The sequence below is a fragment of the Miniopterus natalensis genome, chromosome 2, assembly GCF_054644295.1.
Source record: "Miniopterus natalensis isolate mMinNat1 chromosome 2, mMinNat1.hap1, whole genome shotgun sequence".
Taxonomy (NCBI): Eukaryota; Metazoa; Chordata; class Mammalia; order Chiroptera; family Miniopteridae; genus Miniopterus; species Miniopterus natalensis.
In genome coordinates this window covers 23,468,719-23,590,614 of record NC_142082.1, presented here as the reverse complement: position 1 = coordinate 23,590,614, position 121,896 = coordinate 23,468,719, and the positions used below count along the sequence as shown (strand labels likewise).

General features: G+C 41.4%; 3 protein-coding genes and 1 pseudogene across 10 annotated transcripts; 2 read left to right on the top strand and 2 right to left on the bottom strand.

The window, feature by feature from the left end:
- The first annotated feature begins 7,140 nt into the window (after positions 1 to 7,140).
- Positions 7,141 to 14,003, top strand: LOC107523943 (protein-lysine methyltransferase METTL21C-like). Its single transcript, XM_016195642.2, has 4 exons — positions 7,141 to 7,276; positions 10,526 to 10,677; positions 12,224 to 12,341; positions 13,477 to 14,003. The coding sequence occupies exons 1-4, from the start codon at positions 7,153 to 7,155 to the stop codon at positions 13,869 to 13,871; spliced, it is 789 nt and encodes a 262-aa protein (XP_016051128.1). The 5' UTR covers positions 7,141 to 7,152; the 3' UTR covers positions 13,872 to 14,003.
- Positions 14,004 to 15,117: 1,114 nt separating this feature from the next.
- On the bottom strand, positions 15,118 to 40,089 carry POLB (DNA polymerase beta). Of its 2 annotated transcripts, none has more exons than XM_016195606.2 (14): positions 39,912 to 40,087; positions 39,512 to 39,569; positions 34,453 to 34,519; positions 30,799 to 30,873; positions 30,152 to 30,210; positions 27,968 to 28,017; positions 26,093 to 26,144; positions 24,259 to 24,313; positions 24,089 to 24,161; positions 21,145 to 21,215; positions 20,367 to 20,453; positions 17,117 to 17,181; positions 16,514 to 16,653; positions 15,118 to 15,488 (listed from the first exon to the last, which is right to left on the bottom strand). In XM_016195606.2, the coding sequence occupies exons 1-14, from the start codon at positions 39,970 to 39,972 to the stop codon at positions 15,394 to 15,396; spliced, it is 1,008 nt and encodes a 335-aa protein (XP_016051092.1). In that variant the 5' UTR covers positions 39,973 to 40,087; the 3' UTR covers positions 15,118 to 15,393. The 2 variants fall into 2 exon arrangements, with proteins under 2 accessions (XP_016051092.1, XP_016051093.1); XM_016195607.2 differs by lacking the exon at positions 15,118 to 15,488 and adding an exon at positions 19,512 to 19,643 and having other exon boundaries at positions 16,568 to 16,653; positions 20,367 to 20,398; positions 39,912 to 40,089.
- A 161-nt stretch (positions 40,090 to 40,250) lies between these two features.
- LOC107523944 (STING ER exit protein pseudogene) lies at positions 40,251 to 42,701 on the top strand (annotated as a pseudogene). The gene is made up of 2 exons (XR_001601913.2): positions 40,251 to 40,356; positions 41,593 to 42,701. The product of XR_001601913.2 is annotated as an STING ER exit protein pseudogene (transcript).
- A 3,540-nt stretch (positions 42,702 to 46,241) lies between these two features.
- IKBKB (inhibitor of nuclear factor kappa B kinase subunit beta) lies at positions 46,242 to 97,863 on the bottom strand. Of its 6 annotated transcripts, none has more exons than XM_016195614.2 (21): positions 97,748 to 97,863; positions 86,537 to 86,631; positions 85,477 to 85,594; positions 82,423 to 82,492; positions 69,842 to 69,930; positions 68,659 to 68,748; positions 66,274 to 66,398; positions 62,559 to 62,666; positions 61,225 to 61,354; positions 60,415 to 60,609; positions 59,650 to 59,764; positions 58,148 to 58,271; positions 57,425 to 57,576; positions 57,217 to 57,278; positions 56,031 to 56,152; positions 54,929 to 54,978; positions 54,719 to 54,818; positions 54,368 to 54,515; positions 51,245 to 51,372; positions 48,619 to 48,709; positions 46,242 to 47,179 (listed from the first exon to the last, which is right to left on the bottom strand). In XM_016195614.2, the coding sequence occupies exons 1-21, from the start codon at positions 97,850 to 97,852 to the stop codon at positions 47,114 to 47,116; spliced, it is 2,283 nt and encodes a 760-aa protein (XP_016051100.1). In that variant the 5' UTR covers positions 97,853 to 97,863; the 3' UTR covers positions 46,242 to 47,113. The 6 variants fall into 6 exon arrangements, with proteins under 6 accessions (XP_016051100.1, XP_016051101.1, XP_016051094.1 ...); XM_016195615.2 differs by having other exon boundaries at positions 56,031 to 56,140; XM_016195608.2 differs by lacking the exon at positions 46,242 to 47,179 and having other exon boundaries at positions 47,188 to 48,709.
- Positions 97,864 to 121,896: the final 24,033 nt, after the last annotated feature.

Genomic DNA, 121,896 nt, shown 5'->3' with positions numbered 1-121,896 from the left:
TGTGCAAGTGGCCTCTCGAGCCTCATGCTTAGGACTTTCCTAAAATCTCTCAAACAAGCAGCAGCAGCAGGCCCCCTACAGCTTGATAAGTGTCCCCAGACCTGGCACTAGCTGCAGCCTGCATTGGGTCATAGCTTGGCCTCTCCTGGACACCTCCAAGCCCAGCACAAGTAGCAGCCAACTACGGTTTGCTGTGTAGCTCATGCTGGGTGGCCCTGGGCAAGGCACTGGCAGAGGCTGACTTTGCACCTCCCTGGAGGCCTCAGAGACAGTGCACCTGGTGGTGAGACTCGACCATGCTGGGTTACAGCCCTACCACATCCACGAGTGACACACTCAAGGGGCACACTTGGTGAACACCAAAGCTCCACTGAAGTAAATCCTGCTCCATAGGGGTGTCTCCGGCACAGCATAGTTGCAGCTGGTCCTCAGAGCTGATTGATCTGGGGGTCAGTTCCTCCCAGGGATGCCAACAGCCACCAAGGCTCAACTACAACAGGCCAGTGCACACAGCCCACACAGGGGAGCACCTAGAAGGCCCAGCTCAGGTGACTGGGGAGGCCGAGCCACTGGACCCTACAGAACACCTACTACACAAAGCCACTCTACAAATTCCAGGAGACAGAGCAGCTTTACCTAATACATAGAAACAAACACCAGGTAGCAGCTAAAATGCAGAGGCAAAGAAACATGTCACAAAGGAAAGAACAGAAGAAATCTCTAGAAGAGGAACTAAATGAAATAAATCCAAGCAAGCTAACAGATACAGAGTTCAGAAAAATGGTTATAAGGATGCTCAAGAATATTAGTAAGAGTATGACGAAAATAATTGAGACCATCAATGACATAATAAAGTACCAATTTGAAATGAAGGCTACACAAACTGAAATGAAGAATAATTTACAGGGAATCAACAGTAGAGTAGAGGACGCTGAGAATCAAATCAGCAATTTGGAGCATGAAGAAACAACACCCAACCAGAAGAGCAAAAAGAAAAAAGAATCCAGAAATATGAAGCTAGCATAAAAAGCCTCTGGGACAACTGCAAGAGGCCCAATATTCGTATTATTGGGGTGCTAGAAGGAGAGGAAAGAGACCAAGAAATTGAAAACCTATTTGAAAAAATAATTACAGAAAACTTCCCCTACCTGGGGAAAGAAATAGACTTACAAGTCCGGGAAGCACAGAGGGTCCCAAACAAGAGGAACCCAAAGAGGCTCACAGCAAGACACAGCATAATTAAAATGCCAAAGGTTAAAGACAAAAAGAGAATCTTAAAAGCAGCATGAGAAAAGCAGTTAATTACATACAAGGGAGCACCCATACAACTGTCAACTGATTTCTCAACAGAAACTTTGCAGGCCAGAAGGGAGTGGCAAGAAATATTCAAAGTGATGAAAAACATGGAACTACAACCAAGATTACTCTACCCAGAAAAGCCATCATTTAGAACTGAAGGTCAGATAAAGAGCTTCTCAGACAAGGAAAAGCTAAAGGAGTTCATCACCACCAGACCAGCACTACAGGAAATGTTGAAGGGTCTTTTTTAACAAGAAGCTAATGAACAAAAGGATCTGGTGAACTAAATAGATCCAGAGACACTGACGCATGTAACAGACGATCATATTTCAGAGGGAAGAGGGAAGGGGTTGGAGGGTGGGAAGAGATTAACCAAAGAAGTTACATGCATATATGCATAACCCATGGACACAGACAATGACGGAGTGAAGGCCTGGAGAGGGGGTGGGAGCGAGGGGGAGGGGGTCAATTGGGGGGGGGGAATGGGACACCTGTAATACTTTCAACAATAAAGATAAATTAAAATAAAATAAAATAAAAATATATTTAAAAATAAATTTTAAAAATAATAATAAAAAGAAGAAAGAGAAGTAAATTCTTCTATCTCCACAAGCCTGACAAAATTTAAGTGTTCCTTGAATGGTTTTACTGAACACCTACTTTAAAATGTCTGATGATAGTCTCTCTTTAGCATGACAAGGAATCCATTGCCTTCACGCGCCAGCCAAAGCCAAGATGAGAAGAGTCCCATTTTACGATTCTGCTGCACAGACTTTCTGTGTCTGATGCTTCTACAATGCTACATGAGTGGGCCTTTTCCTCTGGCACTCTCAGGGCCTTCCCCAAAGTCTGGCTAGTGAGGGACAGTGTAGCAGCCCTAAATCATCTGACAGAGAGGATTATGAACTTTAAGCCACTGTGTTACCAGATAATTGAGGGACCAAAAATTACAGAATTGTATTTCACTGTGACCAAATAGCTCTGCATAACATATTGAAAATTACACACACTCTTGAATGTTAGGGATTCCTGGAGTTCCTAAGGAACATCTAGTTCAATGAAACCTCCCCTCTCTGGAAGTGAATTCCCACTACAGTCTCCCATATAAATAAGCATGGTGGACATCTCTTATGTTTGTCTGATCAACAATCCTTCCTTTGTGGAACTTTTGGGGAAGATCATGTGAAAAGCAATTAGCCTCTCACTCCTGCTCTGGTGTGGGAGTAGGAGTCCAGGGTATGCAGCGATGGAACAGCTAATCAAGTTATTGTCAGTGGTCACCTGAGATCACATGCCTATGGAGGGAGAAGCAGCGGAACCAGTGAAGACATGGACACCATCAAGAAGCTTGGAATTGGACAAGAATGACTCCATTCTCTCTACATGCATTAGCCAATGAGATTTTAGATTCTCACCCATTTTAGAGATGATGGTCTTCATTTGGGGTCTGTATTTATGGGAATAAGAATGTGTGTATGCACAGGGTGGCCGGGAAGAGGAGGAGGACCATACCTAACTCTCGCTTTTTATGGGCACAGCATCCCTCCTTTAAGTTGCCAGCCCTACTCCTCATGATCTGGTGGGATGCTTTCCACACCACCCGACACTGACTATAGAGCTGAGCTTATGACCAAGTTAGACCAATCAGAATATTTTCCCCCACATCTTAAATCTTGACCACAGTTACACAGGGCTAGAAGGTAACTGCAGTTGAGGTCCCCAACAGCACTGTTTAATGAGAAAGCCCATGAACTCTGCTGAGATCTCTGGGACCAGAGCAGCCCTGGGTCCTCTATTTATCAAGCTCCAATACTCAGTGTTTCCATTTGATTCAGTGAGTGACCCAGAATCCTTCCAAAGAACACTGCTTATTCAGCCCTCTACTTGAATGACATGCAATTTAATACAAGACACTTATTTACCAATGATGATGACCTTCTAGGCACCAGGCTAATTCTTTCAGATAAATAACATTTCATTTACTTCTGACAGTTGTGTAAAGGAGTAGCAACATTTTACGGGCCATAGCAGGTGCTGTCCTGACCTCAGTCACATCTCTGAGACCCGTCTCAGTGCTCCACCTGCTGGTCTGAGCACCTGTACTGAGAAGGTGGTGTAGAAAGAGCCCAGGAGCCCTCTGAACCTGGAGTGGAATAATTCTGAGGTGTGTGTTGCCTCATTTCCCAGCCTTTCCCCATACCTAAATCTTGCTTTTATCTCCCCCTGGCCTCTTAGAACACTCTTTGCCGGCTTCCACACTCCCCTCCATTATTTTCCCTTCTTCACTCCCCAAATAAAACATTTCTCTCAAATCCTTGTCTCTGGGTCTTCTCCTGGGAGAAAGCAGATGAAGCCATGCTGCAGTGCTAGATCTATACAAAGATGTGGCTCAGAATCTGCATGTACTATACGCTCTGGAAACACTAGCCCACCCACTTTATAGATGGGGACACTGAGGCAGAGGAGGCCAGGATCACCTGGCTGCTAGATGGTATATGCAGGATAGCAAGTAGAATTCACCCTCAGCACTGCTCACACTTTGGGTCAGATAGTTCTTTGCCATAGGAGGCTGTCCTGTGTAACGCAGAATATTCAGCAGCACCCCAGCCTCTATGCACTAGATGCCAGCAGCACACCACCCCAGCTGTGACAAGCAAAAATGTCTCCAAATTGCCAAACGTTCCTGGGAGATGGGGAGGATTCCTCCATGTTGAAGACCACTGGCCAAGAGAGTCAGGTTCAGTTGGAAAAAGGGCAGTGGTAGATCAGAGGTCTACACTGAAGGAGAAAGGCACGTAGCTTATTTATTGACCTTGTATAAAGCTATGATCCAATCTTTTACCTTCTGACTTCAAATCTGGTCCACTTTCCATTAGGCTAGGCTCCCTGAGATCAGCTGTTCCATTGCTCCGCTGTGGGAAAGTTCTTTCCTATTGAGCCCAGTTCTGCTTCCTGGGAACTTACTTCATCAGTGTGCCCTGCAGAGCCATGCAGAAGGCCTAATCCCTCTTCATGGGATGGCACTTCAGCTATCTGAACACAACTCCTGTGTCCCCTGCCCTATAGATGGCCATGGACTACACGCCAAGTTCTGCAGATACCCAGGGAACAGTTGTTGGACCACGTGTTCAGACCTCTAAGTTCTTTTCTCAGAGCTTTGGACAGGAATTTCCAGGGGCCTAGAGTCTATGCATTTTAAAGCTTCCAGGTAATTCTAACGTGACCCATCATAGTCCAATGTTTAGGAGCCTTGGACCTAACTTATTCCAGCTCCAGGCAATAGAGTTCTGATTTGTGTTTTTAAAGCAGGTACCTGAAAGATGGCTTTTGAAGAAAGTATTACAGAGGAACTCTTAAAATAATAGGATATTTCATACTAGGTCAAAGATGCATGTTTCTATCCAGTTTCTTTTTCAGTAAAAGAACTTTTTATTAAGTTTATACCAAAAAAAAGACCGAAAGTTGATACCAGAAAATGTCACTCAGGCTTATTTCTCCAGGTAGTGGAATTAAAGGAGGATTAAAAACTTTTTCTTCTTTGTGCTTTTCTTCATTTTTAAAGCTTGTAGGATGATTGTGTGTGTAAACATGCATACATATATTCATATACATTGCAATCAGTTTTTAAAAGTTATTTAAAAAGTCATAATGACCATCTTTTGATACTACTTATAGGGCTGATGACATCTGGTGGGAATATCTTACAGATGTGCAGGACACAATCAGAGACCTGAACCATCTGGGGGACAATGAAAGCATTGAAGTGACAGATTTGAGGAAGACTCCCGGTCACCTCCCATCATTTAAGGGAGAGGAAAGGAGTCCTAACAGTCATAGGACCACAGCATTTCCACACAAAGATCCAGAGTTAAAAGCAATGAACATAAAGGGGGGAAGGGGGGGATGTGACAGCAGAGAAGAAAGTGCCCATGTTAGGTAAAAATAAAAACAGGCTCTTCTGTCTACTCAAGCTAATTCACCGTTCATTAGGCTAAGTGGTTAAAAGATAGTCCCTTGTAAAAGTGAATGATTATTAAGTCCTATTTGCCTGAGACTTAAATTACATGCCCTATATTCTATTTTAAGATTTCCAGGTTTCCAAAATGAGCAAGCACTCTTCCTCTTTCCCTTTTAACTGCCCCTATTTCTATTAAATAAATTACAATGGTTTTATTTTAAATTTTTTCTGATTTCCTATTCACTGCTGCCCCAACTAAATACCCCTCACGTGACTTTAAGCCTTTGACTCGTGCCCCTTCTGATGTAGAGATTGTTCTCATGTCTTCCTCACAAAAGTTTTCCCTTCCTCCTGGTAGAGTCTTATGTTACTTCTGGGTGCTAAAGTCAGGGTCCAGGACAGAGTCTGCAGCAGGCAGGCCCCTTCCTTCAGCCACAGGAGTTTGGCTGATGAACACAAAGTTTGCAGGTCCATAAAACCCCCAACTACCCAACCCCCACTTTTTTTTTAAAGTGAAATATAAGTCCACATTTCAAACTCCATCACAGCAACTGGATACCATGGAGGGCAGTCTGTGCTCTGCTCAAGTGATTTTCTGGATCTTTTGAGGGTGATTCTATTTCATGTTGCAAGGATTGTGTGTGTCTGTGTGTGTGTGTGTGTGTGTGAGAGAGAGAGAGAGAGAGAGAGAGAGAGAGAGAATTTAAGAGAGAAGGAGATCTCTATATTGAAAGAGAGAGCAAGAGAGACAAAGTGAGAGCGAGAGAGATTGAGAGAGAGAGGAAATTCTAGCAAAGAAATGTGTCCGAGTACTGGTGGGTAATGCTACCCTAAATAACTTGGACTTCCACTGGCTGGCTTTTGTTCATAAAATGCTAATCCTTTTAGGTGCAGATCTATATAAACCATTGGGGATTAAAGGGCACACAGAAATCTCAAATCTCTTCTGCTACATAAGGTAAAGTTATACTTAAACTAACCGTTCAAAATTATTTTGAGGGCACTAACAAGGAGTCATTTTGAAAACTTCCCAATTCTTTATTCAATACTAATATATGATATGTATCACAGGATGTGTCAAACTAATATGAACACTAGACAGATTACTGTCGTTATGTTCTAGGTTATGTTCTTTGGGAAAGAATTAATTTCTCTGGTCAACTGTAATGCTGGGGGAGGGAGTCATTTCATTTCACAAGGAAAGGTACCACCCAGTGTTTGAAAATAATTCTCCTTTGCTTTCCTGTGCTGTACTAGTCACTTTTGCTCTCCCGTTTCTCGCCACACCCTAGGAGGTAGGCAGCTATTACTCTCCCCTTCTTGCTGGTGAGGACGGGATTAGATGAACGTCGAGGAGGGGATTAGATGAATTTCGAAGTGTTGGAGCCGAGAGCCAAAGCTGGCTCCTGGCTCTCAGCCCTCAGCGCTTTCTGCTCTCTTGCAAGAAAGCCTCAGACGGAAAGGGAGCAGCCCTGTGCTTGCTCCAAATCCTGGCTTCTCGGCCAGGATATCACTTCAGTCCACAAGGTCCTCCCAATGGTCACATTGCTAGGCCAGATTTTCTTGAAGACTCAGTTCTCAGAGTTATCAGAAATACATTTTGGACCCCAGCAACATAATGGCTGTCCGATCGCTGTGTTTTTGCCTTTTTTCATGCATGGAACATGTTTGGTCGTGTTTAGTGGTCTCGCTCCACTTCGCTCTGCAAAACCAGGGTGGCAGCCCCTTGAGCGGCTGCCTTGCTCACCCAGGGGACTAAGCTGAAAGCAGGTGCTCTTGCCACTCGGCCGATGCTAAGGCGATAAGCTGCACTCCTGAGAGCCTCCGAGAGAGTCAGGCAGCCCGGGCTGAGCCGCTCGGGCCCGTCCAACTTCTCCCTCCAGCCGGCTCCGGTCATGGACACGCGTCTGAGCTCCGCGCAGCAGCCCGGGCCCCGGGGAGAAGGCCCGAGCTCCCCAGATGGCTGGTCAGAGGCGGAGGGGACTGTCCAGAAAGATGACACCAGCGGACCCGCGGGAGGTAATCCCCTTCATCACCTCAACACCTTCTCAGCTGTTTTCCTGGTGATGGCATTTTCCAATTAACTTCCGTGACAAGAATTTCCATTTCTTTTTAACTCTAGGTTTTTTAATGGTTTTTATGGAGATATAATTGACATGTAACATTATATTAGGTTCATTATTCAGGTGTATGCAAAACGGACATATTGCAAAATGATCACTACAATAAATCTAGTTAACACCCGTCTAGATTGTTCGTACAGTGAAGCTAAGTAGAAAAATTTCTTTATGCAAGTATAAGTATAGCATTACAAGTAATCCCTATTTTTCGTTATTTACTTACCAAAATCCACAAATTTGTTTTATCTTGTGTATAAATCTAAGATTGTGTACCTGATCTCCCAAAAATATGTATACACACTTTAACAGCTGATAGCTCAATTTTGAAAATGAAATGTATTTCAATAAACACTGCCTTTATAATTATTCAAAGTGTGTGTATACATTTCTTTGGGACACCTTATATTTTTGTAACAAGAGCATTTAAAAAGAAATGAAATCTAGATTAGTTTCTGCTTTTCACCAACGTGTATTCCTGGCAGCTCTGTCGGACAGGGATCATTGCACAGCGAAGTGAATTTGCCCATCAGGACAATGCAACTATTAGGGTTGCATTTCTGGACAGGGACTTAGTAGTTAATAAATAATGTCATAAAAGCCAAGACATGGCATTTATAACATTTACAAGAATTCAGTGTGGTACAATTATGTTCCAACTCTACTAAACCATGATGTTATTTATTTTTACTCAACTGTTTACATAAAAATGCCTCTTACCTGTGTCTAAAATCTGGTCCTTCTAAAACTATCAGGCTAGCATAGATACTATAAATGAAAATACTTAATGCGCAATAAACATACATTTCTATATCTTTGTAGAACATAAAAGGGTCTAATAAGAGCATATTTATACGACCATGTTGCTTTACACTGTTGACTGGGAAAGTATAAACATTAGCTTATTAACCTGTGAAATGATGAGCCATTCAAAATCAGCCCATTCACTTTTCCTCCCTATCTTGAGAGTCTCTGGTTGGCAATTTGTGGAAAGAAGGGAAGAATGAAAGGTCTGGGACACAGCGGGTGTGGGTGGAGGAAAGAAGCCTGCAGGAGCTGGCATGAGTACCAGGAGCAGCCAGCCAGACCATCAGGTACCCCATTGGTGAAAGCCTTTGAGACTAAGAGCACAGCCCTGTACCGATTCCTTGTACCGAGTGGCCTGTTCCAGCTCCTGAATTTCAGGAATTTTGTGAGCTGATGATTAACCATGGCCATCATTGAAATTTAAATTATATAAACTTACAATTAGATTATAAATAAATTATATAAAAGGCAGCAGCATATGAAAAAACTAAGGTAATAAATAAAACTCATCACAAATTATTTTAGTACATTTGACGATTGTCTATGCCCTTGAGGTCATTGATGTCCATTGTATCTGGCGGTAAAAGTATTCCATAGTGGTGTGTGTCCTGCACGTCTTTTCCCAGTGACATTCTATAGGTAGTTTGAAATCACCGTGGTAATCATCAAACCTTACAAATCAGTGCTTCTTCTCCTTGCCCCAAACTGGTCATCAAACATTTACTGGTTACCACGGTCTATTTCTCTGCCTTCTTATTGTCTCCAAAATTGAATTCAGAGTCAGCCTCCCCGCCCTATAGGAGAAGCTAGGGCCTCCTTGGTCATTCATAAATATTGGGTTGCTCTTGTACGTCAGGAGCTTCCCCTAAGAGATAGGCGAGGGCCATAGGTCCCCTTCCCTCCCCTGTAGCCTCCTCATAACCCAAGCAGGGCACCTGACGGGAAAGGACGCCTGGGGACTGACTCGGCCACTCCTTCTTAGCAGGTTCTGGCAAGCTCAGTGTACTCCCTGGTCTCTGGAAGCTCACCTTTGTCTTCAGGGCCGAGAATTCTCCATCCAGGGACTGAACACACTAAATTAGAACCGGTGGCCAAGGGCAGCACTCTGAAGAGCTGCGGGCATCCGCTATGCCAGTTTACAAACCAGTCCCTATGCTCACGCTGCGGTCCAAGGCCATTTTCCAACCTGCCGCATAGTGACAGGTTTTTGGTAAAATACAACAAAAATGAATTTCTATGAAAATACATACAAAGACATGCAAAATATAAGCATGTAATTCGATTCAACAGGCATGATCAAATTGTAAAAATTCTAAATGCTTACTCGAGGTTTCTGCACTGTCTTCCTGGAAACCTGTTCCAACAGTTTGCAGGCCAGCAGCATGGAAGCGCGCTAGTGCGGGTGGAAACCCGTGACACCTAAATAGCCGCTCGTACCTGCCTCCCAGGGGTGGACTCCTGAGCAGGTTTCTTCAAAGACCCGCCACCCTTCACCCTCCGAGCAGGTGCTCTTTTCCTCTCATTTTATATGATACCTGAGAGCCGCCGGAGTGGGTCATGAGAGTAAAGAAGCATTTAAAACAGAAGTAACTTAATAGTCAGAGCTTATCTGACAACCTCCCCCCTGGACCGTGGGGCTGGCTCATCTTTGGGTGACCTGTACCTTTTGAGGAGCTGATGTAAGAAGGATTTAAGGAACACACTGCAGCCAACATGTGGGAATGTTACTTCAAGACCTAAAAATAGTCAGTCCATGTTTGCCCAGGTCTTCCCTCCATAGACAGCCCATTCATGCCATTTTCCTGGTGCCATTTAGCTTTCTCCTGTCATCAAAACAGAGTGTGTGGGGCCCGGCTGGCGTGGCTCAGCGGTTGAGCGTCGACCTAGGAGCCAGGCGATTGGGGTTCGATTCCCGGTTAGGGCACATGCCCAGGTTGTGGGCTTGATCCCCTGTGGGGGGCGTGCAGGAGGAAGCCAACCAATGACTCTCTCATCATTGATGTTTCTATCTCTCTCCCCCTCCTCCCTTCCTGTCTGAAATCAATAAAGATATATTTAAAAAACAACAACAACAAAAACCCAAACCTCTTCCATCCTCTCCTACATAGAGGGAGAGACCCAGGACACCTTTGGCATTTCATCCTATGATAAAGACGTCACATCTGAATGTTACGTTCCTGTCAGTCACATCATTGCTTTGTGCTAGTTTACAGCCATTGCCATTGGTAGCATCACCCCTCTGCTGAAAGAATTCCCAGTCTAGTCCCATCTCACCAACTGTACTAAGTGTATATTTGCACCGAATCAACAAGTCACGAAATCTATTTTATTTTCTGCCCCACAGATTTTAACAGCATAGAACCATCTCTTCACAGCCTCCAGAAATTTGTTCCTACAAATTATGCCAGCTACACTCAGGAGTATTATCTGTTTGCAGGCAAGAAGATTGTCGTTCAAGAATCAATAGAGAGTTACGGAGCGGTGGTGTGGCCAGGGGTGAGAGAACTGTTATGCTGGGATGGCAGGACTTCTGGGGACGATAATAATACTTTTGTACATCTGTGTTGCTTGGACAACTTGCCACGTACTCTGACATTCTGAGTTTCTCCAGTTGATGGTCCACTGCTGCCCCCTCGCCCCAGGGGTGTGGGTAGTGTGCTTGGGCTCCACAGATACACAGCATCTCTCCCATAAGCATTGATGTTCCTCTACACCAGGGGTGGGGGATCTTTTTTCTACCAGGGGCCATTTGGACATTTATAACATCATTTGTAGGCCATACAAAATTATCAGCTTAAAAATTAGCCTGCTGTATTTGCTTTTCTTTGGCTTAACAAGTGTGAAAACCACCAAACTACTCCACAGCTTCCTATTATTATACAGGCGACGACAGTAGGGGTATCAGAGATTAGGATGGAAACAGATACTTGTCCACTGGGCTATTTTATTCTCATTAAGGCCTCAGCCTTTCGTGCACCAAACCCTGGCCCCTCTTGGGACTTCAAACCCCTAAAAAAACTGCAAAAGAAGTGTTTATGTAACACCCTTTTCTAGTGCGGCTCTCTGTGAAAGAGATTACTTTTCAGAGTTTGCTAACAGGGCTAAGGGGGAAGGGGGTGTTTGTAATGTCAAAAGATGTACCTGTTCTGAGAAAAGCTTTGTTTCCAGACAGCGCCCCAGTGGGGCCAGCCTCTCACAGGGCAGGGCTATCTCTTCAGAAAACAACTCAAAGCATATGTCCTCTCAACAGCTCTAGATGACACTGTCTTCCTAATATTGAAACCCCCTCATCGCAAATAATTACCCTATTTTTTCAAGGGATGTTTGATTTTCTGTATAAAAACCTATCTTCATTTATCTGCATATGTCTTTAACATCTCCTTGCTACTCAAAGTGCGGTCCACAGACCAGGAGCACTGGCATCACCTGGTGGCTTGTTAGAAACATAGTCCTGAGCACCCAACCAGATGCCACTGCGCTCAGATGTGCATCTTTAACCAGGCCCCCAGGTGATCCGCATGCTCAAGGAAGTGTGGGAAGTACTGCTCTGATAGGCTAAGTGTTTCTTAGAGGACCCACTTAGATAAATAACTGCCCAGTTGGCCAGCAAAGCAGACAAAGTCCTAGTCCACTTCAATTTTGACAGAGGCGAGGAGAGAAGTGTTGAAGTTTATCCAACATTCTTAAAGCAGGTGGAGGCCCAACATGACTAAGCCATGGCAGGAAGTTGCTGTTCTGTAGGCCTCGCTGCCCAATTTGCAGGAGATGAGCTGATCTTCCAATTCCTGGAGATCGGTCAAGAGTCTTCTGATGCAGGCGACTTAACAAACCTGTTTCTCTAGTTCCTTTGATGCATGTTATAATTTTCATATTCCAGAGGTCTAAATAGAGCATTAAGTGTATATTTTGATTCTGATGAAACTTTTGATAAACTGAAACTATTAATGACATGTCTCACAGTATTTAACTTTCGGTGGGGATTGGGGTTGCTACTGGTTTCCAATATTCCGATGCCCAAGTAACAGTTGTAAATGTTTTTTAGGCTACAGCTTTGTGCCAGTATTTGGAGGAACACACAGAGGAACTGAATCTTCAAGAAGCTAAAATACTTGAAATTGGTGCTGGACCAGGCCTTGTTTCCATAGTGGCCAGTATTTTAGGTTTGTTTATTCCTGACCTTGTTTCAAAAGACCTCCACTGTGACAGCAATGACAAGGGGTATCACAGGCTGTGGTTTAGGTGCTTGGCCATGATTTCACTATTGAATCTCCTCCAAATCTCAAGAGCTATAATTACTCCTGTTATCCCCAGAGATATTATTGCGTCCTAGAGAGGTTAAGTAACTTGCCCAGTCCACCCATTACCATGTCATCACATTTTGTTGGTTGATGATTTTGGAAGCGTGACTTTCAAATCCCTGTGTAAGCAACTATTATGTTGTCTCTTGCTTTTTGTTGCAAATATTATAACTAACATTTTGAAGAAGAAAAAATGAGTTAATCCAAGGTGAAGATAGATTTATACCCAAAATGCAGGTTTTATACCCAAAATGAGTACCTACCTCAAAGAGGTAGGTACTAATCTGGCAACCTCTACCTGCACTATTATAGTTCTTTTTTTAAAAACTAATCTGGAAATATGGTGATCTATTTTGTGAACCATTGTCACTAGCTTTAAAATGCCTAAGAATTAATGTAATGAATTTAGATAAGGGTGAGATCATCCGTTGTGGAAAGAAAACTGGGTGGTGAATACTTCATGTAAGAGAAAAATAAAATCCTCAGATAAATATATTTTTAGAGGGAAAACATTATTTTTAGAGGGATATTATATTAAGCAGATGCTAAGAGCCTTAGTATGTTTAGCTAATTATCCTGAAATCTCCTAACAGTGTACCATTGTTTAACTTATAGTTTCTTAAAAGATGGGAACATTATACTATGTCAGTGGTTCTTAGCCAAAGGTGATTTTGCCCCAAAAAGGACACTTGGCAATGTCTGGAGACATTTTTTATTGTCATGACTTGGGGATGGGTGGGGAGGTGCTACTGTCATCTAGTGGATTGTAACAGAGACACTGCCAAACGTCTTACAGAGCACAGGGCAGCCCCTCCACCTCCTGCCCCCAAAAGAATTACCCAGTAGAATTATGTCAAATATGTCCAGCCCGTATGTCAGTAGGGCCAAGGTTGAGAAGCCCAGTTCTATTTCTTTTGTTTGTCCCTGAGAGTGTATGTCCACTCTGAATGCCCAAATGTTTCTGGGTAGTTATTACACTTTTCCCTTTCTCTCTTAGGCGCTCAAGTCACGGCCACGGATTTGCCTGATGTCCTAGGAAACCTTCAACACAACCTTTTAAAAAACACGCTAACACGTACAGCACATCTGCCTGAAGTGAAAGAACTGGTGTGGGGAGAAGGCCTGGAACAGAACTTCCCCAAGTCGACTTTTTATTACGACTACGTTCTGGCCTCTGATGTGGTCTACCACCACTACTGCCTGGACAAGCTGCTCACCACCATGGTGCACCTCTGCCAGCCGGGGACAGTGCTGCTTTGGGCAAACAAGTTCAGGTTCAGCACTGATTATGAATTTTTAGATAAATTCAAGCAAGTTTTTGATACAACATTCTTGGCTGAATTTCCAGCATCATCAGTTAAAATTTTTAAAGGAATACTAAAATGGGACTAAATCAAAGAAAATGCCTTTCAAAAAATTGGTGTGTTTGAGCAGTGTTAGAGATTGTATTGTCAATAAAGCACTTATAAGATTGAGAAGGTAGTGCATAAAAAAAAGAAACTTGTACACTCAAAATAAACAGAACTTAATATTACATCAGCTAACTAAAATAATTTATTTAAAATTACTTGGTTAATCTAAAGCTCTGCAAATAACATGAAAATATAAAAATAGCTTTATTGGCTTCCAAAAGTCTCAAATAAGTAAATTTTACATGAATAAGTTAATGGAGTTTTAGGTATCATTTACTACATACTACTGGTTTCTCTGAATTCACCCTCCTCATTCATGCTGCACATTTAAAAAGATCAGGGAGTGGGTTACATTACCTGGCCTTTTCTGCATAAGTTGGCAGCTACTGCACTATAATGTAAGCTAACTTTATTGTTCTACTATGACTGCAACTAATTTTGATCTCCTGTAACTCTTACTGATGGGCATTTTTTCCATTAGATTACAGTGAAACAGACAACACTGCAGCACATCTAGACTAAAGCGTGGAAGAAAAGTCACATTCATGGGCCAGCTGTGTTTTCTCATTGACAGAGCTCCCTTCCTCTACGTCTGGTTCCTCCTGCAGTTCCAAGAGAAATGAAAGGAGGAGCTCTACTATGAATAAGTAGCCGTACGCTAGAAATGAAAAGTAAAGCAGGGTCTTCATTTAAGTTGTTCACTTAGTCTGGAAAGCCCTTTCCTCAATCATTCCTGCCGGCTGAAATCCTCATTCCCACATTCTCCCACAAAGCCTTACCTAACTCTCAAATCAGAAGTGGCTGCATTTTCATGATCCCACAGCACTGTACCTGTACTTCCATTCAACCACTTACTCCAGTCTGCGTCAGAGTAAATTCCAGATCAGCAGGCCCCTACTAATTTGTTTCCTGAGGGTGTATTTAAGGTTTATAGTGTCCTGCATACAGTAGAGATCCAATTAACACTGGATTAACTAAGGGGGTTTTTTGTTTGCTTATTTTATTTATTTATTTTTAATCCTCACTAAGGATATTTTTTCCATTGCTTTTTTAGAGAGAGTGGAAGGGAGAGAGACAGAGGGAGAGAAACACTGATATGAGATAATGACATCAATTGGTTGCCTCCCGCACGTGCCCCCAGGGCTGGGGGTTGAGCCTGCAACTGAGGTACGTGCCCTTGGCTGAAATTGAACCCAGATCCTTCAGTTTGCAGGCCAACACTCTAACCACTGAGCAAAACTGGCCAGGGCTCATCTCATCTCTTCTCTCTAGTAAACCCTTAGTAAAGTGTGATCAAAAATGTAAATTTAAACATATTTTCCAATAAAATCAGAACAAGATCATCTGGTAATAGTATAAGAGGTTTTATTGACTATGGTGCAAGCTAAAGCATGAAGAAGAAAAGAAACAATCACTTAAAACCACCAAAGACCCTTAAATAGCAAAGGTTAAGAAATAAATTAAGACTCCTGTTGGGCTGTGCCTGGGGGGAAGGACAGGCCTCATTCACTACGATCCTTGGGCTCTCGGTATTTCCACTGGATGTAGTCAAAGATGTCTTTCTCACTATCCACTGGCAGGGGTTCTCCAGCAACTCCTGCAAGTAAGAGACAAAAGAAACTTACTTACAAACCAGTTTTAGAATAGAGGGTTCAGGACTGACAGTTATATGGGACATACTTTCAGAAAAAAAAGAAAATGGTAACCACGCCACTAAAAAAATATATTGCCAGCCCCCATCCTCCCACGTGAGCTTGCGCATGTGGTTTCTCACATATATGCCACTGCTACAAAAGGAACCTGAGTATGGCCTTTGAAGTGATCCAATTCATGATTTTCCTCTCTGCTAGATCTCCACTGTAGCCACAATGTATTATATAAAATACTCTAGCCAGTTCCTTTGCAACTCAAAATGGGGTTCCTACACTAGCAGTACTGGCATCAGCTGGAAGCTTACTAGAAATGCAGAATCCTGAGCCCCACTCCAAAGTCCAATGAATCAGAATCTGCATTTAATGAGGTCTCCACATGGTTTGTATAGACACTGACATGTGAGAAGTACTGCCCTCATCTACCAAGGATGAAGGCACAATTTTATACTTTTAGGACAAAATAACAAAATCTTCATTTTCCTAGTAGAGAATAGTAAACCACATAGCATATTGTGAAATGTTAACATAAGATCATAAAGCAGAAATTAAGCAATTTTACTCTTTAAACTTTAAAAGCATGGGGCCAAAGCTATCAGATTTGGCCTGCCACCGAAAGCAATGATACCTGGGTTCTTCAGAAGTCTTGAAGATACATTTAAAAAAAACACAAACACTTAGATCAATACTTTTTTCTTTTTTTTTACTGACCATCATACTTAGAATTTAATCCATTATGATAGAGCTAGAAATAATTCTTGCCATCAGGGACCTTCAATTGAGGACCTGGGAGATGAACGGATTAAAGGGCCGTTTGTTGCCTGAGGGACTAACACTACAAAGAAACTACAATTAATTGGCATAGTTACTTAAAGGCTTTTTAGAGAAATCAAAGTTGCTAAACCAAAGTATCTTTGAAAATAACTTTTTCTCCAGATGACTGGGGTTACCTCTAAGGGACACAAATACTCACCAGTAACTCCCAAGGGACGGATTGTATATTCATTAATTGTGAAGCCCTTTTCTAGGGCATGAGCTCTCATATTCTTATTGAAAATGTCACTCCCAGTGAAATAGAGAACACCACAGTAATACTGATCCTTGGGTATCAACCTGAAAAAAAAAAGCAATAGATAAATCTTTTACTACACACCTCAAATTTAGCAAAATCAATAAGGTACAAAGCACCTAAATAAGTCTATGTGGCCAAATAACCTGAAGAGGGACTATCATTAGGTAACCATTCAAACTACTCTACCTTGCAGTTTAGACTTCAGTGAACTATGCTCTGCAAGAGGGGTGGAGATATGAAAAGCAGTATCACTTATTACAACTAACTTTCCCCAGGCAGGAAATGACTTTTGAGCTGTGGAAGGCATCATGATGAGATGGATAGCTAGAGAAAATAAACTAGATTCTGTAGACAGTTGTTATTTATATATTTTCAGGCTAAACACTGTCTATAACAGGAACATATGGCACTTCAGAATGAAATGGGATTCTGAACATTTATGAGAATTCCAAGATATATGGGGGGGGAAGAAAAGGGAAAAGTTAAAAGGTCAGCAACAAATACCTGATATCAATTCTCCTGTGTGGATATTCCTTTTCATCATTTTTACTGGGAAGCTGGCAAACACCCTAAAATGGATATTTAAAAGAATGTTTAAAGATGTTTTTAAACTTAAGGCTTAACTTTAATTAAATGTTGTTAAATGTGAGGTTATTTTTGTTTCAAATGGAGGAAGTTTTCAAATTTGGAGCACTTTTAACTTAGCTTTTCTATGCACTATATGTTATCACTACCTTCCTTATACTTCATGATAATTTAAGAACTACATGAACAGCAGGCAAGGATTATAGTGATGAGGATTTGGCCTTTGTGTGATTCTAAACAACAAGCTAATCAAGGAAAGCATCAAATATGAAAAAGACCAAAACAAAAAGAAGCAACTTGGAAGAAATAATTATTCAGGAAGAAAATAAATAAAAAAGCTATAAGTAATATTCTCAGATAACAGAAGATATTCCACCCATAAAATAAGGGCAGAATGCTACAGAAAAAGAACACTCCAGGAAACAGTTTAAACAAAAATAAAAAACATGACAGCAAAAGTAGAAGAGTTTGAAATTGTGGAAACCTCTCAGAAATTAGAAGACGAGGTAAGAAAAATAAGAAAACTTTAAAACATAAGAAAATCAGAGTACTATTTTCTTCCTTCTCTACAAGTGGGTTTTCACTACTGTTTTTAAATGGGTATTTTCAAGGTCTGTTTTGTTCTTTTCTGTTTCCAGAAAAATGGGCAAAAATTCTAGACTAGCCAGCAACCATAAATATGTAAAAAGAACTACAAACACCAACAAATTTCAAAATAGAAATTTCAAATGCCACAGCCTATGAAAAATATACAAGTGACAGGCTTCTGATTCTAAAAAGTAGTCGAGTTGGTACACATGTCACTAAAAGCCAGACTTACTCAGCAATATAGAAAAGTTAAAATCTAAAATCCAAAATGGGTACTTTCTTTAGTTGTTGCTATGGCTGAAAGATGAATGAAACTGTTTCTCTTCAAAATATAAAACCTACCTTCTTAGGCATTAACAAGTTCCAACCCAGGCTTCAAATGGAAGAGAAATTACTTCCACCTGGAATTACCATGAGGCATTACCTTGCGGATATGGATGTTTAGATGCCACAGGCAATGATCTTACTGTTTGTCACATCAGTAATAGGACATCATCTAATGGCTTTGTTCCTTTCCTCAAGGCTAACTTTTATTTCCTGCACTTTTTCTGAAGTGCTAGTATTAAAGAACAACTCTGTATTATTGTAAATTCTTTATTAGAGTGGGTTAGTTTTGCTTGGCATTTCAATTAGGTAGCTTCATGCAAGTGTCTGAAATAAAGCTCTTCTCACTTCCTCAGGGTAGTCAAGATACCTTCTACTATCCCTTGAATCTTTACTGCAAACATTTCACAGAAAATCATCCAAGGTCAAACTTGCACAGAATGCTAAACTTTGAATGGTATTCATCAGACAAAAAGCAAACAGTCATCTAAATGCAGAGGAAATTGGGGGTCTTTCTTCCAAATGTTATATTCACAGGAAGAATAGCTCAATTATCTAAAGAACGGGGTTTTACAAGATTTGGAATAACCCTGGCTTTCCTACAGTTTGGTTACGATTAAAGGAATTCATGTTTTGGAGATAACTTGAAAAACACACAAATGGTCAAATCTTTAAAACTAGATAGTGGTTATAGCAACAAGAGGTTTTGAAATCAAGTGGCTATGGAAAGAGAAGGATTTATTTCACCTTATATATTGAATTAATTTTGCAGCCAACTTCCTTTCATAAACCTAGAGATCTTAACATCTTTGGCTATCTCCACTAATGTCCAGGCACTTAGGGTCACCGCTCTGACTCTCTTCCCCCCAGGTATCTGCTTGGCTAAATCCCTTACCTCAAGTCTTTCCCCAGGTCTCATCTTCTCTGCCTCTGACCATCCTATACAATACTGTCTCCTGCACGCCCATCTCCCCATACCCTGATCTCCCTTTTTTTTTAAAAAAAAATAGTAATTATTATCTTAACCTAACACACTATACAATTTACTTATTATGTTCATTAACTATCAGCCCTTCCCACACTCCCCAAATATAAGTTCTACTTAAATTCACAGTTATATCCCAAGCTCCTAGAACCTGGAATGTAGTGGGTGCTTCATACATATTTGCTGAATTGACCAAATATACCTTCTCATCCTATTGACACTCATTCTCACCATTTTATTCTTTCATATCATGTACAATAAGGTCTGAAGCGCCCACTCTGGAGGAGTCACTGGGATTTGGCTGCCCATGCACTTCTTAGGCAAAGGTCTTCTCTTTTTTGATTGAGCAGCTACTAGGATAACCCATTTCCACCACTGTCAGCAAATGTTTATGTTCACATATACTTGGCTACGCACCTTTCCTTTTCAGGGTACACCCAGCCCACCAGCTTGTAATTTTTCCTTGTATTCTTGCTAGCTGGATTACTACAGCCTCTGTTGGTTTTTCCTCTGGATCGCTCTCTGAGCACCAGCAGAATACTGTTCAGACTGTAAAAAAATGCTTCTGCTATTGTATTGCATAAACACCTTACACGCTGCTAACTCTCAAAGCATGTGGTGCACTTCCCCGGCAGGGAGTCCCAGTGACTTTCACAGAGATGACTATCGGAAGAGGAGAGTTAGGCCAGAAGGGGTATCCAGAATATGCCCAGGCATATAAGAACACTCCTACTATGAAAAAAAAAAATCCAGCCCGGCGGGGCGTGGCTCAGTGGTTGAGCGTTGACCTGGGATCTGGGCGATAGGGGTTCAATTCCCGGTCAGGGCACATGCCTGGGTTGCAGGTTTGATCAATGACTCTCTCATCATTGATGCTTCTCTCTCTCTCCCTCTCCTTTTCTCTCTCTGGAATCAATAAAGATATATTAAAAAAAAAATTTAAAAATCCAACTTGTCTAGCTCATATTAATTTAGAATTTTATCCAATTGAATGAACTTTAAATATAAGATTTATGCACATTCATTTTGAGTGAATTAAAATCCATCTAAATTTTAAAAGGATGCTCATGGAGCATATATAAACCCTGTTTTAAATAAGATCTCATGTGTGTATATACTTTTGGACATAGAGTAAGAGCTCAAAATCTGACAGATTCTAGAAAATAGGTCATATATCTAATTCTCAGACTGACTAGAATTTTTATCATCACAACCATCACTCAACAGTCTTTAAGGGGGTTTTTTGTTGTGTTAACTCAAATGAGTACTTACCATGAATTTTGTTTCACCTTTTGACAGAGTATCTGTAATAAAACAGACCTTTTGTAACTGCTCCACAACACGATGTAACAGCTTTGGCTGTAGAATCATAATTAGAGAATAAGAAAAAGAGCAATTACTCTGTTACAGTAAGAAAACATCTTCAATGTGAGTTTTCTGATTACCTGTGGAGAAATGCCTAATTTCCTATGTTCTGAGTAAGTACTTTTTTTCTTCTGACAGAAAATTCATCTTATTAAATGAAACTTATTTTTAGATACCATCGTCTTTCACCAATATCAAGATAGTCCCGAATAATCATTTGTGTTTATCTATTTCATTAAATCAAAAAGTTAGCTGCTTCATCTTTAAAAAGCATATATTCCAAAATTAAAAATGTTTTGCCTTCTTCGGTTTCCTAATGGAGGGTAAAGTTTCTTAATACAATACTTTTTAATGGCAAAGTATTCCTTTAATGAATACCTGAATATTATACTGGGTATTTCTAAACTATCTATGATAGACACTAAATAATTCTAGAAATATTTTACTGAATTTCATCTCTTTCAAATGTTAGATTGTCCTCCCAACTCCTTGTGGAAAAACGTATATATATCCCTTTCAACAATTTACTTTGCCTTTAACATAATCCCATCAGTACAAAACACTTCAATCAACTTTTCAGAAAGATTAAAACAAAAACTCATTCTGAAAATATCCAATTATCATTTAGAAAATGATATTCATTGCTATGTAAGATTGATCACATTGATTATAAATTCTGAGGTACCTGCTTGTTTGACTCAGAGGTAAAGCTTGGATGGGTCAGAAGAACATCCATGTCACCACTGGACTCTGCACCTATGACAACACAGAAAACATGAAATTCTTCACATAAATTTATCTATGACACCAACAGAACCATGGTGAGGACACAAATAGAAGAGCCTTAATAACAGTAGCCTAACTTTCTATTTCACTGAGCTTGATATTCAGAATTAAAAGATTTCAATTTTCTGTCCAGCTATTTAGGTATATTGATGAAAAGAGCAGAATCTGGTATAACAACAGTAATTGTCATTAGATATTGCACATAATTTGTTAATTTAATGTATTAAAAATGCACTTAAGCACTGGCTGGTGCTGCTCAGTTGGTTGGGCAATGTCCCATGCACCAAAAGGTCGTCAGTTCAGTTCCTGGTCAGGGTACATGACCAGGTTGCTGGCTCGATCCCTGGTAGAGGGTGGGCAGGAGGCAGCAGATGGACGTTTCCCTCTCACATTAATGTTTCTCTCTCACTCCCCCTTTTCCCTTTCTCTCTCAAAATCAATAAAACAATTTTTTTTTTTAAATGCACTTAAGTATTTAATAAAGGGTTGTAACATTTAAAAACAGCTTTAGCCCGGCCGGGCATGGCTCAGCAGTTGAGCATCGACCTAGGATCCAGGTGATCGGGGTTCGATTCCTGGTCAGGGCACATGCCCAGGTTGTGGGTTCAATCAATGACTCTCTCATCACTGATGTTTCTATCTTTCTCTCTCCCTCTCCGTTCCTCTCTCTGAAATCAATAAAGATATATTTAAAAATCTCATATTAAACAATATGCTCTAACTCTGTGAAGGTTAATCAGAAAACTCATTTCAATTCTTATGATTTAACTGATTTATATAATGACTTAGCTCTCATTTAGATCCACACTTTAAAACTAATAACTTCAGGCAGGTTACATACAGATGTTTAAACCTTTCTTTTATTATGACATTTTGTCTCCATTAAGATGGAATTTTTTTCACTTTAAATTTTTTTTTCTTCAGTATTGCAAATGAAGACTGTATAGTCCTTTAGATGTCATTTTCCTTGTCCACACGCTACTAAAAACTACTTTATAGACAGTTGTGCAACTAAATAAGAACATATGTAAAAGCATCTAGAATAGCGCCTGGCGCACAGCTGGCATAATCCTGCTTACTGCCTCTTTTTCCCATTTTTATAAGTATAATATATGTAAAAAATATTTCTAGTCACTGAAGATATTATAGTGTCTCTGGATCATCATCCTACCCATCAATTATATTTAACCAGATATTTAAAAACATAAAGAAAACTAGATTGAATATGTGCCAATCCCAGGACATTCATGAAAGCTACTTTAACAACAACAAAATTGTCTTTTCTTCTCATTTCTTTCTCCTCAAAGCTGAATGTCTTCCACCATCCAGCTACCACCAAAAATGTATACTTTATCCACTTAAAAAGCAAAAAACAAGCAAAAACAGGAAGTAACCCAAGGGTCCATTAATAGAGGACTTGATAATAAAGATAAAATACGGAGTATCCACACAATTGAATGTTATGCAGATATAAAACAGAATAAGGAGCTCTCAATGTCTGGATGTGGAAAATCTCCAGCATGTATTTTTAAGTGAAAAAAGTAAGATGCAGTGCTGTGTGTATATTATACTACCTTGTAAAGGAAAGAGAGAGAAGGAAACCAAAAATGTATATTCACATTTTTGTTTTATTTGCATGTTATATTTGCATGTAAAAACACTGACAGTATATAAAAGAAAGTGATTATTAATGGGTCAGTGGTGGGAAGGAATGAAGAGAGTAAACAGGGATAGGGTAGAAGAGAGACTTCTTAGTGTACATCTTTTTTTATATTAAAGCACATAACCGTATAACCTGCTGAACAAAAGCAAAAATAAAATAAAAGTAAGTCCAGAATGGTTGTCATATTCAAATGAACATGCATATTACTTGCTATATATCAAAGTCTATGTTTTGCAAATATTGATTCCAAGGCCCCACCCAAGGCAATTCTTATTTAGTAGGTTTGTAGCAGGGTCTAACAATGTGTACATTTTTTAAAACTTCCTAGGTGTTTCTGATGCACAGACAGACTTGAACAACTTGTTAACTTTAATCCTCTCATTTTGAAAATACGGAAAACAGGACGTGGAGAGACAAACTTACTTAAAATCACATCGTGATGATTTGGCCTGAGAACCCAGGAACTTTGGCCCCAATCCAATGTTCTTTCTCCTTATCAGCAATTCTGTATTCAGTTCTTTTTCTCTCCCCAACTCTAGATTCTGACAGCAGCTACCCAGAAAACTGCTTATAGCCCATCACCTACTTCTGAGCAAAACTCCAGAGGTGGCCAGAGATTCAGTCAGGTATCTATTCTAAAAGTTTTAAATACAGTTTTTCTATTCTAATTGTTAAAGTTTATATAAGTTACCCTTCCAAATTTTTGAGACCATGACTGTATGGTTCGCACTTTGCTAGTATTCACACAATAAATGGAGATCAGCAGAACCTGGCTGTTGTGAGAATTGGTTTTGAACTGGTGCTTCTGAGACATTCTTCTTAGATACATTACAGAAAACTTAGAAAATACAAAAAGTAAAGCAAACAAACAAACAAAAACTACCCACAGATTCACTAGCACCTAGCCAGACAACCATTAGGATTTTAACACACCTAAAATTATTTTATAAATTTTTACTAAAATTAATCACTAAAATATCATTCTACAATAAATTCAGTATGAATTTCCTAATTTTTCATATAAATTTCCATCTATAAATAAATAAACTTAGCTAATACTACTGATCTTAGTAAATCTATTAAGTAATACAAATTATATCTTTATAATCCATGTTTTTCATATACACTAGGCAACTTGAACATCAAGGCATGAATAACCTGAGATTAAGAAGTATATTACCTCTTCTGAAACTGCCACAGACTGTAGCAATGTATTCAGAATCCACTTTTTTAACTTCATTTAGTACAATATCCTAATAGAAGAAAAATTAAGTCAGTATTCTAAAAATGGCTTTTCACCGAGTGACACTGTCAATTCTAATCAGAGAATACAATTTAGCACACTCTTACTTGCATTTGTAACATCTCTTCACGAGGAATTCTTTTCTCAAAGTCCTCAAAATATCTATAAAGACAGAATAAATAGACAAGATTTTTGTGACATTTAAATCTTCTTTAAAATTAATTTCCTACCATATCAAGTGCCCTTATAAACTATCAGATCATTTAAAAATCAAGATTAAAATTTATTAAGACAACAGTAAAACTGGGGGTGGGGAAGGTTTATTCCTTAACTTGGATCAAAATCCTTAAGTGCCATCCTTTCTGATATTCCAGATACTTCATCTAAACTTATTTATAAATAAACCACATTCACACACCAAGAGTAAATAAATATATTTAAGTTGGTACATTTCCATATTATACTGCTCCCCATTGACAAGTCAAGGGGTTTTAATTTACTGTCCTTAAATCACGTAAAATTACTGTATTTTAAAATATCCTAGTAGGACCCTGCAACATAAATGAACCCAGACATTCTTCCAATTGAAAGAAGCCAGTCACAAAAGACTACGTATTGTATAATTTAATTTATATGAAATGACCAGAATAGGCAAACCTATAGAGACAGAATATAGATTAGTGGCTGCCAGGAGCTGGGGGGTAGAGGTACAGGGTTGGGGAAAATGGGGAGTGAATGCTAATGGGTATAGGCTCTTTCTGAGATAACGAAAATGCTCTAAAATTGAGTGTAGTGATGGTTGTATAATTTGGTGAATATACTAAAACTACCGAATTGTATACTTAGGGTGGGTGAATTGTATGGTATATGAATTATACTTCTATAAGAATGTTATAAAAACATTAAGCATGAAACAACATCTAAGAATAAAGCACTGGTTCAAAACCAATTCTCACAACAACTAAGTTCTTCAGGAGATCTCTATTTCCTCTGTAAATGCAAGGAAAGTGAGAACTATACCATCCTGGTCTACTACCTGCTCAAGTTTTTGGAAGGGCAGGGTAAGTTTAAAATATTACAGTAAGGCATCAACTGAAAAGTTCAGATTATTAGGACTGAATTGCCAACAAGACTATATAAGACTAGAGGAAAGATACATGCTTATGCAGGTACATAGCTTATGCACTATGTATTTTAAACAATTAGAAAGGGGGTTCCTGATTATACCTGGCACACAAAATAATAGTTAGTGCTGATATACAACATGCCTATTAGTTATTCCTTTACCATTATTTAGATGTTTGGTATTTTTCCTCTTTTAAATTTAGTGTTTCAAGTTCATGTCCTATCTTCTGAGGTAGACTCTAAACTTCATAAGAGCGACACTGAGCCTATTTCTATCCTTACCCCAGACCTAGTGCAGTGCTCTGTATAAAGTAAGCACAAAATAAATACCCATTGACTCACTGATGCACTTAGTTCTATGCATTTGCAGGGGAAATTCCCTGCTAAAGTCAAGAGAATGAGGTAAATACTCAAAACAAGCAAACAAACTAGAAAGCAATAACAAAACATGTGAGTAGGCATATTCTCTGCAGAAGTCTGCAACAAATCTTAGTATTTATGAATAGAAAAATGGTTGTTTAGCTAAGTTTAAAAAATTATGCCCAGCTGGGCATGGCTCAGAGGTTGAGCATTGACCTAGGATCGAGATCAGGGTTCGATTCCTGGTCAGGACACATGCCTGGGTTGCGGGCTGTAGCCGAACAATGACTCTCTCATCACTGATGTTTCTCTCTCTCTCTCCCCCCCTCTCCCTTCCTCTCTCTGAAATCAATAAAGATATATTTTTTTTTAAAAGAATTATGATGATATATGGAAGAATAGCTATAAAAATTTTACTTTTACATCTCCAGTGTCAAAGAAAACTTGCCATCTTACTTCAGCCCAATTCGCTGATGATGGTTCAATTTATCTTCATGTTTCCTGAGATCTGTATAGAAGATAAATAAAATTGATACACTAATTTAAACAATTTTGGGGGGAAATGCTAAATTCAGTGATCCTTTTTACAAAAAACTACATGGAAAATACATTAAAATTACTTTAAAAAGACAATAAAAAGTATACCTAAAAGGAATTAGATAAAAGTGACTCTTCAAATCAATGCAGTAAAACCTAACAGTTATTTCATGATCATTTTTATTTACTGAATCAAAATTAATTATATGGAATAGTAGATAAAACACACCAAGATATACCAAATTTCACTGACTATAGCAAAAAGCAGCCTTAGAAGAACATATATTGCTTAATTTATGGTTACTAGCAGCAGTAGTAACCACAACTTCTGAATGTATTATGAGTAAGTTCGTTTCTATTGTTCATCTGCTTACTCACGTCTTCATTTAGTTAGCATTTATTGAGTACCAATTCGTGCACTGTGGTGTTATCTTTATTTTTTAATGTAAAAAACTGTCATATCATAATATCATTTCTTAAATCTAAAAGTGGCTTAGTTCCACTTGGATGTTCCTTTATTGGGCATGAGTGCAAGAGAAAGCCTTGTTAAGAGACAGCAAGATAAGAATGCTTCAAAAGCAATTCCTGTAATTACCCTCATATTCACATAAATTCTCTCTGGAAATATAAAATGGAGAAAAATAAGCATCTTTATGTTACACGGAGCACTTAATATTTCTCATAGTTGTATTTACACAGAAAACACTAACGTATATGACTGAAATGAAACAAAAATATTGAGTTTGCTTTATCGACAGTTAGTATATTACATATCTGTGAATTGAGAAATAATGTAAAAACCATTACAGTAGATCCTTCACACTCCCAAGGGATGCAACTGAATACCTTTGAGAAACAACTTCTTAACCCCTTTATTAGTATTTCACTCAGATAAACCATATATGCCAAAAGCAGAAAAGCACAAACCCTCTGAAATGCAGATATAACAGAGGTCATTAGCCATGTGATTCACACAAATTCTTAGTAATATTACTAAATCATCATGCCTCTTAAGAGTCAGTTACTATTTTTAAGTACTTAAGTAGCTACCAAGCATTCTGCTAAGAATGATTTATTTCATTAAATCATATGAGGCAGAAATTATAAAACCATTTTGTAGCTAAGAAACCTGAAGCACCATGGTCATTCATTCTAATAAAGTGGTGGAGACTAGATTCAAACTCAGGTCAATCTATAAAACCTGTCCACCTAACCATTTGGGTTGCTTACAAGTACTTAAACCTGTGAATATTAAACCCCAAATGCCAGATGTGATGTAATGAATCCATATATATAATATATGCCCTTGAAAGGTATAAAGAAATAAATTATATTTAAAGGATTGCTATATTAGGTTTAAGTAAAGTGTTTCATTATTACTTAAGCTTTTTTTTATCACTTCTTTGAAAACAAAAACTCAATAAGCATTACAAGCCTCTTACAGAATCTGTCAATATACATAACTTGGCTTTTAAGCTGAGTGTGTAGGACTTTGTTGCTTAAAATGTTATTAAAGAAACAAAGGTAATTTAGATCATCTAAAAATCTGCAAATGAAATCATTGCCTTAAAACCAAAAGTTACTTCTTGCTGTTCTTGATTTTCTTCTAAGTTACAAACCTAATCATGTTTAAGATGGGAATTTAAACTTCTCTTTATATTTACTCTCTACTGTAGAGTTAAAAAGAAATTATATCATTTGTATCTCTAATTGAGAAAGGGTTTTTCAAGTTCTATTTTGTTAGAGCATTAACAGTCTGTCAGGACTACATTTAACCTGGAATTACATACTCACCTTCTAATGTTTTAATGCCTTCATCTACAAACTTCCTTGCAGCAGATGGGCTACATAGAAAGAAACGCATCATCACAATATCAAGCAAAAGTCAGGATTCTTGCAACAAACAATTATGTCTTCTCTTGTCAGACATAAAGAGTTACTACTGAGCCTGACCGGCATGGCTCAGGGGTTGAGCATTGACCTATGATCTAGGAAATCGAGGTTTGATTCTCAGTCAGGACACATGCCCAGATTTCAGGCTCGATCCCCAGGAGGGGATGTGCAGGAGGCAGCTGATCAATGACTCTGTCATCACTGATGTTTCTCTCTCTCTCTCCCTCTCTCTGAAATCAATAAAGACATATTTAAAATTAAAAAAAAAGAGTTACTGTTGAGCCCTAGCTAGCTTGGCTCAGTGGTTAGAGCATTGGCCTACGGACTGAAGGGTCCCAGGTTTGATTCTGGCCAAGAGCACGTACCTCTGTTGCAGGCTCAATCCCCGCTGGTGGGGGATGTGTGGGAAGGAACCAATCAATGTGTTTCTCTCACATCAACGTTTCTCTCTCTCTCTCTGTCTCCCCCTCTCTCCCTTCTACTCTCTCTGAAAAGCAATGGAAAAATACCCTTGGGTGAGAATTAAAAAAAAAAGAAAAAAGAGTTACTACTGAGCTGAATAAGGCTTGCTAAAATGTTGCATGGTTAGTTTGGAAATGTTCAATTTCATCCAAAGAGAAGAATTCTTGAAGCCTTAATCTAGGGATACAACCATCAACTTAGACATGAAAAAGATGTCTAAAAGACATATAGGCACTTGAAAACTGTTCATTCATTCGTGAGATTTACTGAGGGCCTATTATGTACCAGATACACTTCTAGGTGCTAAAAATACAACAGGAATAGCACAAATAAGGGCCCTGGTCTTACCTGCTTACATCCCAGTGGGTAGAGAGACAATAAACACATATGTAAACAAGAAAATTACCTTGTAGATAGATTAAAATACAGTAATATGACAGAGTGGCTAGGTACTACTTTAGATTGGGTGGTGAGGGAAGGCCTCTGAGATATTTAAACTGAGACTGGAAATGACAAAGAGCCTCTTCACAGAAACTGTATGGTACAGAAACTGATATTCATGTCAGGAAGGCAATGTGGCACAGAAAAAAATAGAAAAAATGAGAGTCAGGAGACATGAGTTCTAATTTTGATTCTGCCACAATTATCTCACTTTCTGTACTCAGTTTTCTTGCCTGGAATAAGAGAATAATGTAACAGATGCCCTGTAAAACAATTTTTTACTAACATTTTATAATGGCTTTGGGTCCCCAAGGAGTCAAGCTCATTTTCAGTAGACTGGGTTTAAGAATTTAATCTATTTTAGAGTAACTTTCATAAAAATATTGCCGTTTTAAGGATCATCATAGATCTTAAAAAATGTCTCATTCCATGAAGAGGGAGTTAAGTAAAACATTACAGCCGTAATATTTCAATGTCATCTTTACTTTATCTAGTGTCAAAGAAGCCTCCTTTCATGATAGTTCAAATTTCAAGATAAAGATTCCTTCATTAAAAAATCCTTGCAGGCTTGTTTCAGATTCATAAAGTACTATGCTAGGTGCTATGGGGGAAAAGCTTAAATGCTTAAGATAAATACGCTCAGAGAAGCAAAGGTTTAATCTGGAGGACGTATTAAGATGTACACAGAGCAAGTATTAGTGAAGTTTAGAGGAAAAAGAAATTATTTCTAGCTGGGGAATCAAACTGGTTTCATAAAGGAGGTAACATTGGCCTTGGATGCAGCTTTCACAGTAGAGGCAACACCTAGAGAAGCAGCCTCGGACATGTAAGCCACGGAAGAGTAAACTGTATGGGCAAAGGCACAGAGGTGAAGAGGTACAGGTTTTGAAGGAAAACAGGATAGGATGTACTTTAGTTTGGCTGACATATAAAAATTAAACCAACTCTACTACTGTGTCTGCTTAAAAAGTAGTTCTTGCTCTGGCTGGGTGGCTCAGTTGGTTGGAGCATTGTCCCATATACTAAAAGGTTGCTTGTTTGACCCCAGTCTGGGTGCATACGGGAGGCAACTGATCAATGTTTCTCTTTCACATCAATGTTTCTCTCTCTCTCTTCCTCTCTCTCTAAAATCAATAAAAACATATCCTCAGGTGAGGATTTTAAGAAACAAATAGTTCTTACCCAATGCCAGTAACTCGAGTCAGAAAATTGATGGATGAACTTGTATCATCCTGCCGAATCTTTAAGAGAAGAGAAAAAAAGCAATGATTTAGGAATGCTTTGAGGACACAAATGACCTTATTGGAAATATACTAATCTACTAAGAGACTTAAGAGCCACTTACATGTACCTGGATAACCCTTACAGAAGTATTTATATGTAACGTAGGTGGTTATAAGTGATAATAGAGCAGCTGAAGATGTCTCCTCTCTAATTTATCTAATACTCTTAAAAGATATTCATAAAAGACCAGAAGTGATATAACTAATATCATCAAGATGAAATAAAACCATAAAAATGCTTGGGAGAGTTTAAGCATAGAAATTCTAAACAATAACATCTTTTAGTCAAAGTTTATCATCGCTCTCCTGAATGGTACTGAAAATATGGATATAACTCTATCATATATGCTGATAATCTCTTTAAGTGCCCCATAAAGTAAGTGAACATTTTATAGAATATTCAAATTTTTAAAAATAGAACACTTAAAGCCTTCTGAGTCTCACTAGATGAGTGACATCAATCACCCTTCAGTGGTGCTCCATGACAGTTGCCATAAAGACACACTATAATCAAATAAGCAAATAACAAATAAGTTAAAATTTTACCTTTTCCAGTTTACGCAATTTTCCAGTCGCTAAAAACTCATCAATCTTTTCAGCAATTTTTGTTCCTACTCCAGGCTACATAAAAAATTAAAAATACAGAAGTCATATAAATATGATTTCCAAATCACTAAAAAATAAAGTACAAAATGAAAAACAAATGATCACCACATGACCGGTTTTGAGACAGAAGACAAAGAAAATTGAGTCCTAGTAAAAATATAAAATACTTAAACGATTGACAAAAGAGAAACCCTAGCAAAACAATTCTAAACAACTTGCTTTTTAAAAATTAACTTTTATTGAAGAAAAATTAGAAAATATAGAGCTGCACAAAGAAAAATATTTAAATCACTTAATTTCATCACTCTGAAAATTAAAATATCTGCTATATATTGACTTTTTTGTTTATATATATAAGCAGAGTTACTATATGTGTATACACATACTATTTTCTTACGAAAACAGAATCATACTGCTTTGCCAAATTTTTCAACTTAAAAATACATCGTGAACAAATTTCCATATCAATAAATACAACTACAATATCTTTAATGGCTGCAGCATCTCATTGTATAAATGTACCATAATTTACTTAACAAAAACCCTACAGGTGAACATTTAGATGGTTTCCCATTTTTTATATTATAACAATGCTGTCATAAACTTCCTCTGCAACAGAGGTTCTCAAGCTCTTGCATACATCAGCATCACCTGGGGAATATACTATAACACAGAATGCCAAGTCCCACCGTTGATTTTCTGATTCTATAGGTTGCATTTCTAACAAGTTCCCAGGTGATACTGATGCTCCTGGTCTAGGTACCAAACTTTAAAAGCCACTACTCTAGAACTGCACAGTCCAACGGGGCAGCCAGCAGCTACAAGTGACAATTTTAAGCTTACATTAATTAAAATTAAAATTTTAATTCCTTAGTCACACTAGCCACATTTCATGAGCTTACTAGCCAAATATGGATCACAGTTACCATACTGGATAGCACTGCTCTAGAATATAAGAAGCTCTAAGAGAGCAGAGATCCTGTCTCTTCACTGCTTTATCCCTAGCACCCGGATGAATACCTGACATACAGGTACTGAAAAATTATGAACTAATGAATCTTTGTCTACATACATCTCTACTGGTTTCCTTAGTATAAATTCATCAACGTGGAATTGCTGGGACAAAGAAAATATACATTTTTCCAACATTCTGCCACATTATCCTTCAGAAAGGCTATAACCAACCAATGTTATGATCAGCAGTAAATGAGTCTTTTTCCCACATCTTTATCAATATTGCATACTATGCTTGATAATTTAATAAGCACTATACAGCACCTTGTTTTAGGCACTATTTGCAACTCTGATTATTAGTGGAGTTGAATTTTTTCATGCTTATAGTTAAATGTTTAACATGCATAACAACATGTGTGCCAGGCATTTCCTACTAAGTTCACCCTGCTATATCCTTTTTTGGTTTGTTTGTGCTTTGTTTTCTTTCTTTTTGAATTTTTCTTCTTTACTCTTTTTCATTCTTGATTTATTTAATATTTAGTAAGTGTCCTGAGACTACCAAATGTGTATTCAAGTTTTGAAAATAGCAAATACCAGATAGAAATGAAAAATATTTAATAAGAATAGATTTGGAAAGGGAAACTGCTCAGGTTTCTCATTTTCTATGTCAGAAGATACATACTGACCTAAAGCAATTTAGGCCCAGGCTGTTTTCTATTAAGGAGTACAAGGCAAAATACTCATTCTGAAAATTTCAAATTTTTAGAATTATTGAGAAGCACTCATATGCACCAGAAAGTAGGTCTGTTTAAAAATAATAGTGAAGCCCGGCTAGGCGTGGCTCAGCGGTTGAGCATCGACCTAGGATCCAGGAGAACAGGGGTCAGGGCACATGCCTAGGTTGCAGGCTAGGCAGCCGATCAATGACTATCTCTCTCTTTTCCCCTCCTTTCCTCTCTCTGAAATCAATAAAGATATGTTTTAAAAAATAAAATAAAATAATAGTGAAAAAAAGTAGTTAAAGGGAATAAAGATGAGATTTTCATATTTACGCAAAAGGAATCTTGTGCAATCTTATGCAAAAGGAATTTTGGGTACCTCTGCATTCTTTTGGGGGATATACCATAAGCTCAGATTTGAGATGAAGTGCATGAGAGCTTGACAGAAGTTTGCCTCTAATAAATGATCTGGCTATTTGCAATTAACATAAAAAAGGAAATTCAATGGTGATTAAGGGGAAACAGAATGGGAGCAGAAGTGGCCCCTAAGGTTAACACTGAGTCAGTTCGCCAATATAGAAACTTAAAATTAAAGTCTAATGCATTTGTAACTTGGCTAGTCTACTTGGGGAGGATCTATTGATGTTGAGAACTATATGGCACAAAGGATTTAAAACCTAGATACTAGAGCATAATTAGTATTGAGCAATAAGTTCAAGATGAAGATGTGGCACATGACTACTGTGGATAATCTGTGACTTAGTCATAAAGTACAAGGTTTATGGTAATGTTAAGACTCTGAAAGATGAAAATATAAGGACAGTTATAGTTTACACTCTGAAGGCTCTTATGAAAAAATTAAGGACAATCAAATATTAATACCTAAATTCTAGAGGACTTTTGTGAAACACATAAACAACAACAAAAGGTGATAACTATCAGGACCTGGACTAATCAAAAGCCATGTCAGTTTGACATCTTTAAGAAAAAATGAACAAGCCCTGGCCAGTGTGGCTCAGTTGGTTGTAGTGCCATCCCGTACACCAAAAGGTTGCAGGTGCGATTCCAGGTCAGGGCACACACCTAGGTTGCAGGTTCAATCCCTAGTCAGGGCACTTATGGAAGGCAACCAATAAATGTTCTCTCTCACATTGGTGTTTCTCTCTCCTCTCTCTTTCTCTCTCTCCCTCCCCCCCACCCCCTTCTCCTCTCTCTACAATCAATAAGCATATCCTCGGGTAAGGATTAAAAAATAATAAAGAAAAAGAAAAAAGTAAGAAATAGTCCTTAATTTCGAAGAACTTAGAATCTTTTAGTGAGATTTAGATGAGAGAGAATAATCTGATTATCAATAGGTAAACTTTCCCAGGATATTCTTAACAATACTATTACAAATTACCAAGAGGTGTGAACCTCTAGAAATTGTGACACTACTAGCATTCAGGGCTTTATGGAAATTACAGAGGACAGTGCTACATGCCATAATATACAAAGGGGTTTAACCATGTGCTTATTAATAGGTAAGATCTCTTTGGGAACACTAACTCATGTAAATTCCTATACCTGGGTCAGAAAAAGGTAGCTGGGGACCAGAGGTGCTGGTACCACTCTGTCACCATACTATTCTTCAGGACTACACTAAAACTGAAAATGAGTGAGTACATGTACATATGGAGAAAGTAGAGAAAGAAAATTGTAATTACACACGTTTAAAAATATTTAAACCCACTCTCCCCCAATCAAAACATTTTGAGCTTGAAAAAGTATGTTTGAAACAATAAATATTGTTCTAAGAAATCAGTAACAGTGAAATCTGCCTGTGTGGGTCAAGGTAGCTTCAAAGAGGCAAATTTAGTTTCATGGGAGTCCATCAAATTCGTACGTGTGTGAACTCTTCAATAAACTTGCTTGCTGAACTTACCAATTTCTTAGCTTCCGCTCCACTCTTTATTTTGTGTGGGTACTTTGCTATCACAGATGCTGCTTTTCTATAAGAAAAAACAAAAGAAATTAGAAATCCAACAAGTTCGTAATTTTTCTTAAACCGGAATACACATACAAGCAAATATGCAGCTCAAACTTTCACAGAGATCATTCATTTTCCACATCTGTGTAAAACTTATAAAAAACAGATAAGCTGAGAGACCACTTACCTCTTTAATTTTTAGAAGTATATCTTGAAAATCCTTACATTTAAGACATCAAAAGAACAAAAATCATTCAGAACTGCCTGAAATCTAGCTGAATGAAAGTCCTACAACTAAGGATATACTATAGAAGAAGCCACATCAAGACTGGTAGGAGGGGTGGTGACACAGAATGGAATGGTCCCACACCCACATGTGGCAATTTTGGGAGGGATATCTCACTTAGGAGCGAGAGGTCCAGGCCCTCACCAGGCCTCCCAGCCCAGGGTTCCAGTGCCAATAAGAGAAGTCTCCACAATTTCTGGCTGTAAAACCAAGCTAGGATTGTGGCTGAGTAAGATGGAGGGCTGCCACAAGCCCAGGCGTTCCTCTTAAAGGGATCATACACAGACTTACTCAGACTCGCTCCCTCTGAGCTCCAATGCTGAGGCAGCAGCTTGAAGGACACCAGGGAAATACGGGGAGGAACTAAGTTGTCTGGCATCAGGGAGAGGACTGGAGGGGCAGCTTTCTCCAAGACAGAAATACTGGCAGAGCCATTGTTCCTCTGCTGAGCCCTCTCCACAGAGCTGGACGTAGTGCCGTGTCTGAGTCTCCATCAACCTGGCTGTCACTGCTTGCTCACCCAGGTGATTCCGAGACCCAACTTTTGGGCCCACTCAAGCTGTTTCCAGTGGCTTTTCTATAAGAATGGCCAGACTTGGCTCATGCTTCAGACTTTACTAAAATCTCTCAATCAAGCAGCATCTAGCCTCTCCCTGTCCTGTTATCTCTCGCTAAGGGACCCAGGCCTGGTACTAGCAGCAGCCAGCCTTGGTTCACAGCATGGCCTCTCCTGTGCATCTCCAAGCCCAGCACAAGTAGCAGCCATCTGCAGATTGCTTTGTAGCTCATGTCAGGAGGCCCCAGGCAGAACACAAGCAGTAGCTGACCGTGGCCTACACCTCCTGGGAGGTCCCAGAGCTACTGAACTGGACAGACAGCTTCAGATCACATCAAAGCACCACCCAACCACCTCCACAAGCAACACCCTCAAGGGGTGGACTCAGAAGGCACCAGAACCCCATTGAAGTAAGGCCTGCTCCATGGGGTAGGCCCCTGTACAGCTAATCCTCCAAGATGCTTGAAGGCAGTCCTTGCAGCTGATTGGCCTGGGGGTAAATCCCTCCCACTGACATGCCAATAGCAATCTAGACTCAACTATATGTACAGTCAAGGGGGGTGTACACAACCCAGACGGGGAAAGGGGGGGGCACCTGAAGTGCCTAGCTTGAGTGAACAGGTAGGCTGTGCCACTGGACCCTACACTACCTTAGGCCATTCTACTAAGCCTGGAAGATGTAGAAGCTTCACCTAATACATAGAAAAAACACAGGAAGGCTGCGAAAATGAGGAGACAAAGGAACATGTTCCAAATGAAACAACAGAACAAAACTCCAGAAAAAGAACTAAACAAAATGGAGACAAGCAATTTGTTAGATGCAAATTTCAAAACACTGGTTATAAGGATGCTCAATGAACTTAGTGAAAACTTCAACGCCATAAAAAAGGACATGGAAACAATAAAAAAATAACCAGTCAGAAATGAAGGATACACTAACCGAAATGAAGAATAATTTACAGGGACTCAACAGTACAGTAGATGAAGACAAGAATCAAATCAGCAATTTGGAATACAAGGAAGCAAAAAACACCCAATCAAAACAGCAAAAAGGAAAAAAGAATCCAAAAATATAAGAACAGTGTATGGAGCCTCTGGGGTAACTTCAAGCATACCAACATTTGCCTAATGGGGGGTGCCAGAAGAAGAGAGCGAGCAAGAAATTGAAAACCTATTTGAAAAAATGACAGAAAACTTCCCTAACCTAGTGAAGGAAAGAGACATGTAAGTCCTGTAAGCACAGAGTTCCAAACAAAATAAACCCAAAGTGGCCCACACCAAGACACATCATAATTAAAATCCAAAGGTTAAAAACAAAAGAATCTTTAAGGCAGCAAGAGAAAAGCAACTGGTTAAGGGAGCTCTCATAAGACTATCAGCTGATTTCTCAACAGAAACTTTGAAGGCCAGAAGGGCCTGACAAGAAATACTTAGATGTGATGAAAAGCAAGGATCTACAACCAAGATTATGACTCTACCCATCAATGCTATCAATTAGAATTGAAGGACAGACAAAAAGCTTCCTAGACAGGAAAAAGCTAAGAGAGTTCATCACCACCAAACTAGTATTATATGAAATACTAAGAGTTTTCTTTAAGAAGGAAAAAAAGGCCAAAAATATGAACAATAAAATGGCAATAAATACAATTGAATCTAAAAATCAAAATGAACATGCAGAACAGAAACAGGCTTATAGATACAGAGAACACTTTGACAGTTGCCAGATGGGAGGGGGTTTGAAAGAATGGATGAAAAAGGTGAAGGAATTAAGAAATACAAATTGATAGTTACAGAATAGTCATAGGGATGTAAAGTACAGCATAGGGATAAAGTCAATAATATTCTAATAACTATGTATGGTGTCAGATGGTTAGGATATATCAGGATGATCACTTAGTAAGTTGTATGTCTGAGGTACACCTGAAATTCATATAATATTGCATATCGGCTATAATTAAAAATCAAAAATGATTTTATATAAATAAATAAAAGGAAAGAAAATTCTCACATTTGAGGATAATATGATTTTAACTGTATATGTAAAACTAGGAAGATTCAGGAACCCAGTAGCGTTTCCTTTTTGGGATTAAACTGAAACTATCATTGGACCTTTTTTTAATAGCTAGTTTTTAGAAATTATTCACAACTCTCTTTTATAAAAATGTGCCACTTGGTAGTATTCAGACTATAGGTTCCCAATTGGCTAAAGAATGACAATTTTTAAATTCATGGCTTAAACCGGCATTCCCCTATGTCCTTAATACCAGTTATTTTTTTTCATTGCTCCCATTTCAGTTCCACATAAGGCTGATGTGACCTGTTATTCTTGCCCATCTCCACACATATCCAGCTCAGTAATCTGGTGACAGACTGGGTACACCCTGGGAGCATCCTGATGGTATCCTGTCTATAATCTCAATGCTAAGTGTGGTTTAGTATTGATGCTGATAAAAAGCCATAATATATCTAAGTCTAAAGCATAAATATTGTATAATCTTTGAAGTCTTGGTTTTTCATTCTATTATAAACCATTAGACTAGGATTCAACTTATCTATTAGAATTATACTAATGATGAGTCTAGAAAGGTAAGTTAAGGGCAATTTGTGGAGGGAATTGTTTCAGTAAAGGTAAGTAGTTCCAGATAATTGGCACTAGGCGGCAAGGCCTCAAAGGGAAGAATTAGATCATGAGAGGTCTTTTGTATGCCACAATGCATTTGGGCTTTATCAAGGTAAAGAAGAAATATTTAATTATTTTATATGAAAGAATGACAAGATCACCTAACTATTTTCAAAAGGATATTTTGGCCACAATCAAGAGAAATGTGTATCAGGAAGGGGGGGAGCATGCAAGGGTGTTACCTGCTTTTCAAGGCTTATTTCCCACTCAGACCATATCTCTTAAGCAAACTGAATTACTGACTTCCTAGAAAATGCTATACTCCTTCATGTTTCAATGCCTTGGCACATTTTGTGTCCTGTCTTTAAATTGTTCTTCCCCTCACTTATCCCTTGATGGGCTCATTCAAAACTAAACACTTCCTCTCTGAAGCCTGCTGTGACTCAAATAATAGGGTTGAATGTATCTCTGATTTCTAGATCATCAAATGTGTGGATGATAGTACAATTATTTTACAGAGACAGTCATAGGAGGTAAAGGAGAGAGTGTAATCCTTTTTTAATTATGCTGGTTGGAAGGAGAAGGAGGGAGTTGAATTTAGCTTTGAAAAAGTAAAGATAAAGGTGATACAGACCTAAAAATCTGGAGAAAAGCCCAGTAAGATACATATTTGGAGTCATTTACATAATCAGTATCCAAAGCCACTAGGAATGGTAAGATTGCCAAGAAAGTGATAGAAGAGAGTAAAGGGCAGACTTCTGGGAATTACCAACATTAAAAGGTAAAATAGAAGATGTGAAAACAGAAGGCTGTGCCATCACGGAAGTCAAGGGTAAGGTATGAATAGAATGAGCTAGTAGTGAATGTCACTGAGAGTCCAGTAAGATGAGATGTAGGTGAGAGCATTTTCAGAGGGTGGGTAGAATGGAAATTATACTAATGAGATAAGAAATGACTAGCAATTAAGAAGTCCAGGCAAGGAACACAGATTATTCAAGAAGGTTAACTGTAAAGCGGAGGAAAGAGATAAAGTACTAGCTAGAGGGAAGTTAAGAAGATTGCTTTGTTTTTGCTTTTAAAGCTGAGGTATTTGGACATGTTTATAGGCCAAGGATCAGAAGCAGGTGGGTGCGGGAATAATGCCTAGGATAAGGCCCCTGGTGAGATGAACAAGGCTGGGATCCAAAAAGGTGACAGGATAAGACACAGACCAACCAGATGGAAAAGTGTGATTCCTTGAACCACATCTACTTCGCTGCACAGACCTCAACCCCTGTCTTTCATTATGTTACAGTCAAACTGTCTTTTCAGTAATTCATGTTTAATGACAGGAAATCTGCCTGTTTCCAGTCAGAACTGGGAATTGATCCTACAGGGCTCTGCCCAAGTTCTCCCAAAATACTGCAGTAAGGTACCACCACAAAGTCAATGCCCTCAGTTTTTGTGTTTTTTCGCCTCCTGCATATGGCCCAAATGTACACCGGCGCCTCGGCCCTTTTAATTGCCACACAGCCCAGAACGCATGTTCCCAGCGAATAATGGCCCGTCGCACCTGTAAGCATTGTATTTGTGGATCGCCTGGTTCACGTTCTTCTCAAAGTTTGCGAGTTCTGAAAAGGCAACAAGAGGCTCGGGTGAACAAGAACCACGAGTAAACAAAGAAGAACTGCGTTTCCCATAAGGGGAAGTAACAGCCTTTAATCTTAAAGGGCGGTGACCCCCCCACTTCTACACGGGCCAGGCCAAAGGCAGCCCAAGCGGTGACAGTGCCCCAGCAGCGCTGACAATCAGCCACCCGCCACCCGCCACCTGCGCGGAAAGATCTACACGGAAGACTACCTGCGGCGAGGGGCGGATCCCATCCACTGGGCTGTCGGGACAGGAGAAAAGGTAGGGAAGGCAATGGGGTGGGAGGAAAGGAGGAAGCCGGCGGCTCCCGGCGCGGGGCTAACCTGTGAGCATGTCGGTGATTCCCCCGTTGAGAGTCTCCTGTGGCGCCTTCCGTTTGCTCATGGTGGCCTGCACCCGAGAGCCCGAGTGCGCAGCGCCAGGGACTGGCCCCCTCTCCCAGCTTTTAGGAGGGGCAGGGACTTGGAGAGGCGGGTAGGACCAGCCCAGCCCGGAGCCGGCTGAACAATGGCTGCCTCTGACAGGAGGCGCGGCGCACGGCGAACGCCGCTCGGCGGAGGGCGCGCGTGGTGACGTCACGCGGGTGCGTTGCCGGGGCGGGACGCGGGCGACGCTGCCTCGCCTGTGAGACTCGGGAGCCGGTAGGGTGGAGGGGACCTCAAACTTGGCTTTGGCTGGAGGAGAGCGGACGCCTGAGAACTGCATCCCAATGCAGGGGTTCCTGCAGGAAGACCTGGGTTCCTGACCTGACTCGTATCTGGTTTCTCAGTACGTTTCTCTGAAATTCCCTCCCTAGAAGGGGAAAAATGGGAGTCCGAGTCTGGCTCTGCAGTCAGAACTGAAGATGGTGGGGTGTGTAAGGTGGTGGGATGGGACGTAGGATACTCAAGACTGCCCTGTGCACGCTTTTTGTGAGCACAATAATAGTTATTGAATTCAAGTTATTGAATTCTTCACATTTTATATGGGAGATGAGGCAACACCAGGGTCAGACTTACTGTTAAAACTAAGAATATGGTGCAGTCCACACTGCAATGGCTGCCTCCTGGACCAGATGCAGCAGGAGCCCGGAATGAAATAGGCCGATAATAGGAAACTTTAGCAGATATGCCAACCAGTGTCAAAAGGTATTTTCCCCAGCCTTTTGCAGTAGGGGTTAAAGTGAAGAAACCACTAGAAAGGGAGAAGTGCTTAACCTAATGAGAAATGAAACTCGTTACAGCATGATGACCTATATCTGAGAAATTTACAGTTCCGCTTGAGAAATGAAAATGTGACATCAGCAATATTTTACAAGGGTTAACTCCCGAGGTTCATACTAAACTTCCAAATTCCAGGCAGTTGCTTTGTAAATAAAATAAAAGCTTATTACAAAATGATATATGGTTGCTATAGAAAAATCAGGGAAAAAGTATAAAAGGAGAAAATTAAAAATCAATGAACATCTCATTATCTTAACTGCTGTTAATATTTTACAACATATATTTCCAAATTTTCTAATCCAGTCCTTTTAAAATGCCCATTATATTTAATAATAGAATAATGCTTTAGATATAGTTTCCTTGATTAGGTTGTACTTGGTTGTGCTGGGTTTTTGTTTACAATATCAGTGTACATCTTAAGTTATATTTATTGGACATTTGTATTTCTTTTGTGAATTTCCTATTTATATATATCTTTTGTTCATTTTTCTAATGGGGTAGTTGTCTATTATTAAACACTTTGCTGACCGGTCACGAGTATACATATTTCCATGTCTGAACGTTGCTTACTGGTCATGAGGTAACGTGTGTCTGCACTTATATTAGTTTAAGTAATTTTAAACACCTTGCTGACCAAAGTAGCTGGCCGCACGGGCGAGTTCTGGCTTGAAACAGCCGATCAGCAAGTGGTTTGCTAGATTTTTAATGTTACTATTAACCCTTTTTGCTCAGTGTATTTGTATGGTTTTTGTAAATATTTGTATTTGCCCTTAATCCCTTGCATTTTAACTTTATTCTGAAGCTTCTTACCACTTTGATTCCCACCTTCAATTAGAAGTGAGTCATCTTGATTTCTGTGCAACTCTTATTTTTGGCGCTGAGTTTGTGGATATCTCCTGTGAACTATGCCTAAAGTTGTGTCCAGGTCAGTTGTCTGCTCCTACACACGGGACAGGGAGGAATATGACGATGGTGAGAAGCCACTCCATGTCTACTACTGTTTGTGTGGCCAGATGGTTCTGGTGCTGGACTGTCAGTTGGAGAAATTGCCCATGAGGCCCCGGGATCAGTCCCGGGTGATTGATGCTGCCAAACACGCCCACAAGTTTTGTAACACAGAAGACCAGGAGACGATGTATCTTCGCAGGCCTGAAGGCATTGAACGACAGTACAGGAAGAAGTGTGCAAAGTGTGGACTACCACTCTTCTACCAGACCCAGCCAAAGAATGCTCCTGTGACCTTCATAGTAGATGGGGCAGTAGTCAAATTTGGCCAGGGTTTTGGGAAAATGAATATATATACTCAGAAGCGAGAGCCTCCTAAGAAGGTGATGATGACCAAACGGACTAAAGACATGGGCAAGTTCAGCTCTGTCACTGTGTCTACCATTGATGAAGAGGAAGAGGAGATTGAGGCTAGGGAAGTTGCCGACTCGTATGCACAGAATGCCAAAGTGATTGAAAAACAGCTGGAGCGCAAAGGCATGAGCAAAAGGTGGCTGCAAGAGCTGGCTGAACTGGAAGCCAACAAAGCAAAAATGAAGGGGACTTTGATTGACAACCAGTTCAAATGATCAGGACCTTTCTCTGAACCCAGACTAAAGGCAAGCATTTAGACCAGGAGACAAAAGAACTTTTTCTGGCCTGTATGGACTGGTTCCTATCTTTATGCCCCAGCAGGCTGCTTTATGTTGCTTCCTACATTCAGTGAGGTCTTTGAGTCCATCTGACCTGCTTTCTAAAGATGGATTTTTAAAATATATAGGACTAATGTATTATTTTTTGTCCATTTGATGTCAACTTCTTTAGTTGTGTAAAAACACTATGAATAGATCAGTGCTTGAGTGTCTAGTTTCTAAAGTAGCTAGCTGTTCTTTAACAAAATGTTTAAAGATTTATTTTTTTTTTAAAGTGAGTCATCAGTTTTTTTCTGTTCATTTTTCCTATCCATCTCTATTCCAGGCTATATTCATATTATGTTCTGAAGAATGATCATTCTTTTTTAAATAAAGTTTTTATTCACCTTTGAATAACGAATGTTACAACTTTAGGGAATTGTGGTATCATTTTTTATATGAGTATTATGCCAACTTTTTAAGAAATCAGTGGAAAATCCATGGGGAATGATCAATTCTCTGTCCTCATCTTCTTGGACCAACCATTGACATCTGATCCACTTACTCTCTTGAAATAGTTTTCAATTGGCTTCTAAAATGGTACACACTGCATTTTCCTCCTTCCTTACTCTTATGTAGTAGCCACTCAGGTTTGTTAGTTTTTGTGTATTGGTTCCCAGCTTCTCCTCCATTCTCCAACCTCTGTGGGAAAGTGCCTCAGGCCTTGGATCTTCTAACCAGCTTTTCCACCTTGTCCAGTTTCACCTTTTAAAATACCATGCCTAGCTTGAAGATTCCTAAATTTGTTATTTGTAGCCCTGATCTCTCAAGCTCTAGTTCCATATATCAAACTGCCTACTGGTTATCTCTAGTTGTCTATAATAGGCATCTCAAAGATAAAATGTACGATAGAACTCGATTCTTACCCTACTAGCTTCTCCTTAACTTTCCCCCATCTCAGTTAATGACACTTTAAAAATTTATTGGGGTGACATTTCAAGTGTACACTTCTATGCTACATGATCTGTATGTTGCATTGTGTGCCCACCCCCCAAAGTCAAATCATATTCCATCACCAGATATCTAGCCCCCTTTACCCTATAGTAATCCCCCGATGCCCTTCCCTCTGGTAACCACCATACTGTTGTTTGCATCTATGAGTTTCAGTTTTATATTCCATATATGTGAAATTATGTGGTTCTTAGCTCTGACTTATTTCGCTTAGCATAATATTCTCAAGGCCCATCCATGTTGTCACAAGTGGCAGTATTTCATCTTTTCTTATGGTTGAATAGTATTCCATAGTATATATGTACATTTTCTTTATCCAGTCACCTATTGAAGGACACTTTGGTTGTTTCCATGTCTTGGCCACTGTGAATAGTGCTGCAGTGAACACAGAGGCATGTATATCTTTGCAAATAAATGTTTTCAAGTTTTTTGGGTAAATATCCAGAAGAGGTATTGCTGGATCATATGGTAGCTCTTATTTATTTTATTTTTTCATTAATCCTCACCCATGGATATTTATTGATTTTTAGAGAGAATGGGAGGGAGGGGGAGACAAACATCAATGTGAAAGAGACACATTGATTGGCTGCCTCCCACACGCACCCTGACAGGCTGGAGATCAAACCTGCAACCCAGGCGCATGCCCTTGACCAGGAATCGAACCTGTGACAATTTGGTGCGTGGACTCACACTCTAACTACTGAAACACTGGCCAGGGTGGTAGCTCTAGTTTTAATTTTTTGAAGACCCTCCATACTGTTTTCCATAGTGGCTGTACCAGTTTACATTCCCACCAGCAGTGAATGAGGGTTCCCTTTTCTCCACCTCTCCAACACGTTATTACTACTTGTCTTGTTGATAACAGCCACTCTAACAGGTGTGAGGTAATATCACATTGTAGTTTTGATTTGCATTTCCCTAATAGCTAGTGAAGTTGAACATTATTTCATATATTTGGCCATTTGTATGTCTTAGAAGAAGTGTCTATTCTGGTCCTCTGCCCATTTTTTAATTGGATTGTTTGGTGTTGAGTTGTATGAGTTCTTTATATATTTTGGATATTAACACCTGATAGAGCTGTGGTTTACAAATATCTCCCATTCAGTTGGATGTCTTTTTAGTTAATGAAACTTTAACCTACCCAGCCATCAGGCAAAACCTTAGGAGTCATTCTTAATTGCTCTTTTCACACCGCACATCCAATGTGTCAGCAAGTCTTGTCTGATCTGTCTCCAGAACATAATATTCTTTACTAGATTACCTCTCACCACCCTAGTGCACTCTACCATGATCTCACTCCCTGATTACTGCCACAGCCACCCAGTGGGCTTCCTGTTTCTGCTATTGTTCCCTCCAGATAGGACATGAATGATTTAAAAAGAAAAAAAGTATATCAAAATATGTCATTCATTTGCTTAAATACCCTCTCATTGCACTCAGAATAAAATCCACCCTCCTGCCCTGGCCAGTGTGGCTCGGTTGGTTGGAATGTTGTCCCGTACACTAAAAGGTGGCAGGTTTGATTCCTGGTCAAGGTACATACCCAGGTTTCGGGTTCAATCCCCAGTCTGGGCACGTTTGGGAAACAATGGATTGATGTTTTTCTTACACCATTGTTTCTCAATCTCTCTCCCTTCCTGTCTCTAAAATCAATTTTTAAAAATCCATGCTCCTTTCCATGGCCTACAAGGCCTAATGTGATCTATCTTCTACCATCTCTCCTACTTCCCACTTTTCCTTTTGTTTAGTACACACATGATTTGGTACCTAGATGTACCTACTTCAGGGCTCTTCTCATTGGTCAGGCCTTTACTTGGCTGCCTTCTTCTCATCATTCAGATCTCAGCCCAGCAGTCACATTCTTGTCAACATTCCTGAATAACACTTAGGCACTCTATCCATTACTATGTTTTTCTTCATAGCATTGAAACTATTTGAAACTTAACATGTGTTACTTGCCTATTATCTACTCCTTGTTCTACCCCTTTTCCTACCAACGTAAGCTCCATGCAAGTAAGGAGTTAATTTTAGTTTGCCATATACAGCTGCTCAAGAGGTACTCAATGAATATTCTAAATTGCAATTTTGCTGAAGTGTCAAATACTTTGAATTACACAGGATATAGACATATCATGATGTAGGATGGCTAATCACCCCCTGTTGGCAGGAAATGAGAAGTTTACTAGGATACAGAACTTTCTGGGTTCAAACCAGGAAAGTTCTGGGCAAACCAAAATAAGTTGGTCACCCTAAAATATGTCACCGTTTCAACAAACCGTGATATTAACAAAATATCGTCAATAGGTTCTGCAACTTTAAGCAAAACAACATAAAGAAACCAATTTTACCATAGGCTAATTGATATAAACGAGTTACGTTCCTATAGTTTCTCATCAACATTATAGTGAAATGACATTGAACAAAACATTATTCAAAGACCTGCTTACCTTAATATACCAGTGTACAATGTGGATCCCAGAGGCAATTAAAGCATGAAGCATTTCCAAAACTTGCTTGACCATGAAACCCTTCTGTACTGTTTCCATGAAAGCCACTTAGTGAAACTCTCTTATTCCAATTTCCTTCTCCAACCAAACTAATTTTTGTGATAATCTGAACTCGTTTTGCTTTCGTGCTTTTATATAAAGGTGAAGTTTTATGAAGTGTCAAAGAGGCAGTGATAGTGCTATGGCACTGTTTGATCCAGGCACTATTCCATCCATTAAGTTGGATTATGAGTTCATAAGTTCTAACCAGAGGTACTGTGAAAATGGATTGTGGAACCCAGTTTAAGTGTTTGAGTCATATTACAAGATACAGGAACTATTTTTTTAAATAAACCAATTTAATAATACTGCTCAATGATATGAGAGGCAGGGATTCCCCATCCCACCACCACCACACACAGAGGTATCTGAGCAAGGACAGGTGGTGTGAGCATTGTGGTCAGCAGGCCAGTGGTTGACAGATAAAATTTTCTTCTTTTCTTCTTCTTCATGACAACTCATTCCCAAGTAATCTTTGGGACCCAAAGGAAGGGAGTTGCTCTTCCATCCTGGCTCTAGTGAGTCATACTGTGGCTGAAAGGACTACAGATAGGAGGAGCTTAGCATTCACCTACAACCTTGCCCAAGGGAGGATAACCATCAAAGTGTAGGTAAAAAGAAAATTTTAGCAGCAGTAAAATGAAAACAAGAGAATGGGGCCAGGCTAAATCCATGATTTAAAAGTCTGTTCAAGAGAAGCCAAATCCAATGAAACACTAACTGTGAGGACATGTGGGTCAGAGCCTCTGAAGATCAGGAAGGGTCAGGAGAGGACAGGCTGGCTGTTCATACTTTGTCCTGAATAATTCATGTTAGACATTTGCCCAGTGGTCTGGGGGGCAATTGTACTTGAGCAATTTTTTTTTAGGCCAGAGGAAGGAGCCACTGTGGTTTAGTCTCCCTAATGCTCCTGCCTGGCATCTGTGTTTGCTGGGACTCTGTAATAGAGGGCTTCCAGTGTACAGACAAGTTGCTGGCAGTGCCCATGGAGGGCCACACCCTTGGTCCACGGTCAAAGCCACAACTGTGGGAAAGTGAGACGATCTCCATCTGGGTGTTGAAGACGGTTGGGACATCTATATAGCAGGAGCCACAGTGGGAGAGTCTCAGGCCAGGAAGCCCCATCAGGTGGTCAAGGCCACCCACACAGTCACGAGGCCTGCTCCAAGTTATTCTGCTCTTCTTCCTCCGTCTGTAACCAGCTCCAGTCTAGAGACTGAAAGTCAACAGGCAGGTTAAAAATATAATGGCCACCAATACACCTCAGGTTGTTTTTCTTTTCCAGGAGGCAATCAGCACAATTTAAAAGGAAATTTAAACCCTCTCATTAATAACAGTCTTATTACTGCAGGGTACCCTTAAACTAAAGAGATATATTCAAAACTGTACAGGATCTTTTCTTTGTACTGGCTTGGAGTCCCTGAGATTCCTGGACTCTGGAAAGTGGAAAGGTAATTTTAGTATTACTTGTGCTCACAGCGCTTATTTATGCCCACTGTGGGTGGATGGTAGCATTCCAGGGGAGCAAAAGCACACGCAAAGGCCCTGTGGCTATAGGAGTATAGCATAATCTAGGAGCAGAGCAAATCTCAGCTACTGATTTCTAACCTCACCAGATGAAATGCTCTAATAAGAGTTCCTTTTCCTCAGGCAGAAATGCAAATCAGCAGTGAAAGGCTTAAATATATAGTCCTAGAAGGAAGAGCAGCAACAACAGATATAGAAAGCCCCCAAACAGGAGAACAACATTTGAATAAATACAGATCATTAAAATTAATGGTATCCCCTCTGCGTTTTCTGAAAACTAAGAAGTTCGGGGGAGGCTAGCAGGTGATTATACTGGCAGGGAAAGGGCATTTAAAGATCTGAGGGATTTAGGATCCTTGAAGCAACATTAGTTTTGTCCTAATGTGCCTGTATCTTGACTAGTTTTTCTCTAGATTAGTTCCCTATAACTAGTACTACCTGCAGCTAAGCTCTGAGTCCCTGAGAAGTGAGGCCACGACAGGTCCCTGCTTTATCCCTGAAGTCAAGCATAGCACCCACAACACACAAATGCTCAACAACAGAACAAAAGGTGCTGGGGTTTGGGGGAGGAAGGGTGCCACAGAATAATGTTATCTTCTTCATAAGGATCAAGTGTTATAAGGACTAAATGAGATAATGCACATAAAGTAACCGTTAGCGTTATTATGATGGTGACAAATAATAAATATGTACAGTTGACCCTTGAACAATAAGGTTTGAACTATACAGGTCTACTTATATGCAAATTTTTTCCAATAAATACAGTAAATGTGTTTTCCTTATGATTTTCTTAATAACATTTTCTTTTCTCTAGCTTATTTTATTGTAAGAATATAGTATATAATACATATAACATACAAAATACGTGTTAATTGACGCTTTATGTTATCAGTAAGGCTTCCCAGTTAAGAGTAGGCTATTCATAGATAAGTTGTTGGGGAGTCAAAAGTTATACATGGATTTTTGACTGTTGGCACCCCTATCCCCTGTGTTGTTTAAGGGTCAACTGTACTAGAAAATCATAAGTGAATACTGAGGTTGAGGAAATGCTGGGTTGCCTTTCCATTTTCTTTTTCTCATCTGCTGTAGAAAGCACATGGGATAGATAGGGTTCACACAGGCCATTACCCGTAAACTCTGGTCCTGTTCTTTCATGGCATCTTGCATTGCACTTTCTAGCTGGGTGCAGAGAGTGTGTGCTTCGGCCACCAGTTCTTCACTAAAAAAAAGGAGAGTTATTAGAAAGTGGTCAGTAATATTTCTTCAGAGATACTACTACTACTGTTTAAAAATATACTAAAACGCTTTTGACAAGATTTTTTAAATTAAGAATTATTTTGGCCCAGCCAGGCGTAGCTCAGAGGTTGAGCATTGACCTAGGATCCAGGAGATCATGGTTCAATTCCCAGTCAGGGCACATGCCGGGGTTGTGGGCTCGATCCCCAATCAGGGGCGTGCAGGAGGCAGCCGATCAAGGACAACTTTCTCGTCATCGATGTTTCTATCTCTCTCTCTCCCTCTCCCTTCCTCTCTCTCTGAAATCAATAAATTTATATTTAAAATAAAATGCCACCTCTTTAAAAAAAAAAAATAATAATTATTTTGGTGCTGAGTGTCTTGAAACACCATGTCATTCACTAGTGATCTCATTTACCTAGTTAAGTACTTTTCGGAAACCCAAAGCTAGCCATGGAGCATTACCTGTCACAGTGTGAAAAAGCAAACAGATCCCCACCTAATAAAAAAGTTAAAACTAAAGGAACTCTTTCAGACTTAACTAGATAGCTGAATTTATTAAATTCTCTCTAAACTGCCAATATCTAAAGATAACTCCCAAATCCCGTTTTCCAATTTTTGAAGTGGGAAAATATATTTATAAACCAAGCAATTTCACCAGGTTTCTACAGTTCCTTGAGATCTGAGAAAAAACAGGTCTGGGGTCTGATTTCATTTAATCTGTGCTCTCTCTTTTCTATGATAACAATGCACATGTCCTATCAAGAATGGGCCATGATGAGATAGGGGAGAGTATAATACACCACCTGCCCTTTTCTAACCTCAGCTCAATGTGGAGAAACAATCGGCAACCCGTGCTCACAAGATGACTCTTCTAGATCTTTAAGCACATCACTGGAACGAATATGAAAAATACAGCAAGGCAGTGTCCTCTCACCTTGCAAAGTATGACACTGATGGAAGGAACACAGGGCACCTTTTTGCTTAGCCTCATCTACAGGGCTACTAACTAGGTTAAAGGCTCAGTGCCAGCTCCAAAGGACAAGGGAGGAGGCACAGGACCCAGTCACTATCCTCGAGGAACTCACAGTAGGTCGGGAAGAGAATTAAGAACCTAAGGCCACATATGATTAAGTACCAAAACAGTATATGCTGTGAACTCCCCTAGTACTGAAACAGGACTTTTTCAAACAGCTTTACTACGGCAAATTTACATACCATAAAATTCACCCAGTTAAATTATACAATTCTATAGTTTCAGTACATTTACAGAGCTGTGCAACCATCACAATAATCTTGTCTTGGAACATTTTCATCACCCAAAACGCAATCTTGTATCCATTATCAACCACTTCCCATTCCTCCTCCCCACCTGCCCTAGGCAATCATTAATCTATTTTCTATGTCTCCAGATTTGCCTAGAGGAACTGATTTTAACCATCGCCAAAGCCTAGAGCCTGGCACACAGAACTGCAGAGTTAATGGGTGTGGGACTGAATTATAAACAAAAAAACCCACAGGAGGTCTGAGAAGAGAGCAATCCCTATATGCTTGTGTGGTCAGGGCTTTGGAGGAGGTAGGAAGCAGCAGTGACCACCAGATGGGAGGACCATTCCAGGGAAGCTCTCGAACTTGAGTGTGCATTGGAATCAGCCACAGCAGCTTGTTAAACACAGACTGCTGTGCCCCACCCTGGAGCTTCTGATTCAGAATCTGCATTTCTAACAAGATGCTGCTGATGCTGATGGTCTGGACCAGACTTTAAGGACCACTGAGCTAAGAGCAAAGAGTTTGTGCAGGAACAGGGGATCTGCCTGGAGAGCCACTCTGAGCTGGCTGTGAATGTCTGAAAAGGCTCAGGATGAATCCTCCAGGAAGTGGGAAACCATTACTAGTTACTGACCAAGGAATAACTTGGTCAAAATGGTATTTTGTGAGGGCTAATCTGACCAGAGAGGGCTTGGAGGCAGTACTAGGCAGGAAACAGGGAGGTCAAAAGCTTGCCAGAAAGGACTGAAGTACTCTGTTCACCTCTCTGTGGCAGTGGTCCAGGAGGCAGGAGGGGAGAGGAAGAGATGAATGGGAGGTGATGAGAGACAATGGGAGGAAAATAGTAACTTGGTAACTCAAAGTGGTGTTGGGGTGAGGGGAGGAGGCAAGATGACTCAGGTGGGATGAATGAGGCCCTCCCTGTAAGGAATCTGGTTTTTGGAGACAGATAATGACTGATGGACTACGTAATAGCATGTGACTGGCTAGCACTTTCAATATTCTCATTGAGCAATTAGTAATCCACCCCTCAGACAGGAAATTTTAGTTACCAAGATATTCAGACTCCCAAGGGACTATGAGACATTTGTCCCTGCAGTGTCTATCACATGTAGCAAACGCAAAGAAAAACATGCACAAAATCATCAGACAAATGAAATAATCTATCAGTGATAAACATCCATTTCCATCCCACGACCTCCTGATGTGTCCCTGAATATTACACTTGGCACTGTTAACAATGACGTACCGTTTGTCGACTGACTCAGGTAAGCTGTCCGGGGCAGTGGGAGGCTGAGACATCAGCTGACCAGAGTGACTAAGGCGAGAAGCATTCATGCTATCTGGGCTTCCACTAACAGGACCACGGACCTTGCTCTAAAGAAAAACCAAAAAGAAAGTCAACAGAATTTTGGAGCAAAGGGATAATTCAACTTTTGCACTTACACCATAGTATTTTCTCATGAGAAACTGGCCACAAGACACAGAGGATATTGGTCAACACCTGTATCTATGACAACAGCTGGTAGTTTGCATTTCAGTTTAGAAAGTGTTTCTGTTTTAGGTGCACTTTTTGATAAAAGGTTCTAAATATAGAGAGATTTGAGTGCCTGTATTTGTAAGCTTTAGTTCATTAAAATGTATTGCTTAATGAACTCATATAAGGAAATTAAAAGTGACGTGTTATTACTCTTCTCCAAGTAGAAGACTGACAGGCAAAAAAGTTATCAGTGACTTTCTGTGAATCGCACCATCTGTGGGACAACTGAGAAGAAAACCAAGATAGTCTGACTCCCAGGCTGCTGCAGCCACTCCACCTCAAAGCCAAGATGCTAAACCAATGGCTGCTGCTCCACCTACTTGCACTCCTCAAACCTGCAGCCCACAGACATGGTCTATGGTCAACTTCCTCAGCACCTCAAGCCACCTCTTCCTCCCTGAGTCCGCACCACTCTCATCTGTTGGCCTCACCTACTGCTCATTAACCCCTCCTCACCCTCACTGCAGCCTGCTGTTTTTCATCCCTCTCAGCCGCTCAAACTGTGGGACCCACCCTGGCTCCACATCCTCCCTTCCAGCCAAATGGCAAGGTCCAACCTCACCCAGCCATTCAAGACCCTATTTTGCCCTGCTCTTTGTCCTGCTGTGTCATCCCTGGGGATTATCACCCTTGGAGAGACCCAGCCATCCACCTCCCTCACTTTTGCCGGGGTCCACAAGTGAGGAAGGAGATCACTACTGTGCTGTTTGGCTCCTTACTTTTCTACCATCCTGTCCTGTCCACCACAGGAACTACTTAGTTCCAGCCCCACTGAGTGGCACCCCACGCTCAATGGTAAGGTCGGCCAAAGTCTCAAATCTGTTCTCCAGATGCCACCAGAGTGAATTTTCTAAAACCCTGATGTGATCATCCCATTCCCATACTTGACTTCCTTCTATATGAAAGGAAAAAACTAATACTACGATGTTTCCATGTCTTCAAAACAGTGTGGCCTGTATGAGCTAGCCCTTGCCTACTTGTCCAGTGCCATCCCCAGTGATGCCCTTCCCCCACACCACACCAACCTATTTATATTTCCTCTGTCCAGGCCTGTGACAGAGCAATGTCTTTATCCTGGAATATCCTCATCTCCCCTGGCCACCTCCCTCCCTCCTATTCACTCTTCAGGTGAAACAATACCTCCTTGTGAATGTTTTCTGTGGTTCCCTTACCTCTAAGACTGAAGCTGGCATTCCTCCTCTGCATTCACGTTATAGCTTGTGCTTATTATAGCTGCTGTATGGGACTTCCTGCTCTAAACTGTTTTCATTCATTTCCCTGCCTGTGCCCCCACCAGAATATGAGCTTGTTAGGCCAGGCTCCATGCTTATTTTTCCTCCCATAGCTCCAGTTTTCAGCACCCTGCTAGACATATAGTCAGCACTCAATAAATGCTGAATGGATGCAGATGGCAGATCAGGTGATCGCCTATGAATACCTCAACTTCCCTCTCCCTGTTAAGTCTTCTCTGCCACGTCATCTCTCCCCTCTTCTTTTCCCCCTTACTTCCCAAGGCCAAACTCATGATGCTGACCTCTCCACTGTTCTCAAGACTAGAGACTAAACTGTCTCTTATCACTTTGATACTGTGAATCCCCTAGGACACCATTTCCTTCTGCTTGGCTTACAAATATGCTCCAGTTGCCATAATCTTAAAAAACACCATCCTTGTATCCTGCTTCCACCCTAAGAATTCCCATTCTCCTCTTTGCTCTAAAGTAGGGGTGGGGAACATCCAGCCCATGGGGCTATTGGTCTGGCCCTGCCAAGGCCTCACCAAAGAGAAGCAGTTCCAGCCATCACATTAGGGGTGAGTTAAATGTTTGACCAATATAGCAGGCTAATTTTTAAGTTGATAATTTTGTATGGCCCGTGAATGATGTTATAAATATCCAAATGGCCCTTGGCAGAAAAAAGGTTCCCCACCCTTGCTCTAAAGGCTACTGATGACTAATTGGCTCTCTTTTCAGCCTCTTCAGTCTTTGTGTAGCTTCACAGTGGGGGCCACTCCCCCATCAGCTCTGGCCTCCATGGTTTTTGCCTGGTTCTTTTCACCTTTCTGTCCTGAGCTCTCTTTTTTGTGTTATGTTTTCTCTCTGAGCAAATTCAGTGGAATCACAACTACGTTAAGACAGACGGGGGGTGCAGGAAGTGTAAGTTAGAACAGAAGCAGCAGACGTAGATGAGGATCCCCCGTGTCACACCACCATGCACTGCAGAGGACTAAAAGGAGGACCCCGAAGATCTGTCCATTCCTAACTCCAGGAACCTGGGAGTGCGACCTTATGTGGAAAGAGGGTCTTTGCAGGTGTAGTTAAGGATCCCCAGATGAGATCATCCTGGACTATCTGGGTGGGAACGAAATTCAATGACAAGTGTTCTTATAAGAGACACCCACAAGGGAGGCACGGAGATGGCCATGAGAAGACAGAGGCAGAGAATGGAATGATGCAGCCACAAGCCAAAGAACAACTGGAGCCACCAGGAGCTCGGAGAGACAGGAAGGATCCTCCTCTAGAGCCTACAGAGGGAGCCTAGCCATGCCAACACCTTGATTTCAGACTTCTGACAGAATACTTTGTGGTAACTTATTACAGTAGCCACAGGAAATGCACACATGCATAAATAAAAACAACAGGCCTAGGCCCTAACTCTGCCCCTCCCTGCTCACTCTAAGTCATGAAGAGGTGAAAACTGAGCAGCAGCAGCTGAATGGTTTGTCCGTGGCTTTATGGTCTCCCTTATAGGGTGGTGACAGCTGCACAGAGGTGGAAAGGCCCAGAGAGGCTGGCAGACTGAGGGCTGTGTGCCTGACTACAGGGGCTCACTCACACAAGCGATCTTCAGGAGATTCCAGAGCTCCTTCTGTCGCTTTTCCTGAAGCCGAACCACAGTCTTCTCATCCTCATTCATTAAACTCACCACCTCTTCCACCTTGGGCAACAATTCCAGAGCCTTCTGCTTGCAAACCACAGTTTTACTGTAAAGAATAAACAAGACAAAGCCCAGTGGCATTTGGGTTGAAGAAGGCAGGACATAATTCCTGATTATGAATCCAATCAGCAGCTGCAGATAATTTTTCTGCAGGTGCACATGCACATCAGAGTGGAGTGAAGAAATGGCTTCACACAGCCTCGTGGCTTCTTCCCATTTCACCTCGAGTAGGGAAGGAGGGGCTTATACCTGAGCTGTGTATAAATCACTCGCACTTTCTTCTCAAAGGCTTGGATTGCCTGAAGTAGCAGTCGCACCATCTCCTGACTGTCACCCTCAGTTCGCTGGTCTGGAAAGAGGAAAGAAGTTGCACAATTCCTCCAGGTGGCTGGCAGAGAGTACCAATGCCTCGCACCTGAGATAACAAGGAACCCAAGGCAGGCATAAAACCCCACTTACCTCTTGGTTTTTCCCTGAGTCTCCTGTAAAGCTCCCTCGCTTGCTCTTCTCTGAAATATACAAATAAGCAGCTCTGTCTAGATTTGAGGATTGATAAGCTAATTCCTCTCCATTACTGATCTCTAGAAGTAAGGCTGGCAATATGTCTTGACTGGAGAAAATGATTATTCCTGGTGATATTACAGTTGATGTCTACAATAAGAGTCTCTACTCTATCCTTTGGAATTCCTGTCCACTCGGTTTCCACAACAGTAATTCCAGGTGCGATCCCTGGACCCAAGCCGAGAACAAGGCTTCCTCTTGAAAACGCAAGAACAGGGTGAATACTTCTATCTCTTTTTCCCCTTAACACAGTAAGACTGGCTGGTATTTTCAGAGTGACTTTCATTTGAAAACTAGAGGAGAATAAAGGTTTAAATGATTCAAGAAAATATAGAATACAAATAATCAGATTCCTGATGTTCCAGCTCCTGGTCCTGAGAATCCTAGTAAAGGCAACAGAGAATACTGCTGAGCCCAAATGTGAGAGCTCCTGAGAAGGTGATGTGCCTGCCTCCCTCCTATCTGCACCCTAGGGGCTGTGTGCAACTTCCTTCAGGCAGGACTGCTCTACCTGGACACCTCGTCCTCTCTCGGAGCCAAGGTCCTGATAAAGACTCAAATGAATAGTTTCCAGGTCCAAACTTCTAAGAGTTGCCAGGCTTCTCCTTCTCTGCTCTACTTTCTGCTCTTTGGGCTACACCTGGGTCAGGGTGGGCTGGACGAACAGTGACACCTGATATTCTAGTATTTAGCCTTTATAGTTCACAAACTACTGCTCCATGCATTATCTGAACTAGTCCTCACAACTTCGGGAGGTGAGACAACTTTTCTGGCTACTAAACAGGTATGGAAACTAAGGCTCAGAGTGATGGTGATCTGTCCTTGCTCATCTCTGGAACATGCTGAGGTGACTCACTGGGGGTGAGAGGTGTGTGCTGTATAGAACAGTCTCATGAGCTTCCATAATAACCACACATGATCCCATCACACATGGAAACTCCAGCTGAGGCATGTGCATGTGTTGTGGACAGTATGTCGTCCCCACCCAGATGGTACTCACAAGTCATCCAGTGTTCCCCCCTGCTTCCGACCCATTGGGCTCCTCTGCAAGTCCACGATGTCTGTCTGCAGTGCCATCATCCGCTCCACCAGATGTTTCACTTCATTCTCCTGAAGAAAAAGCTGTGCTAATGTCAACTGACATAACAGCATTCTGAGATGCAAGATTTTCAGGGAAACCCTCTAAGTTCACTGTAGACTCCAGATAGACTGGCTAGAAGGAATATGAACTTTGGAGCCAGAATGAGCTGGGTTTGGAACTCAGGTCTACACTTTCTGTGTAACCCTTGGGCAAGTTACTTAACCCCTGGTCTGCAGTTGCCTCCACCATAAAACAGGCTTCTATTAGGGCCGTTTTAGGGGGATAAGTACATGAAGTATCTGGCATGGTGCCTGGCATATAGAAGAGTGCCCAGTGCATACACATTCCTTTCTATTCTCTTAATTTATCCATCCAATGTCATCCCATGTGAGGGCCTGGATGCTTTTATTTTACAGATCATATATGTAAGTGCCATGATGGGTAAAGCACTCACCCATCTGTATGGTTAAATAAGGTGTTGCCTATATACATTCATCTTCAAGCGTTCATTCAGTACCAACTTATAGAAACAAACATTAAAATACAGAGGTGAAGGTCCTTGCCCAAGTTCACAGGGGAAAATGGTGAAAAAGTCCAAGAAAAAGCCTCAGAGCCCAAGGTCTTCAATTTGTATGAGGGCCACTAAGTAACACTTCCCCTGCCTTCCTAACATTTTTCAGTGGCATTTGATTTACACTGTCCTAAGACTCTCTGCCTAGACCTTTTCTTTCCTATGGATTTAGTGTCCCAGCAAAATTAGGCAAAAACCTTTGACAAGATAGAGTGTTGGTCATTTGTGCATGGCCCGCTCTAACAGGAACAGATCTAGGCTTCCCCCCAAGGACACTTTACCCTTTGCTCCTTATTGGAATCTGGACCAGCTCTCTCCATCTGCATAGCCGCTGGAGCTGCAACAGTGGAGCCCCGTTTAGTGGCTACTTTCTCTGCCTCTTTCCAGCAAGTTCTAGTTAAAGTCAAAGAGCTTGGCCAGGAAGACCTGAGTTCTCATATACAAGATCAAAGTGGTGTTTCAAGAGAAAGTGGAAAATGTAGAAAAAGCCTCATCCCCCACAGTAAGGATATAAACCTAAAATGAGTCTCCTACCTGCCCACAGAGCTCCACAGCCTGTTCCATTTCCCTCCAGGCCAGCAGCAGTTTATCTGATGCTGGGGAGAAAAATGTAGGGGGTGGAAATGAAGACACCACAAAAGCAAAACAGAAATAAGCAAATCAATTATGAAAGGATAAAAGAAACCTCAGGAAAACAAGAATGAAATGGTCTCTCCAAACTCATTGCGAAGAGTACACTCACTGATCCCAAACTCAGTTTGCTCACTATACTTCTCCAGGTCAATCTGGATGCTGGTCTTAAAGAAATCCAACTTGGCTTTGAGCTGCTGAGACATGGAGGCCATGGAATTCTTCATCTTGGAGAGGCAGCTGTTATTCCGGAGGAGATTCATCCTGTAGGGACCACAAGAAACAGAGCCTTGGGGCATCTATGGGATCCAAATATCATTTCCTGTACAATAACAAGCTGCCTCAAATGCCAGGCCAGATCCCTGCTATAATTATTATAAGAACAGCCACTTATAACCATAAAGACAATTTCCTAACCCTCAGCCATGCATGAGGTCCTGCACCAAAATTGGAATTAGACAGAGTAATACACAAAGGGCCAATAATCCAAACTAGTCAAAACCTGGGGAAAAGTCAGTCAGTTCCTGGCATGACAATCAGGGGAGTGCTGCTGATCCAAATTGCAATGAGCTCCTCCATGTTCCAAATTCTGCCCCCAGTTCAAGCCCAAACCTCCATTTATGCTCCTGCTCCATGTGCTGACCTCACCCTGTCAGGTCTAAAAGGGCCTCCCTCCAGCCAGCCCAGCTGACCACGTCCTGCCCATCCAAACCAGTGTCTCCACTCTTGTCTCTCCTAACAGTTGCTTCTGGGCCCCTGCCTCTGCCACCTCCCTGTGGCAAAAGCCACCAAGAAATTTTAAATAAGTCAAGTCCAAAACCGCCTGGCACAATACATGGCAGCTCGCTGTCCCTGCTGCAGCCGGTTACAGTCCTCCTTCAGGGTTTGGATGCTGTGCCAGACCTGGCCCCATACTTTCCGCAGCTGGAAGAAAGGCAGGTTCCTCTTGGGCTCTTGAACTGGAACACAGACATATACAATTGTCAGAGAATAACTCCCCTACGATTAACCACATCCTGCCTTGAGACATCACTGGTACTTTCACATTTTTAAAAGTTATATAACTACTGTGCTGTTACATAACTTTTTGGGGTGTTGTCTGGTTACTGTCTTGTACATTTTTTGTACCCCATTACAGAACAAGCATATACCAGTCAGTAAACAGCTGTTAATTTGATTTGATGAAGCACTTTGTGAATCATGTGGAGATAGTGACATGTACACAGGCTCATATATTTTCAATAGAAACTCTTATGCTCACAATATTCAAGGTTGTACGAAGCTTTCTAAAAATGCAGCTTCAACCAGCAGTTCTGGAAGATGACTAAATAAGCAATAAGACTGGAGATCTCTAAGCCTCTGGATCCTTAATCTGCTTGTTCTGTGTGTGTGTGTGTGTGTGTGTGTGTGTGTGAGAGAGAGAGAGAGAGAGAGAGAGAGAGAGAACAGGACTGGGAGAGAGAGAGAGAGAGAGAGAGAGAGAGAGAGAGAGAGAGAGAGAACAGGACTGGGAGATACATTAAAATGCCCATCAACCTGGCCAGGTGGCTCAGTCAATTAGAGCATCAATTGATGCGGGTTCAATTCCTGGTCGGGGCGCATACGGGAGGCAACTGATCAATGTTTCTCTCTCCCCTCCCCTTCCTCTCTCTCTAAAATCACTTTAAAAAATCCTCAGGTGAGGATTAAAAAAAAATTTTTTTAATGTCCATCTAACATTCGTACAATGGACTACTACTACACAGGCATTTAAAAAGTAGGCAGCTCTATATGCACCAAAAGGGGAAAGAAATCTCCAAAATATATTGTTAAGTGAAAAAGGCAGATACAGAACAGTATTTATTGTATGCTACCATTTGGGAGGAAAAAAGAAGATATATATATATTTTATAAATGCACAAGTAGAATATCCCTGGGAGGTATACCCAAGAATTTGATAGCAGCAGTTTCTCTGGAAGAGGCTGTGGAACTGGGGAGAGAGGAGGCTTATTTTTCAAGGTATATCCTCTTGCACCTTTTGTTTTTTGTGTGCATGTATTCATTATTAAAATATAAATAAACTCGAAAGTAAATAAAATGGCCATCTGATTCAAGTTCAGTGACTTCAGGCAGTATTCTCTGTCCTCTGTTTAAACTTCTACCTAGGAGGCTGAAATTAACTGAAGACTTCCTTTACTCTTGTCCGGCTGGGCTGCTCCTGACATGTCCCTAGTAAAGAAGGCTGCCCAGGGGATAGGGTAAGCTGATTTCCTTGGTGTGGACCCTCTCCCTCCTGCCTTGCCCCAGCATTTAAGTGATTTTAAAAAAAACTAAAAAAAATAACAACGATGTTCTTACGGATACAGCTGACACTTTCAGGTTGAGGACGTGGGGAGATCTGAGTCTCATAGGTGACTTTACTGTTGTCAAAGAGAAAAACGAGATCCATGTCCAGTGTGCGGCCCTCATTTAGCTGCAAAGGGACAAAAATGAAAATAAGATCTCGTGGACCCAACCCCTCCTTTTCCTAAGTAAAAGTAATAACGAAGAGATTTCAGTGTTTCCCACTGTTTACCAACAGCATCATCTTTAGCCAGCAAGTACCATGCACTAGTCTGGCCTCTACTTCCTTTTCCTCTTCCATTTATACTTATTTATCTACCACTAATCACATTCTATTTTATTCTATGATTGTCCTTTTGGTGCAATTTAGATATTTGCTATCTCCTTTCCTCCGGATGATTGTTTCTTATGTGTTAACTTCATCAGCTTTTGAGGGCAGGAACCACGTTTTGCATGACTATGACTGTCAGCACAGCTCTGTACACAAGAGGTACATCATAAATAGTTTTGGTTGACTTAGAAGAATGAAGCATCACTTTGACAATAAAGGCAAAATAAAAGCACTCTAAGTGGTCCGGAAGTAACAAGTCAAGTGTGGAGTGATTGATATCTCCTATTAGGCCACACAGGGGATCTTAAATCCAACTTTAAAAACATAGGCAGGTATCTGTGTAATGGACAGAACTGATAAAGTAGAGCTAAAATCTGAATGCATGATTATTTCCCTTGCAGGCAAAGTTGGGATAAAACAGGGCATTCTGCAAGAAGCCAGGGGCTCACCTTGCCATCTGAAATACACTGAGTAGCAGGCTTGTCGGGGATCAATGCCAGACCCGCTTCTTGCAGCAGCTCCTGGTCCTCCTCAGGGATTCCTGTGTCCTGCCCGATTCTGGCCTTTAAGCTCTGTAGACTCTCATCTTCTGACACTGGATAGGTGTGAATGGTGCCTGTGACCATGTTCAAGATATGAACCAGCTGCAATACAACCCAGATGTTATTGGAAAATCCCAAATTTACAGAGATGCCCATCTCTTTGCCTGGATCCTCTGCTACTCCCAACACATCCCAGCCACACAAAGCAAGAATGGGAGCCTGAGTGTCACGGTATATATACTTGAGTCTTCAATATTCATGTCTGTCCATAGCTACAATCTTATGACCTATGTCAGTCAGCACAGGGGTTCTATCCTCTTACTTATGTAAAGAGATATTCTCACAACAGCCTAATTTTCCCCACTGGTCAGGAGGCACATGACCTTTTTTTTTTTTAAATCCTCACTTGAGGATATTTTTTCAGAGAGTGGAAGCAGGGGAGACAGAGAGAAAGAGAGAGAGAAACATCAATGTGAGAAAGACACAATGATTAGTTGCCTCCCACTTGTGTGCCAACCGGGGCCCAGGGATTGAGCCTGCAACAGAGGTACATGCCCTTGGCTGGAATCAAACCTGGGAAACTTCAGTCTGAGGGCCAGTGCTCTAACCACTGAGTCAAACCGGCTAGGGCATGACCTGTTTTTTTTTAACAAGCATTTCTTTCTCATAAGAACTGCCATGTCCCATGGGGACCTGACCTGTTGCCTCCATGCTCACCTTTAAGTTTAATATGTCATCCAGGGCCTTGAAGCAGCCATTGGGCCCATACACAGGATCAGTGCCCCTTTGTCGGGGTTGCCACATTAGCATCAGCTGCAGCCACTTCTCCAGTAGTTGTGCCAGGACGCTGAGAAGAGGAGCACAGTGTAGGAGGAGATGCCGCTAATGTGAAATTCAGGTGGCCTTAACATGCGAATTGAAAAGCACACATCTCACATGCATTTCACCATTATACACACAGATGGCAGCCAATTAAATGATCACTAAAAAGGAATTAATCTGAGAGAAAAAGTGAGCAATTTCCAACCAACTTAATTATTCAGGTGCTTATCACCTCTCCTGATCTGATGAAACATCCCCTCAAATCAGGGATTTCTCAACAGATGGGTCAACAGGCTGATCCACAGCTGGCTATTCAAGATGATCTAAGCTTTGTAAAAACACTTTATAGGCATGCCTGACCTCCAGGTGATCTCCACACACAATTTAGAACCCCTGCTGCTGGAGTTTTTTGTAAATCACCCTCCCTCAAAGGCATTTGGCTCACAATACAAAGGTCACATTCCTTCCCTTGGCACTGCAGACCCTCCACAGCCTGCCTACTGTAAGGTCTCAGCTGACCTCTCACCACTCCTCCACAAAAGCCCTTCATGAGGCCAACAGGGCTACTGACTGATTCCCTAAATGTGCCTTTGCTCCCCCCAATCTTTTCCCTTTGAAATTCCTTCCTCTTAATCAATTCATGTCCCACACATCTTTCCAGATCTTTCCATAAAGTTCCAGCTCATCCAAAATCATTCCACACAGCTGTAATCCACACATCTCCCCATCCCCTAAATACTCTTGGTAATTACCCATGCTACTCATGGATAATGTGACTGCCCTGTGGCTGGCTTTTGTACTATTACCCAATTCTGATAACTGTTCATATTCTGGCTCTAAGACCAGATTGCAATGCTGCCGAAACTACAAAGGTTTATTTGTTGGCTATGACACAGTATTAGGCTACATGAGGAGTACAAAGAGAAATTAAAAGGCTTACAGCTGAGTAGGAGATAAACTCAATGCAAAATCAAATGCAACACAAGGTCGAAGCTACTAAGGGTAATAAGAGGTAGAGATAAATTGTTATGGGAATTTAGAAAAGATGATTTCTAGATGGGGCAAGGGCTGGGAATCCACCTAAGTTTAAGATTGAAGTGGATTATGTCCAGTTCTTATCATAGGATGATATCCTGATAACCTATTTAAAAGCTATCAGATGTCACCTCAGACATCTATTTTGAAAAGGGGAAAACATTTTGTTGAAGAAAAATGCTTCTGTACCTTACCTGTTAAGATTATTGGGGTAAGGTAAAGAGCTCGAAAACTTCACTGCTCCGTTCAAGTCTTCGAAAACAACGATGTCCTTCTCACTCTTCTGCCGGACCTTGGAATGCCTGCAGATGTGTATTCTTGTTCATTACAGCCCTTCAGGAGCTCAGTGGTCAAGGGCCATTTCACATTTGTAACACATCACTGTACAACTGTACAGGATACCCCTCGGTCACTATTTATCTTTTCAGATAATGGTCAGTGCATCTGTATCCTGGTAGGAAGGCTTCTGTGAGAGTTTAAGAATGGCCAGTCCTGCCTGAATGGGGAGAGCCATTAACCATCCTGTGCCGAGTTCTGCAGACAGAACTGCTGACCTCTTGTTTCATCCTTGGCTTGTCCCTGTCATCTCCTCTACCTTTCATTTTACCTAATCCGAAACACTCATGCTCTGATAAAGGATAAAGTTAGGACTTCCAAACCCTGATTATGGCACGTATCACATGTACAGGAAACATGCATGGCACATGCACTTCCCTCTAGATGTGTATGGCTAAGGCTTACTTCTAGGGGCGAATGAACTTTTACATTTCCCAGCTTAGAGAGCTACTGATGCATCTGAAATAGCACTTAAAGGAATAAAGTTTAAAATCTAACTGGTTTCAAATCTTCTGGATGACAAGGATAATAATTTGAACAATGCTTCATAGCTAAGCAAGTACTTTGACACTGAACATGCACTTCCTTTGCCATAATAACCCCATATGGCAGACATTGTTTTTAGTCCCCCTTTCAGTGGTAAGGAAATAACGACTAGGTGATTTGCCCAAGGTCATACAACTACAGAGTGGCAGAACTAGGAACGCAAATCCAAAGTCTGGTGTTCTTTCTACTCTGTCTGAATGTCTGAATCTTTCCAAAAACACCTAGGAAATTCAAATAAAAAGTATTCACCTGAACCCTTCTTATTGGTAAAGGGTGAACTGGCCTATCTGGAGTACATGGGAAACCTAGAAGAGCTGGCAGATGGCAGAGGCTGGTGGCTTACAGCTCTGGCTGAAACTGACTGTTAAGTCAGGTGCACCAAGACTTTTCATTACATTCACATGGGACGATCCTCGAATAGAAAACTTAGTCTGTCAGTGGGAAATTATAAAAATAAAAGGACATAGTAAATAAATGCTTATTGCTTAGGTCCAAAATGTATTACAAAATAACTTTATAATTGAATTATAAAGCTGAAATTACATTTGTCCTGAAATTACCATCTACCTACCATCTGAGATGACAGAGTGAAATTTTTAAAGAGTTGTCTGCAGCATTACAAAGCAGATGAGACAGGCACTTCTCACACACTAGTCCACTACACAGACCCTTATTGGGCGTCAGAGAAATCCATTTGAAAGTGGTCATAGGAAGCTGATTCTGCAGACAACAGACTTACTCTGAAGATACCAAGCTATTAGGAATATATTTTCAAATAGCACTGTTCTTCCAGTTCTAATGGATTTTAACTCATCTTATTATAAATTATAGAAAAGGTGAACACTTGAACTGGAAAACTGCAGTAATTCCTTGGTTAGTTAAAAACACTACAGCTGGCCTAGCCTTGTGGCTCAGTGGTTGAGCAGAGTCCCATGCACCAGGAGGTAACCAGTTGGATTCCAGGTCAGGGCACATGCCTGGATTGCAGGCTTGATCCCCAGCGGGCGGGGGGGGGGGGGGGGGGGGGGGGTGCATGAGGCAGCGGATGTTGATGTTTCTCTCTCATCAATATTTCTATTTCTCTTTCCTTCTCCCTTCCTCTCTCTCTAAAATCAATAAAAAAATATTTTAAAAAAACACACTACAGCTGTACAGATATTTAAAGTTTTTTCATAATGGTTACAGTATAAGGTGTAACTATAAATTAATTAGTTAATTCCTCAATATTCAGAACCTGTGCAGATCAACAAGCATTGCTTGTTGTAAAATAAGCCACCACAGGAGGGCATATGTTGCCATTTCACCAGACTGCTCAAGAGCTGGCCCTCACCTCATGCATCTTTGCATCTCCAACATCTGGTGTATAAAGGCTGACTGAACTGGACTACCATTGCACAAAATTACTCTCTGGAACAGATTTCAAAGGCTACATCTTACTCTTATAAATAAAGGTTCTCATGATGCAGATACCTATTTTTGAAAAAGTTAATTGCTTTTACTACTTCCAGGAAGGTAGAAAAATGACAGCAGCCAGTGTTGGCAATGGTGTGGTAATAGAGACAGCTTTGTATGTTCCTGGTGGAAATGGTATTTCTATTGAACATTTTGTTAATACACATCAAAAACTTTTAGAATGTGCATAATCTTTGATCTGTTGATTCCATTTCTAGGAATTTGTCCTAGGGAAAAGTAATTGTGGATGTACAAGGATTTCCTTACAAAGATATTATTCTTGGTGTTATTTTAAGAAGTAAAAATGCTTCCAACAATGGGGGATACGTTAAAAAAGCTATAGTATGGCCACTCAGTAGAATACAAAACAGACATTACAAATAATATGGGAAAACATAAAGCATTTTCAATACTAAGTTTGAAAAGCAGGTTCTAAGAGAGTGTGTAATTTATTTGTGTGTTTTTTAAAGTATAATACACACACTAAAGAGCCTGGAGATACACAAAGATGTTCATCGTGGTTGTTTCTGAGGTGCGTGAAAGAAATTCTCACAGTATAAACTGCTTTAGGAGCACAATATAGGACAGAGTTCATATTATGCTACCATTGATGTGGAAAAAAGGGAGAAACACATTAATGAACAAACAAACAAATATATGCCAATTTGCTTGTATATGTACGAAACATCTTGGAAGTATACCAAAAACCAATGCTATAGGGTGGCTGTGGGTTAGGAAACTATGTGGCTGGGAGACCAGTCTGAGATGACATGTCACTGTATATATATACTGTTTTACACTTTTTTGAAGTTTGAACCATGCAAAAACTTATTACTAATCCAAAAAACTGGAAACAAAAACATTTGAGCCGTAGTAAGATCATTTAAATTAGTGTGTGTGGCCTCTCAAGGAACAACTCTGAATGAAACCTAACTGATTTAGGGGAATGTTAATTTTTAACTTATGCATTTCAATAATGACTAACTTTTATCTATATAATGATGAACACAATTTTATAATCAAAAAAAGTTAAAGAACGTAAATTTTAAAACTTAATTGTATCCTTTGGTGCTTTACTAGAAAATCTTTCTTTGTAACTTATTTTGTTCATATTTTAAGCCACTTTCTTATACTTTTAAAACAAAAATTTATATTCAGGTTTAGTAAAATTTGTCAACAATAAATGTCATGTAAATATTTCTCATTTGCATACCTTTGTTTATTAATACACAGCATTTTCAGGGTAAGTGCACACATTTATGCAATGGTCTGTGAATGTACTGACTTATTGCTACTGAACACAGGGCAAAGGTCATTTATATAATATTATATTTATAGATGTTCATACTTGACAACTGCTCTACTTTTCTAGGTCTTTGGAACTTGTACTGCCCACATGCTGGGTCCCAACAGGACTTTCTCTCTGAGAGACAGATCACAGATGTCTCAGACCTAGCCTGGGAGTGCCCAGTGAGATGGGAACAGGCGAAGCAACATCACAAAGACAGAGGGACATACTCCTCCCTTCAGGAGACTCTCCCAGCCCCTGCCCCAGGGCCGTGGTCTCTCACTCACCACTGCACAGGCTGCCAGTTGGGGAGGAAAGGCCGGAAGCCTGTGATGCACTCGAAAGCCAAGGTGCCAAAGCTCCAGTAGTCGACAGTCACCGTGTATTTCTGCTGCTCCAGCAGTTCCGGAGCCTGTAACAACACATGGCAGGACCACCTGAGCCACTGCAAGAGGGGCAACCAGCCCTTCTAGTCATGCCGCAGACTTTCTCTGGCTCCATCCAGCAAGTACTGGCACGTCCACTCAAAGGTGAGGAGGTAACCATGTTTAGGTGGTGGTATCTAGGAGTTTTCTGTACCTCACTGACTCCTAATGTTGACACAAGGGCCCCCAAGGTTATTTTTAGGTAGATCAGAGTACATCATATACCTTTCTCTTGGGTGCTGTGTAGAGATGGGAAGATGGGCTCCATACAACAAAGGAAAATGATACTGAGGTATACACAACAAATGCATAACACAAGCATTAAATGCTGACCAAGTCCCTAAATTGATATGGTTTAAGACACGTGGTGCACAATGAAATGGAATATTTACAATCAGGCAAGAAAAAAGTCAGATGCATGACTGCTGCCCAAGTAGAAAGAGCTGGGATGACTAAGGGAAGCTTCAAAGCACAGGTGGGACCAGACCCAGGAAGAAGGCTCCATACATGAGTGTCTGAGAGGAGACATTCCAAAAAGGACCACCATAAGCAAAGGCGTGAGGACAGGACTGTGCGTGGTATGGCTGGATGTGTGACACTTATGGAAGGGCCAAGGAGTCCAAACCACGAGGAAGAATTTGGGGATGGGTCAGGTCAATCTTTGTGTCTCATTATGAACAGTTTTGCCTCCTGCAAGTGAACAGTTTCACTGAGCTTCCTGGTCTGAGCATGGGGTTCCCACAACCCCCCTCTCCCCCCCAAACTGCTGCTGAGTCAATGAGGATTCCAGAGGACACTCAGCAGGACCTACATAATTACATTATATGGACACAGGAGCCTGAATCATAGCCCCCCATGAGTCACCACTCTGAAACCTCTATTCCATAAAGCAGGTGACAAACCGCTCATATGGAGCCCATACCCTAGCTAGTGGGATAAGTAGGAAGTATCAGTGCACTCAGAAAGACGTCAAAGAATTTTTTTTTTTTTTTAATTTAAGAACTAGATAGACTATTTAAGCTCATCCAATCCAGTGGCTTTCAACCTTTTATTGTTTTTGTTTTTTAAACTGCAGCCTCCTTTATTCAATCAACATTTACCAGTTGTGATCATCCACAAGCAATCTATTACCAAGTCTTGCTAAGTCTCTTGCTAAGCATTGCTTAAACAATTTTTTTTCTATGTCCTCACTGCTGCCATTAGCTCTGAACTGCCTATCACAATGTCCTCCTTACTTCTTGCCTATGATTTTACTCTTGTTCAGTGAAATTCATTCTTCCCACTGTATCAAGAACCATCTTTTCAAAAGGTAAACCTAATCCCTCTCCAACTTAAAACCCTCTTATGTCTCTCCAGGGCTTTTAAGAGAAAGTCTAAAATCTTGAACCAGCCAAAAAGGCCCTGCATCATCTGTCCTCTTTCTCTCTCTCTCCAGCTTCAACTCAAGATACATTCTTCCTTCTTCTCTAGGTTCCAGTCACACTTTCTGGTCTCCCAATGTACTATCCCTTTGCCTGGGATTTCCTCTCCCTCCCCCCACCTCTAGCCCCTTTTCACCTACTCCTCTGTCAGACCTGACTGGACTAGGTCTTCCTAATGTATATTCTTATCGCACACCCTGCACTTTTCCTTTGCAGCACTTACCACAACTGCAATTTCTTATTTTTTGGTGTCTCGGGGTAATGCCTACTTTCTTGCTAAACTCTAAGCTCCTAAAGGCCAGGGAAATGCTTATCTTCTTTCCCATTGCATCGCCAGCTGCTGGCACACTGCCTGGCACAGAGCCTACACTATTTCTTGAATGAATGAATGAATGAATGCATGACTCAAATAGAACCACAATATTCAGACCAAATCACATAAAGAAAGGGTGGGAGCTCAGAGCTCAGCTCCTTCTCAATGGCCCCTGATATGCCTCATGGAAACTGTGGCCTCTGCAGACCAGTATGAATCTAATTTAAATTCTTTATTTTCAGATAAGCCCAGAGGTTACTAGATATGAGTGACGGCACACCAGCAGAGCCCTTGTGACATGAAAGAAGGTGACCACATCCTTCCACAGGGCCTTTGCTGATGGAAGTGCTGACTTGACCAGAAAATGGCTCTGACTAACAATTCCTATGCATCTAGAAAATATCCAAAGAGCTGGTAAGACTTAGAAGCTAGAAGACAAAGGTAAAGAGTAGCCCCACAAATATAGCCATCAGAGAGAAACAGATCAGCAAACATGTAAACCCCATTTCTTACCAGGTACTGGAGGGTCCCCACAAAGGAAGTACAGAGACTGCCCTGATCCAGTTCCTTGGCATATCCTAGGTCAATAATTTTGTGTATTAACTGAAAAAAAGGGAGCAGGAGAAATCTGAGGATTATGAGAACATACTGTCATCCTACAACAATTCTGAATGTTTGACAGAGCAGAGGATATATCTGAATTCCCAGGTGGTATTAGATCCTAAGCTCCTAAGAACCACCAAATACATAGGAGAATGCCTTCGACATGGTAAATTTAGGGCAAAAGGAAACAAACATATGCTGGAAAAATGCTGGAAAAAGGCATATGTTCTCCTTTGCTCTGTGACCAATTACCAGAGGAAGGCCAATCAATATTAATGGACCATGTACCAGCCCTCAACATTGCTAAACCTGGACTTTATGATGTGAAAGACCAGGACAGCCCCTTCTCAGAAGTAAATACCTTTAGGTCTCAGCTCTTAAAACCAATGGCAAGAATGGGTATGAACTGAAACAAAGGTGAGTGCTGTGATAGTCACGGATGAAGCTAGAATGCTGATGGCAGCTGCATCAGAGAGATTAAGTGACCCACAGTTGAATTACTATATGCCTCTCAGCTGAACCTCTAGTTCATCACCCCAGCTAAAAAAAGAGGGCCATGAAAAAGCACAGCACCAAGCCCCATGGGGAAGTCACTACCACACCTATGCAGGAGGGCCACTGAAGAGGGTGACTAAGAGCTCTGGGGAAGCTGCAGGCTGGACCAGGCTCCACGGGCAGGTGCCAGCTCCAAATGCCTCTTCTCAGCCACACCAAGAGCCAACTTAGAGTTGGTTTCCATAATAGCATCAAAAGTGGCCGCTCTCAAACAAATGGAAAACAAAAAGTCTATTTCCAAGAAGTGCTAGTCCCAAAGGTTAGGGTTGGGGGTGGGAAGAATAACATTATTTTCCTTATCAGATTCCTGACATTTGGACCATTAACAATGCGATCCATTCAAACTTGCCTCAATCTGCAAGCAAAACTTTTTGCCGAATTTTGTTTCAAATCAAAAAGCATTCCCAGAGAATCAAAGCAAATACACATTCAAGGGAACAGAAATATAAACAAACATGCAAGACTTGTTCCTTCTCCACCAAAGCAACTTCCCTGAGCCAGTCCCCAGGACTTTCCAAGTCTCAGGAGGGTCACTCACTCTTTGCTCTCCTTGCTGAAGGACGATGTTTTCTGGCTTTAGATCCCGATGGATGATTCTGTTTTCGTGAAGGTATCTAAGTGCAGAGGCTGAGAGGGTGGAAAGGGAAATGAGTTTTCATCATGCCTAAAGAAATGCTTTTCATTTCAAAATCACTTATGCTTTGAAAGATGAATATTGTGTGCGCCTGACCCACAGTCTGACCCCCAGACTCAGGTGGAGGGATGGGGCTTGGGCAGATGCCCCTAGGTGAAGTGAAGGAGACCTGGCTATGTGAGCAGAACTTGGACCACCACAAGAATCTGGCTTTTTCATGCAAAGAGCTTGTAGTGTCGCATCCTTGAGGTCACCAACTACAGTCTAGATAGAGCAGTAGTTCTCAAATTGCACTGCCTGGACCAGTCGCATCCAAACCTGTCAGAAATGCAAAGTTCTCAGGTCCCATACCAGACCTACTGAACCAGAAACTTTGGGGGTGATCCTGAAATCTGTGTTTTAACAAGCTCTCCAGGTGATGCTGATCAAGTTTGAGAAGGGGAACTCCTCTGGTGTAGAGGCTCAAAACCCTAAATTCTATAGGGTGGGTAAGGGAGAAGGGCCCTCTGGACAAAGTGCACTTTGGACATCTGATCTAGAGCCCAAAAAGGTCGGGGCTAGCCTCAAGGAAGAAGTGGTGAGCACTGAAGAAGAGAACAGAAGCATGCTCAGCACATCTGACAGCTCAGTTGTCTGCTAGGTTCTGTGAGGGACATAAAATAAAGATGTGATCCCCAGCTTTAAGGAGCTCAGAGTCTAGTCGGGAAGGAAGAAGCCTGCACAACACTGGCTTTGAAGATACACAGGAGGGTCATAGCACAAAGCAACGGGGGTGGGGGTGGGGGCGCATCTTCAGCTCAAATTCCAAGCAGGATATGATTTTTTACTCGTAAGACGGGTTTTAATAACTTTAACAGAAGTTTCTAGCTGATTGTACTACAAAAGAAAAAAAGGAATAAGTATTGGAAGAAGATAAAATTATCTTTATTTGGAGATGATATGACTATATGCCTAGAAAACTCAATAGGCTAAAAACTGGAAAGACTTTAGTAAGTTATTTGGAAGCAACACAAGTATATACAAATCGATAGCTCTCTATATCGGTTATATCCAGTTGAAAAAAGAAAAAAACCCCATTCACATTAGCAACAGAAACTCTAAAATACCAAGGGGTAAATTTAGCAAAAAAAAAGTAGTAGTAAATGAAGAAAAGTGTATGGCATAAAGAAAAGCAATACAAATAACATAGAAAGGGTTTTAAAGTTTATGACAAAAGATACTATTCACAATGTCAAGACAAAAGGGCTAGGGGAAAAAATATCTGCAACACATATGCCAAAGAGTAAATATACCTAATAGACAAAAAGCTCTTAGAAGTCCGTAAGAAAGCAACCCAACAGGAAAAAAAAACAACTCACAGAAGAAGAAAGGCAGATGGCGAGCAATGCAGAAAGCTGCTCAAGATCACAAGTGGTCAAAAAAGCGCAAGTTAAAGCACAAAGAAGTGCGTTTTTTTCACCTCTTCAACTGACAGGAATTTTAGATGAGAAATAAAAGGCACTTCCTTACATTGCTGGAAGGAGTAAAAATTGCCATACCTTTGGGGAGGGGGGGAATACAGCAATATCTATTAAATTTTAAAATATACATTTTGCTTAACCCATGATTTCCACCTGTGGTAGTCTAGTTTGTAAAACCAAAAGCATCATAACACACGAATTAGGATGCTTATTGCATACCTGACGTGAAATAGCCAAAAACAAACTGATCGATGAAAGTCATCAATAATTGAGGAAAGTCATGAACATAATAGGCAACATTTTAAAATAATTTAGGTTTATAGATGATATAACTCAGCTATACATAGTACAACTCAGGAATGTCAAGGATGTACTTCCAAGCTAATAGTATGATCTGGGTTTTTGCTACAAAAAAATAAATCCAAAAACAAATGCAATAACAACACAAAGAGAGGTTTAACAAGGATAAACAAACTCATGAAGCCAGACTGAGAGTGCTGGTTAGCCAGGGAGGTGGGCAGCCCCTACCCCGTGCAGCTATTCCTGTCTGCTCTGCCTTCCATAACCACCAGTGATCAGACATACTGTATAGACTTTCATGTCAAACATTTCCTGAAAACACAGTTCAAAGTCAAAGTGAGACGCTAAACAACTAACTACCACCTGATTCAGGCAGTTTCATCTCAGAACATTATGTTGTATTATAAAACCCCTAATTACATCTACCCTTTTAAACTCAGCCTTTAACCATACAGTTCCAGCATTTCATATGTGCTCCTTATTCTTATTTTCTTTCATAACTGAATCCAATAGGTTGGCATAGATCCACTGACTGCCCAAATGAAGTGAAAGACTTGCTCCTTTCAATGCCTAAAAAATTCTACTCCATCTTGTTCTCTATTGTACTTCTTTTTTTTTTAATCCTCACCCGAGGATATTTTTTCCATTGCTTTTCAGAGAGAGTGGAAGGAGGGGAGAGAGAGAGAGAAACATCAATGTGATAGAGACACAGTGATTGGCTGCCTTCCATAAATGCCCCACACTGGGGCCAGGGATAGGGCCTGCAACCTAGGTACATGCCCTTGACTGGAATCAACCCGAGACCATTCAGTCCAAGGGCAATGCTCTAACCACTGAGCAAAACCAGCTAGTGGTATTTTACTAACTTTTAAAGACCCCCAGCACACAAAAGCCCTGGCCCGAATGGCTTCACAGGGGAGTTTAACCAAATATTCAAAGAAGAATTAACACCTATCCTCCTCAAACTATTTCAAAAAATCCAAGAGGAAGGAACACTTCCAAACTCTTTTTACGATACCAGCATTAGCTTAATTCCAAAACCAGATATAGATACTACAAAGAAAGAGAATTATAGGCAAATATCCCTGATGAACACAGACACTAAAATCCTCAGCAAAATATTAGCAAATTGGATCCAGCAATATATTAAAAAGATCATACACCATGACCAAGTGGGATTTATTCCAGGGATGCAAGGCTGGTACAATATTCGCAAACCAATAAACGTGATACATCACATAAACAAATTGAAAGATAAAAATCACATGATCATATCAATAGATGCAGAAAAAGCATTAGATAAAATCTAACACCCATTTTTATAAAAACTCTCAGCAAAGTGGGAATAGAGGGATCATACCTCAACATAATAAAGGCCATATATGACAAACCTACAGCCAATATCATATTCAATGGGCAAAAACTAAAACCATTTCCCCTAAGAACAGGAACAAGACAGGGGTGTCCACTTTCACCATCTTATTCAACATAGTACTGGAAGAACTAGCCACAGCAATTAGACAAGAAGAAAAGGCATCCAAATTGGAAAGGAAGAAACAAAACTGTCATTATTTGCAGATGACATGATATTGTACATAGAGAATCTTAAAGACTCCACCAGAAAACTACTAGATTTAATAAATGAATTCAGCAAGGTAGCAGGATATAAAATTAACACCCAGAAATCGATGGCATTTTTATACACCAATAATGAACTGTTTCTGAGAAGAAACAGAAACTAAAAAAAAATTCCATTTACCATTGCAACTAAAAAAATAAGATACCTAGGAATAAACTTAACCAAAGATGTGAAAGACCTTTACTCAGAAAACTACAGGACACTGAAAAAAGAAATAGAGGAAGATATAAACAAATGGGAAAATATACCATGTTCATGGACTGGAAGAATTAACATCATTAAAGTGTCCATATTACCAAAAACAATCTATAAATTCAATGCAATCCCTATTAAAATGCCAACAGCATATTTCATAAATCTAGAAAAAACACTTCGAAAATTTATCTGGAACCAAAAAATACCTCAAATGGCCACGGCAATCTTGAGAAAGAACAAAGTTGGAGAGATCACAATACCAGATATCAAGTTATACTACAAAGCCACTGTAATCAAAACAGCCTGGTACTGGCACAAGAACAGACATATTGACCAATGGAACAGAATAGAGAACCCAGAAATTGACCCATGCCATTATGGTCTATTAATATTTGACAAAGGAGGCAAGAACATACAGTGGAGTGACGACAGTCTTATCAATAAATGGTGTTGGAAAAACTGGACAGATACATGCAAAAAAATGAAACTGGACCACCAACTTACACCATACACAAAAATAAATTCAGAATGGATAAAAGACGTAAATGTAAGGCATGAAACCATAACAATCCTAGAGGAAAACATAGGCAGTGAAATCTCAGACATCTCTCATAGCAATATGTTTGCTGATACATCTCCTAGGGTAAGAGAAACTAAGGAGAAAAAAAAACAAATGGGACTGCATCAAAATAAAAAGCTTCTGCATAGCAAAGGAAACCAACAAAATGAAAAGGGAGCCCACTGTATGGGAGAACATATTTGCCAATGACACATCGGATAAAGGGTTAGTATCAAAATATATAAGGAACTTATACAACTTAACAAAAGGAACACAAACAATCCAATTAAAAAATGGGCAATGGACCTAAATAGACACTTCTCCAAAGAGGGCATACAAATGACTAAGAGACATATGAAAAAATGCTCAACGTCGCTAATCATCAGAGAGATGCAAATTAAAACCACAATGAGGTATCACTTCACACCTGTCAGAATGGCTACCATCAACAAGTCAATGAACTACAAGTGCTGGCAAGGGTGTGGAGAAAAGGGCATCCTAGTACACTGCTGGTGGGAATGCAGACTGGTGCAGCCACTATGGAAAGCAGTATGGAGTTTCCTCAAAAGATTAAAAATTGACCTGCCATTTGACCCAGTGATTCCACTTCAGGAATATATCCTAAGGAACCCCAAACATCAATCACGAAGAACTTATGCACCCCTATGTTCATAGCAGTGCAATTCACAATAGCTAAGATTTGGAAACAGCGCAAGTACCCATCAGTTGATGAGTGGATAAAACAAGCTGTGGCACATTTACACCATGGAGCACTATACAGCTATGAAGAGGAAGGAACTTTTGGCCTTTGGTACAGCATGGAGGGAACTAGAGAGTATTATGCTAAGTGAAATGAGCCAGTCAGAGAAGGACAAGTACCAAATGATCTCACTTATATGTGGAATATAATAAACAAAATAAACTGATGAACAAAGTGGATCCAGAGACATAGAAGCTTGGAACAAACTGAGGGATCTCAGAGGGAAGGTAGGGAGGGGGGTGTGGGTGGGAAGAGATTAATCAGGCAACTTGTATGTTTATGGACATGGCCCATGGACGTGGACATTGGTGTGGGGAGGGCCTGGGGATGGGATGGATGTGGGGTGGAGGGGATCAGTGGGGTTAAAAGGGGGACATCTGTAATGGTCTCAACAATAAAGATAAAGAAACATAATAAATAAATAAATAAATAAATAAATAAATAAATAAATAAATAAATAAATAAATAAATAGTTGAACAAATCTGAAAAAATTAAAGACCAATGCTTCTTACCATATTTTCATTTTTGGTTTACTAATTTTTATTAAAGAATCAAAGCAAAGTATAATATAACACTGTAATAACTGCACAAACACAACCTTGCAGACAGGGTTGGTGCTACTGTTGAAACTGAACTAGTGGCCGTCAAGGAGCACTGACGTGCAATAACTCAAGATGTTTACTGACCGATTTACAAAAGGCCTGTTTGAGTATATGACAAGAGTGTCAGGGTATAATATACAAAAGTGTGGGTTCATGTGTTCAAAAGCAGAATGTATGAAAGGTGAGACTCACTGTATTTTGATCAAGCACACATGCTCAGACTAAGACAAGGCCTCTGAAGCTAGATATGAACGTCTCAGTGCAAATAACAGGTCATGAGCAGGTGAAATATCCCACACGGCCCCCCAGTGAGGAAGAAGAGCTCAGATCAGACTGAAAGAACCATTGTCTATACCATGCTGATTAAGAACTGTCACCAGATCTTCAGTGAGGAGGGATGGCAGGTTGGTCACTCAATCCACTGATTATTATTAATAGCTATCTATTTTTATGCTTAAGCAAGTGTACATAACAAACTTTAATCTTCATTTTCGGGCAGCCATTTATTCTCAAATATATTTGTCAACTTAAAGATGGAAATTAAAGAATCCTACAGGTATTGTTGTGTATAGTTTCTTGGACTGAGTGAAACAGTCAAAACTTTGATATGCAAGACCTCTTAAATAGCTCCCCTTACAGAATCAGTCCTTAAAAAGATTAGTTCAGCCTGACTGTGCTACATTTTACAAAACAGTACCTGAAGAGCATCATAAAATAAATCAAAATTGTCTCAAGCCACGAGAACCTAATTTGATTTAAATCAGGTAGAAAACAAGAATTTGAGATTAGGAAAAATGCTTTTGCATTTGAAAGTTTATTTAAAAAGTCTAACCTTCTAGCAATAGTGATAATACACATGTATAAAAATTGAAAACCACACCACAAGGATCAAAGCCTAAAAGTTCATTTCTCATGTTTCAATTACAGAAAAGAATTCCTAGGACAAACAGTGCATACAAAGAGTCCAAGTTAAGGACCTGCCGCAGGAAAACGATAACCTCCTCTTATTATCCTCATCAGGACTGGCATCCAGGTACTTAGCCCAGCTTTCCCTTAGCTCACGAGGTGGACAAATATATAACTGAAGAATGTGACACACCTGGAGTTCTTATTAATAAACCAGAATCCCAAATCACAGATCCTGTATGTTTTTTTTAAATTACAAGCCACAAATTAGGAAACAGATGGGACCAGCTAGACTCCTTGTAGAGAAAGGTTTAGAAGGGTTGTGTCCATAAGTCCCTACTTGCCACACTCCAAAATCAAAGGGATTACCAAGCTCCCTCAAGAACATTTTTTGTTTGGGATACATTCCATAGAGGAGAAATGGAAAGATAAATGGACCAAAAGGCTGATAGAGATTAGAAGAGACAAAAAAGGCAACTACCAATTGGTGATTTAAGTTACCAATGAGTAAGAAGGGCAACAGGATGCTTGTTCACTCAATAAAAATTGACCATGTGCTTACTATGTGCTAGTAATTTTGGTGTCACTGGACTTTCCAAATAAACAGATTGGAAGGCCAAGTGCAGACATGTGGAGAAAGATTTAGTCCAGCTAAAGGTTTCTCAGCTAAAATAGTCCCTATGACTAATCAGCAAGGTTGCAAGGCAGTCAGGCCAGGTGCTAAGAGAAAAGTGAAAAGCCATTCTCTCATCTATTCAACTAGAAACTTATAAAGTGTCTTCTGTTTGCTAGGTATTGTGGAAAATGTGCCAGTGAATCAAAGCATTTTCTTCATTGACAGCACAAAGTCTGTTCAACAGGCCCCAAGCCCAGAAGCCAGTCCTTATTGTCAACCACAGGCTGAGATCACGTGAAAAAAGCAGAGATGCCAGGTGCCAAGTGAGTGGAGTAGGCAGAAAGGGGAAAAGAAAGCCATGAGAGAGAGAGCCACTGTGAGCCACAGGTCAGGGCAGTTCCCATGGAAGGGGCAAGTCTAAAGCTGTGCCTCAAAAATAAGAAGGCCTAGGGTTGTTGGGGAGGTGCAGGAGTAGCATTCTCAAAGAAGAGGCATGTGCAAAGGCTAGCAGGATTGAAAAGTGGGTTTCCAGAGCCATGCACATGTGAAGTTGGCTACAGTGCATCAGGAGAATGCAAGGTTAAGAGTTTGGCCTTAATCTAATGATGGGTTATGATGAAGGTGTCGTTCGGAATGAAAGACAAGTTAATAAAATGGGGATGAGTAGGTTAGGTAGGAAGTCATTACAGTAATTTGCTGTGACACAATCAGTTGATGAAGTAGAAACAGAAAGCAAAAATGGGATATACAACACAAAGGAAGGTTGAAAGGATTTCGAGACTTTTTAAATAGGAGGCTGTGTGGAGCAGGAAGAGGGGCAGATTCTAAGAAATGAGATTCAAAATTGGCAGAAAGAGGTCAGAGCTGAGCATACAGATTTTGAAGATGTAGTTGCTACAGATGTCATGAGAATGGCCTGGCAGTCAGAATACTGGAAAATAGCGGGTGGTCAGTCCAGAGACAAACAGGATGGAGCAGAAATAAAAGAATGCATCAAGCAAAGCTCTGGGCAGAAGATGACGCATTAAGGGAGAGTGGAGAGAACCTGTGGGAAGCAGTCAGGATAGAACAATGGAGTGAACATCAAGACATTCTGGGGTGCTCTGGCTGGTGTGGCTCAGTTGGTTGAGCATTGTCCCACCAAGAGGTCACTGGTTCGATTCTGTCAGAGCACATGCCCAGGTTGAGGGCTCGATCCCCAGTAGGGGGCGTGCAGGAGGCAGCTGATTGATATTTCTCTCTCCCTCTCCCTTCCTCTCTCTCTAAAATCAATAAAAACATATTAAAAAAAAAAAAAAGACATTCTAGGGCAACCGTTCTGAAAATCAGCTACCTGAATAATGAAAATGGAATAGTTAGAGTTAGAAGGGACCTTCTCTAAGTTATCTAGCTGAAATCCCTCTTTCTGTTTTTAACAATTTTTTTTTTTTTGATAGGCCCAGAAAGTTACCATAGTTTTCCATTAAGAAGAAATGGAAAGATAAATAGACCAAAAAGGTCCTTGCACAAGGAGACAGAGCTGGGAAAGTAGAGAAGGCAGAACTGAAAGCTAGTTGTCTTGTCTTCTAATATTATTATATTCATTAATCTGGTTATTTATGCTTTCCAACCTACTTCATATACAAATGATCTGAATTTCTGAGACCAGGTGATTCTCTTTTGTTATAAATCCAAAATTAGAGAAATATTAAATAGAGAGCCCAATTTTCTGATTTCCAGAATGGAGTTCTCCTCAAGCCCTGTGTTCTCTTTGAAATGTTGAAGTACTGGACACCTGCTAGGAGCAGCTCTAATAAGGACAGGGATGGTGACTCAAAGAAAGAAGCACAGACAAAATTGGGGAGTGAAGTTCCTAAGTCTCAAAGGACAGGATGGTCAGTCACCACAGTAAACCAGCCACCTGGAGAATTGGGGAAAATTGAATCAGATCTCAGACCAGATAAGGCCCTGGTTAATGCACAACTGGACCACCTAGCTGACCCAGGCATGGGCAGGTCCCCACCCTTGAGAGGGGAGATGTGGAACTCCAGAGTGCAGCAATCTGTACCTCAATCTTGAGTGCCCAGGAGTCTGCTCCTCTACTGGCAGAAGGAAACACACGCCAATGTTTTCCAAAGATTAATGAGCAAGACTGTTCCAACAGAGTCCACTGAAATACAACTTTCTTGAGCTATTTTAGGATCACATTAATGGGAAAACAAATAAGTTCCAGCTACTCTGCACCTGTCTCCGGATCTCTTACCAGCATAAGACAATGGTTTAACAGGCCTGTCCTGGCACAGCAAACAGGGCTCACCCATGTGCTAGCCAGGCACCTGCTCATTTCCTCATATGTACACTGCAATATCGTCTTGGGCAATTTAAAGTTCACTGGGAAAATCCTACCTGTGTCTATTATCTTGGCGCGGCTCTGAGTGGGCATCTCTGGGAGGTTAGTGGCACAGATGATGGGAGGGAGGGGAGTAAACAGGTGTAACCCAGAAGAGAAGGCAATGAATCTGGGCCCAGCAGTCAAGGGTGTGGCTCTGCTGCTTATCTGAAGTCAACCTGGCAGAGATCAGAAGTGGTAATTCCAACAAAGGGAACGAGGCGCCAGTACTTGAAACAAACTGGAACAAAATATGCTCAGGAAATGTTTCAGAATACAAAAGTTATGTGAGATGAGCTCCAAGAAAAGCTTTTTAACTCTGGCTCAGTGACAAAATCCTTGCAAAAGAAATAAATTTGATAAATATTGTACACAAATCAGAAATGGAAATGAAAGTAAAATGCAAGTTTATCAGCCACCTTCACCACAACCACAAAGTCAGGGGTTGTAACTGCATCCAAAAGGTGGCTGAGATAAGAATGGATCTGAGGAAGGGAAGTCTCATAAGACAACCACCTGCCTGGTTCACTGGATCCCAATCTCAGGTCAATGCCCAAATCAGGGTGATGCAAGTTCTTCAAAAGGGACTCTATAAATCCAAATCCAGAGAAGGAAGGAAATGAGAAAGGAACTAACACTTGCTGACTGCACATTCTACCAGGAGCTTTATGTATATCATCTCATTTTACCCTCATAACAATTCTAATAAGGTAAGTAATAGTCCCATTTCATAGCTAATAAAACTGATGTTCCTAAAAATTAAGTAACATGCCTATGGTCACACTGCCAATAAGTGAAAAGGCGAAAGATTTATACGATCTAAAGAGAAACCAGAGTGTACACACTGCCAATAAGTGAAAGAGCTGGTATTTGACCCGGGAGTGTTACATATATGTGGATATGTTCCTTTTTAATAGGTCCTTATTTATTTAAATTTCCCTTGGGGTTTGTTTCATTCATTCGACAAATGATTATAAAGAAGCTGCTATATAAGGTACTACTGTTCCAGATGCTGAAGATATAGCAATGATTAAAATCTCTACCTCCAAGAATTTAATTCTTGTGTACTAATACTTCAAAGCCTCATTATTTCCAATTTGGGGTCACAGAGAGGAAAGATAGGGAATCAGTGACCTAGAGAACTTTACTATTCATTCACGTATAGGAGAACTGGACAACATAAGCCCTTGGCAGTTTACCTGTCTAGGTTATTCTGATTTACGTATAACAAACACGTAAAACTTGAATAGGTAATAAATAATATAAAAGCTACCCCACAAGTCAGTGGTAACTGGATATACAAATGTGCCCAGACCAAAGAATATACAACCAGAAGGTGCTCTATTAATATCACTAAATAATCGCTTGAGGAAGTAAAAAGTTATTCGAGGAAGTAATCAGTTATGTATACCTAAGCCAATAATTTAAGACTTTCTTAATAACTATTTGCTGAGTGCACAAATGAGTGAAAGGAAGATACTGGCGAGGATAACATTTTAAAAAATGACTTGAAGCTCCAACCAGGAAGAAACAAAATAAAAGTTGCCCATGAAGAGCAAAAGAATATTCCCCATCCTATAAACCTGCTTTCAACCCAACTCAACAGAGAATGAATTAATGATCTGGCCACTGGGGAAAATACAATCAAGTAAATGTCTGAGCAAAATGTAGATAGGTGAGCCATGTAACAAGGTGTCAAAAAAGCAGGTGAGATTCTTGACCTATGGATTAGACCCTCTAGGTAGACAGACAGGATCCTTCCAGTAGACCCACACAGGCCAATGCGTGAAGGATCAGTATGGCCAGCAGTGGATGCTCGCCCCAGTCAGATCAAATTGGTGCAATGTCAAACTGCTCTCACAGTGAACTCCATTCAAAAGACATAGGATAGAGGGAGATGGAATTTTCTATGTCAGATTGTTTGGATCCTAACCTTAAATATGTCACTGCTTGACTTTGCCCTAATTTGTTTCCTTCTTGTCCACCTTTCATCAAGTGGCACAGAGTGTCCTGGCCAGTATGGCTCAGTTGGCTGGGCATCATCCTGTGAAAGGTTGCTGGTTCTATCCCAGTCAGGGCACATGTTGGGGCTGCATGCTCGATCCCCAGTAGGTGGAGTGTGGGAGATGGCCAATTGATGTTTCACTCTCATATCAGTGTTTCTCTCTCTCCCTCTCCCTTCTTCTCCCTCAAAAAATCAAAATTTTTTAAATCTTTTTTTTTTTAAAGTAGCACACTGTAAAGAAGGGGCAGACCTACAGCAGCAAGGCAAAGTGTCTAAGAGACTGGAAGCCCCCTATCTTTCCAGGCCAAGACCCAGAAGAACACAGCTTGTGGCAAAACAGTAACAACGGGTGAATCTGAGTGGCGAGTATGTGGGTTTCACTCTATTACTCTTTCAACTTTTCTATATGTTTGACGCTTTTCTAAAAAATAAAGTGTGAGCAAACAAAATACAGCTCCAAAAAGGTTGCAATGAGAAAGGGATGAAAATGGTATATCATTCCCCAAACCTCAGGGCAACATTCAGTGATCAACTCTGGACAACTCTAAACTTTAGATCTCAGTCAGCTTGGGATTGCTTCTGACCTCTGCAGTCTGAGGTTACTCTTCTTCTTCCGAAACCAGCCTGGTCTTCTCAGAGAGTGCCGCAGATACGCTCATCTGAGGACACCAACAGTACCAAAGTATTACACAGGGGCAGTTTTTCCTACGCCCTCAGCTGACAAAAGAGCTGCCAATGTGGAAGTGGAAAAATTCACTGCCAAGGGACGAAATTCATTCAAATGACAACCTACTCCATTGCTGGCCATTCCAGGAAAGTAGGGAGGGGAGATTTGTAATGGGAAAGGAAATCTGCTACTCTAAATACATCATAATTCACTTCATGACTTAGTCCGGAAGGAAGGGGAATCTATTTGAGTTCAGCGCCTACCTGACTAGCCCCTTGTTGACCTCCCCACACTGTCTGTAAAGATGAGAGGACCAAAATATCTCCCCTGTGCTCCACAAGGACTCACAGGGGCACCACACACTCTCTCTGGAGGGCTCGGCCTGACTTCCCAGGGCTGGGATTTACCAATGTCACTCAGCAAGGTGAGGATGGCTCCTTCCCGCAGACCACAGCAGTTCTCAAACTGGTTCAGGTACTGTCAAGAAGATGAAAGAAGTGTCAGGCTGAGTGGTCACCAACCACCAATAAGTCCCCAAGTGGCTTTTACCAGCTGACGCCATCTGAGTGCAGACCCTGGCCCTGGGCTTTGGGGACCTGGGCTGATAGGCTTTGGGGACCAGGGCAGTAGAACTGGCAGGAACTGGCCCAAGGCGAAAAAGGAGGAAGCTGGACTGAGTACTCCCAGAAGCACTCACTCACACACAGATGAGGTGTCTCTGAGTCATTCTAGTTTTCAGTCTCACCTGTGCTCCAGTTTTGAGGGAGAAAGGCCAGAGTCTAAGCTCTGCCACGATTGGTCCACTGCTCCTGACCTTCCCACAAAAGGCAGGGTGCAAGGTTTTCACTAAAAAACACCCTCTGACCACTTCCCGATATCATCTTGCCAGTCTGGTGATGATGACAGGAGGGAATATTTAGTGAGCACTTACTACGTTCCTGGCACTAGGCTAACCTCTGTACAAATAAGCTGGGTGTAGCTTTACCTGCAATGTCTGCATCCTGCCCACTGCCACTGAGGTAAGCACTGTTGGAATTTCCATTTTGTGGGTGAGGAACCTGAGATTGGAGGTGGTCAGCAATCTGTCCACTCACACAGCCATTCCAGGGCAGAGTTGGAATATGAAGCCATGTGCACCTGAAGCTCGAGCCCAAACACTTAACCCCTTTGCCCTCCTGGCCTTCTCAGCTTATGGAGGGGATCAATATACTGCCAGAAATTGGCCTCAAATGAAGACAACAGAGAAAAAACTTCCCAATTGAGATTTACAGTAATTAACTAAAATTTATAACCACGAATGTCCAAGAGTCTATTTCCTGGGCCAGGCATATGGACTTCACTCTTTCAATCTGTTCTGGCTTTTACAGTTGCTCATCTGCTGGCCAAACTTGTCTCTCTATGACCAGGGTATAGATTTTGAACTTTTTAGAGGGAAAGGCAGGATATTTCATGTAGAGAACACAGAGAACCCCATCACTCTGGGCAGCAGCACCCTCCTCCAAGTTGTCCCAGCCCCCACCCCGTGGGTAACAACATGGACAGAGATCACTTAGGCTGCAATCACTTCCTGCTTCCCCAGATCACCCTGCACCTATGCCAGGTCAATCATGCTCAAGTGTGCATCTTCTTCCCTGGCTCACTGGCTCTTTGCCACCTACAAGATCAAGTCTAAAGTCCTCTGCTAAGCTTTAGGGCCCTCCATAATCTGGTCACATCCACCTACCTCCTACACTGCCTTCTAAAAACCATCTGCTCAATTACAACATGGCTTTATCTCCTTAAATAACTGCAGTTAGTAATCAGATGATTGTCAAAGGTTAGGAAAATAAAGAGGAAAATCGAAGCTTTGTCACATTCCCCATTTTTCATCTGTTATCAGTGCTCTGCCTGTGGTCATGCCAGCAACTGTGCTCACATCCTGCCATGACACTCCCAGGATGTGCCCACATCCAATGGTGGAGAAAGTTACTGGGGTGGATCAACCTTCACTGAAAGTTTCCTTGTGAAAAAGGTGGCAGAAGGAGCAGAAGAGTAATGAGAACAGCACATGATACTGGGTCCAGGAAACTGCCATGTGAAGACAGAAGAAATGCCTGGGTATCCCCCCTCCCCAATATCATGAACCTCCTTCTAGAGCAGGGGTGGGGAACCTTTTTTCTGCCAAGGGCCTTTTGGATATTTATAACATCATTCACAGGCCATATAAAATTATCAACTTAAAAATTAGCTATGAAAAGCCCGGCCAGGAGTGGGTCAGTGGTTGAGCATTGACCTAGGATCCAGGTGATCGGGGTTCGATTCCCGGTCAGGGAACACGCCTGGGTTGCGGGCTCAATCAATGACTCTCTCATCATTGATGTTTCTATCTCTCTCTCTCCCTCTCTTTTCCTCTCTCTGAAATAAATAAAGATATATTTTTTAAAAAAAATAGCTATGAAAAAAGTTCCTAGATTTATTGAATTTCTAGTCCTGCCTGCGGTTGCCTTGGCAGGGCCAGATCAGATTTCTCGGGCCTTACACGGTCCCAACCCCTCTTCTAGAGTGAAGAGCTGAGGGAGATGTGCACTAACAGAGAAACCTTTTTCAATACAAAAACAACTCTTCTGTCCAGAGCTTTCAGTTCTCCTCATTCTAGATGGCAGCATTCAGTTTCACAGGTGGAAAGGTGGCCTGTAGTTGGGTTCATACAGGCTGTGGACCCAAGCTCTGCCACCGCAACTGTGTGAGGGTGGTAACCACCTAACCTCTCTGGGCCATGATATCCACCCACCCCATGGGAATCATAACTGTCTTTCCAATGTCACAGGGCTGTTGGAAATCAAACAAAGAAATGTGTGAAAGCAGGTTGTGTGATGCTGTTTTAGAGAACATCAGGGAAGTAGACATACACCACTGTCCCTAAGATAAGGGAGGGCTGCCATCACCCACCCTGAAGTGTACGTTCTAGTGAAGAGAAGTCACTGTGGTGAGAAGGAAGAAAGCAGAGCCCGGAGGTGAGTCAGTGGTAGCTCTGGAACCCCAGCTGGGTTCCCTGACTTCTAAGCCAGGCCCCTTCCTGCTCCACTCTGTGACACTGAGGGCACTGCTGCCACATCTGTGGGAGAAAATCCCTCCTAATAAAGACAGCAGTGATGCTGACATGAGAGACTGAAGTGGCCCTGACATGCCAAGGAAGGACAAGTTTGTTTTGGAATGTGTCCAGTCTTTCCCTGTACTCAAAACCTGGTGGTTGTTTCCTTTAGTAATTGCTGTGCAGAATGTACAGAGAGCCCTTCCCTGACTTTCTCGTAAGAGCTTCTGATTCACACCCCACTCTGGGCATGGATGGGGGATTTGACAAGGAAAAGCCATCACACTGAAGTCACCGTGGCTCCCTGAGCTTCCTGATGATGAAAGAGGTGAAAGGTCTCCCCACTGCTCCTGTCCAGACAGGCTGTGCCCCGCCATCTTGGAAGCCTCACCTTTCGAAGATCTCCTCCTTGGCAGTATTCCATGGCCAGGAGGGGCAAGTCGTTGGGAGCCAAGTTCTGCATCCCCTCTGGGACATCCCGGGCAGCCACCACATTGGGATGGTTGAGCCTAAGGAGGAGGAGAAACCAGTGATGGAGGAGCACAAGCTTTGGCTCAAACCCATTCCCCACTCCATCCATGTCTCAGCAAAGTTCGCCTTATAACAAAGGCCTAGAATAGCCAAGGGCCCTCAGGAGTAAGAAGAAGATAGAAGTCAGGAACTGGCAACTCACTGCGGTGCTCAATCAGTTAGCATCCACCCAGCTCTACTTTTAGCACCATGTACTCAAGGACTCTGTGAGTGCATCAGTATAACTTAATTTTTTTTGAGTGCCCCCTATCAAGTCCTCACTGTACCTCAAAACTGCTTCTAAAAGCAGAGAAAGTAGAGGGACTTCCAATCTCATGCCATTTGAGTGGTGATGGTGTGCGTGTATGTGTGTGCACATGTGTGTGCATGCAGACAAGGTGACACCTCTCCTTTTTAAGAGGTTTGTGGAGGGAGCACCTGTTTGAGGTCTTCCAAGCTGATGAGGTTGCTGGGAGGACAGCATCCATCTAGGGACTGACGGGCCCTGTCTCCACACTGGAGGAATAAATATCAGCAATAGGTTCACAGCAGTGGAGAGTCACATGCCACCTTGGAATTAGAAATATGGGAGGGAAAAGGATTTCTGCTGACAAAGGAAAATTCACTAGATGGCTGATTTAAATTCCTTAGTATAACAAATAAAACTGACCAAAAGCCCTTGACAAGGCCCAGTGTTGGACACTAACCACCACTGCTCTAGAAGTCATCTACCTGGACAGTCTGGCTGGTATTCTGACTGAGGGACTGAGATACGCAGCAGGTGGGGCTGTTGCTCCAGATCCCAAAGTTCAGCTGGCTCCCTCCAGATTTCATTTCAATGTCCCATGGCCCCTCAGCTCCAGCAGTACCCTTATCCCCCCTACCTCCTCACAGGCGCAGTTCTGTCAAAGTGGCTCGGTGTACTGATGCCCCGACCTCACCTTCTCATGATCTGGATCTCCAGGCACCATCGCTCTCGATTCCGGGGGCTGAGCTCTTGCCGGCACTGCTTGATAGCAATCTGCTCACCCGTTTCCTGCAGGGAGAGCACATACAGGAAGGATCAGCACAACCAATGACCAAACACAGAGAAACCTGTGGGTCAATTCTGAAAATGTCTCCCTAGGGCCCAAAGCATGGATGGTATTTTCCTCTAGGCTCCCAAGGCCCACATATGTATCCACTGATAGATATCCCCAAGTCACCTGCGAGCCCATGAGGCTGGTCTCCACCCTCACCAACTCTCACCCTGCCCTTCTCTCTCCTTATTTCCTATCCACCCAGAGTCTACATCAAGGCCTTGATCTGTTCCCACCTCCTCATCAAAACCTCTTTGGACCATTCCTGCCCAAGAGATTTCTCATTCCTCTGAACGCCAATTGCTATCATACCAGGTTGAACCACATGACGTCACAATCTTGACCATTCTGACCTACACAACTTGCACTTCCATATGGCTCAACCTGATAGTTAATGTCACATTCTCTTCACGTTTCATGCTTCTCTTCTTTTTCATGTTTCTCTCTCCAGAGAGAATACAAGCTTAATATAGTATGTGGGAGACAAACTGATTCAATTTCCAGCTCAGCCATTTACTACCTCTGTGACTTTGGGCAGACCACTTGGTCTGACTCAGTTTCTTCATCTCTAAAATGGGAATATGGATGCCCAACTTTCAGGGCTATCATGAAACTGAGCCCCTAGCAGCATCCAGCCCTGAGCAGGTGTCCAATAACACTCCTGGGGGCACACCTGTGTCACGCAGGTACTCCTGGCATTTAAAGTCCTCCGAAACTTGGCTCTAATCTGCCTTTCCAGCCATTTTCCCATGACTCCACTCCAGGCATCTGACACTACAGCTAGGTTAGACCACCTGTCCCGCTCCTGTGCTCTTGTAGGTGCACAGGCACTACAGTCTTCCTACTGCAAGGGGCTCTTGCCCTCCTCTCTAAACAGCTAACTACTCCATGGTACATACCTACCAAAGACGTATTCCATAGGGTCGGTGTAAGGTTTTCTCTTTTCTTTATTAAATTATAAATTTGTCTATCCTCATGCACTTTAATCTCTACTCTAATAACTAGCACAATGCCCTCACTTAAGATTTTGTGAATGGAAGAGAAGGCAATCAATAAAATGTTTGTGAATTAACTGACTGCCAGGTGCTGAGGATTAACTCCTCCCTTTGCCTTAGTGCTCTAGATAGCACCAAAGAGCAACCAGGGATAGGCTAAAAGTGGAGGGCCCTGAGGCTACAGCACTGGCAGCAACAGGGACAGCGGCTCTGGCCTTGGCCACTCCAGCCGCCACAACAGCATCTGCCCCTGGCCGTGGCTTTGGTGGCACCAGCGCGGAAGCTGGTCCTGCCATCAGTGAGCAAGCTATACCAATACTCTGTTTTCTGTACACCTGCAGCAAGAACCTCAATAGCCCCATGCTCAATATGCACCTTGGGAAGAGCCAAAGAGCCACAGCCTGCAGGATGGTACAGTAATACATCAATAAGAAAAGATTTCAAAACCATAGCAAAATCTTACTGTTCCCCAACTGAAGGATATCCTACCATTTTCTCATTTTATGACAATGCATACTAAAAACAATCATAAGCCTTATAATTATTAGCTTTATAAGTGCAGCAATTCATATGGTACTAAATGGGACTTCAAAAACACACGTTGAGGATTGTGGCACAATCTCCCAGTATACATGTGGCAGTCCTTCTGGCAGCAGAACTGCATCAAGGTCACCCATTTACCAAACTAGCCATGATCCCTGCAGGATCAAGGACCTGCCAGGAAGAAAAGAAAAAATGGAAGTCTCCAAACGCAAGCAGAAGTTGTCTAATAAGACCATTGACTCACTGTGCAATAAACCAATCCCTAAAATGGACATTCAAAAACTAGAAGCTTCAGAAATAAGGTGGCAGCACCTCTGACCCTTATAGCTCCAATGCCAGAAAACAGATATACTTACACCTCTAAGTTCCTCTCAGAAGTTGCTTTTTATTAAATCCCAATATTGCCGTGGTTAAGCTCTCCATCATGGAGCTACCTCACATGCCTATCTTTTTTAACAGCTCTATTGAGATATAATTCATATACCATACAATTCATCTATTTCAAGTATAGAATTTAATGGTTTGGGGTATATTCAGAGTAGTGCAACCAAAACTGTAATCGATTTTAGAACTTGTTCATCAACCCCCAAAGCAACCCCATTCCCCATCAGCAGTCACTCTCTTTTTTACCCCCAACCCCTCCAGCCCTAGGCAACTACAAATCTACTTTCTGTCTCTACAGATTTGCCTGTTCTGGACATTTCATATAAATGGAACCATACAATACATGATCCTTTGTGATGGCATCTTTCACCTAGCATGTTTCTAAGGCTCACCCATGCTGTAGCCACATGCCTAATTTTGTGACAATAGTCCTTGCTGCAGCCTGTAGTACCAGGCATTGATAACCAGGTCTGCCATAAGTATTGTTCGCATACTGCGCTGTTAGATCCCTGATCTTCGCCTACATTCCAAACATCACTCTGAAGATGTGCAAAAATTGCAAATTCTGTTTCTATTGAACCAATTGGTACAGTTATATGAGTGAACTTGGGTAGAAGCCCACCTAGTACTTTTCAAGAGTAAGGAAACGTGTCAAAAGAATACCATTTCTTCAATCGATGTACTGACTTAATTACATCTCACAAAATGTTATATCCTCTACAACATGAACTTCTGAATTCCTCTGTTTTCAAACTGATTTGAATTTGGTTTCAAGTTTTACTTCCCATTAGCATTCGGACTCACACTTTTGCCCAGTTCTCTGGTAACTTCATCAATAGCAGCTCTCACATGCCATTATAGATGCTTGTTTCCAGTCAGATGGGATCCCCACAGAAACTCAGACTGTGGCATGCAGAGTTCTACAAGTGAGAGAAGACTGATAGGCCAAGCTGTAAAAGGAAGTAACACTGCTGAGAGAGTCCACTCAGCATGTGATGTTTTGATGGACAGGCTTATAAGCAGCAGTTTAGCGGAAGACACGGCTTGTTACCTCAGAATGACTCTGAGAGTTTAAACCAAGATATTTTGAAATGTGCACCCATTTTAACTTCAATTCTCAAAAGAGTGTGTTAGTTTTCTATGGCTGCTATAACAAACTGCCACAGACTTAGTGGCTTAAAACAACACAAGTTTATTTCCTTAAAGGTCAGAAGTCTAGCACAGGTCTCATTGGACCAAGATCAAGATGTCAGCGAGGCCATGTTCCTTTCTGGAAGCTCTAAGAGGAAAATGAGTTTCCTTGCCTTTTCCAGCTTCTTAGATGGAGGGTGCCTGTGCTCCTTGGCTCAGGGCTCCTCCTTCCATCCTCAGAGCCAACAATGACCAGTTGAGTCTTTGTCACATTGCATTACTCAGACACTGACTCTCCTGCCTCTCTCATCCAATCCAGGATAATCTTCCCATCTAAAGTCAACTGATTAGCAACTTTAATTTCACCTACAATCTTTTTTTAAAAAATATATATCTTTACTGATTTCAGAGAGAGAGAGAAACATCAATGATGAGAGACAGTCATTGATCGGCTGCCTCCTGCACGTCCCCTACTGGGAATCGAGCCTGCAACCCGGGTATGTGCCCTGACCAGGAATTGAACCACAATCTCCTGGATCCTAGGCCGATGCTCAACTGCTGAGCCATGCCCGGCCAGGCTCATCTACAATCTTAACTCCATTCCCCTTTGCCATGTAACTTCATATATTCACAGGTTCAGGATATTAGAACATGGACATCTTGGTAGAGGCCATTATTCTACCTACCACAAGTAATATGTTTCCTTCATAAAAATGGCAGATAAGTCAAACCCAAAAGGTAGCTTTATTAAGTGACTTAGAAAATATTTTAAGTACTCTGCTATCTATACATTGGATACCTGTAGATAACTGTAGTCTTCTGCTCAACACAAACAATGGACCTAACACAACTATCACTTGGCTGAACTCAGAATCCAGGAATAGATTTTGATAGTGAAGATTAATATTAAAGATTGAAGGTTAGATATTGGCCTCAATATTCAAACTCAAACTAAAGAGTAAATTTAGTAATATGAACACTGGAATAACTGGGCATAGAGACCAAAACTGACTCTCTATTCGTGCACAGTTCTGGTTAGTCTTATGGTTATAGGGGAAATCCTAACTTTCTAGGCCTGGGGATGTCCCATAGAGGTATAGACACACAAACTATTTTTACACAATGGCCCTGTAGGGAATATTCTAAAACATTCCAGTTTTTCCACAAATAATGTTTCATTTGAAACACAAACCCAAACACTGACTTTCTGTTGCTTAAAACGCTCCTGCTCTAGGAAGCAAAATTTGATGTAACAGTACAGAAACAGACTATGAATACTGGTTTGAAACCCTGGGGAATTTGTTCTTCTCCAGCAGTTGAAACTCAAATGGCAGTGGATGACTTTCTTTATTTGGCCTGGAACCCCCTAGCCTCAGCTCAGCTATGTGGAATCCTAGACTTGGCCCAAACCATCTCACTTCTAGTAAGTGGACTCCTCATGTGAGGCAAAATTTTAAATTGGTTTGTATTTTGAGAAATGGAGAAAAGGGTCAACAGTGTTATCTATGTTGGATGAAGTTCATTATGAAGGTGATTAGGATTCTCTGTGATTCTTTGCTTTTTGTACATGAAAACATAAAATATGTATAAATGTGAGTATATCATAAAGTATAAAAGACAGGAGGGTTGGGGGGGGAGGGGGGGAGAGACACATCCTCAGACTTCTGAAAGCTATCAAAAGTTGCCATAGCACAAGCGATCTGGAAGGCTAGTTTATATAAGAGCTTCCCTAAGTTAGCCTTCTTTTAATGACCAGGAGAAGCTCACAGGAAAAGTACATTCAAACACGGAAAGCGTCTCTTGTTATCATGGCCACCATCCAACAGGCCATTGTAGTATAAGGGGGCAGTTAGTAATAACCACCTTGTTCCTTCTTAGGCCCTGCCCCCCAAAATCAATGTTTCAGAAAGGAGGTGCAAAGCTGGGCCCAGAGAGATCCTAGGGACGGAACCCAGGCATGAAAGTCAAAAGGTCCAGGGTCTGCCTGCAGCTTCACCCCTGACTCAACAGTGTTGCCCAGTCTACACTAAGAGAACTCTGATTTCAATCCACTTAGTTCAGTGTAAGCACCCAATGGACACAGTGGCCTCCAAACTCATCCACAGGGCTTGAGGGGAAAGTAGGTCAGGGTATAACTCAACTCCCTCATCCTTCAGCTGATGAATGTGTGACACTGAGTCTATTACTTAAGCTTCTGGGTCTTTATCCACAAGATGGAGATGACTCTACCCCTTCCGGCGTTGTCAGTTAAAATGAGATGGAGTGCCTGATACAGAGTGAGCCTCGAGTAAATAACAGTGGTATCACTTCCTTTCTCTAGCCCTATGTACATGATGCTCTACCCATCTGAAGTGCCTTCTCCTCTCCCATCAGACTATCTATAGTCTATTTCCTTTCAAGATCCTGCTCAACTTCCATTTCCTCAACAAGTCTTCGCTCTCCTCTGAACATTAAAGAAACAATATGGATAAAGCACCTAGACCAGCTGGCATGTGATGCTCTTAATAAATAGTAGCCATTATTATTTCCACACAGTTCGGTGCTTATATTTAGATATACTGGATATATTCCTAAGTAATCATTTTTCCCTCTTTGATTAGAGCACAAGCACATTAAGGACAAGGTCATGTCCTTTTTTTTCTCCCTGATGGATCTGTGATGGAGCTGAGGTCAGTGATCAATAAATTCTTAGTGAACTGACTGACTAAAGTCTCTAAAACTTCAAAACACACAGATAAGCTGAAGTGAGCTTAGTCTTCTCCAGTGAGGGGACAAGCAAAAGCTAGTACTACTTCATAGATGGGATGACTAATAATACCTTACCTTTTATATCTTTTTAACAGTAAATGCGTACATGACCTCATTTTGTCCTCACACAAAAATCTTTTGGGACCCAAGACAGTAGTTCCCAGACACTTTCACATCAAAGTACACAGAGAATATATTTACAAGGCATCCTCAGACTTTTCCAAATGTTTCCAGAGAGCTGCCCATGTCTGGCCCAGAGCCGAGAGGATCAATATCTTAACCTCCTCAAAATCCACGGGGAAAGAAGGCATAGAGGAGATAAATGGAGATGGAAAAAATAAAATGTACTTGGAAAAAGAAAACCCATGGCGGAAGTTGTCACCCAAAGCCATGAAGCTGGCAATAACAGAGCCAGAATTTGAACCCTAGAGCTGAGGGAATCAATATCCTAGCATCCTCAAAATCCATGAGGGAAGTCGTGGCCCTAAGTCATAAAGCTGGCAATAACAGAGCCAGGATTTGAACCTAGTGGTGTGTGAGTGTGAGTCACGTATTTTCCCCCCTTTTCCCACAAGGCACTGCAGGCAGAGGTCATTCAGGTGATCTCCTTTTCTTCTTCCTTTGTATTTAACAAATATCTTATGGAAATTATCAGCCTATCTAGGCTGTACTGAGCCTTGCGCTGAAGATTTAAGGGAGTACCAACACAGCAGGGATTGCCAAGGCCCATGCTTGGTAAGAGAATTAAAAAACTCAAGGAAACAGGGGCAGGGTCATTGTTACACTGAGCTTTCTCACTGGGAAATAATCATTGTAGAGTTCTCTGTTAAACAAGGAAGACGTCTATGTTGTCCTTCAAAGGAGCGTTTTTCCCTTAATGCTTCAAAATGGTTTAGACTGATTGTAGAGAACTGATAATGTCTGAGGGGTGTCCCCCACCTTGGATTCCCCAACCATGGAGAAGCCACAGTAGAGAAAGCATGAGGTTGGGATTCCAACAGATGTAGATGTAGGTTCAGATTCCAAATCCTTCACTTACTAGTTTAGCCTCTTTGGGTGACTTAACCTCTCAGCTATAGTTCAGTTTTCTTGGCTATAAAATAGGATTAAAGACAATAGTACTTCCTTCTAGGGTTACTGTGCAGAATGGAGATAAAGCAAGTAATATACCTAGCCAAGGTGGCCAGCGTGGCTCAGTGGTTGAGTACTGACCTATGATCCAGCAGATCATGGTTTGAATCCCCGTCAGGGCACATGCCCAGGTTGCAGGCTCGATCCCAAGTAGGGGGAGTGCAGGAGGCAGCCAATCAATGATTCTCTCATCATTGATGTTCTCTCTCTCTCTCTCTCTCTCTCCCTCTCCCTTCCTCTCTCTGAAACCAATAAAGACATATTTAAAAAAAAAAAAAAAGATACCTAGCCCAATGCTGGCATATAGTAGGTTCTCAATAAACAATAGGTCTATTATCCGTCTGAGGATACCAATGCTTAGGCTATTTCAAGCACTTTCTCTTGTGATAAAAAATAGTCTCTTTGGTAGACAAGATAAAGTCTGTGGAGTATTAGGAAAACATGCGTGATTATGTTAACTGTAATCATTATACCTGACTGGAGTTAAGCAAATCGACACCACCCTAGCCCAGATACTTTCTTCAAGAGGCTCTGAACAGAAGGGTGTTTACCAGACAACAAAATGCTCATGTTCTGATCCTGAACATTGATTCAATCTCCTATAAGCAACTAAAGTAGTTCTACAGACTTTTCCAACTGAGAAAGAACCCAGGAGGATGGTGCAGAACCTCCTGGACCAAGCCAGGCTCATCAGCAAGCATTCACTAAATATTTGTGAACACTCAACTCCTCCCACTCCTTCAGCCCCTCTGGTTTCTATTCCACCACTAAGTCCTGTCGATTTTACCCCTAAAATAGCTCTTAAACCCTCCCACTTCTCTCCACCTTCACTACCACCAGCCCTGTCCAATCTCCACCTGGACTACTCCAAAAACTTCATAGCTGGTATCCCCACGTGACAGGGCAAATTGTCAAATATTCAGGAATTCAGTGTTAAACTGTCAGTGGTTTGAAATAAGCCATGGTGGGAGTACTCTGTGGAAATCAGGGCATTTTTTTGTATAGCTGGTTTCTCAGCACACTGCTGCTTGGGCCTGGCCTTCCAATCTGTCCCTGCAGTCAGTGTGGACCCCCTTCAACAGCTTCCTGTTGCTTTTTGGATCAAAGCAAAACCTCCTCAGCAGTGTGTGACTCACCTTCTACACTCTAGCCTCCCTGGCACCTGGCCCCCTGGCACCCTTTCTTCCAGTCACACTGGCCTTTCAGTCCCACCTACTTGCCTTGACCTACCCCTCTACAGGGGCTCTGAACAGGCTGCTCCCCCTGCCTAGAACTCTCTTCCCACATTCTCCGCCCAAATAACTTCTATCAACCCCTTAGGTCTCTGCTGGAGTGCCACTTCCTTGGGAAAGCCTTCCCTGACCCCCGGTATAAGATCTCACTGCACTAGGCCCCCCTCTTGTTTCATACTTATCACAGTTGGGAGCTTACATTTACAATTATTGATTAATGGCTCTTTCTCTTTTCCATAAAGGTCTTTATCAAAAACCAAAATGGTTTTAATTACAAATACACAGTATCTATGGACTGACTGACTGAATGATTTTGTGCACCTAACATATGTATAACATAAAGATAGTTGTTATGGGGTAACTGAAAGAAACCCAAAGCCATGCAGAGTCCTGGCTGACCAGGAACTTAGAGCCATGACAAGACATACTCCTACACACAGACAAAACGGCATTATATCAGGCATGCCAAATGAGTAGAGCTGAAGGAATTCAAAATTCCCACAGAATGAAGACGTCCATGATGGGTTTATGGAGGGGATGGTCTAGAGCTGATCCTGGAGTAATGGGTAGAATTTATATAAAGCTGTCCAGGGGAGAGAGATTTGTTCCAGAGGGCTCAGCTGATAAACCTGTTGAGAAGCAACAAAGGGCGGTAATGCTAGAAAGAGGGAGAGGCCAGACTGCAGGGGGGCCTCAAATGTCAAGATGAGGAGGAGTTTGGCTGTTGGCTTTTTAAAAAGAAAAAGCAAGTTAAAGGTTTTTGAACAAGGGAAGGAACTTGAAAATCATAATTCTAGAAGGGTAATCCATACACATACATACATACACACACACATTCTTAGGCAGCTATATATGAAGTTGGAAACAAAATTTAATCTGACAATAGCTTTCCAAACCCAGAGAGCAAATGGAGCACATTTTGAGACAGAGATTACAGACACATGGTACATTTGGACAAAACTCTTTTGAAGGAAACCACAATGTCTCCAGTTCAGCTGCAGCAAGATGTTTGCCACAGTCAAGACTCTAAAAGCCTTGGCCTGTCTAGAAGTAGCCCAGCCCAGGTACAGGTGGGGCTATGGAACGATCTGGGTCTTCTGTTGTCATGCTAGGCCCCTGGCTATACCCTGAACAGAATTAATTTGAGCCAGTGGAGTTATTAAGGCCCTCTCAGCTAGGTATAGGGTTTGCTGGAACCCTGGTTTACCAGTTGGGTGTGAGAATGTTACTGTAGTGCAGAGTACAGTACTGGTTAGCCAGTAGCTTCGATGACTCTCCCTGCTCACTGCAGCCAGGCTCCTGGGAAGTGGTACTCAATTTGCCATCCCTTCAGTCCAAAAAGGTGCTCAGCAGCCCTTGACTAAAAAGTAGGTGCTCTCCTTCAAGGACTTCAGTGGGTCTAAATTTGGGATCAGGAAGCTAATTTAGCTATTTGGTGAGATTCCCTAGAGCAGCTGTCTCCAAACTGGGTATACCCAAAACTGAAATTCAAAAAAAACAATTAAGCTTTTCTGATATTAACTATATGGCACCCTCCTCAAACCATCGGTCAAAAGGTCACCTGCCACTCTGGTACTTCAGGCATCCTGAGGAAAAAGGGCATTTCATAGGCAGAGGTGGACAGGGGCTTATGGCACAACTTCCAGGTTACATGTGCTCCACTTAGTTACAATTACAAGTTGTATTCTATAACTTTTAATAACTCTCATTAAATAGGTGAGTGGCTTAAAAAGATTGCTGCAGAGAATTTCAGTATGTATAACACCTGCACAACTAAACAGAAAGATGGAAGAACTAACACTTCCAGTGTGAGAAACTCAGGTCAAACACATAAGCAGTAAAAACCATGAGGTGCTAATCAAATCTAAAAAGAAATCGGTCCAAATAATTCAAAAATTATAAAAATTATTTGAAATATGGATTTTCATCCAAGATCTTCATTTTTTAATCCTCACCTGAGGATATTTTTTCCATTGCTTTTCAGAGAGAGGGATAGGAGGGGAGTGAGCAAAGGAGGGAGAGGGAGAGAGAAACACTGATGTGAGAGAGACATCATTGGTTGCTTCCCACAAGCCCGGGGCTGGAGATCCAGCCCACGACAGAGCCACATGCCCTTGGCCAGAATTGAACCGAAGACCCTTCAGTCCACAGGCCAACGCTCTAACCACTGAACCAAACCAGGTAGGGTTCATCCAAGATCTTTAACGATAATTCTCACTTTCGTGAACATCTGTGTATGTTGTGTTGTGAAGTATTCCAAACAATACTGGGAAGACATTTGAAAATATTTCATTATCCTCATCTTTTAAATTGTTCTATCTGTGTGTTTTAAAACGTGATATATTAGTACACAATATATTTAGTATATGATAGTCTAATGTTAGCATAGGTAATTAATTTAAAATACATATAACTGAGGCTGAAAGCTTAAAATTGTTTTACTATTTATTTATTAATATGTCTTTATTGATTTCAGAGAGAGGAAGGGAGAGAGAGAGATAGAAACACCAATGATGAGAGAGTCATTGATCAGCTGCCTCCTGCACGCCCCCTACTGGGGATGGAGCCTGCAACCCAGGCATGTGCCCTGACAGGGAATCCAACCTCCGTCTCTGGGATCATAGGTCAACGCTCAACCCCTGAGCCACGCCGGCTGGGCTGTTTTACTATTTATTTAGGTGGCACAGTCAATAAGCTTGGAAGCCACTAACCTAGAGTCAGCTTAGCAGCCCTGAAGCGCCCCTTCTCAGGCCCCCCCTTCTCACTCTCTCCCAAGAAGCCCATGGCAAAGGTGAGCCCCATTCACCCGTCTGGCACATTGTGGGGTACAGGCAGTGAGGGTGGGTCTGTCGTCCACAGCTCCCACACCTGCCTGCCCATGGCCCTTCCCAGCTGCACAGAGCCCCTACCTGATTGTGCCATCGGATGACGTTTCCAAATCCCCCTGTCCCAAGTCGTTCTTTCATTTCCCAGGCCCCACATGTCTGGGTTGGCAGGGAAGGTGACCAGCTCATGCTGATGCGGTGCTAGCTCTGTAAGGAATTTGGGGTGGGGGGACAAAAGATTAAGGTTAAGAAAAAGTGGAACTCAAGGAGATGGAGAAGGTAAGACATACCATAGCCCATCAGTGTAGGAGAAGAAACAACTGAGCTGATTTTCACTTTGCATGAAATGAAAGCTTGGTGTGTATTCTGGTTTGGGTAACAAACTTTTGTCTTTCTCACTTTCCTCCACCCCCACCTCAGCCATTGTGTAAGCTAGCAGGGAGGAAAGTCACTCAAAGGCGATGATGCCCCACACCCCACGACCTCGAAAAGGGATCCCAGCCTGTACTTCAGCGAGGGGTCCCTGCCCTCCCCTCTGCCCAAGGTGGCAGGGGCGGAATCTGCTCGAGTTTCCCCACGGTCACGTGCGTCTTCACAGTCCTCATGAATCACGGCCCTCTCCCAACGCCACCCACCTGGAAGCTGCCACCTGGAACCGCCCTGGCAAGGGCTGTTCTCCCGGGCCTCCCAACTCCAACTGCACGAGGGAAACCCTTCCGCGCCCGGACCCCCAACTTTTAAACTCGACGAAAGTTTCTTCAGGAACCTGTAGCGAGGCAGAAGGTGCCCGCCCGCCCGGGCAGAGGAGGCGAGGGCTCGGCCGGCGGCACGGGGGCCCCAACACCCCGCGGCCCACACCCGCCCAGGGACTCACCTGTCGGCGGGGACACGGGGCGGGGGTTGCGGGGGCGGGGGCGGAAAAACTGGGGGCTCTGGTACCACCCCGAAGACATTAAAATGCGGGAATCTACATCGGCCAGCCGAGCGCCACTTCCTCAAACACTTCCTGCTCGGGCGTCACGGGTCACGTGGGCGCGGCCCGCCCTTAAAGGGGCCGCAGGGGGCGCTGACTCACTGGGCCGCCCCTGGTGACCGCGGACAGCGCCCTGCGGTACCCTGGGGGACCCCGCGCTCAGGTGACTCCGGGATAGATGCGTGTGGCTTCTAGACAGTTTTCATCCAAACTGTACAGGCTGTGCTCCCGGAGATAGAGGACCGCCCTAAAACAAGCCCTAATACGCCCGCGTTCTCTTTAGACAGGTGACTTGGAAGTGAAGCGGTTTGGAGGCAGGAGCGACGGGGATATCCTTACCCCAGGCCGCCCGGGGTGAACGGGACCCTGCTCCCTAGACTTTTCACCTGGTGGAATTTACCGCGCCCCGCGGGGGGTGATTTAGCGACTGTTTACAAGAATTGCCTCTGGCCTCTGGGGCTCCTGCTGAGCTCCCCTGGTCGAGGTTCTCTGGCTCCGTATCAAGGATGATCAATCACAGCCTACTCCTTAGAAGTGACGGCCCCTACTCGCCTCATAAAAAAATAAATAAAAGGGGAAAATCTAATAGCGTAACACTAAACTGCAGCTTCAGGTCCAGTGACGCTGAGAAATTGGGAGAGGCTCTCGGCCCTGAGGTCCATCCTCCGTCTCCTACGTACTTGGCCTTGGAATAAGGTCTTTTACAATAGTTTCTCGCGCCTGTGTCATCATGTTAGCGGGAAAAGGAGTTATGTGTGTTGGTATATTTACTCAAGCAGAAAAAACATGAAAGGAAACTGAAGTAATGATAGCGGCGTGTATAGAGTGTTTACTCAGTGCCAGGCGCTGTCTAAACTCTGTACTTGAATTTCTTCATTCAATCGTCAAGGCAACCCTACAAACTGGACAACCCTGCATTATTACTGTCATCTCCATTTTACAGATGAGAAAACTGAATCACAAAGAGGAAAAGTCTTCTTTTATTTGTTCATATTCTTATTTATTGATATTTAGAGAGAGAGGAAAGGAGAGAGAGAAACATAGATTTTGTTGTTCCACTTATTTCTGCATTCGTGGGTTGAGTCTTATATGTGCCCTGACCGGGGATTCAACCCAATCAATGCCTTGGTGTATCGGGATGATGCTTTAACCAACTGAGCTATCAGCCAGGCATTTTTTTATTTTATAAGAATTATTTTTGAACCAAATTGATGACATATGCCTGGGAGCAAGATCTAAAAGTCTTTATCCCAAAGTCACAGGCTAGTAAGTTGATCTGATATTCCAACCCAAGCGGCTACTCTCAATATTTGGTTAATAGTACCATACGTACTAAAAAGTTCAGAAGGAGGCCAACTGAATTTTGAAGCAGCTACTGCTATTGACCTCAGAGAGTCTAGGGCCAATTACTTAACCAGTACAAGCATTCATTTCTCTTCTTTAAAATGCATGTAGTATTGCCTAGCTGGCTTGGCTCAGTGGTTAGAGTGTCAGCCCAAGAACAGAAGGGTCCCAGGTTTGATTCCGGCCAAGGACACATACCTCAGTTGCAATCCCAGCCAGGGGCCCAGGGTGAGGGGCACAGGGCACATGCAGAAGGCAACCAGTCAATGTGTCTCTCTCACATCTGTGTTCCTCTCTCTCTCTCCCCTTTCCACTCCCCTGAAAAGCAATACAAAAAATATCCTCAAGTGATTTTAGAAAAAATCCTACTAGGCAGTATTAGGTTGAATTGCATGAAGCTGTCATTTTTATAAGCCAAAAATAGTTGAAACATCAGCAACAAAGATCAGCAGTTTCATCTGGTTCAGCCTAAGAGCAGCAGGAAGATAGGAGGGCGCACAAGTCAGAAAAGGAGGCGCCAGCAGACTTGTTGTGAAGGACAGATGAGGTAATGGTCTCTGCTAAACAGAACACTCAGCCTCAGAGCAGGAAGAGAAAGGAACATGAGTAAATAGTTGTAAAGTTTTTCAAAATAAAACACATTTACTGAGGTCCTATATGTGCTAGGCCCTCTGTAGAGTCTATTTCCTGTATGACATCATAAAAGGTTTCTCTATAACCCTGTCACCTCTGAAAATCACTGTCCCTGAGAAACTTCCGGAGACATCCACTGATAATTGACAGGCTGAAGGTTTACTCTGTACCACTATGATTTAAGAGTTCTCATTGCTCAGCTCAAAATAACTTTGTTTTCAACTGAACGTAAATCTCTCCGATAAGTCATATATTACTAGATTTTTAAAAAATTAATGGTGGCCCAGGAAGGTGCTTCTGGGTTTCAAGTCCCAAGATATTTATCAGCTTACACCCTGTTTTCCCTCCAGATAAGTCAGGTCCACTGTCTTTATCTGGTCTCCATTCTGCTCTCAAGATGTGAGCAGACTGTTTTACAAAAACATATTTTCAAATGGAGCAAAAAAATATTTCTTTTTCTTCCTGTTTTCAGGCTGAGCTTGCTCTTCAGCAGTGACTATAGGATAATCCAGAAACACTGAGCAGCCAGAGTGCCTCACACAGCCCTGGGCACCTCTGACCCAGGGGATCCAAGCAGTGTAACTCTCATCAGAGGCACCTAGAGTCTTGCTGGGGACATAAGACTCACAGAGCCATCGAAGAATGTGAGATAAGGACCAGGCAATAAAACACCCTGCTAATTAGTTCTGCAATAGAGGCAGCGAGGTATTTGTGATAGGATAAAGTTTCTAAGCGGTTCCTCTTAAAATAAAATCTTCTTCCCGGGGTAAGTTAAAGATATCGACCCTCTTACTCGGTCGTTTTGTGTCATCATTTGAGAAAACTCTGCTCTCTCACTAATAGCATCCAGGCAAAGGAGCGCCGAGTTTATTTGAGTGAGGAAAGGATTGTTTTCTGAAAGATGAGTCATGGTAAAACAAGCCAGCTTAGAAGATACTAAGGCAATAAAGCAGACCACTCGGGATAGGGAGGATTCCTCCCTCCCCCCTACCCCGAGTCAGCTCTGGTTCAGTGATTTCAGCAACTGTTTCATTTTCCTCCAGAGTTTTACTTTATCCTAGCCCTGCAGAGAGAAGACTGCAAGTCACACGGCTCCTTCAACCAACAAAAATTCTTCTGCCAGAAAAGTTGGAAACATCATTTAGTTGGAAGACATGAAGACATTTGCCTTTCTTCTAGGGGAGTTGGTGGGAGGTAGGGGTGGGCTGGCAGAGGTTGATGGTGAGAATAAACATTGGTCCGGACCTTTCAGGGCTCAGCCCATCGCCAGCTGCTGAAGAGAAAGGGAAGGAAATTAGGCTAATTTCTACCCCTGCGAATGAGACCTGGACCAATGGTGAAACTTTAGAGGAACCAGGAAAATTAAGGGGGCCAGCCAGGCCATCATGCCTCAAACCTTGGGTGAAACACTGAAAGCTGAGGAGTTGGGGCCCTGAGTTACTGCCCCCTTGGAAGAATGACAGCTTGGGGGAAGACTGATAGCTTGTACTCTCCTTCGTCTTTACACACACATGGTTTTACTCTAGTAAAGTCAAATTAAAGAGAAAGAAGTTACTGAAGGGCAGCTACCCACCCCTTGGTGGTGGTGGCAGGGAGACCATGGATACGTGCTAGGTTTATAAGTTTATACCATCTGGCAGATATGTTTCTCAGCTCACCTAGTTTTAAGCAGCTTCTTTTGTTCCATGAGAGCACAGATCTTGTTCACTGCTACATTCCCAGTGCCTGGTATATCGTAAGTGCTCAGTAAAAATTTCCTGAATGAATGAGTGGATTGGACAATGCAAAGATTGGTGACAACTGCACTCTTTACCTTTTGGTTATATGTGGTCTCTAGAATCTGAGAGGTGTGGGTTCTAATCCTGGCCCTGCATTTTCTTGGCTTTGTGAACTCAGTTTACTGAACTTCACTGAGTGTCAGTTTTTCATCTGTAAAATGGGAGCTAATAAATCCTATTCTTCATGGTTGTATAGCTTAACTGAGATTTTATACACACACACACACACACACACACACACACAGTGCCTAGTACAGAGCCTGGTGCTTATTAGGCCCCCCTTTTTTTTCCCATTGCCTACTTATTATTATTTTTGTTGTTGTTGTTCAAAATATTACAGATGTCTCTTTTTCTCCCCATTGACCCATTCCACCCCACCCTCCTCCCCAGTGCCTCTCCACACCATTGTCCATGTCCTGGGTTGTGCATATATGCATATAAGTTCTTTGGTTAATCCCTCCCCCTCCACCCACCCGCCCCCCTCCACCCCTCTGAGATACGTCAGTCTGATCTATGCTTCCATGTCATTGAATCATTTCTGTTCATCAGTTTATTAAGTTCTTTAGAGTCCACATATAAGTGAGATCATGTGATGTTTGTCTTTCTCTGCCTGGCTTATTTCGCTTAGCATAATATTCTCCAGGTCCATCCATACTGTCCCAAATGGTATGAGATCCTTCTTCCTTACAGCTGCATGGCATTCCATGGTGTACATGTCCCACAGCTTTTTTATCCACTCATCTACTGATGGGCACTTGGGCTGTTTCCAGATCTTAGCTATTGTAAATTGTGCTGCTGTGAACACAGGGGTGCATATATTCTTTCTGATTAGTGTTTCAGTATCCTTAGGATATATTCTTAGGAGTGGAATCACTGGGTCCAAAGGCAGCTCCATTTTTAATTTTTTGAAGAATCTCCATACTGTTTTCCATAGTGGCTGCACCAGTCGGCATTCCCACCAGCAGTGTACCAGGGTTCCCCTTTCTCCACACCCTCGCCAGCACATGTCGTTTGTTGATTTGTTGATGGGAGCCATTCTGACAGGTATGAAATGATTATTAGGCCCTTTTTGAATAGTAGTTATTAATGCTGGTTTTTTAATTGCAATAATTCAGAAGTGAGCTGAGTTCTCTGTGATTCCAATGAAATGGGCTCAAATCCTACTTCCTTCCAGTAAAAGGCTCCAAGTCCTTTCACTTTTCACATCTTTCCAGGAAGTTGATGTAAGAGGTGGGTTGTATGTTTCCTAGTTTCTTAACTGCCCTTTCTAATTAGGTCCTCCTCTCCACTACAACTGGCTCTTTTGTCACCACATTCTATTCTAGTCCTTCAGTGCACTTATCACTAATTCTTTTAAAGAGTTCAGCTTTTTATTGAACATGTTACAAAAGATATTTAGTCAAAAAGACCAAAGCCCATGCCATCATGGAACCCCTCAAATTCTTCTTTCTTTGCTTCCACTCTCTTCTCCCCCATTGGAGGGCCATGGTGCTAGAAGAAGCAGGATCTCTTGCTGGGCAAGGCCACCAGCCCTTAAGTTGTAGATGAGGCTCCCAATGTTGACTTTGACCAGGGCGTTTGCAAACAAACCTGGGCAGAAAGGTTCAACATTTACAACAGCTATTATAATGAGAGCATTGATCTTATCTCCTGTGACTGTCATCTCATTGTCGTGCAATATGAGGACCAGAAGATACAGGCTCCTTCAGAGATGGATGCCCCAGTCCAGGCAAAGGCTGGGCTAGTTGCTGGATGAAGAGAGGGCCTCACCCCAAAGCAAACATAACTTCCTTGGAAGAACCCAACATCTTAGCAGCTACGGAAAGGGGGCCTTCACTAATTGTAATACAATATTAGTTTATTGTTTATTGGTTGCCTTGCCCACTACTGGTAGCTTCCTGTCTACCTATTCTGTTTCCCATTACTCATGCATCACTTACACGTGTGCAGGCCAAAACATATAATAATAATAATAATAATAATAATAATAATAATAATTGTCTGGCCTGTGTGGCTCAGCAGTTGAGCATTGAGATTGGGAGATTGAGGTTCGATTCCCGGTCAGGGCACATGCTCAGGCTGCAGGCTTGGTCCCCGGCGGGAGGCGTGCAGGAGGCAGGCGATCAATGACACTCGCTCATCATTGATGTTTCTATCTCTCTCTCCTCCCTTCTTCTCTCTGGAATCAATAAAAATATTTTTTTTAAATAATAATGATAGCAAACATTTGTGGCTGCACAGTAGGTGCTCTATAATCATTTCTGTATTGGAGGAATTTGATCAGTTTATGGTCCTGTGGATCAGGTTCTTTGCCCAGCAGTGGAAGTCAACCCTTTCCCTCAAATTCATCCAAATGATCATTCACAGAAGGACTTGGTATTTCACAGAATTCACCAGAGATGGAAGGATTCATTCCACAGTACCACAAGCAATTTAAAATTAAACACAGATAAGTTCTCTTCAGAAGTTTCCCTTTCTACCACCTGGGCCTTAGCTCCCCTGCAAACCCTCCTCTGTGCTGCACAGCTCCTTGGGCTTCTGCTCCTGACCAAAGAACTAGATCCCTCCCAATTTCTCATGTAGAAAAGCCAGCTCTCCTCAGCCACAAAAGCCAACTCAGGTCCCAACAGGACCCTGCATCCGGGGGCTCTGAGATGGCCAGCCCAGCAGTCTAACTTCCATTCTGACTCCCAATGCCTTAAGCTGAGACCCAATGCCTGCCCCGTTTTCCTGCTGATGGCCCCACGCACTGGCTCACAAGCTGCTCTTCTCAGGCTGACATGACCTTCTCCAGACCCTGTGTGACCCCTTTAAGAAGACCCCTTTGCGTAAGCAAGCTCTGAGCTAAATAGGCCATCTACACTATGTCTAATTTCTTTCTCTGTCCCTGCCCAGCTACCACCCTCTGTAAGAAGAAGGGACCTGTAGTATTTTGATATGAATTATGTATGCCTCCCTTTTTAGAATAACTGACAGACCATTTTTGTTCCTAGATAACATTGTTTTTCTTCTCTGCTACTTCTACTACTACTACTAACTGCCAATCTGAATCTCTTTACACTGGTTGACTGGGTGGTCTGCAAAGTGGGCCAAAAATGGCAAAATGGGTGGGGGAGATTTTTAGGGGGGAAAGAACTATAGACCCCTACTCATTTTATTACCAGAGGATGTCAGATAATTTATATACATAGATAATGTCTCTACTTCATTTTGGTCATCAAAAAAAAAGCAGGTTTATAGAGGTATAACTTACACAAAATAAAATTTACCAATTCTAAATGTACATTTTAATGAGTTATTTTAGAATTGCATGTAGGTTGTATCACTCCAAAAGGTTCCCTCGCGTCCCCTTGCCATCAACTCCCTCCCCTACCTCCTGACACACACACATGCACACACACTGGCCCCTGGCAAACACTTATCCACAGTATCTATAGTTTTGTAGTTTGGCTCATTTTAATTTAACTTCTTAACTATCATTTCAAGAGAACTGCTAAGGAGTGGCCAGACTGCTCGTCTGGGCTGGGCTGGATTTTTCATGCTGAGGCGTCAGAGGAGTCAGAGGCTGGAAATGACTGGACTGTGATGCCTAGGTCAGCGGCTCTAGAATAACGCTGGCTGAGCTGGCTGAGGCGGGAAGGACTGCTAATCATGAGCCAAGAAAGAGGAAGAGAGAGAAAAGGGAAAAGCCAGTGCACAGTTTAGAGAGAGGAGGGCTGGAAAAGGCCAAGGGGCCAGCAAGATGGGAACTTAGGCCCCGAGCTGTGCTGCAATTCAACTGTCAGACCCAAATCCATCCTGAGCCCAGGCTGCGCTCAGCACTTCCCCTCGTCTGGGACGTCTGTCCCCCCTGTCTGTCCCCCCTACCTGCCTGTCCCAACTTCTCCTTTCTGCAGAAGGCTGCGGGTGACTGTTAGCACTGCCAGATCCCCCAAAGCGGGTCTTGGTCTCTGGGCCACGCAACTTCCCACCTCAGGGGTTGGGGGCTGTATCTGGGAGCATCACACCCAGCACCTTTCTCCCCTGGGCCTCTGTCCTTGTAGGGGCGTTTGAATTTTAATTGGAAGAAGGAAAAGAAGAGAGTAAATTAACATGTATTGATATCTTCTACCAGAAGGCAGGAAAAATCCTAACGGTTAAGAACGACACAAAATGAAAAGTAAAAAAGTCTCTCTCTGTCTTGCTTCCTAACCTGCCCCCGAGAGCCAACTTTGTCAACCATTTCCTGTATGTCCTTTGTAGGGGCAAAGAGGGGATATTGCTTTAAAGTGACATAATATACACATGGCTCTGCACCCTCCCTTTATCACTGCATAATCCATCTTGGAGCTCTTTCGAGGCCAGCGTATATATTAATTTTGACATCATTTCAAACCTACAGAAAATTTACAAGAATAATAAAAGGAACTCTTGTACACCTATGACTCAGATTCACCAACTATTTACTTTTCACCCCTTTTGCTTTATCATTTTCTCTGTATCTATCTATCTACATATTATTTTTTTCTGAACCATTTTATAGTACATTCGAGGCTTGTACCCCTTACCCCTAATTACCACAGTGTGCATTTGCTCAGAATAAGACTTTTCCTTTACATACCACAATTCAATTATTAAAATAAGGAGATTTAACATTGATACAAAACTATTACCCGACTTGCAGTCCATACTTAAATTCCGTCTGTTGCTCCAGTACTACCCTTTATAGCTATTTTCCCCAGTCCAGGATCCAATCCAAAATCACGTACAATATTGCATTTAATTGTCCTATCTCTTTAGTCTCCTTTAATCTGGGGAAATTCCTCAGCCTTTCTTTGTCTTTCTTGACCTTGATTTTTTTTTTTTTAATCTTTACCTGAGGATATATTTTCCATTGCTTTTCAGAGAGAGTAGAAGGGAGGGAGAGAGAGAAGAGAGAGAGAAACATTGATGTGAGAAAGACACATCGATTGATTGCCTCCCACATGTGCCCCAACCAGGGCTGGGGATCAAGCCTGCAACCAAGGTATGTGCCCTTGGCTGGAATTGAACCCAAGACCCTTCAGTCCATGGGCCGACACTCTAACCACTAAGCCGAACCAGCTAGGGCTTGACCTTGACATTTTTAAAGGGCACATGCCCGTGGTTTTGTAGAACCTGGGTTTCTCTGTATCTTTCTCAGCACAGCATCTCAGTGTATCTTTCTTAGCGACACATGCGCATTTTCTCTTACCCATTACTAGTGCCATTAACTTTGATCCCTTGGTTAAGGTGCTGTCTGCCAGATTTCTCCACCTGTAAAATTACTATTTTCCCTTTGCAACTGTGGCTAATTGTGTAAATATCCAGTTCCTCATCAAACTTTTATCCATTTCTTTCTGCATTCATTGATGATTTTCTAACTCTATCATTTCTCATAGTTGGTATTCTATTGTAAAGAATAGCTTTCCCACGCTGGCCAGGTATCTGTTGGTTAGAGCATAGTCCCAATACACCAAGGTTGTGGGTTTGACCCCTGATCAGGGCACATACAGGAATCAACCAATGAATGCATGGAAAAGTGGAACAACAAATCAGTGTTTCTCTCTCCCTCTCTCTCCTTTCCTCTCTCTCTAAAATCAATCAATACATAAAAGAATAGCTTTTCCTTCTCTACTATTTATATGTTTACTATATTAATATCAACTCTCAGATTCTTATTTTATTCAATGAGTTATAATCCAATGCTGTTATAGATTGATTGGTTGATTGATTGATTGATTTGTCTATTTTTGATGCTCAGATTTTTTCAAGGGGCCAATGAAAGTCACTTCAAGCTGGTGCCTGTGTCCTTTTGACATGTCCCTGTGATTCTTTGAGTATTTCCTTACATTCTGGTGCAATAAGATGTTCCAGGATAGTCTTCCACTTTCTATGTTACAGCCCTGGAATCAGCCTTTTCTCTAAGGGGTCCTGGTTCTTTTCAGTGGAGAATGGTGTTTGGAAGTCAAGCACATACATTTTCACCTAATTGATTCATCAGTGGAGTATTATTCTATTACATGTATGTAACATGATTTATATAACCACCACTTAGTGGGGATTTGGAGTGTTATCAGTTTTTGCTGTAACAAAACTGTGCTGCTGTGAATATTCTTGCACATATATCTCAACTTACATTTGAGACTATATCTGTAGAGCAAATTTCTAGCAGTGAAATGCTGGATCGGGTTTATGCATTTAAAACTGTAGATGTTTCCAATTATCCCTTGAAAAGTTTAGAAACTTGCTTCTCATATATTCCTATCAGGGATGTATGGGAATGTCTTTTAACCTAAATCTTGCTAACTCTAAATACTATCAGGATTTAAAATTTTTGTCAGCTTAATTATGGGTTTAAATGCATTTCTTGTGTTACAAGTGATGTTGAAGCTCCTTCATTGGTTTATGATCATTTGTATTTTATACTGCCTGGTCAAATCTTTTTCTCATAAATATACATTCTCTTTATTATTACTGATATATATATCTCCCTTGTTAATTTAGAAAATTAGCCTTTTGACAGAAAGCGTCTTAATTTATTTTCTGACACTGCTTAGTGTGGATTTTTTTGTTGTGAAAACATTTTAAACATTCACTTGATGTTTTGTGGCCTCCAGACTTTACATTCTGATTAGCCAAGCCTTCCTACAACATTATAAATAAATTTCACTCAAGTTTCCACTTGTAATTATGCTTTTTCTTTTTTCAGGTTTAAAGATACAGTTAGCATTGCTTATGTATGAGTAATGAGGTAGGAATTCAGCACTGTCCTCCGCCCCCAAACCAAGGGCTAGCTTGTTGTTAAAGCCATTTATTTAAAAATTCATCTGATTTCTCACTGCTTTGAAATGCCACTTTTATCAGAAACCTTATTCTCATTTGTTTTGAATTTATGCCTGCATTCTATTTTGTTTAATTCAGCTTTCTTTCTTTCCTTCTCCATGAAAAAATTTATTTTAATTATTGTAGTTTCATAATATATTTTAAGATCTGGGTGATGACACATGATCTCATTTGAACCTCAAAATAAGTCAGGGAGAAAAGTATTTCTCCATCATGGCTAATAAGGAATGGAAAAGAGGTGAAGCTTATACCAGGTTCAGAGGAGTTAGTAGACACTAGGACCAGCACCAACTTCTCCATCTTTCTCCTGGGCTTTTTTGAATGCACGGCCTTGCAGCAGGGCTTAGTACGTCCTGATGTCTTACTAGGGCTCAGAAGAATCTTCAGGTTTTTCCTGTAGCAGTTGAACTTCTTGCCGTTTATTAGTCTCATTAATCTTAGATAGCCCCAGTTAGTAGAAATATTTCCTGCTCTGTGTGATAGATGATTCTGAAAAGTTGAGCATATCTGGCTTTATTAGCAGTTTTCCTTTATAAAGTGAATGCTTTTTTCAAATGAGCCAGAGAGTCTCTGTTGAAGGGAACTTTTCAGAGATCTAGTAAAGCAGGGTCCTTCTGCAATTGTAAAATTCTCTCCTTCCCTTACCTGTCTCACAATTCATACTTGGAGAGGATATCTAAGTTTCTTAAAAAGAGGCATACCCACCCTACTAGAGTCCTATCACATTGGCAAAAGGGTGTGAAAACCCAAGATACTTGTGAAAGAAGCAGTAAGGTTGGACTCTGGGGTAAAGATCAGTGCGTCCTGGAGAGCATCCGTCATCTTACTTCACCAGCGTCTGACATTCACTGAACAGCTGTCTGGCAAAAATGACCAGCAAGACAAATGATAGTATCAACAGTTCATCTTCCTTAAACAGGAAACTTCAAATTGCTGTCAGAGGTCGGAAAAGCTGCTGAAGAAACTTTTCCACTGGCTCTCCTCACCGAGATGCTGCGGTTTTCTGCAACAGGCTCAAGAGGGTATCTATGGCATCGAGATGTTTACTAACATTGCAGAGCTAAGATTTAGTGAGCATGGTTCCATGCCTGACCTGTGCTAGGGGCTTTGTAAATCTCATTGGACCCTCATATGTGCTTTTAATTATATGTACATTTCCTATTTAAATGCATTTTTTAATGCAAAACAATATATCTCAGAGGGAAAAAAACAGAGTAACACAGAAATGTATATAATACAGAAAGTGAAAACTTCCACAAGGCCAAGCACAGAGATAAATTCTTCTGCAATTTTTCTACTTAATGCTATGTCTTGAAGATATACGTGTCTGTTCTTACTCTTTTTCATAGCAGCTTCGTATCTCATTGGATGGAGTTTTCACTTCTTAACCATTTCTCCATTAATAGTTATCCCAAATTTGAGTTATGACAGCAGTGCTGCAATGAACACTCTTCTGTGTGTCTCTTTGCACACATCAAGAATTTCATAGAAATTTCTAGGAGTGGAACTGAGAGTTCAAAAAGTATCAGATGTAAATAATGTAATAGTTATCGCCAAATTGCTCTCCGGAATGTTTATGTTTTATAGGGATTTTCCGGATAAGGGCTCTGGTTTCTGAGAAACTAAGGGCTGCCTTTCCTCTCTGAGCCTGAGAGTCCTTGATTGTCTCGTGATCACAATAAGATGAAAGCGTAGCTTCCTAGAGACAGGGTCTCACTTTGCCTTTACTTTGCTGTCAAATGCATGCCAAGTGGTGTCCAGATAAAGCTCACTGCTCTCTGCCTGCCAGTGATTCTCAGTCACCCAGAGGCTTCTCCCCCCGCAGAGCAGGGTGGCTCCCTGGGTGCTGCTGACAGACGGCCAGTGACCTGTCGCTGAGCCTGTGTGAACACGGTCTGCTCTACTGCGGTATTTTAACCTGTTTTGTTGCTTTCCTCAGATCAGGAGTTGTAGACCCGTGGTGTCATCCAATCACAATGCTCGCACTTCTTTGAGGGTATTGAGGGGAACATGGACAGGCATTCCCAACATGTATAGAATCATAAAAAGTGTGATTTCTAAGCAAAGGGCCTAAGAGCCCCTTAGGCCAAGGCTTTCCAGGTGTCCAGTGACTGGGTACTGCCCAGTGTGACTGGATAACCCACTGGTAGCCAACAACTTAACATATAAAATTCGTTACAAAATATTTTTTTAAATCATTGTAAATCCCACACAGGAATACCGTAAAGAAGGTTAAAAGAAGCAAAAGGAACTTGGCACGCTTAAATCAGGCCTGTTTGCTCAAAACACAATCTGTGGCATGGTGCATGTTACAGGCACTACCTGTCCAGTCACATGCCCAACAGCCACAGTACTGGGACTGCCAAGGACACAGCCCTTTATTTTCTAAAAAGGAATCTGAAGCTTCAGTAATTAATCCTTTCAAATAAGATTACCCCACTGATATGACAAATGCGTAGGCCTGGATTTCCACATTTTGATTGGGCGACGTCAAAGCATGATAAAACTCCCAAATAAAATAATAAATACATTTTATGAAATGTGTCCATATATCATCAATGCAACCAAAACCTGATTCCCAGAAATAACCCCAAAACAGCAGGAAATCTGTTTTGGAGTTTATATAGACAATAGAGTGTACAGCCTTGAAGTCAGGTTAAAACACCCTTGTGGGGTAAACTACTAATAAAGCCAGATATGCTCAGTGATTAAAATGCATCATCTGAGTTCAGCCCAGTTTCTATCTATATCCTAATTTTTCTAGTATGAACAAAACCCTGTATCACATGCAATTCTAAAAGCTAAAATATTATGTGTCCAACTACAGATGCCCTTAAAATCATTAACCAAGGAACCAGGACTGTTTATTCTTATTTTAATGTTCTGAACACCAGTCCATCACCATAATCACTCAGGGTTACAAACTTCAGGTTCCTATCGGTACTGACTGTCTCACTTAAACTCAGTCCTATGATCTGACTCAGCCTTTAACCAAGGTAGCCGCATGCAGCACTAGAAGCAGTAGCACAGTTTCATAGGAAGTTATGCTAGCTGTCATCTGCTGTCTATATGTTAACTAGTAGTTATTATTATTAACCCTAACCACAATTCAGGGGAACAGTGGAACATAAAAAACTCAGAGATGCTTGGGGACTCTGAAAAGATCTGTGCCTGCATCCTGATCCTGTTCTCAGCAAGCCCACAGCAGTCACATGGACATGACAACTGGGGGTCCAGTCCCCAGTGTCCCTCGGCCCTCCTGGAGAGCATCAGAAGTGACTGGTGGAGGCTGTGAGAACCAGGAGGAACCTCGCAGCAAGGATGAGGGGACAGCAGCAGCAGAAGTGGCACTAGCTTTATAAGCCAGAGGCCACGGAAGGACTATGAGCAGCTGCAGCAAATAACGAGGGGAGTGAGGACAATGACCAGTGACCGGGCAGAATGGGTCGACATCTCTTTGAAGGGTGGCAGAAAACAGCACTGGCCAGAGTGCTCCCCTAGCGGCTACAGAGCTCAGCCACAATTAACCTACCAACCACACAGATACAGAGTTTCATTATACCTTTATTATTTCTTATAGGGGCCCTGCTTCCTTTATATACCTACTTGACAACATCTACCTAACATCTCTAATTGTTCTATTATTTATTTTCAGCGCCTAAGGCTGCTATAAGATGAGGTTTGCTAATAATAGAATTTAACTCCTGCAGTATCTATTCAAAATCTTCACCCTTTTCAATGCTGGAATCTTTATCCCAACCTCAGGGATGGTGCTCGAAACTGTCCTTACTCTAAACCGCTGCTCTGCTCTGTCACATTAATGCCTCCCTACCCTCTCTAAGTAAATCAGTTATCTAATTTAAGCTCGAATTCCACACTCACCAATTCCACCCATTCGCTGTCTCTTCTCCCACAGCTATTGACAGCACGGCTTTTACCTCTGCTGCTTACAAGCCGAGGAGCTGTTTCCATATTAACTCATTTCACCGCTGATGGCGGAGGCTTCCTGTGTTTTTCATGTTTCGAGTGTGTTCCTGATCGCTCACTGAGCTGTTTTTATGGTAGCTGCTCTAACCCTGTCTGTTCATTCTAACATCTCGGTCATCTCAGCCTTGCCATCCGTTGATTGTCTTTTTTTCACTCAGTTTGAGATCTTCCTGGTTCTTGATATGATGAGTAATTTTCTATTAAAACCTGGACATTTTGGGTGTTAGGTTATGAGGCTCTGGATCTTTTTGAAGCCTTGTGTTTTAACTTGCTGACTCTGACACCACTCTGGAAGGGGAGGTGCGGGGAAGGGTGCTACTTCATTACAGCCAAGAAGAGTGAAATCCAGATTCCCTTCTCAGCCCCTTTTTTTTTTTTTTGAAAACAAGTGTTTTTAGTAATTTTCAAACATACACAAAAGTGGAGAAAACAATATAACATATGCACATGTACGCATCACACAACTTCAGCACTATCAACACCTGCTCATTTTTCTTTCGTCTACTTCCCAAGGCCCTTTTGTAAAAAAAATACATATATGTGTTTTTATTGAGTTTTAGAAAGAGAGGAAGGGGGAAAGAGAGAGAGAGAAACATCAATGTGAGAGGGAAACATTGATGTGAGAGAGAAACATCCATTGGCTGCCTCCTGCACACCCCCTACTGGAGACTGAGCCTGAAACCCTGGCATGTACCCTGATGAGAATTGAACTGATGACCTTTTGGTGTATGGGACAATGCTCCACCAACTGAGCTACACTGGCCAGTACCCCTCTTTTATTTTTTTTAAGCTGGATTATTTTAAAGCAAATCCAAAATTTGGATATAATATAATTTCATCTATAAATTCATCAGAATGTATCTCCACAGATAAAGCCTTAAAAAACATAATCGCAACATCATTATAACACATATAACAAAATTCACAATAATTTCTTAATATTTTCTAAAACCTAGTCGGTGTTCAATATTGCCCAGCTGTCCCTGAAATTATTTTCTATAGTTAATTTGTTTGAAACAAGATCCAATTAAGTTTCACATACTGTATCTGGGTAACAGGTCTCTTAAGACTTTTTTAAATTGGTAATATTTTGCTATTCCCATCTTCCCCCCTCCCCCCCCGGCCATGTGTTTATTGAATAAAACTGGTCGTCTGAATATAGATTTTCCTATTTTATGTATTTGACTAATTCCTTGGGTCATTTAGCATGTTCCTTTATCCCCTGCATTTTTTAAAATTGAGATATAATTGGCATATAACACTGTTTTAGTTTAAGACATACAACATAGTGATTCAATATATGTATATATTAAGAAATAATCACCATACTAAGTGTACTTAACATCTCAGTCCAGTTGGGGGCTGAGGGCAGGGTGGTGGTCTAGGCTGTCCCCTCGGCCTCTGCTGGGATGGGTAAGTGTGGGCCACAGTTTTTCTGTGATGTTTGTCCAGAAGTTTTCTCTCTTGCTAGGATGCCACTTCCCTGGTCCTTTGCCGAGAAAGAGCAAGCTTTTCTTGAGGGGTTTTTCCTTGTTTCTTTTTCATCTGCACCCATTAGCATTTCCAGGTGGTTCACTTCTTCAACTCCAAGTCTGGACTATTTAAGGAAAAAGAAAACCCAGGGCCCAGCCTGTGTGGCTCAGTGGTTGAGCACCGAGAGGTCACCAGTTTGAGTCCGGATCAGGGCACAGGCCCGGGTTTCGGGACTGATCCCCAGTAGGGGGAGTGCAGGAGGCAGCTGATGGATGTTCTCTCTCTCTAGCCCTATCCCTTTCTCTCTAAAAATCAATAAAAACATTTAAAAAAAAAAAAAAAAAGACTTAAAAAAACACACGAAACCCTCCATCATGTAGTTCCTTGGGCCTTGGGGTCCACAGCCAGTGGTCTTCTTAGGTTTGTTTTATATATAATGTCCAGGATTTCTAGTTATACTTAGTGCAGGAGGAACAGGGAAAAAGCACATTGATCTTCCTGGAAGCGAAGAATGTATCTATTTTTCCCACTGCTGGTAAAGGGTACTTTTATAACAAGACTAAAAAAACATTACAAATAGCTTCTCCATCAGCAATCGTGGCAACAGCACTAATCAAGCATATGAAGGTTTATAAGGGCCAAAGCTATTCTAATCTCTTGCTTCTCTGTTATTTACTTGGTAATTCAAATTATAAGGAAATTCATAGTCCTATCCACTTGTATAAGGATTACGTATATTACTACTAGCTAACTTAACAAACCTAGCTTTTTTCTTGTTAGACTAATTGGAACAAACTTATAGCTAACGTTTCTTCCTTTTAATCAAGCATTACTGTTTTACTGGTAGGTCCAAATTTAGTACTTACATATCTTTCTACTTATACAGAGTCATTATAATAGAATGTAGCATATGTACATACCATTTTAATTGCACTAAGCCATCTTTTATGTATAAACATACTTATATAAATTTACATGTAATCTCTCTTCTACCTTTATAGTTTAACCCTAAAATTATTCTTAGCTTCAAGTACTGTAAATACAATTTAAATTAAATTTAAATTAAATTGGACTATGATCCTAAGATATATTAAAAAAATAAAATAAAATTGGACTATGATCCTATTAAGAGAAGCTCGTTACTTCTTATTTACTAAGAAAGATTTTAAGAATTTCTAATTCCTATTACTTTATGTAACTTTTTATTTTATTTTACTTAGATTTTTTATAATGGTAGTTATTTTTTGTTTTTAGGAGTCAAAAACTTGGTGATATTCCAATAGAGAGTGTAAGCTCTGGCCTGGTGGCTCAGTTGGTTAGAGCGCTGGCCAGTACACCAAAAAGGTTTCGGGTTTGATCCCCAGTCAAGGCACGTTCGGGTGGCAACCCATCAATGTCTTTCTCTCTCTCTCTTTCTCTCTCTCTCTCCCGCCTTCCCTCCGTCTCTCTCTAAAAATCAATAAAAACATCTCCTCCAGTGAAAAATTTTTAAAAAGTTACCAAATTATCAATTTGTAGCGTTACTATATTGAATACTTTGATAGTAATAAATCTAATCACTTTTCCTGCATTATCCACACATTCACACAAGTTACATCAATATTCAAATGATCCTATAATAAGTATTCCACATGCTTATATAACCAACCAGTCTTGTCCATATTCTTACATTTACTAATGTCGATCAGATGACTAGCATTTCAAACCTGCATTGAGCAATAATCAATATAATAATATTAATAATAATAATAATAAATATTTAAGCTAATAAAAACTGTAATATTTGATTATATTTCAATAATCTTTATTTCTACTGTCCTTTTCATAACATGGTTAGTTATGAAAATTTCAAAAAATGGGTACATATTTACTCAAATATTAAGTAATTACTTTAAAATTTTGCCCTCATTTATGATCACTGTATGGAATTACTCCTAACAATATTTTTTAACTTCTTATTCGGTAATAAAACATAGAAGTCATGTTACGTTATTAATTGATCAATGATATGGTCAAACAGATGCAAATACGGCATCCCCTCCAAGCAGTTCGCTAAAACTGGGTTGAAAAAGTCATATTTGAATCAGGTTTTGAAAAATTTAAAATTAACTCTACTTCATAAGCTTTTAACTAATTTTTATAGCCAACCCTACTTGGCTACTCATTTTAGGATTACTAGGCCCAGTTTGACCTCTGGTCTTCACTCCTTTCTACAGTAGAAGTCTTCCATCATTAACAGCCCCAAGTTCCAGGACAAGAGTAAGAACAGGGTTTGTTTATACTACTCTGAATCTAATATTTCCTAGAGAAAACAAAACAAAACACCTAAACCCTAAGCCTCTGTTAAGGAGCCCAGACAACACTACTTATGGCAATCTAAAAAATTATATCTTAAAAACAGTTGCTTTTTCAACTTTTGGCCTACTAAGAGTAATAACAATATTAATTTGAATTAATCAAACCTGCTTAAAAAGAAGACACATAGATGCAAATAAGCACATAAAAAGATACTCCACATCTTGTCATTAAGGAATTGCAAATTAAAACAACAACAAGATGCCACTACACACCTTTTAGAATGGCCCAAATCCAAAACACTGACAATACACCACGTGGTAGCAAAGATGTGGAGCAACAGGAAATCTCTCATTCATTGCTGGTGGGGATGCAACATGGTGCAGCCACTTTAGAAGACAATTTGGCAGTTTCTTACAAAACTAAACATGCTCTTACCATATGACTCAGCAACTGTGCTCCTTGGTATTTACCCAAATGAGCTGAAATCTTATGTCCACACAAAAACCTGCACATGGATGTTTATAGCAGCTTTATTCATAATTGTCAAAACTTGGAAGCAACCAAGATGCCCTTCAGTAGGTGAGTGGATAAACTGTGATATACCCAAGCGATGGAAATTTATTTAGCACTAAAAAAAGAAAAAGAAAAAAAAAAAAGAGCTATTAAGGCATGAAAAGACAAAGAGGAACCTTAACAGCATATTTCCAAGTGAAAGAAGTCAATCTGAAAAGACTACATACTAGATGACTCCAACTACATGATATTCTGGAAAAGACAAAACTATGGAGACAGTAAAAAGGTCATTGGTTGCCAGGGGATAGGAGGCACAGAGGACTTTTCAGGTAGTGAAACTATTCTGAATGATACCACATATCCACCACTAATTTAAAAATAGGTGTTAACATCCTGCTATGTTTGCTTCATTAGTATTTTTTAAAGACAAGGTACATTACACTTTCGATAGGACAAATCACATACTATTTGTAAGCCTTATCGCCATGCATATCATCTCTGGTTTTTTCCCTTGATCAGAAAACTCATGAAAAGCCAGCAGGCCCATTGTCCAAAGCAGTTTCTAAGCTGAACTATAGATACCTGGTATCCAGCTCTTTTTTTCAAGATTATGTAAGCTAAAATTGCCCTTCATTGCTCTTTTTTTTAAGATGTTGAGGAAATACTTCTCTTTAAAAATATATAGAGAAGGGGGGGGGGGCGGGAGGGAGAGTAAAACATCGATTGGCTGTCTCCTGCACACCCCCTACCAGCGATGGAACCCCAAATCCAGGCATGTGCCCTGACTCAGAATCGAACTGGCAACCTATCAATGCACAGGGCTACGCCCAACTAACTGAGCCACACCGGCAGGGTGAAATTACCTAATTTTATGCTTCAATATAGACACAGCACACAAAAGCTTTATGGGTTAATTTAGCTTATCTTAAAACTGGGAATGGAAATGTCCAAATGGGTTTTTATAGGTCCATAAACATAAAGATTTGGCCTGGCTTTATTGTTAGTTGTCAGCAGAATTGCCCATGCGAACATCAGCACACCAACGAGAAGGGCCGCTGGTTCACTGAAAACTGAAAGGCTCTAGCACCACGAGCATCATAAGGCAGCTCACCACACCTTCCCTCACCATATCCCCATGGAATCATCAGTAATTTTTTAAAATCAAGCAAGAAATGAAGATTTGACTAAGCTATCCTTACAATGGTAAATGTCTAAGATTTGAAAGTAAAGATAAAATTCAACTAAATTTTGGATACATTCATCTGAAATTAAAATGGAGATACTTTATTTTTTTCCCTTTTTGGGGATATATTTCAAACATACAGAAAAGTTGAAAGAATGATACAATGAAAATCCATATACCTTCCACCCAGACTAAACAATCGCTAACACTTTGCCATATTTATACACTCTCTCTTTCTTTTTCAATTTATCTCTGCCTCTCTCTCACTGGGTAGGTAGATAGACGATGATAGATGATAGATAGATAGATGATAGCTGGATGATAGATAGATAGATGATAGATAGATAGATAGATAGATAGATAGATAGATAGATAGATAGATAGATAGATGATAGATGATAGATAGATGATAGATGATAGATAGATAGATAGAGAGAGAGAGAGAGAGAGAGAGAGAGAGAGAGAGAGAGAGAGAGAGATGACAGATAGATTGATGTACAGTTAACATAATTTATGTTTTGCTATGCCATTTGAAAGGAAATTGTAGACATTACTATGATAGGATGACAGGCATCCCTAAATACTATAGCAGGAGTAAGGACAATCTTCTACAGAACTATTATCACACCTAAAAAAACTAACAATCATTCCATAATGGCATCTATATACAATCCATATGCAAAATCCTATAATCCTAAATTGTTCCAAGAATTTTCTATAGCCTTTTAATCACTTGTTCTGTTCTTTAGTCTCTTTCTTTTTTCTTTTTCTTTTTAAATATGTTTTTATTGATTTCAGAGAGAGGAAGGGAGAGGGATAGAAACATCAGTGCTGAGAGAGAGTCACTGACCGGCTGCCTCTCTATCTGTCCTCAATGGAGAAATCTGTAACTGATAATATGATGACGGACTTTATTGGAACTTACAGAGAACATGAGTCAGAACACAGCAAGCAGACTGAAAGGTACATTTGCATGAATCCAATCCTAATTCAAGCCAAGCGCCCAATTTACTTGAGTAATCAGGGATTACTCTGAACTCATCCTAATTCTTTTCTGAATCTAGTTAAACTGTGCTTACCATTTCCTGAAGCATTTCTGTTCACTCACAGAAGTGAAGAAACACTGGGTTGTTGTTTTTTACATGCTAAAAGAAAATTACAAAGTAATTATAAAAGTGAGTGAAGACCAAAAGTTACATCTTTGGCACTGAAAATTAACCTGACTATCCACCCCAAATCTTATTGGTTTAAAATCCCGTAACTAAGTGGGCTTTTAGTAACTAAATGAACAGCTCATGAACAATAAACAGAGTGAAATCATCTACGTTGCAAAAGAGTGAGAGGATTTATTAGTAAGGGGGAGAGGCCACCGCTGCCTAGAGACGGTTGTCTAAGATGAAATTAAGGTTAAACATTAAACATACTTTTAACAACAATAACCACAAGGTTATTTCCAAAGGAAAAAAAAAAAGGTTCAGGTCTTTTGAAATAGAAAATGCTTTTTGTTAAAAAATAAAAACAACAAAACTCCTAATAGGAAAGGCATTATTGACTAAGTGGTTTAATTCAATAATCAAACGATATGCTCAACAAACTATTGAACATATTTGTATAAGAAACAATAATTATATCAGTTAGAAATAGGAAAATCATATTTCTTAGCACACCTTTATATAAAGGAGTAGAATATATGGCTGGAAAGGTGAAATGCGGGCCAGACGGTGGGGGTTGGGGGTAGAGAGGCACATTTCTCCCAAATGTAGCTGGGAGCCATTGAATGTTTTTGAGCACGGTGGCAACATGAAGAACCATTGTTGGGAGATGATTGGGAACAACTCTCTGAGAAATGATAATGACTAATTTGGGGGCATCCAATATATGCCAGGCTCCACACAGGCTCGTGGGTATTCTTTCTCTAAGCCTCACAGCCACACTGTCCCCGTTTTACAAATGAGGAGCAGGCTCAGAGAGCATGTATCTCACCCAAAGCCACACTGCTGGCAAACTATGGAACTAAGATTCAAAACAAGTGTGTTGACTCTGAGGCTGGCGTTCTATCCTCCACTCCAGGCCATAGCCATGAAGAAAGCACCTGCCACAGTGAGCAACTGTAGAAGCCCCACCTTCTGTGCAAAGGAGAGTGCTGGCTGAGCTGAGGACCAGCGACCACAGGGTTTCTGACTTTCCCAGGACAGTGGTGCAGGACGGGATCCCCTCCCCCTTGCCACTTTACGACCTGTGTGACCTCGGAAAAGTCATCTTACCTTTGCTCTAAATCTCTAAAGGCTTGGCAAAAGAATGAAGAAATAGGACACAAGATATACATAGCCTATGCAAGATGGGACTTTCGGGGTGAGGTATTTGGCTCTGACCCTCAAATGTGTCATTTAAAAAATTTTCTGCTCTCACTTCCTTCTTGCCTAGCCAACTACCGTCACCACTGGAAGCCTACTAGCCACCTACCATTGCCACTAGAAGCAGGGATAGGGCAGATACAAGAAAGGGAAAGAATTGGGAAGGGGAAGAGATTTGGGGGGGGGCGGTGGTTAACAACGTCTTCTAGACTCAGAATATAGCTGGATTCAGAATACATAAAGAATATCATTTTAGAGTTATTTAAGGAATGGAATTAAGATTAATGACCAATATGGGGTATAGTTGCAAAATCATGTCTCTGGTGTTTCTCAAACTCAAATGTGCATATGAATCACCTGGGGATCTTATTATAAAAACACTCTGATTGAGCAGGTCTGGGGAAGGTGGGAGATTTCCCAGCTGTAGCCCATGCTGCGGGTCCAAGTCCGCACTTGGAGTAGCAACGAGCCACTCCTGTGAAGGACAATCCTCTGTAAAATGGCTTCGGCAGGTGTTGGTGTGGAGCAAAAGTGAAGAACTGAGTAAAAGGCATTTGGATAAACAATATACTTTGATATTAATTCCTTAATTAAACAAATATTTATTGAACACCTACAAACTGCCTGGCATACATGATAGGGGGGGAAGAGGCTTGGTCTTGAGAATTACTCTTTCAGAGGGTGGGATCAAAGAGCCAAAGTGTTCAGCAACCTAGCAACCAAGTAAACTAGGCAGAGAGAAGAGATGAGCCAAGAGTGATTCCTCATCTAGAGTCTCTGGAATTCCTTTCGCTTCATGACCTCAGGCATGAAGAGTAATGGAGCCGCTGCCCCGCCACGGGCTCCAGGTGGAC

Excerpts from the sequence above, each read along its gene's own strand:
- LOC107523943 (XM_016195642.2), top strand. The coding sequence starts at position 7,153 with ATGGACACGCGTCTGAGCTCCGCGCAGCAGCCCGGGCCCCGGGGAGAA. Across the intron at positions 7,277-10,525 it reads CACCAGCGGACCCGCGGGAG|ATTTTAACAGCATAGAACCA; the intron begins GTAATCCCCTTC and ends TCTGCCCCACAG. Across the intron at positions 10,678-12,223 it reads GAGCGGTGGTGTGGCCAGGG|GCTACAGCTTTGTGCCAGTA; the intron begins GTGAGAGAACTG and ends AATGTTTTTTAG.
- POLB (XM_016195606.2), bottom strand. The coding sequence starts at position 39,972 with ATGAGCAAACGGAAGGCGCCACAGGAGACTCTCAACGGGGGAATCACC. Across the intron at positions 30,874-34,452 it reads GAGCGGAAGCTAAGAAATTG|CCTGGAGTAGGAACAAAAAT; the intron begins GTAAGTTCAGCA and ends TTTTTTATGTAG. Across the intron at positions 24,314-26,092 it reads CATCAGCGAATTGGGCTGAA|ATATTTTGAGGACTTTGAGA; the intron begins GTAAGATGGCAA and ends CTGTCTTTATAG.
- IKBKB (XM_016195608.2), bottom strand. The coding sequence starts at position 97,852 with ATGAGCTGGTCACCTTCCCTGCCAACCCAGACATGTGGGGCCTGGGAA. Across the intron at positions 57,279-57,424 it reads GCAAACTGAGTTTGGGATCA|CATCAGATAAACTGCTGCTG; the intron begins GTGAGTGTACTC and ends TTTTCTCCCCAG. Across the intron at positions 54,979-56,030 it reads GGGGGAACACTGGATGACTT|AGAAGAGCAAGCGAGGGAGC; the intron begins GTGAGTACCATC and ends TGTATATTTCAG.